Below are 108804 nucleotides of genomic sequence, written 5' to 3' on the forward strand. Positions count from 1 at the left end.
TTTAAAAATTACTCAGAAAGCGATTTGGTATCACTGAAAAGTAAAAATTTTACTTAAAATAAACTTTTCAAAGTTAACAGCATTCTAAATTGAATACTGTTAAAAAATAAGTGTAAAATTAATTTAAATCGACGCAGTCATTTACAAAAAGATGTGAACCATACATACACAATGACTTATAATAAGATATGCACAAATATTTTATTATAAAATAATACACAAATCTTTGAATATAATTCTTTTTTAAGTTATTGTTTTTTAACAGTATATTGATTATCTAGAAGACGAAAGATTATAAGTGAATTTGAAATTATTTTAGGGCATTTTTTTTTGGACCTAATTTAAATGGACAGCTGTTATTTGTCAAATAATTCTTGCTGTTCTTATGTCCTTATCAAAGGAATTTTAAACTTTTAAGAACGAACTCAAAAATGAAACCTATATCTATTCTTACACTTTTAAATATTTGGCTTTCTTTCTTTCTTTCTTTTTTTTTTTTTTTTTTTGTAAATTGCACAGATACATTCTTTTGATTTTTATTTCTTATTCATTAACGTTAATGTATTTGGTTGATAAACGGGTTTTTCTTAATTCCTCCTGTATTAATCTCACTCAGTTTAGTTTGTTATTTTAATCAAAAGAATTGTTATATAACTTTTCGATTGTTAAATTGATTACTTTTTAAAGAAATCCTATGGAATAGTTATACATGATATCAATTTTATCTTCATAGCTGAAGCAGTTAATATATATTCTGAACTTTATAAATAAATTAACTTTTATAAATGAAAAGAAAAAATATTGAAAAACGGAAATTAAAAGTATACAAAATAAATGGAAGAACACACACACTTTGAAAGATATTTTATAATTTGCTCTTCATTTACAGTAACAATGTATTCTGCACCTGTATTTTCGTATTATAAAATATTTCTCATCTGAAAAGTATTTGTGTAGAATAACTAAATTGCCAATAAAATGTGGATAAGGTAACTGGTGAGTGAAAAGCAACACCAGCATCCTTACTGACAATTTCTAAAGAGAATTAATTCACTTATATATATGAGTGAGTTAACAAGTGACAAGGTTTAAGTCGGCAGGATGATTGCATTTGACAAAATAGTAAACAAGACAATAAGGTGTCGCATTTTACCGGTTATTTTTGGTCGGTCGTTTAAGAAATCAATGAAACGGATGTTGATGACAGTAAGTCCACATCTGAATTAAATATCGTTCATTCAGCTTATAATTTGCTCTTTTTTTTGGCAGAATAACCGATATTTTGATAGGTGAATAAAATGACGCATTTTTGCCGACTGTTCTTTGTATTCCGATTAAGATATCGTGATTTATGAATAATTAAGAATCGTCATTTTACTCATCCATTTGTTACTTAGCCGGTAATGAATTAGAAGTTTTTTCTTATTTATTATACTTATTTCATCGTGATAATTTTAACTATAATTTAGTTAATGTGTGAAGTAAATTTAATAAAACATATGCAACTATTGTTGAAACTCTTTTGCAATATGCATGATAAGACGAGTCGCTTTGTTGCAGCCAAATTAAGTTAATTCATTATAATGGGATAAGTAGATTGTAAGTTAGGTTTATTTAGCAGTAAAATATCTATTTTTTTCATTCTAATATATTAAGCCGCAGCTATTTCACTAATAAAATAACTCCGACTGCAATTCATGATAAAAAATAAATACATATGATATGATAACTTTTTGACTAAACTAAAAAAAACTAAAAAGCATTTCCAAGTAGGCACTAAACTTTTTAAATAAATTCGTGCCTAATTTTCTCAGATTTTACATTCAGTATTATAACTATGCAATCGGGGAAGTTAGGGTCCCCCCCCCATCTCCAATTTTTCTTCCAATTATTCTTCACGACAAGAATTAAATAATTGCAAGTGCATCGAAATTTTAAGTATTTTTTGAATAAAGATGTCTTGATAAAACGATCATTAAAATAGTTATTCATAAAATATTGACAGTAACACATGCACTTGTGAAAAGAAAATCTGTTTTTTGGGGGGAGAGGGGGTATATTAGCATGCAGTAGCCCCAAGGGTAAAAAGAACTAAAAGAACGCGCTTCTAAAAATGGAGATAGGGGATTTCAAATTCAAAAACTCATTTTTTTTTTCAATAAAATCTTGGTTTTCTTGTCTAAATATAAACTATATGGGGAATTTAATGTTTCGACATTTCTCACGTGTGCCTTTTTCACATCTTACTAAGCATTAAATAATTGACTAAGTTTGTACATATATTTGCAAAACGCTTTCTCCAACCCTCTTAAAAAACAACATCGAATCTTTTCCGCCTTCTATATTGTTCGTGACCGCACAGTATTTTTTTTTTATTTTATTTTTTCCGTACATGCGATCTTATTCGTCTCAGACTCGAAACACATTTGAATTCCTGCTCGTTGTTTCAATCGTTATTTAAAAATTCTTTTAGGTAGGCGACTACTTTAAAAAATCTATTTTTAGCGAAAATATCGAGTATTTTTTTATTAATTATTCCGTATTTCTTCAAACTTTCTTTTATAAAATCGTTTAAATTTAGTTTATATTTTACATAGCCTCTATTAAATGAGCACGCATTCGCTCATTTAGCATTACATGCCAGCCATACACAATCGATACAAAATGAAATGCGTTGTTTGTCAAGAGGACTTTCAAACTGTTTACGCTAAAAGAGACATGAGTGTTAAGCACCCCATATTAGTACAACAAATATCGGGTAGCTCCGGTCTTAGTAGTTGGAGTGACGAAAAGGAAGAATCCATTGGAAATTACTTCATCAAAAATTGATATTTTTCTGATATTTTTCAGGATACCATTGTCAAAGATAAGGGTTTTTTTTTTTTTTATTGTTGTTGTTTCTTTCTGAATTGTCAAGGATTTATAAGAATCAACACACGATTTATCTTTTTCTTGTTTTCTTTTGTGTTGACAGTGTCTTTCGCGTTAATTCTTTTAATATAATTATATATTGTAAAATCAATGTTCACTTTCAAGAAAATTAACTAATAAAAAAGCTTTTTATGAATTTTTAAACTTGGTTATTTCATTTTTATTAAGTATTATTTTGCTTTTGTTATCATTATCCAATATTAGGCATTAATAAATAACTGCAGCCCTATTCGATTAATTCATTTTTTGTTGGTATTGAAATATTTAGTAAATATTTTTTTAAAATCTAGAGGATTAAGTATTTTGCTAAATTCGAACTAAAAATGTATTCCTCATTAAAGTTCCATGAGGAATACATTTTTTTAGAATACAAATATTTCCAACATCATGCTGCAACAAATTAATGTGATTTATTGTTACAACCTATGATTTGAATTTTATACTAAAATCTAAAATGGAATATAACCGTTTTTTTTTTTTTTTTTTTTTGAATTAGATTTCTGTGCAATTAAATCTCTAGATTCTCATAAAAAACAGACTCAAATATTAATTTTTTAATCTTAAACAGTTAGAGAAAAATTAGGACCAGTATCTGAATGAAAAAGAAAATTAAGAGAATGAAGAATTTTAATGAGCTAATTAATACTTAATTGGTTTTAATTAAATCAGATATTAATTGTTTTGCGTTATTTTGAAGTTAAATTAGAGAAATTGTACCTGATCCCTGGTAAACTGTAAAGTTTAATTTTAGGTATTAAAAAGAAAATAAATCATGCATATTTTCATATCTCCTTAATCAGAGAGTATAATGCTGGAATATAGCATTTTCGATGTTGAACTAAAATACTGCTGCGAGAAGACAAAGAATTTATATTTTTGATAACAGAAGTAATTTTATCTGCATATGAGAAATCTTTTTGAATATATTCTGTCACTGTGTGGGGAAATGAAAGAACATCTGACAATAAAGGCTTCTTTTTTTGAGGATAGCTGCCTGTTGCATTTTTCGTTGATTATAGGTTTGTTGATAAACCTGCAATTCAGAAAACTCAAATAATTATCTTTCCGATTATTTAAAATGGGTATGGACATCTGTTTTGTTGTAGTTTTTGAAATGTCTTTTACCGTTTTAATGCTTATGCATTATAAATAACATGTTTATTTTAACTAAAATGGCATATTTAAGACATATCTATACTTATAATAAAGCTCAATGTGTGTGTGTGTGTGTGTGTGTGTGTTGGCGCTCTACAGGCCAGGTCATTTGACATACAGCTATCAAATTTGGTACATGTATACCTTAGAGGTCGGGAATGTGCACCTGGGGTCCCTTTTTTTGAAATTTTAATTAGAATTTTAATTATTAATTAAAAACTAACTTTCCCGCCAAAAAAATCTTCCATTTTCCCCACCGCCAACTTTTCCGCCAAAAAAATCTTCCATTTTCGCCACCGCCAAATGAGTAAGACTTCCGGGTTTTTTTTCTCCCAACAGTAATGAGGCTAGGGTTAGTATTTTTCGGCGGATTATTTCAAACGATTCTATTTATTTTCTTAATGTTTGATGCATTTAAAATTAAACATTGTTAATTAATCGATCCTTCAGATTCATTCTGAAGAACTTTTGAATAAAAATAAAACAGAATAAAGGAAATTAAAAATTTCTAATCCGCATAGCGTTACCCCAACTGGCGTAGAAAAAAAAAAATCACGTATTTGCGTTACGTAACTGGCGTTGAAAATTCACGCATGCGCTTTGTGTTCTGAATTTCGCATTGTGTTGACGAATTATTATCAACCGATGTGGACTGGATTTAAATTTTTTTTAGGTTCGTTGCATTTTTTTGTAATTAAAATGTATTTATGTTAGTTATATATTTTTTGTATATGCTTATAGTTTTAAGTGCATCGTTTTTTAAGTAGTTTTTTTAAAACCTGTTTTAAACCGTCTATTTTAAACGATTCGTTTCATTTTCTTAGTGTTTGATGCATTTAAAAGTAAACATTGTTAATGAATCGATCTGCTCATGATGAATCTAAGAAAATTTTGTTGACAAATTCTTGAGATAATACGTAAATTGAAAAGGATATTCTTTAGTGCCCATAAAGTTTAAACGCTGAGTGACTCTACTTTCATTAATCAGATTATAAAAAAATTCTTTGTTTCAGTAAAAAATATTATTATATTAATTGCAGATTAATTCTTTCCACTTTAATTTAAAACATAAATTCTACGGGTGTTAACAGAAAAAATATATATAATATTATGAGTGAAGTATATGACTATCAAAATTTGAAGTTTTAAAATATTTTGATGAAGAAGCTATTAAAGTAGGAATCGCATAAAATATTTAAATATAAAATATTTAAATATAAAAATTTTAACGAGCATTAAGATTGGCGAACCGGTTGGTCGACAAATTCTTGAGATATTACATAAATTAAGAAAGATAGTTTTTAGTTCCCATAAGGTTTAAATGCTCAGTGACTCTGTTTTCGTTAATCATGTTATTAAAAAAATTAACATTTATTGACGAACACGAACACACTGATATTCACCGTTACTCTGATTAGATATTATAAAATCTGAATAGATAAACATAAACGTGTAAACAGCTGTGCGCCGGTTTCCATGGCAACACAGCTGGAAAGAGAAAAGAAGTTTCCGAAGAAAATTCACGCATGCGCATTGTTCTGATTGTTGTCATGACAACCACTTTCAACAGACGATTTAAATTATTTTTAGGTGAGTTACATGCTTTTGTAAGTAAATTGTATTTATGTTAGTTATATATTTTTTGTATATGCTTATAGTTTTAAGTACATCGTTTTTAAGTAGTTTTTTTAAACCTGTTTTCAATGATTTAAATTATTTTTAGGTTAGTTGCATGCTTTTGTAATTAAATTGTATTTATGTTAGTTACATATTTTTTTGTATATGCTTATAGTTTTAATTACATCGTTTTTTAAGTAGTTTTTTTAAACCTGTTTTAGACCGATTATTTTAAACGATTCATTTTATTTTCTTAGTGTTTGATGCATTTAAAAGTAAACATTGTTCATTAATCGATCTGTTCATGATGAATCTGCGAAAATTTTGTTGACAAATTCTTGAGATATTACATAAATTAAGAAAGATATTCTTTAGTGCCCATAAAGTTTAAACGCTCAGTGACTCTATTATCAGTAATCATATTATTAAAAAAAATGCTTTGTTTCAGTAAAAAATATTATTATATTAATTGCAGATTCATCCTTTCCACTTTAATTTAAAGCATAAATTCTACGGGACCTAAGAGAAAATGAGAGAGATACATATCACGTTATGACTGAAGGCCTTTATAATATTATGAGTGAATTATATGACTATCAAAATTTGAAGTTTTAAAATATTTTGCTGATGAATCTATTAAAGTTGGAATTGCATAAAATATTTAATTATTAAAATTTTAACGAACATTAAGATTGGCGAACCGGCTGGTCGCCAAAGTCGGCTATTTTAAATAAATGTGTATTGTGTGATATTAAAAGTTTACAAGTTTATATAAGAGATGTGGATATTAAATGGTGGAATCAGATTTTCTTATTCAAAGTAGGTACTGGCAGTTCTACTGCTTCGGGCGGACTGAATTTGTAAATTCTGCCAAAGAATTGTTTGATTTCGTCGTAAGAGTTGTCGAACTCGTGGAATGTTGGCATTACTTGTCAAATGAGCAAAGGAGTCACTGATATATTTTAAAAAGAAAATTCACAAATAGTTTCATGCAATAAATTATTTCAGTCACAATAGCCCGCTATTTATTTATTGAGCTGATACCATGGGCAACAGGCTTAATTCTAATTTAAGCTTTATAGTCATTTGCTACTTTTCTAGTTTTGCTAATCTTTAATCAAAGAAATATCTTTCTATAAATATTTTTTTAATAAGAACTTGTAGAGAATTCTATTTGTTGGCAAATTCATTTTTAGATTTCATATCAAGTGATACACAGTTAAATAATAATTGGAGGTATTTTAATAATATCTGGAGGAGGAGGTGGTAACCTTTGCAGATCATTGTATGCAATATAAAAAGAATACATATTTTTGATGGATAATTAACTAATTGAAATTATTGCAACATTCAAAAAGCAATTGATAGACTGAATAAGCAGTGAGAGTACACTTTAATAATTTGAGTTATTTTTATCTTTATTTTTTATTAATGTACTCAATCTGTTTTAACCTTTTACAGGTTTAAAGCTAGTAAACAGAAAAAGGAAACTCTTATGTTAGCTGCAGGAAGATAATAACACAGAATACAATCTAAGTAAAAGAAATTTGTTATTTTTACCATCATAATTTTCATTCCCATAAATTATCAGTTTAACACAAATTATGTATTTATGAACTAATTTTAAGCAGATGAGGTAAATACATGTGAATGAAATTTATGTGTAGTTGAAGAACTTATTCTGACAATAAGCGATTAAGCGCGATTGTTGCGGTTGGTACACATCCCTAATGAAATGGGTTAAGAAAAATATTTGCGATCTGAGACAAAAATCAGGATATTTTAATTTAAAGATGATAAGAATTGCATTAGTAAACTTAGGATTATTAATTGCCTAAAATTTTTATAATGAAATTCAAACTCTTAGGAAATCTTTTATGTTCTTTTATACAAACTCACTTCTAGCATGTTCAGGAAAAGATTATTAAACCTTCTATATCAATAGACGCAATATAAACGCTTTCAGCAATTAGCATGCAAAGAGTGAAAGAAAGGAAAAGATGCAATATCATACAATGAACATCGTTTCATTATTAAAAGAAGATAAGGAAATATTTTATGATGTGTAACTTTTGATGATTTTAGATAAATTTTATATATGAAAAAACTAATTTTATTTAAAGATTAGTTCAAACATTACAGATATAAATACATGATATGATACTTTAAAGAGATATGAATGTTTTTTTCATGCCATTAATTTTTATGCAACTTAACTTGATTTATTTCATGCTTACAAAGAGGGGATCTTGCAAACTATTCTTCACTCACTTCTAGATGCATTAGGAGTTTTGAAATTGTGTATATTCTTACGCATTCACACTGCCAAAACATTATTTTAATATTTGCAGAACTTAATTATCAGTTCATCGATAAATTTAATTAAGTTTTAATTCTGCACTAATTTCACCCAAGTTAGAGAATTTGAGAAAAAAATAAATTTCGGGATTTTATAATATTTATAATAATGAATTACGAATTGAAAACTAAAAAGTAGAAAGTAATAAAAATTAAAACATATTGTTTGGCATACTAATAAAAGTGGGATTTTTAAAATTGTTCTTATTTTTTAATTACTAACTTTTATTCGTTATCATCATTCTGTGAAATCAAGCAAAGAAATATTTTCACCTCACTATTCTTACTTTGCTACATTCAGATCAAATTGAGTAAAATACTTTTTTCTACAGGAGAGATGTTGACTGAGCGGAAAGCTTATGACTCCTTCAGAGAAAGCGAATATACTGTGAATGATATCAAACCTCCTATATTTATTTGTAAAGGACCATCATGCATTATATAAGTAACATCAACTTTAGCTTACTTGCGTATTCTGGAGTTACAAAAGTCCACACTTTTACTTTTCATTATAATGTATTCATTATAAAATGTCAATTTTTAACAGACGTGAAGCACATAATATTCGTAATTCTTTCAAAAGTTATCTTCCTTTTCCGTGTCATGTGTTTGAAATTACTTCATCTATATAGTAACTCAATGCAAATTTCTATTTAATTGGTATTTCATTATATTATATTTACTGTCACTTCTTGGCTGTCCATTTGTCTGTCTTAAATTGATAATTGCTTAATTTTTTTTTTATTTCTTGCCACAATATATGTTCATTAAACACAAATTTTCACTTTAATTCACTTAATTAATGTCTTATTTTCTTCAAGATTTCATCAGATATTTTACAGGAAACTATGTCATATCTAAGACCACTCTTAGGCCTGGTATATGATCGCATATTGAAAGCCTACAGGCCCTGTAATTAAAAATGAATTGCAATTAGGCCATGTAAAATTTCTTTGTTTTCCAAATAAATAGTTATATGGGGTTCCATGAAGTAGGTAAGTGGTCAGGATGACTCGACGATAGCAAGGTCAAATGTAGGGACGTCCATGTCTTCTCTTGGTAACATGGCTTCCTTTTTTACCATGTAACCCTATCGACCAACAGGAAACTCTACAGGCACCAACTTCGGGAAAATACAGTGATGTTAGTGTTAATGTACCTAATAATTAATAATAAAATCCTTCAACTATACATCATTTATTTCATTTGTACAATGTATAGAATGATTCGAGACTAAGTGCTCAAACTGTTAAGTTATACGTTGTTTTAAAAAGCAAGTCAGGATCACATAGAAATATATGACTGAAAATACCCCCAGAATAAGTTAAAGGATACACAAAAATGCAGAAATGACAAGCCAGAAATAGGTGAAAACTCTTTGTTTGGCGATACACTTGAACATTACGTGAACATGTCCAGTTTCACCATAATTACTCTGAGATCAAACTATTCGCAGGTGCGATGTATGGATTAACGAACTCTTTCATAAATATCTGACATTTCTCAGACATTTTCTATGACGACAAAGATTTTTGCGAGGTGATAAGTCTTCTCAAGATTCGTATACTGTTGTTTGTTCTTACACAGTCGGAACTTTGAATGATTTAACCTGAAATCTCCAACTACAGCGTTCTCTAACTCCTTTGGTTGGCGTTTTTGGCCTTATTTTTTTAATGGGATTTTGTCTTGTTCTTATGTCTATTCTTTAATAGTTTCTACGTTGAATTTTGAATCGCACTTAATATCGCTCGAAATTGAGACAAATAAATGGAGAATATAAGAAAATACGGAAAGTATGAATACCATCGTAACTTCTCATTTACAAATCATATGTCAAGTTCACATCAATGAATATTGCCCAGTTTTTTTGTTTTTTTTTATTTATTTATTTACTTCAGAGCGTTATATAAAAAACCTTATTTGAAAATAAACAGCATCAACCACCTTTCCTAAGAAATACTTTTCTTTTCTTCATTTTTCATTATTTATTCAATGAAATATCCAGCGATAAGATTACGTTCATTTCTACGAAAGTAAAAATGATAGAAATAATACATCTTGCACATTAGTGATGCTTTTCTTCTATGCGAAAATAACATATCTAAATGGTAAAGGAACATTTTATACTAAAAAAGTATATATATATATATATATATATATATATATATATATATATATATATATATATATATAATCATTATTTGTTTAAAATTATTTTTAATAAAGTAATAAAAATATCTTCCTCTAAAAAGACTTCAAATTTTAAATGTATGAAAGAAATAATTAATTTTAAAATTACATTGAAAATGATGAAGTAAAATCTGTAATTTAATTACAATTTACAGTAAAGGAATAGCAAACTAATATTACTCAAGATCTATGATTTTATAATATTCATCAGCCATAGTTAATTCATTGTGCATGTTGAAAGTAACTCATGTTGCTTTTATATATCATTTGGGGCCATACAATCTTATTATTTTTATATGATCTTAGGCCAATCATTATGATCACTTCACATAAGTGACACATCAATTCCACCCTGAAGTGGACCCTTGCTACTTGCTAAAGTACACCACAAGCCCCCCTCCATGTACTATTATACATTTCTTATTCTATTGCCTCTAATTCTGACACTAATCATTTTATAATCAAATTGAGAAAAACAGCCTCCACTAACAGAACTACAAATGATTAATCATGTAAAATGGGCAAAACAACAATATTGTCCTTGGAAATAAATGGAATGACGTAATTTTCTCAAATGGATAGAAATTTTATTTGTACGGACCTGACGGCTTCCGATATTATTGGCACGATTTACGTCGTGAACGAACAGTGTTTTTTAAATGTAAATTCAGCGGTGGTAGTGTTATGGTTTGGGGAGAATTTGCTCGTAGTAGAACGACTCCGATAGCCTTTTTGAAGCCAAAAACTAAAGGATACCAAGGCATGCTTGCTGATATATTATTACCAGAACCTCCTCTCATTACAAGTGGGCATTATATTTTTCAACAAGATAATGCCTCTATCCATGTGTCACCATCTACAAAGTCGTGGTTTCAAGCAAGTGAAATAGAATTATTGGTCTCACCATCAAAAAGTTCCCGACTTAAACCACACGGAAAATTTACGAGACGTAATGACTCGTGATATTTATGCAGGCGGGCGTTGTTACGCCATTAAATATGAGTTACTGTATCCGACCGAAAATTCGTGGAACGAAAAAATATCAGAACAACTTTTAGAAAGACAGGTGGATTCTATGACATTTCGGTTGATAGAAATCCTACAAAAAAAGAGCAAATTTTTGAATAATTAACTATTTTGTGAGCCGAATTTGTAACTGGCCCTATTTTATTTTCAGGTTTTCCTTCTATGTAAAAGTTAAACATGAGTGAAACTGTAATAAATTAAAATGAAATTTTATTCAAAATAATTTCAAATATTGCATTTATTTATGTCCTTATTGTTTTAAAAATTATAATATACACTACAACAAATAGTTTAAAATTTACAAATGTTTTTTCGCTGGCCCGATCTTTTTCCTCACCACTGTAGACAAGGAAAAAATTAGACGCAAACATAAAAATCGTAAGTGTAAATTATTGGAGATTTTGTCTTCAGGTATTACTACCGCGTAATACATACATACTGCTAATTTAATAGTATAGAATCCTTGAAGAATTTTTTTTCCTGCTCTATAAAAATTATACTGTTAATAAAGTGCTTTATTACGAGCACCAATCTGATAAGTAAAGACAAAAAGCATTTTGGCCTGTTTATAAAGAAGAGAAAAAATAGTTTGTATTTTATATTCCTTTATCGTAGTCATTTTAATTTTTTCCCTTTCAAACGACTAAGCAGATGATTTAAATGCATAGATTCTATTGTAGATGGATTGCTATTCGTAAATGGAATCAGGTTAAAAATAAAACTGTTACTGTCGGCCAAGATAACATAAAGCTCTCATACGTGAGGATCATTAGAATTTATAACGTAATGCCAGAAAGCATTTGTCGTAGAACAGCTAATAGTAATATCAATGCCTTATTTTTCAGAAAATTCACGAAAAGCAGTGAAAATACGAAGAGAACAGGAGACAATGAACAGGATACCATGTTCTATAGCGTTTGGTAGCAGCAACTGGCTTCAGGAACACTGAATGATGGCCTGTTATTTTACAGAAAATAAAATCTTATCCATATTGTTTGAATTAATTTACAAAAACGGTACAAAAGCTTCATTATATGACATGAATTCTTTCATTGATGTAGTATTTGATACAGTTGGAAATTACGCTTCTTACGCTATATTAGTAATGTCGACTTTTCCTATGTAACAATTTTAAATAATAAAAATCTTTTTTTCTATCTCATTGCCTAAAAACAGTCTAAAGGACATGGACTCCATTTGCTCCTCTCTTTTTAACAATATCATACGTTATTTTATAAGCAAAAATCAATCTATTATTCTTTTATTGACCAAAAGAATATCCTTTAAAAGTTAGACGGATGCATGTTTTATTTCTGCATCTTAATATCAGATAACACATTATTTATAATAAATTACCACTTTGGAAATATGCACGTACTAAAAAGACCATTTTCACTGTCATATATATATATATATATATATATATATATATATATTGTTACACTCTTACACGAGTAAAAACCATCGTTTCTATTATTAATTTATTTGACTTCGCTTTACGTTAAGACTGATAAGGATTTCACAAAAACGTTGAGAATCAATTAAAACCAGAAACAACAAATAATATATTGATATAAATGGAATTTTCGTATGTATTCTACCAATTTTACATGGGTTAAAAACTCTGTTCTTCCTACCAGATAATCTGAATCTATTTGAAGTACCTTATTACAGCCTGTACTAAGTAATCTTACAGGATAATCATTATTATTTGAAGATTTTCAACTTTTATTGATTCAAAATTGTCAGTTTCAAAATAAAATTCTTATTTTTCTGCTTTCATATAAAATGAGCAGCATTAAAGTGATCTACATATTCAATAAATGTAAAACGTTAGAAAGAATGAATTAAAAAATTTTATGAAGCTATGGTCCAGCTATTTATTCTTTCTTGCAAAATCTCTTTTTATTAAAAAACAGAAGAGGATGATTTCGATGAGTTTCAGAAGCTAACTTTACTGCTAGGAGAGTACCCAGACTTGTCCGGATTTTTTCTTATAAAAACATTGAGGGAGAAATGAAATGGAACAAATGTATGTATATTAATTAGTTAAGTATAAAATGTTGCTTTAATTTTAATGAAATAATTTGCAAATCAGAAGTATAGAACATATATTATACACCATTTCATATTTTTCTTGTACAGTTTGATCCATTTTGGATATTTTTTAGAAATCTTGGACATTAAAATTTCGTTCTAATTGGTTCATTTGTTAAATATTTTTCAATGATTTGTCTCTGCAGAGGGACAAGCTAAAGTTCAACTATCATTACAATATGTTTAGTTGAATAATAAGAAATATGCTTAATTAGTTTCATCATAATTTTCCCATCTGTTCTGAACATCCTTACATGCTTTAAGTATTTAACGATTTACCTCTATATTTTCACTTGACCATAGAGGGGCATGTTTATTTTACGATTTATCCAAATCACCTGGTCCTATCGGAAGAAAAGGCACACACAAAAAAAAACACATACGCACGTAGAGTTTTAAATATATATATATATATCGCCGACAATAGAAATAATACAATAAGTGTGTGGCACTTATGAAAACATACATTGAAATGGTTAGGGATGAGTGGAAACATGCCATTGGAAATAAAATTTTGTACGAAAGTATAGAAGTTTCTATCATTTTGTTTACTGATATTTCAATTCATTGAGAAATACAAAATTTCCATTTGCTTTATTTTCAATCACATTTACACATTTTTAAAGTTTAATTCAAAGAAAATTAAATATAACATCCAATTCTAATGCAAAGATTGAGGACTCGTGATATAATCCATCACTACAAGAATTAGAAATTATGGTCATCAATTATTTATTTCTTTGAAGAGGAGAATCGATTAACAACCCAGATTATAACTACAGGTGGCACTTGACATGAACATCAAGTCAGGTGGAGAAACGTACAGCATTGTCTAACTGGTAATATATAATTTTCATTTTATATAAGAGTATATCATAACTATTTTTGAAGCTTGATAAAATCACATACTTCTAACTGCCAGTTTTGACATGCTAACTCCATTAAATACGGTTATTTACCAAAAAAATAAGCCTTGAAATGCAGGCAGTCAAAGTATGAGTGGCATCTAATTCTTCTGATTTTGTAACAGATTTCCAAAGAGAGCAATGTTTCAAGAAGCCAAATATGCATAAATCCCATGCTGCAAATGACTAATCCAAAGCCCTCCAAGATAATTATTATTGAATAAACAAACGAATTATACTAAAAGCTATGATAATAAGGGGACAAGTAAAAATGACAGCTAGATATAATGAAACGTTCTTTTTCTTTTGATCTATTAACTAACCATCCATGGAAAACTTTGATAGATTAATGCAAAAGTAATATCCAAAAAAAAACACCGCCATAATTCATTTGGTACAGACCAAATAAGGATGCTAGTTTTTATGACTTGGAATCTTCTTGCAAGACAAAATCAGAATAAAATTCTTCCATCTCAACCAATTAATTGATTTCAATTTATTTCTCCAAATCTTGCCTCGTATAAAAACAGAAATCAGCTTTCTATTACACAAGAGACCTCTCAGACTTTATACAAAATATTAAGCACAGTTTTAATAAACTATTAATGAACTTTCGATTTAGCTAGCTTGATTAACCCTTTGCCCTGCAAATAGGCGACCAATCTTTTGGATTTTTCAATTATCCAAATTTATCTCAAAAACTTGACTTAGTTTGAAAAAAATTACCATATTAATAGCTGAATAATCTTTTTTCATTAGCTTGCTATGGTGCATTTGTATATTGCCTTTGTCTAGTACTTTTTCTGAGATTTCATCTCAGCCAGCAACATTTTCATGTTAACTTTATTACTCAATTCATAATGGCAACACTAAGTCTCATAATCATGTATATATCTCTTTTTCCTATGACAATTCTGTAATGTTATCAAATCTTAAAATACAAAAAACTGTAATCAATCACAAATTATGTTATTAGTTGAAAGATGGAGGAAGGGGAAAAAAACATGGAAAATATGAAGAATTAGCTTTTTATATATATAAAAATAATTTAAGAATTCCCCAATAAAATGAAAATCCAATTAAATCTGACAAGTATGCTTAAAATAATAATGGAAAAAATTTAGGCATTCTTTTACCCCTATTATAAATCTCTCAGATTTTACTACAGAATATAAATAGCAATTTAAATTCTTAAGGCAGATTTAGAGAACTGTAGCAGCAAATTATCAACAGAAAGCATGATTTTTTAAAAATATTTATAAAAAAAATTAAGAACCTTTACAAAGTATTAAAAGCTCTACTAAAATTAAATAAGTTATCTAGTTAATATTGAAGATTTATATACCTTATATTTTTAAGACTTGATACATATACAGCAAATCCTCATTTAGTTCAACATATCATAACTTAATTTCCAAACATAACCTGATATATCTAGTTACTTTTAAAAATATGTATACATTAACTACAGAATGAAAACTTCTTTGTATGTATGTAGGTAAGAAAAACAAATAAAAAGAAGTTTCTCCTACACTTTTCAAAGCATACAAGCTATGCGAGTATAAATTATAAGTGTGCATACCTGAAATTTGAGCTAAAATGATTTATATAAACTATGTATCTACTTTGGAAATTAAATATTAAAAGATGTTACAATTATCATCTAATTAATATAAAAATCTTAATAAAAATAAAATGGTATAAATTCATTAAGAGATATGTGATAACTAGCCTCATTTGTTTTCTTCAGACATGATACAAAATTGAAAAAACTTCATGACATTGAATTGTGCAAAACAAATATTAAGAAGTAAAATAAGTGACTGATTGAACAATAAAATGAATAAATTTGTGCAAGAAGTTCTTGAGATTTTAAAAATATAGTAGAATTATTACATAAAAATGGAATCTTAAGAAGGATAAAATTTGATTCTAAAAACACTAAAATCCATAAAAATATGGCATGCCTGATTCTTTATGTAGTAAATTAAAAGTTTAAAAGTAAAAAAATTCAACTGAAAAATGTATATATAAGAAAAATATGAAAGCATTGTGCCCATGATAAATGTAAGCAATAAAATGTGAGCAAAATAAGTAGATTATGAGGTTATATATTCATTAATGAACAGGTATTTCTATAAGAACAAAGACCAAAATCAAAAATGCAAATAAAAATTTAATTCCAAGTTCAGAGATCCATCCAAATAAACAAAATTATAATACATAAATTCAACTAAAAACTGAGAAGATCCAGTGGAGAAAATAACTCAAAACAGTTTTAAACTAATTAATTAGTGACCCAATTCTATATATAATGTGATGCTTTTAGCTTTTATTTAAATTTTGCCAACTAAATGACATACATGAAATAAATATGCTACAGATTTAACAATTAATTTTTCTGGATTATTCACATCTATTCACACTGATTCACCATATCACTGGTAAAAATGAAATATTATAACAATCTTTATCATGAATCATTGCATATGGTACAAGGAAAAAAAATCAACATCCACTGAAAAACTAAAGCATGTCATGCCGATACTGGAAGCAAAATTTCACATTTGGGACACTAATACTTTATACCTTCAATTAACATCTGAAGAACACAGCTGTAATTTTATATTAATATTAAATAAAAAAAAATACCTTTTGTAATACTAATGGAAGAAAAACCTATTTGATTTTTATATACCATTAAGAATTTTACTTTAACTTTTTGGAAGTTATAAAGAAATGTTGCTCAAGAATACAAAAGTTTGCTCAAGGGAAAAAAATCATTTATACTATAATTTGAAGTAGAATTTTTAATAGCTTTTTTTTTTTTTTTTTTTTTTTTTCATCCCACAATAAGATAAAGATGTTTCCATGGTTTTGAAGTTATCGCACTAAGTAGTATGCATTCTTTTGAAAGCCAATGCAACTTTATGAAATGAAATAATAACTAAGCTGAATGAAAAATTTGAAACAATGTAAATAAAATATTTTAACTCTATATTAGCCCATATCTCCAAATCATATTTTTAAAAGTATCATGGATGACAAAAAAAAAAAAAAAAATTATGCACTTTATAATACATTTCACAAAAAGTTCAGATGTCTCTTTAAAGCATATAAAACATGAGGCACAGTTTCCAAATGGAAGATGGATAACCTTGTTCATGTGCCTCAATATAAAACTTGGCAAAATCTAATGCAAACTTTCATGAAGATGTACCTTTTTTCTCACTAAAAAAGTTTCTCAAAATCATGACTTGTCCAACACCTATTATGACAATAAGAAGAGTTTCTCCCATGGACCAATACATAACACGACTATTCAAATCTTCTGCTCGCTTTCTTCCTTGAGCTTCCCTTAAACGATGATGGGTTTGATAATCAATGATGGTATTTAAATGCTCATGTACATTAGATGAAGAAGTTTCCAGCTGAAAAAAAAATGAAATAATTGAATTATAAGAATAAAACTATTAAAATTATTCTAAATAAAGTATATTTTCATTAAAATTTACCTTAGTCATAGCAGTCAAATGTTCACCAACACCTGGTAAGGGCTTTTCTTCACCCACTACGAAATCCACATAAACAAGTTTATGACTAAATGTAGAAAATTCATTACTGAAACAAAGTTTATAAACTCCAATTTGCTCAGCAGTCCAAGTAAAACTATCAGACTGTTTCTTTATGCCTTTGTAAAGGACTTGACCAGTCGGAGCTTCAAGAACTGCATCCACATCATAATGGCCACCAGTTACAACCTGAAAAAAAGACCAATTTAAAAATGAATGCAGAATTACATACTTTGTAATGAGTATCAAAACACATTTGAGTAGCACTTTTCAGCTAAATTAATAGCTATAGTCAAAAGCACTCATTAAAACAAGAAAATCATTTTTTTAAAACCCAATTTGAATAATTTTTATAATTTTAAGAGGAAACAAGTTTCAAAGTAATTATGATATCTAAAAGATTTTCTTGTTTCTACCAAAAGTACTCAACATTTAATCTTATCATACATAATATAAATGATAATTTTTTCATCCCCACCACCACCTGTGAAAATTTTTTAAAAAGTAATAGCATGATATATTTCCTGCTTATCCAAGTATTCCTAAAATTACACGAAAATGGAAAAGTAAAAATCTATAAATTTGAAAACTATTCAGGAAATACTTTTATACTATAAATTAAACTGAGTAAATAATTCATATTTAACAAATTTCCCAAATTTTTATTGAAAACTTCAGAGAATTTTCACATAAAGTTATACTTGATTATTATTTTAAGTTGTGTTCAATTAGTTGTTTCTTCAATTACAGTGCAAAAACAGATATCCTATGTATGACTACAAGATTTATTAGATCAATATTATTCAAACTGTTTTTTAAATTTCCTGAATAGCATTAAAAGCAACATAACATCCTATTATATCATCATAAATTTGACCACACTTTACTATATCAAAATGTTTGTAAAATAAAATAATCTGATAACTATTACCAAAAGTTTTTTTTTACGCATTATGCAAAATAAAGGCACTTTTCATTGTCTTTTTCTCAGATAAGATACAACAGCAATAGGCCTAAGAGCTTCTAAAATGAAGTTTTTTTTTTTTTTTTTTTTTTTTACTTTCAATTTAAAATCTATTTTTAACCTCTTAATTAGACCCAACTATTTCATGCCATCATTCCCCATTCAAAGTCTGAATCAAGAAGAGAATCCACAATAATAGGTTACAGATTTTTGGATTTAGGTTCTTATTTTTTTTTAAACTCACATTCAGAGTACATGATGTTTTATTTTTTGACAGATAGGATTAAAATATCGATTATAAATGTTTCAGAAATATTATTATCAGAACTAAATTATTGCATTTAGATCAAACCCCAAGTATATACATATGAATTAAGTCCTTAATTTCAATCACTATGTATAATTTACAGTTTACAATATCAAAAATTCTAAAATTTTATCTAGAATAATTAGATTGGAAAAGGTTAACAATCCATAGAATTTCCACAATAACTTCTTTAATTTTGTTTAAAGGCTAGAGCTCAGAAACATGCAGCCTTTGACAACTATCTGAACAGAAAAATTAAACACTCAAGACCAATTTCAATATTATGATGCACACTTTTAAACTTCTTTACTTTCACCTTCAAATTGGGATCTTACCCTCTCTTCCTTCCAATAGATTTTTCTATTAATGTTAGATACTAACATATATGTAAATTTAAACTACTGCAATGATTTTTAATAAACATATCATACATTTCCCAAATATTTTTCAAAACACATTAAATAAAAAATTATTATCTAAAGAATATAAAAGACTACTAATATTTTCTCTTGCAGCAAAAAAAAAAAAAAAAAAAAAAAAAAAAAAAAACAATATGCAACATTTAGAAAACAACTTATTTGAAACTAAATAACTAAACATTGTTCCAATTAATAGCAAATTCTCAAGAATATTTCAATGAAATATTTTCTTTCTAATATTGCCATGTTATAAATTTAAAATATAATTTTTGGAATCATGATGAAAAATAAAAAGATTAGAAAAGCAATACTTCAAATTTTCAATATCTATGTAAATAAAAAATAATAATAATAACTGCTAGTATTTAAAGTAGTATTTAATTTAGGGCAAAATGGCTATTTAATTGTCTTTTAAAAATAGAATGAAATGTCAGCTGGTCATTTTAAGAACTGAAAAATATTGTTAGATATAGTGGCAAATATGTAAATGTTATTAAAAAATATTTGCAAGAATTAGAAATATTTATATTTTAAAAATCCCTTTTGTCTATTTATAAACTGTGGAGTAGTAAATCAAGTTTCAAATATTAAGAATATATACAAATTAGCTTAAGAAACAGTGATATAACATAATGTGTCTGAATGTAAAATAAACATTTTTTAACAATAACTTATAAATTCAAAAATAACACAATAATAGTAAAACATGATTAAAATAAAAATTTCAATTAAGAATAAATAACATCTCATTTACATAACTTTCCATTAAAATTAAGCATTCAATACATCAAACTAAAAATAAATTTATTTAATTTTTTTTTAATTTGGATATTTTATCATACCTCTAAGTTGAATTGTATTACAAAACCATGAAAAGCAATATATGTATTTGCATGAAATATTTTTGAGGTTATGTATATGAAAAATTATATTTAAAAAAACTGAATAAAATGGCATAATAGATCATGCCAGTATAAGGATATCATTTAAACTTATAAACCTAAAATAAGAATGACCTGTTACATATTGAATCTAAATCAAAATTGAATGAAACATTTCCTCTCTAAAGAAAATACTATTCTAATAAGGAGACTGTTTATATGCACTTTATCTTTAAAAACTATTAAATGAAATAGCATTATACAATACAAGATACTGCACAATCATTAAAAACCCCAATTAAAAATACAAAATCCACATTCAGAGGGGGGACATGTTCTTAACAGTATAGCTTGTTGGCATTTCCCCCTGAATTTCAATGTTTTCCCCATTGATTCTTAGCAATGCTTATTGCTTTTAAATATTAGAAAAAATAACATCACTACATGGGATATTAGGTTAAATGCATTATTCATTTGATACCAGGTTGTTTTATTGCTTCTCATACTTGAAGATAAAAGAAAAAGGTCTATTACTCAAAACAAAAAAATTAAGCATATAAAAATTTTCATTAAAAAAAAACTATGTAACCAGTAAAATTACTGAAATATCTATAAATAGAATATATCTTTAATGAAAAGCATTAAGAGAAAAAGAATAGAAAATATATATTCAAAAAAAAATTTAGATTTCTTTTGCTCCTGAAAGTTTGCATTTCAGTCTACTCTTTAAAAAATATAATAGCTTTTCTTTTTACAATGGAGATTTTGATAAAAAATAAAAAGCAAGTTGATACTCGTTATTTTAATAGAAGTTTTGTTAACACTTACGTAAGGAAAAATATAAAACAAATATAATTATATGCACACTGAATATTTTTCTTTTTTTCACAGGAATGAGTAATAATTTACAGTGTTAGGAATTATAACAAGTTATTTAAGCTTTCTCATTACATTTCGATCATATAATACCAAAATAAGTAAAAAAAAAAAAAAATTGTTTCAACAAAAAAAAAAAAAAAAAAAAATTAAGAATTTTTTTTAAATTATAAAAGAACATTTTTTTAAGTTGAGCGAAATTGAGCAAGTGTTTTTAAAAGACACATTCTTTATACCTCGCAATGAATACTTTTATAACTTACTTGAAATTCAATTGTAGATTTCACACCTTGCTCCTTAATATCTTCATGAAAACACTGCTTAGCGTTATCCGGCAACTCAAACGTCAATTCAACAGAACTCACAAAGCTCCAATACAAAACAGATAACAAAGTTATCCACAAGATCTGCTGCATATTTAAGACTTTGGGGGCAAAATTCTACAGGAAACACATTGAAATTAATTTCATATACTTAAAAATACTACTTTAAAACATAACATTACACAGCTCTCAACGTGGCTTCCGTTCGTAGGACAAATGGCAATGATGCCAACAGCACAAAAATACGATGCAATTGGTCAGGTTTAGAAAACCAGAAGGCGCAAATATCAGTTTCGTTTTCTTCTACGAAAAGGGGAAAGGGAATTTCAGTCAAGGGGAAAAAAAAAAATCAATGCACCACAAGATTTTAATTACAAATTTTTAGCAGTAGCCTAAAAAATCTCTGAATTGAATTAGTTTTCTTAAAATAAAAAAATTTGTATTTCTGCTTTATCCTCCCACTCAGATAAATCAATAACTATGTTTATTGCATAGCAATTAATAAAAATTTCAAAATTTGCTTTGAAATAAAGGCAATAGGGGCCATTTTAAATTTTTATCATTTTATTTTACCGTATGTAAGAGTTGACTGGAAAATATTACCAAAACTTATTCATTCATACGAAATATATATATATATATATATATATATATATATATATTCAATTCAACTACAAAGAATATTTTTATTTCAATTAATGAAAATTCGATATAAATGTTTAATTATATGCAATATAAAGCTGTAATTTATTGTAACTATTAATAAAGAATAAATAAAATTTGTATTTTTTTATAACTAAAAGTCAATGAAAAATAGAATATGAAATAATCTCTGAATGGATAACGTTAAAAACTGGAGAAATTTCAAATGGCGAACATTAATGATAATAATAAGTTACATTCAAATAAATGATAATTTAATGGTTTTCACGATCACATTTTATTAGACAAAAAATTGTCTTAAGTTGTTAATTGATACTGCAAAAAATAGAATTTAAAAAATTAAACGAAAAAGAATTCAAAAAAGTTTGAAAAACCTCATCTTATCGAATAATATTTTTAAATTACTAAAAATTATTTTTTGCCACAATACAAAACTAAAAGCAGGTGACCATATAATGTGATAATTAAATAATTAGCATTAAAAATGCGAAACGTAAGCTTTATTAAAGATATAATCGAAATACAAGTTTCCCTGCAGGGCTGAATTGTTAGTGAACTGACACTTAATTACTAAAAAAGTAAAAACAAAATATAAAGCAATAAATTTCCTGGGTGGGAGTTAACAATTTTAGGCAAGCATTAAAAGGCCCATTCAAAAGACGTTTGAAAAACTATTGAATCTTAAATCAAAACGCAATTATTTACTTACTTTTATCATATAAAGAGTCACGTCTACCTATTGTAAGAATTCATAACGATTTTATAATATTATTATATTTATATTAAAAAACATTATTAAAAAATTTTACACTTAATCACCACTTAATAATAATTGTAGCACTTTTATTGCAATAATTCTTTCAGGGTAATCAGCCATGAAATATTAATGGTGGTATCTAAATAAAATTGAAGAGATATTCATAGTTTAAAAACGCAAAATTCTTCCTATCGTAGTACCCTTCAATTCCATGAAAGATTACATTAAGATTATGTATTTGAAAGTTAATACTCTAAATTAAGAAGGCAATTTTATAAGAAATTGCTTTTTCAGTATGCTTATTAGACTGTAAAATGAACAGCTAAAGGCAAAGTAATATATTATATTTTATATAATCTATAATATTTATGTCAAAACATAATTTTATATATTTTATTACATTATATTTCGACAGGTGTGGATAACAAGAATTTGTTACATACATATTTATTCATTTCTTTCCTTTTCCTTCTTTTTATCAGTACTTATTACAATAAAGCGTAATCTGCATAATTTAATATATTGCGATATTTATTATTCCTGTTTCTATATGTTCTAGGCCATGATTTCTTCCCCTTCCCGCATCCACCTATCTGCTATTAATTGCTTTTATGTTAGTCGCTTTATATTAGAACTTGCTCTTAGACTAACTTTACTGTACAAGTATAGCCATCTTATTTATTCGTACTAAAAAAAAAGCAGTGTGTTGAAGTTCCTAGTAATAATGTTTTATTGAAAACATACGATGTTATAAAAATTTATTTTAACATTGTAATAAATAGAAGTGAAATAGAATCGCTTTAAAACGATGCACTAACAAACGACGCAGTATATAGATTTCACTGTACTATAAAAGTAAAAATTTTTAACAGTGAACATGAATTTTATTCATGCATTCAATATTGCTATTATATCGAATACTATTCCTTTATAATGTGTATATATATATATATATATATAAGAATTATTTTTTTTTTGTGAAAGCAAAAGACAGGTTCGAAGATAGAGAAGACACTTTGCATTTTTAAATTCGATTTAATCCATCCCGCGAAGACATAATTTATTTACAAGAAGCGCGGACAAAGCACATCCGCTCCCAGCAACAGATTAAACAAGAGAAGTTAGAAATAAATTATCCTTGGTATTATATAACATGAGATATCGATAGAGAAAATATTTTTTCACAATGCTAATATACTAGTGAGATTCTGACAGGGATCTCTGACACGTGTCAATCACAAGTAAGGGAAACACACGGATCTTTTTAAAAAAATGTGTTTGCTGGACAATTTTCTATCCCTTCAAGCGCAGCGTGGGAACCGCTGACGAAAGCAATTTTACATAACTTTTGTTGCATTAATTAAATATGTAATATGTAACTTTATCTAATTAATTAAATAGAAAAAGTGAAATAGGATCAGGAAATAAGAGAATATTTTAGAATGAAGTTACTAAGGGCTAAATTAAGATAAAACATTGGGAATTAATTTGGATTTAAATTAGTGTTTAAAATATCATTACAAATATATAACATATAATAAATTTAAATAAATAGAAATAAAAAATTTAAAAGAGAAATTTATTATTACAGTAATAGATAAATCAGCAAATAATTTCTGTTTAATTTCTAAATATTACTATAGAGAACTATTAATTAATGAATATAACTCTAATGCAATTTATATTTTAAAGAATACAGGAAAAAATTAATTAGATAAAAGAATGCTAACTTTCGCGAAAAAAACTAAAATTAAGACTTGCTCTCAAAATTATTCTTATTAGCTCCCAACAGTTAAATTTCATAAAAAAACCATTAAAATTCAGATTCGTGACTTGTAGCACTGGCACTTATAATTACTATACGGGAAAGCATTTCTTTAAATACTTGAAAATTATCCTGAATAAAATTAAAGATGAAGATAACTTTAGAATAAATAGTAACAAAGAAGTTTTAGACTTTCTAAAAGATAACAACATTAATAAACTTAATACTTATGATTTTGAAATTTTATACACCAATCTGCCTCATGAAAAATTAATAAATGTCTATAGTTTTATATATGATAAATATTAAATGAAGATATTATTACAAAAAATAACTGGCTAGAATTATGTAACTTTAATATTACCGAAAATTACGTTTTTAATGAAATTAATTTTTATAAACAAGTAAAGGGCATTCCAATGGGAACAGCTTTCTCAAGTGCTTTAGCCAACATTTTCCTACATTACTATGAGAAAAATAGTTGGAGACATATTGATGACTTACTTTTGGTAAACTTAGATAATACTAATATTGTTACTAATTATTATCCAAAAGATTTAATTCTAACTGTAACAAACAAAAATTAACTTGAAGCAACCTATCTGGATTTAAAAATCGAAATTTCTAATGGTAAAACATTAGTTGGTATCTACGATAAAAGGGATGAATTCAACTTTAAAATTATTAAACTCAGTAATTTTTATTCTAATCTAAACTCCAAAATTTTCAAAAATTTAATTTTTTCACAATTTAACAGGATTAAAAGAGTTTGTAATAATAAAATTTCCTATATTTAAGCAACAAATAATCTCATTAAAAACTTAACTACTAATGAATTTCCCAGAAACTACTGCAATATAGAAATTGTAATAAAAGAAGGGTTGGTTCGCTTCTAATCTTTTGACACAAATAAAAATAGACCTTCCGTTACGTATTAACTAACTCAATGGATGGCGCTGAGACCCTCCAATTATTTATTACTTTGAATTACGTGGCATTTCTAAGCAGGAACAGAATAAGACGTGGGAAACAAGAAAGAACACGATGGGACACTTTTTTTGTATATGTTTTACCTGCTACTGGTATGTTCTTTCCTTTTTGTTGTAATAATTAGTTGTGAGTGTTCTTTTATAGCTTATATTATGTTATTGTAATTTTCGCTTAAATTGGAGGTTGTATTTTTTGTAATTTATTGTTTTATTTCTGTAAAAAATGATGTATCTTTTAAGCCTCAATTTCAGGGGATTTTCGAGTAACGAGGGGTCGATATTGTTGGACAAAAAGTCAGACCCCTCGTAAAAAAAAAAATCCCTTGTTTTGAATCCCTGCCTGAGGGTTACCCTTGAGAAAGTCTTCAGGCCGAATTCTTATTTTATTTTGATTGTGCTTTTGATTCTATTTTTATTCCTTTTAATTTTTGCTAATATATATATATATATATATATATATATATATATATATATATATATATATATATATATATATATATATATATATATATCATAGTTAGAGAATGAAATTTTCGCAATGAATAATATTATATATTCGCTATACATATTACTTTTTATAGTACAGATGCAAGGTGAATCTAAACTCACGGGCTAAATTGCGGAGAATGGTGCAGTATATTATAACAAAAAATTAATTAATTAATTAAAATTATACACGACTGTATACGGGCAAATAACTTGCTGAAGCACAAAGACAAGAAATAGACATGAAAGATAAATCGCTTCCCTACAGCACAGTTAACAAATGTTTCTTCACAGCAGTTTTTACAATAATGCCTTAAAACTGCGTGTAACCATCAGCAATACATGTATGCTAACTTAAATGAAGTGATTAACTTACTGTTTTAAAAAGATACCAAACATTTCTCAGAACGGCTCGGAATCAATCCCTTAATGTAAGATAATAATTCCATCGACAGTTCCAAGTTTGTATAACAGTTGTTGTACGCTATTTTCAGCAATAATTATGAGAAAAGAAAAATCTGTGAACGATGTTGCTTGGAAAAAATTAATATTTACCTTTATATCTATTTTTTATGTTTCAATCTCAGCGGGCCATTTACACCCAATCATTTCATAACAAAGAATATGTTTTGCAGCATCTTCTATCGCACCTTGAATTTTTCACTTGACAACCAATTAAATACGCTCAAGTACACAAATGGCATATTAAGTGTAGTGAATCGAAAAATCACAAAGAAGTTTATATAAACATAAAATCTGTTAAGATAAAGGAGAACAAAAAATACTGTAAATGCACAATTTGTTGAAAAAAATAAAAAAAAATAACCGGACACTTCGCATTGCTCGCAATCCGCAAATGTTGAAATCTAGCAAAATATATCATTTGACTTCACAAAATATCATCTTATATATATATATATATATATATATATATATATATATATATATATATATATATATATATATATATATATATATATATATATATATAGATAGATAGATAGATAGATAGATCATGTTTACGTAAAGCGCCATTTTCATATCTATTTATATCATCCAATTTTTTTCAATGACATCCCTCAGTTTTCTTCTTTCAAATGATTTTTACATTTCTTAGATTGAGATATCTTTAAATATGAAGTTCTATGTAATTTGATACAAAATAATCAAAGACATACAAGGAAATTTTTTATAGAGTTATCTGAATATTCTAAAATGTAGAAAGCTTCATTCGTTCTTTGTTATCATTTTTACAACTCTTTACTTTACTTTTTACATTTCATTAATTGATTCGATTCTTTAATTCTGGCTGTTTTCGTAACTTTCAAAAAGGTTTGTAACGGAAAAAAATGTCTGAAACAGTTGTCGAAATATGCATTCAACATTACATATTATCATGTTCATTTCAAGAAAATGAATTAAAAAAATAACAAAACATAGTAACAAAAGCTCTCTATTTTCATTTCTTTACCTATAAATAAATGTTAGATACATTAGTTTCAGCATCACATCTTTATTCGCGATGTATAAAACCAAAATTACGACCGCATGATTCGAAAATCACATTATATCGTTCTTTAAATGTTGTCTAATTTAAATAAACTGATAAAATAATCGGAAAAGCATTAAAAGTTTTACGTGAAATGCAAAACATTGTATGATAATTTTTTCACAGCATATAAAAATAATAACTAGTATGTTGCTATGTAAAAAATTTCTCTAATAATATAATTTTCATAATGAAACTTCTACCAAACGAAAATTAATGCAATTTACGGAAACTTTTGATGCGGCATTCTCATTTAACTGCTTTGTTGTAGAAAGAATCTCAAATAAAATAATTGAGTCGCATAGTTTTTAATTATAATTTCATTTTTAAAAATGACACCATATAAAAATCTATCTGATTGTGGTATTTGTTCCTTTCATATATTTATTATACTACTTTATTCGTCCCTATTTTTACTCAATCATATATTCACCATTCGTATTTCAACCAATCATATTTTCAAAAATTCATATTTATTATTTTTTTTAATCAAAGACTTTCCAGAACTTTCTGCAATCAGTTCTCATCCATTCCGATATATTGTGCATGAAAGCAATTCCATTCAAATGCTTGGGAATAGAATTATTCGCTTCTTCTCCACCTTTAGTATTATAAGCCTTTCGAAAAAATGCTAATCAACATCATTAATACTGTAAAATGATTTTTCAAAGATTTTCTTTATTTCCTCTCTCCGAGAAGGTACATATGTTAAATCGTGGCAACCTCTTGAAGAGAGTGAAAACGGTAGTGTTCGGATCGTTTTAGAATGGATATGGCTCATATATTGCACAATGGCGTTTCGTTCGCAGGATTTCTCTTTTTTCGATTAGCATTGGGATTTCTATATATTCCTACTCAATAATTTTTATATTTAATAAATAATTACAATTCTAAAATATTTCTTGAAATTTGAAAAAAAAAAAAATACAAAGTTCTTGTTAGTGTTAAGTAAAAGTTTAAAAGAAAGAAGGAATTATTTTATTCGATTACTGTACTTAAAAATATATCGCTGAAATGGAAAGCTTCATCCAACATTAGAAGGCCTGAATTTCAACGGTTCAGAATTCAGCATCTCCATTTCTTTGTAATAGAAAAGTTCTAAATGTATTTCAGATAATCCAATTTGAAAAACTGAAATTAGCATTCCAAATTGGGTATTGCTATTTGAAAAAAAATAGAGTTAGCAGAAATTTTAATATAGAGATGACCACCTGCTTAAAGAAAAATTGCATGCCCTTTTAGAACCGATTTTTTTTTTTTTTTTTTTTTTTTTTTTTTTTTTGTAGGACGAAAAAACGTTCCTGTTTTACTCTGCTAGTATTTGCTTCCGAGTAACAATAATGAGCAATACTTTATTAAGTATGTTATTAATACTCGTATGAAAGATTTATTTTGACGTGACGATAGAACTCGAGTCTCTTAGAGAACTGTAAAAAATTTGATTCAAAAATTGTATGCTCCCAGTTGATGCTTAAACGAGAGAAATTTTCTGTGCAAGAATCGTATCGAGTTCTGTGGGAATGCGATTAAAGGATTTCACATATTTTTTTTTTTTTTTTTTGAGATGGCTGAAAACGAATTAATTGAAGTTAAAGTTTTACGAAGAGCCAAAGAGACAAACGCTTGATTTTTCGCTGTGGAATTCGATACGTTTTAGTCTGGATGATATTACATGCCTTTATATGAGATTCTGAACATTAAAAAAAATTTGACTTGCATAGAATAGATTGCAAGTACCATTATCTGTAAAGGTTAATCGATGTCTTATTCTTGGATCATAATGTTTGAATATGATTGTTTTCAACAAATTAATTCTTCTGATAGCTTTAATTCTAATATTATTCCTAAATGAGCCATTTTGATTTCTTTTTGAAAACTAAATGCTTAAATACGTTATGGGTCCTTTTTGTGGAAGGTGAATACCAAATAATGAATTGTTAGGTCGATTAAGAGTGGTTTTGTTGGTCTACGATATTCTTTTTGGGACAAAATGACAATTTCCAATTCCCACCTCTAATACGGGATTCCTTTGGTCTTTTGGAATTTTTCAGTGATATATTCTAGCGATTGGTGTGCACAAAACATAAAGATGTTGTTAATAAAAATTAAACATTTTACAATGTACGACAAAAAAAAAAGCTACAAATAAAAGGGGAGAAATTACACTACTTTGAAGTAATCCTTTATTAAGTTCTCTTCTGCTAGACAGATTTTTTCTTATACATCTTTAGAGCATTTACTCTAAATACGTGGAGTAAGAATTGATGGACCAACTTCATATTTTGCCATTAATGTCAAAATCTAATAATTTATTGATAACTCCGTCAATATAGACGGAATCGTCGTTTTTTGAATACAAAATTAAAATGGATTTTTTTCACTTTTTGTTCTAGCAATAGCGGAATATAAAGCATAAATAGCAACTTTGTTATCCTAAAAAGAGAGGCATACATACCGCTGAAAAAAATTTACAATCCTTTTAGTAATAACTCTTTCAAAAAATTTTGAGAATACCAAAATTAAGACAAATGATTTGCAAGAAGTTTGTTTTTATTTAGCTTTGTGGTAGGGGTGATAATGGTGTGTTCTAAAATGTATTAATATGTATAATGTCAAAGATGTTGGGATTGGTCCAGGGTATTGAAACGAGTGCTATTATTAAACTTTTTGAAGAAGACAAGCGATAAAATGTCTGGACCTGAAACAGTAGTTTTTGAATTTTGTATTGCGACATTCAATTTTTCAAAGTGAAAATTTGAATTCAAGTTGTTTTCAGCATTAGCCAAGTACTAAATAGTTAATGGTTCCCTGATCCTAAGAAGAATCAGCATAATAATCAGGAAAGCAGTACTTTGCTAAGAAAAGTTCGCATTATAAGTATTATAATGCATACAATAACGTAAAATTTTATAAGAGTTATTAACCTAATCTCTCCGATTTAAAGCTTTTTATAGAGAGTATATATATATATATATATATATAATATGCGGAGTTTCTGCACTTTTGTATACTTTGTCCGAATAGTTGCGTTTCACTTGTTTGATATGATGTTTCGATTTGCTTGAAACTTTCTTTGTAAAATTCAAAATTTGATTGAAACTGTAAACTGTAACTTTTATCCTGTAAATAAATTTTGAAGTAGGTAGTTTATGGCAGATATTATCCCTGCATAATAGGTATTGTTTACCTGACAACGGAATTTTCTCTTTTACATTGGAAGATAATTCCGGGTGTGCCATAAATTCGCGCAAGCTTCAAAAAATCATAATAAAAAAAGTAATGGTCGAAAAAATTTTGGTTTGCGTGAATATTCTCTGAGATACTTGAGTTTTATCTCATTAAAAAGGATTTTAAAAAATGACCGATAGATAGGGCTCATACGTCAAAATGAGATGGTTTATTCATAACAGGAAAACAAAACATAGTAAATTAATATAGAGCATTTTATTTTAAAGCAAAAGATATTCACCATGACGTCACAACAAAGTATTAAGCTAATGAGTCGCGTAACTACGCCTATTACAGCTGAATGTAGCATGTCGGCATCGATGTCACCGACGACTCGTTGAATGACATCGTCCATTTCTACCAAAGTGGCTGGAGAGCCCCTGTATACACGAGGCTTTAGGTATCCCCACAACCAAAAGTCCGCTAGAGTAAAGTCTGGGGATCGCGAGGGCCACTTAATCTTACATCCGCGGATGGTCTCTTAACCAAGTTTTACAAAAATATTGATCATATGTGACTGTAAAGTAAAGACAGTTTAGAAATTTTTTTTCAAAATAACAATTACTTAATTGAATTGAAAGATCCCTATAATATTATAGGATCTAATGGCACTGGATTTTATCAAAATCATTTTTGACCCTCAGATTTTTTTTTTCTTCCTCAAAGGAAATGATTGTTTACCTGGAAATGTTAAGTCAAGATTGTCGCTAAATATACCAAGAATAGATTCAATCGCTTTAAATAGAGCTCCCATAAGCAGATTTGTTCACTATTCTATCCTCAAAGTTAGGCTCTGAGAAAGTTTTCGTATATCTCATTTAAAATTTCATTACTCTCAATTGTGATTGAATTACTTAATAGCTTGAGAATATTTGCTGTCAAAGACATTTTTTTGGAATCCTCGTCTGAACTTACCAGTTGCCTCATGCACTCTGTTTCCAAGATTTAAAATCACTTGTTCACGATTAAAGAAAGCATATGAAAGAGATTCAGATTTACATTGACCACCATAGTTATTGCATTTTTCGGGATATGTGCAAGGGCCACAATGAGAAAGGTCACACGATGCGTAAACTGGATTTTTATCTCAACCTCTCGTTGAGTGCAAACAATCAAAGCATTTCCTACATTGGCATGATTGACCCACAAATAATTGAATGTGGGTTCTAGTAAACCAGACTTGGTTCCCGTTTAGGTAGTTTCCAAAATTGTAATGAGGTTTTCTCTCATTTCATTTTATAAAAAGTATTTCAATTATTTCTAAGTCATTAGATGCAGATAATTCTTTTGTTGAATCTTTCATAGTAAAGGTAACTGGAAATTCGTACAACAGGAAATGATATTTTTCAAATAATATGTGTTAGCGCCGAAAGCCAAACCTTTGTGTAAAGAAAGTAAGTGTATTGCACAAATGGGGTCTTCAGTTGGAAAATTATTTTTTCATATCTCTTGTATACGACATGTTTGAAGTTAACTGTAAATATTCTCTTTAAGTTCTGTTAATAAGATGAAAATGCACAAACGTTGAATCTACATTGGGTAAGCCAATGTAGGTTTCGTGAAATGATTTCTGACTAACGCTCAAAACAAATTCTTTAACTGAATTTCCACTTTGATAACAAAATTAAAAAGGCACTGATTAATTTCTTTATAGAATTGAATTCAGTTAAAGGATTAATGTTCTTAAAGCATTCTGTACTTAAAACACTTGAGCTACTTATTTTGTAAGTTCGTAGATAGTTTTTTGAAAAAATAAGAAACTGCCTTACCCAGTTCTAAGTAGAACAGAAGAAATTAAGTTAGAAAAAGCAAAATAAATTACTTGCAAAAGAATGCAAAGAAATTAAAATAACAAAATTGGAATTTCGAATTTTGCACTTCTAAATAAACAACAGACGGAACGATATTTTCACCTCTCATTTATTACCAGAGAAGAGAGAATGAAAGAACAAAGCATCTAAATAAATTTTAGTTATTTTTTAAACTTCCTCACAAATATCAGAGACATGGTTAATTTAGATCAATTAAAATTATTTGAAAACTCGATAAATTTGACGATAATTACAAATTTTAGTGATTTTAATATGGAACTTTTAGCTGCATCCCCTCTGGATCCTAACATTTTGTATGTCCGTTAAAAGTACTGAAAAGGAATTTAAATGTGCAGAAAGGAATGGAATCACTTCTTTCACGTTTTTCTACAATGCTGTTAATGGCAGTTGGAATGCCGGGGTAATAATTTATCTTATTGTTATCGAAAAAATCTGAAAAACAATTTCAGTGACAAAATTACTTTCTTAAGAGAAATTCAACTGCTCAAAAGGATTCATTTGAACAATATTCTTTTTATTACAAATTCCCTGTTGCTGCTTTAGAATGATCTCAAATTGATAAAAATTTTAATTGCTGTGAAAGGTTCGTTGCAGTATGATATAATCACAATAAGATCCCTTCTGTTCTAATTCCAACTGAGACTTCGTTACAACAGCAAATGAAATGGAACAAGATAACTTATCTACAAAAGAAGTTACACGATTTACAAGATGCACATACAGTGACGTGCTACTACTACCTGACAAAACTCACATTGCAATATGAGGTATTTCTTTCCTTCCTCACGTTTGCATTTAGTATATGAACATAAATTTTGCTTGTTTACAGATAACCCTTGAATAAGCAGCAACTATCAGACTTTCAGCCATTCCATTAGATCTTGCAAATGCTAGTCTCGTAGATGTAAAAAGGGCCCTGAAGCTCACTCGACTGCAGTTTAAACTTCTTTATCAATTCTCAACGCCACATGCAAACAGAATCATCATCTAACTGTTCTAATAAACTGGAAGAGATCAAATGTTTGAATTTTAACTGCATTAACTACCTATATTTTACACAGCTGCGAAAAGAATATAGATTTACTATTTTGAACCACGCATCTTATCTTTCTATCGCTTCTGTAGCAGTAATTCCTGTCGTACAGAGCAGCATTTCTTAAGATGATACATCTATTATGCTTAGCTACATATCTTAAAACGGAGGAATTATTAACTTTTAATTTAAAATCTTTTGTATAGACGATGTCTATAAGCACTAATAGCATGGCTAAAGTAACCAAATACAACCATTCAAGAATAAATCTGAAGTCGATTGGATCCATCGCAACTTCATCTGGCCGAAAAAAACTTGCGGAAATGGATCAACTTTCTATCAACAAGTCATAATGTAGGGCTGGCAAGTCATGCAATGCTTCTATCCTTAAAACGTTTGACGTTGATATTTTAATAAACCATACTTGTGCTTCTCCAAATTCTTAATATTTCTATTCTCTTCTTTTTTTGGTTTTCCTTCTTTTCCTTGATCCACACAATTCTTTATAATTAGCTCTTTTTTATATTCAGTAATTCTGTTATCTATTGGAAATGTTGCAGAATTAAAAACACAGTATTGTAGATCTAATGCCCCCTTTCGTTGTAGCAAAATTTCTTATGCTTCAAGAGAATTTCGTGAAAACAAACATTCTAATGAGTGCCAATATCAAGTTGAAAAGCCATTGAAACATTTTTCCTGTCCTGCAGATGATTCCAGCTTTAATTTTCCAATTCATAGTTGTGTCTGTCTTATTATTTGTCTGTTATATTTATACATCTGTTTTTCTCTTGATCCTAGATGGCGCTACTGAAAAAAAAAAACAAGAGACGTACCCTTGGCTTAAACCACAAATGACTTCTTAAAGTCAGTGGGCTTGTCTAGACAAGAGCCATTAGAAACAACAACAACAATACATCTGTTTTGCGCTTGTGAAATTCTGTTCATAATTTTTCTGCTGCAACTTACTTTTGTAAGAGTAGTAAAGATGCCATTTGCTTATTTTTTAACAGGAGTTGCAACTCTGTACAATGAATAAAGGATCGCGTCATATTGTTAACTACAGAATTTTCGTAAATTGTTAGCACGAATTGGAACAACGTAGTTAAGCATAGAGTTTGCAATATAATGTTTGAAATATTTCTCAAAGTTTTTGAATATAGAATTTGTAATACTGTCTTCAAGGTGTTTTATGCAACTTTATAATATCCAGAATATAAATGAAAAGTTTTTCCTGGGATTTTTCCCAATTAAATTAATTATTAAGCTAAAACTAGTTATAAACGGCTTTTTGGGAAAAAAACAACAACTTTATATTAATAATACTTGTACAAATTTCGACCAATAAATAACAAAATTGTTGATATTTTGCATTCACAGTATTATACAAAAATTACTACGGTTAGTTATGCATGTTCTTTTTTGTTTATTTTTTTTATGTACAATGATTTGAAAATGATAAGAAATTGCATTGCTTCAAGCATGACGCCTTCAGGCATCGATTTTTCAGTCTTTTCATCTCCTGAAGATCTTTCAGTAGTACATCATTACGTATAACAAGCTTTTATTGTTACTATAATGATAACTGTAATTTCATCTTGTAGAATCAGAAGGTGTCTACTAAATAAGGGTAGAGTTGAGAAATAAATGTGAGCATTAAGGAAATCTGTAAACAGGTGCACGAACTCTATAATCATTGTCGAGGATTTAGAAAAATAAATAAGTAAAAAAAAATAAATAAAAATTAAAAAACCCGAGGGTCAATCAGAAATTCAAGGTTTTTTTATTCCCTCTCCCCTCCCAAAAAAAGCTATCAATTTTTTAAATATATATAGTACGTTTAAAAAATGAATGCATTATTTACATGTATTTTTAACTAACAATAGAATATAATTTAAGAGGTAATTTAAAAATTCTTTACTGATGCTGATATAATATGAGTGCAAAGATAAGGATAATTATGAAGGGGAGGAGGGAATGCACAATTTCAACATCCAATATATTTCAATGACTTCTAATGATATTAATGACATATTTTGAATCAGCTCTATGTTTTGAATCCTCCTTTCAATTTTTTTTTTTATATTATTTTTGTTGCTCTTGTGTGACTGCATAATTTGTAAGATCACTGAAATTGGTCCTTCTTTCTTCAGTTGAAATAAATATCTATAATTGAAATTAACTGCACAATTAGCTCATATATGTTTATAAAATTATTGATTTTAAGAAATTTCAATCAAATTTCAACCATACCTGTTGAAGTAATATAATTTTAATTGCTATCTCGAATATCTTGATATCATAAAATAAACATAAAGAAAACACCTTCCAAACATTCCTTGCATATCTTCTGCGATGCTGTACGTTAAAAATTTCTGTTTCACACACACACACACATACATCCGGGAAGTTCAGTTCAGTTCATCAGCAGAGTACGTACACTAAAAACAAACGCCATTGTTGCTGTGTTATGATCAGTGTTGAGATGTAGTGCGAATTTTTTAACGAAATGGGGGAGGTTGTTAATTTGCGTGTGATAACCGTTTGAATGAGTGAATATGGAGTGGATTTTTTCACAATCGATGATGAATGATCAGAATCTCAGAAGCAATGTATTGCTTTGGTTTTATTGGTATTTAAATCAGATGGAGCCTGCTGTATTCACAGTGTTATCTTGTGTACAAACATAAAATGTTTTGCCGCGACCTTTCTGTTTTTCATCTGCACTTAGAAATGTGAAAAGGGATTCGCTTTTTGGTCTGAATACTATGTGTTAATGTGTAGTTAGAGGACAAATCAACATGTTATTAATTTCAGCTAAAAAGTCATCTTCCAGTATTCAGGCAACTATGCCACTTCATAAACATTCTGTATCTTATTTCCTTATTGCTGTTCATCTAATTCTATGTCCTTGTTACGGTAAGTCTTGATTCTTATTATTGATTTGTTGCTCTTAATAGTGAAAATTAGAGTTTGGCGTAATTTGTATAGTATATATGCATCCTAATGTATGTGGCATTAGTAAATATTGATTTGGTGTATTTCATTTCATTTATTTATAAACTTTGCGTTTAGTAAATAGAATTATTAAATGTTTTGATTGTTGTTTTTTTTTTGTAATCTGGCATTTTCATAAATTGGCTTGATTTAAGTTACAGCCAGTTTGCTTGAAATTTTAATCATATTACCAAGAAACACTTTTTGAATGTTTTCATATTGTTGAGGATTTTTATGAATTTTTTTTATCTGTAATGATTTAAATAATGCCAAATTTTAGTATTTTTACACTTTATATATTCTATTGTTATTGATTTTGAGTTTTTTGTTAATTGAAAATGGTAGAAGGGTTTAAGCTTTATATAATTAGGAGTAACTCAATGATATTAAAACTGTTTTTATTATTAGTAAAGCTATATAACTAGAGCATTATTTTATTATTTTTAACTATTGCAAGAAAGTGTGGTGTTATGATTTCAGAAAGTTTTTGGGTGAATTTGTAATTATTTTATTCATTTTGAACATGACAAATTTTATTGTAATTACCAAGTTTAGATGTCATCAAATAAATAATCGTTTATATAGTTAAACTAAAATATCTTAAAAGAAAAGAAATAATTGGGAAAACTTTTAAAATCTTCGTTGAAAAGCTGCGAGCATTGGATTGTGCTAGAAAAAGATTGGAAATGGCCGAAAAGATGACAAAATTGTAAAAACAGCTTCACTTGCTTATGTGATTAAAAAATAATTCTTTGCCTTGCATTTAATGAGATGTAAATGTTTGAAAAATTCTCCTTCATGTTGTGAATAAATAATCTGTATTGTAAAAAGCGGTATAATTCAAGAGATAAATATCTCTTTGTTATAAAGAGAAATTATTTCACTAATCTATTCATTCATTTATGAATTAATTTCTGTACCATGGGATCTATTACCATTAAAAGCTATTTTTCGAAATGATTCTGAATTCAACTATTTACATTTTATAGAATGGTTGTGCAAGCTGATTGAGTTAGATTTCATGAAGAAGAAAGAATGCAATGGCTAGCTGCTTTAGGTACTAGAATTTTTAAAGGTTTAAAAAAAGTGCCAAATTGTCATATTTTTTAAAGGTTTTTAGTTTCTGTAAGCTGTGAAAATTTTAATCTTGATTGCATGTTGAACCTTAACATGTTTGAGTACTATCAATCGTAAGATATTTATAGATATCATATTAACATGCCTTGTTTGTTCTTGAGACTGATCTATTTCTTTAATTTTTGTATATATCTATAAACTCTAATATTTAGACTTAGTAAGATAACTAGCTATTTCATTGTCCAGGTATGGTTTTGTTTTAGTATTGATTCAACATTTATAAGTTGAGAATTGTGGCAGTGTGACTACTGCACTATTATAAATTGTTGAAAGTACATTGTAAAACTTTCCGTGGAATATTATTTTATGAATGAAGCATATGATTACTTGCATAATGGTTTTTTCTTAGATTTCATTTCATGGCGTATAAACATTTGTTGTTTTGTATTCTTAATGATATACAGATGTTTTTGTGAATTATAATTTTATTTCATTGCTTACATTAGTTTATATTTTAGTGAGATTTTCTTTATTTGAAAAGTTTTTATATTTTATTATAAGGCGATGTTTACTTACAAAAAAATCTTCTAATTGATTGCATTTAGAAATTGATAGTAAATTTACAATATTTATTTGCAAACTCGAATCTTGTATTTTGGTTTCATTTTTCTAATGCAAAAAGTAATCAAAGTAAAATTATCTTGGTTTATCAAATTAATATGTGAAGTTACATCATTTAAGGAGAAGTCGCTTATAATTATGTTCATCAGATTAATCTAAATCCGATGAAGATTAATCTAAATGTTCATCAGATTAATCTATACAACTTGCCATTAAGATTATGAATAAATATAATTTTAGAATAATTTTCCTGCTGAGAGACTATTTTTTCATTTAAATACAGTTGTAAAAAATCTCGTGTAACTCTGAATTTTTTGTCATGAATATTTTCTTTATTGTATACAAAATTTGCAGAGTTGAATAAAAAGTACAGAATATAAAAAGTATATTATCGATTTTCACTGTTGTTGTATTATTTTATATAGCATCTTAGCAAAATTAGTCTCGGTTTGTATGTAACATTTGTATATAATTTGGACTAAATTTTAATTTTTTTGTAGAAGACTGTTTCTGTTAGTCATTTTATGTAAACTGCATTGATAAAGAACTTATAGCATCAAAAAGAATAAAGTTTGAACTTAAGTAGCATATTAAAATATATTTATAAATCCTCCTTGACTAATGATTGAGTTCAGTTGTTACTAACAGATTGCTAGTGAAAGTAGTCATAAGTTGAATTTTTATTTTTTAATGCTATTTTTTTTCAAATGAGTTTTAAAAATTGCATATAAAACATGAAAAAATCCATCTGTATACTTCAGAAGGTTGCATGTTGTGTCTCAATCGTCAATTTTGGGAACATTATTAGCCCAATAATTTACTTTATAGGTTATGTGAGAAAATATTGATAAATGTGAGATTAAATTACATTCAAACATAATATTTATTTCAATATAATATTCACAACTCTACAATCAGTATTCCAAATTAAAATTTCTGAACCAATATGTTTAGCAGTTGAGCTTACAATTAACATGCAGGATATTTTTTTTTTTTAAATAAAATTTAAAAAATCGACTTTCAAAATTTATATTATATGTTATTATAATACACTTTTTACTGTCCTTTAATTAAATTGTGTATTATGGTAAATTTATAAAATTTTTATTTATTCTCTACAATCTTATAATTGAAAGTGAGAAAAAGAACAATACAAGTCTGAAATTCCCAGTTCAAAATAATCAGGTATTAAGTTTGAATAGTTACTATTTTGTAGCCATTTTAGTTCAAAATGTGCTTTTAATTTGTAAAAAGAGGCTGCTCTGCTATTTTTGCATCCAGTGTTTAGATCCATATATTCGAAAATTTGTAAAAAGAGGCTGCTCTGCTATTTTTGCATCCAGTGTTTAGATCCATATATTCGAAAATTTGTAAAAAGAGGCTGCTCTGCTATTTTTGCATCCAGTGTTTAGATCCATATATTCGAAAACTAATTCGTAAGAAGAAGAGGGGGGAAAAAATCAGAATTAGGACTGGTATTATTCTTTTTATCAGTGGACTGATGTAAAGTTGCATCATCCAGTAAATTGTATCTGTAAACTGAACTCATTTTTGTATGCTAAAGAGTAATATTTCTGTTGATAAAATTATATGTAAAATCGAGTTATTTACTCTTTTTATACACAAAAGCACCAAGGAGTTGGTGCTTTTACTTGTGGATATAGCGAATGTCACTACATCTATTTGACGTATATCGCAGTGTTAAGCTGATGACAAATTTTATATAGTGCTGCCTTGTTCATTGTAAAATAAATATGAATGTCAAGTCAAGTAATTAAAGTAAGTTTTAGTGCAACATATACATATCTTTTCTGATAAATTGGCTATCTAATTACTCGGGAAACGTGTTCTATATACGGTAGAACCTCACTTCACAATTACAATTCTTTCCTGAATTTTACTTGTTATGCATAAAACATTACAAAGTGTTCCGAAAAAAATACTGAAGTGAATTTATAATAATGTAATTCATTATTTATAGTGCATGTTTTTTTTTTTTTTTACAAGAAAAATGTCTAAAGAACTTGTTTATGGATATGCTTCAAGATTTGATGAAAAAGAGTTGGCATTATTGTTAAATGAATTTTGGCACTCTTAGTTACTGCCTAATCAGGTGATGCTTCTTAATATGCAATGCAATAATTGCCCATGTTTTCAGCATCTCTGTTATTTCACTGGAAGGTTCTTGCTCTTTATTGTCTATTTGACCAATTCTCCTCTGTAACTTTTTACTGTAGCACAGAATGCAGCTTTATAAGCTCTTTGGTAGTTTTGGCTGAGTTTTCATACCAGCTTTTCAGTGTTATTGCTATCCATTTCTAGCCCCATAATTTTAGTCGGAGACAGAATCTAATTGATTAAGGCTCCACTTGCATTTGCTCTAATCTCTCGGAGTGGTATTCGACAAGTTTAAAGGTGATATTCATATTGTATTTGAATATTTTGAAGGTGATATGCATACCACTCATTCTAAATGTTTGTCATACCTATTCCAGACTAGGTGATTAATATAAATCTATGTAGTCCTATTTTCCAAATTGGAAGTAAGAGAAATAAGGTATCAAGATTTATATCTTTATGAAGAAAGCCCTTTGAGTATATAATATATCTTGCTATTGGACGCTGTATGTAATCTTACTGACAGATTGTTTAAAACCATGATTTAATATTTAACTAATGACTCATTTGCAAAATAAGCCGATATTTTAAAGTAGAAATGCTATGTCCCAACACTATATCTCTTATTGGAAAAGTGTTGGGACAAAGCATTTCTACTTTAAAATACCAGAGTTTTGCCAAATACAGTGCTTGAGTAAGATATATTATTACTTGGTAATGTCAAAAGGCCTGTGTTCGATTGATGAAATATAAATTAGTCCACTTCAATTTCCATAAAAGGTTTTGAAATATGGGAAAATTTATAATTATTATTAAAACTTTTAAGTTGCTGGACTGGTTATCTAAACTAGGTCATTATATTTTCTCTAGAATAAAGAGGTGAGGTGAGGTGGTGGAAAGTTAAAATATCTGTTTTGTTAAATGAAAGGATGTTATCCTGAGAGGAAACATTTAAATGAAATAATTATAGGCCTGGCTATAAAATGAGCTGTCTTATCTTTTTTGAAAAAATATTTTGAAAGTTAAGTTCAAAAAAGAAAAATATTATGTAGCAATTAGTTCTTGTAAAACACTAAATAGTAGCATTCGTGAGTGTAAACATCATCAAAAAAGTTTTCAATTGTATTTATTGAAATAAAATGTTAGATTTAATTTTCACCTTTCATATTTTCTGAAAATTTAATGTAATAGTACCATGTCTATTCATAGAATAATTTTCAAATAGATTTTTTTTTTTTTTAATGTACAAATTTGGACAGGTAGAAATGTGCAAGTATTTTATAAACCTTTTTCAATGACTCTTTGTTTGAAAAATTTAACTTTTCAAAAATAATGCAGATATTGATCTGAAATTTTTTCCAACCATAATTTGTAACTTCAACTGAATTAAAAAAATTTCACTCAGATTGAAAATTAAATATATAATTTACCAGTTAATGTTTTTTTCAAATGAACTTCTTACCTAATTAAGCTGTCTTAACAGGTCATTTAAAGATCTTCTTAATGCCAGTAATTCTGTTAGATTAATAGCCTTTTATTTAGAGGAGAAAAATTGCTGCAACTTTACTCCTTATCTGTTCTGATATCTGGGAACGAATATATTGATCTATTTTGAATGGCCTGTTGAACAACTTAAACTAATATAATTGTTATGCATTTTGCCAAGACAAATACAGTTCAACTAAACTAAAAGAAATACCGATACAAAAGCTAGAAAGTATCTACATGCACATTTATATCTTAAAAACTGAATTAAAAATAGTAATTTTCTGATATTTTTGTTGATATTTATGATGTGTATGTGTTTATTTAAAAATAATTCTGTCTTAGTACATTATATTATTTATCAGTTCTTTCAAAATGTAAATATGTTAAATTCCAGCACAGATGTTGTTTCCTTAATCACTAAAGAATTTTCATTTCATGTTTATTGTCATTAAAATGTTTTTTAAATTGCCATTGTATACTATCATTATAACATTATAAGAAGTTGTATTTATGTAGTTAATGTTTTTAAATAATGATTAGAGTATCCTCTGGACCTAATAGGTGAATAGAGTAATAGCATGACAATGATATTATTTAGTAAGTGGTTGTGCAAGATAAATGGAGGATTAATTTATTATGTATGATATTTATAAGATGCTAGAAAATTGGGGGGGGGGAGCCCTTTTTTTTTCCTTATCAAAAGCAAGGAATACTTGTCTTGGTAACTAATCCCCTTTTATGGGACATTCATGATTCCTTCAAAAATTTTCATTTAGAGGTTTGAGTGAAGATTGATTGTACATTTTTACAGGTGAGAAATATTTCCTTTTAAATTTTATTAATAAAAATAAAAGTTTAGAAAATAAAATATTTCTATTCTATAAGTAATTAAACTGTATCCATTATAGCAAGGGTTCTCAAAGTTATCTTAAGGTGAATTGAGATTCTGTTTTTGTCTTGTTATCACAAGATCTTGAATTCTTATAAATTTCTCCTCTATTTTCAAGAATGTAATGTGGTCTTAAAATTTCATTAAACCTTATGCTTCTTTCCACAAGACAAAAAAATAAAAATAAAAAAAATGTAAACAAGTGATAAAGACCAGTTTTTACCCCACCCGATTAAATTTAGTTCGAAAAAGCATTTATTTTATTATTATTTGAAAAAACAAACATATGTTATATTTAATAATATTTTTCTTTTACAAACAAGAATATTTTTTCTTTTTTTTGTCCCATAACAATTCTTTTGGACTATGTGGTGTCCGTCTGAAAAAAACATCATTGTGTTGTGGATGAATTGGGTTGCTATATATTCAGTTTTTAAAAAATGAGTTTAGTTTAGTAAGTTTAGACAAAAAAGTGTTTATTTATTAAAAAATTTAAGATGAAGTTTCTTTTTATAGAGACTTTATTGATGTCCTTTTAAATATCGCAAACGTTCCCAATATTCTGCTGTATGCTTCCCCATTGTTATTTTTTTTGGGGGGGGGGGGTTAAGAAAACTGTATCTTAGCAGTCTGGACATAGCGTCCAAAGATTTTAAATTGAGAAAAAGACTATAATTTTTTCCACATTTTCTCCAAGAGTGGCGAACTTTGACTACTAGTTAGGAGGGGGGGGAATGAAATATTGTGTTTTCCGGTTTTTCCTAAACTACTCGAAAATAATGTATTTAGTACTAAAAATTGCTAATATAAAAAGCTTGAGAGATAAAGTCTTCATAAAAGGAATACCAACTTTATACATTTTGCTACAGAAGTAATATCTTTTATTAAATTCTGATTAATTTTGCCAATTTTCAAAAAAAAAAAAAAAAAATTGAAATAGGAGTTTCCACAATTTTACATTTTTAGATGAATAATAGAAAATCGTGCTACATTTTGAATATTACATGTGTACATCTATTTCATTGAATGTTCATGAAAAGATTTTGAAATGAAGGAAATGTGAAGTGTTATCACAAAGATATTCTATAATTTTTTTTTTTTTTTGCTTTGTTCTAACACATGTGTTTTCCTACTGGGTTCCCTTTGTCCATAAAAATCCTTTTTATATACTGCTGAATTCAGAGCCTTGAAAAAGTATTTGGTTGTTCATTGGAATTCTTGAAAATATGTAAGATATACATCCATTATTTTTTTAGGCAGAAGGGAAAAACAGTTGCGATTTGATTTTTGCTTTGAGAGTTTCATAAACAGAAAACGGTTTTGATATGTGGTTATGATCAGTCACTAAACTTATTTTCCTGTGTAGTCTGGAGAAAACATAGGGATTAGCAAACAGGATTACCATGTCAACCAACAAGGAATCTTCAACAGACTCGGCAGCTGGAATTAATGATATTATTATACATTCATTGTATCTTAAAAGTTCTTAAATGAAGAATTGAAATGTGTTATTATTCAGATAGCTCTTGTAAAGATATTTTTAATTTATTCTTAGAAATTCTCCTTCTCAGCAAGATAACCAAAATGTTCTGTGAGCTAACAAAATGCTTGATTTCATTAGCTCTTCTTCTTACTGTATAGTTGTTTTATTTAAAAGTCTGACTGGTCTTAATGTGTAAAGCTTAATGTTTGATGAAGTATGCAACAATTTTTTTCAAATAAAGCAAAAGGATTGGTATATTCAGTTTTGTAATGGGAAAAAAGAGAGTTTGTAATGTAATTCGTGGATTTTACCTTTCATGAACAGCTGAGGATATTTTACAAGATTTTCATAATTCTACAGATAAATTAAAAAAAGATTTTATCTGTATCATTTAGCCCTAAGTTGAAATTATTTTGACTTGACATTTCCTATGGTTTTGCATCAAATTTAGTAAATTAGGGTATTGTAGCCTGCATGTTGGCAGAAATAACATCCACATACATTGAAGCTCTTTTCATCTAATATGTATTATTTATTTAAAGATTTGTCAGGGGGAAGGAAAGACTCTAAAATTTTTAAGGAATGAGAAACTTGCAAAATGAGTAACTGAAATTTGGAACGCTTTGGTATTATATGTTGAGAATGTTGAAAGGATGTAGTTTTCTACACCAAAATCTAAATTGTCTAAATTTGTTTCAAAAATCAAATCTATCTATCAATTTGAGGTTTTTCTCATTGGTCAATATTTCCCAACATTTTATTAAAGAGATTGTCCACTTTTAGCTCAGGATATTAAAAAAATCTTAACTGGCTGTTAGAAAACTTTCAGTTTCATGAAAAATGTGTTTAAAGTCCCTACAACTATAAATAGCATTTCTAAGTTTGATATTTCATCTATAAATTACTATTCCAAAATCTACAAAGTTAGCATAGGATTGTTAAAGTCGTACTAATCAGAACAAAAGCAACTCAAAGATTTGAAACATGAATGTCCAGACTATATATATATATATATATATATATATATATATATATATATATATATGGATTTGGAAAGTTTCGGATACATCCCCTTTCAGTCATGTTCTCATCAGGAATATTAATTTTGATCCGAGGAATATAATCAAATAGGCCTATTTCCATTGTAACTAGTTGAATGCTATTCTTGTAAATTTCTGTTCTTGTAAATTGCAAATAATTACAAGAAAAAACCATGATTCTATTTTTAGAGAATTAGTTTTTATCAAAATGCTTAGAAAATTAAAAATCTTATCAGTAATTAAAAGTTTGATGATAATCTTATCCTTACCATAGCTGAAAGAGGATTTTTATAAAATAAAAATATTAATTTGAACCTTAAGGCAGAAAAATATGTTGAAATATGTTTGTTTTTAAAATAATTGAAAAAAATTTGATGTATTAGAGAATTTTCAACTCTTAGAAGAATTTTGGATGTCTTCTCTAAATATGTCGACAACATGAACAAGCAAAGATTTCAATCTCGTGATTAGGAAAATAAGAAGAAAAGGAAGCATATTAAGATAAATTAAATGAATATCAAAAGGAGTGAAAATTGAAAGATGGTTTTTGCTGTGCAGAAGACTATGAAAAAAAATTAACTGAAAAGATTAAAAATGGAGATTTTTGAAGCATAGAAGAATCAAATAGTTTTGAAAATTAAACCTTATTTGTGTTTTTTATTATAGATGTCATTGCAAATGTATAAGCCTTAGAACTTTTCAATAAAATTTATTAACTTTATTTTCATTTATCAGTAAAATTGAGTCATTTTATATTTAGATTTTATAAATATTTTTCAAATAAAACAGTTTGACTAAATTTTTTTGTTAATCATCAATTATTACTTTGTCTGCTTATTTTTACATTGACAATTTTTTTTCATTGAGTGATGGCATTAATGAATAATTTTACACCTGAAAAGAGGTCACGAGTATGAAAAGAATAATATCCTATAATCTATCTGCTCTCTGTTGTCTCTTTGATTCTTTAATATAAAAAAACAGTTTTTTTTTAGAGTTTACTTATATTGTTTACCTCTGTAAGTCTTAAATTTTTTCAAGGCCCAAAAGAGCTTCCAGTAATCTTATAAGGCAAAATAATTGGGTATATATATATATAAGCATAATTTTATGTGAAGCAGGATGCAGTTTGAAGACAGTGAAGATACTCTTTTGATTTCATGACATTGTTTTATTTCATTTTGAAGAAGCGGGCATATGTACAAGCGATGAGCACACAGAAAAGGAACGAGGAAAAAACTCTTGAGCATTTTATCTCTGGTCTTATTTTCCCTATCAAAATCTCAGATTATATATTTCTTTACAGTGCTAATATATTATTAAGATTTCGATAGGGATTTTCGTTACATGCAAAGAAGAGGTAGAGGAAACACAGGGAGGTTTTAAAAAAAGAATTTATCTCATCAGCGGTATTTTGTCTGTTCATGCGGAGTATAGGAAAGTTAGGCTTTTAACCAATTCAGCAATTTTATAAAGCTACTCTTGAATTAATTAAGTAGAGAAAGAATTGGATTACGAAATAAGAGAATATTTTTGGAATGAAGTTACTATGGGCTAAATTAAGATAAAATCTTGGAAATTAATTAAATTGAAATTAAAGTTTAAAATATCATTACATATATATAGAGAGAAAGAGAAAAGCCTGATAAATTATATTTTCTAAAGCTTATGATGTTATATAAACAATATTTTAAGATTTAAATTTAAAATGTGACTTTTTATGCATTTCATAATAAGCTGTTTTATATAAATCACTGGGTTCATGATTTACTATACATAAATATGGAATTCTGAAATATTTATCTATGGGGGGGAAAATAGATTAGGAATACTTGAAAAATATTTTTTATGCTTAGAGCTTATAAATATCTTGTTAAAAAAAATAAAAGAAAAATTGGTGCCATGTGGGTGAATAGCTAAGAACATGATGTCTAGTATTAACAAGATATACTTTTCTATATATTGTTTGCTTTAAATTATATTTCAACTAATTAAGTTAAAATTTTCATTATAATATCTAAATTATGATAACAGCAGCAAAATTAATTACTTATAACATTTCAAAAGGATATAAAAGCTGGACTTCTGTCATTTGCCCCAGAAGCTGATAGTTACCCTGTAATGAAGGAAATCTAGAAATAGTGCTGAGAACAATGATGTGGTTATTTTCTTCAAGCTGAAAGTACTTTGAAATCTTTCTTTTAACATTTAAATACCCACAATTGATAAATTTTTACCAGTTCTTCAAATTGAAATTTGTATAATAAACCATTTAATTAAAATTACTTGAATAATTAACTTATAAATTTTTGATGTTAAAATTTATTATTGTTTGTGTTTTAAGATTTCTAATCTGAAGCTGGAGAGGTAAATAATGAATTGACATTGTCATCATTGACTCTTTTTGCCCTTTTATAACAATGGCTTTTAAATGCTGATGGTATACTATTGTGTCAGTTGTGTTTGACTAACAACCATCAGTATGCCATCATAATGTAAAAGTTGTGTTATGCTCGGTGCAAGAATTTTGTTAAACTACAAAAAGGGGGGGGGGAAGAAAAAGCTTTTTAAGAATGCTACTGAAGAATTTCAGTGCAGATATTTATATTCATATAATAAATAAGGCGCAGTAGATTGTGGACTATCCAACTTAGTTTTAAAAAAAATAATTCATTGAGATAAAATAAAGATTAAATTATATTACCAAGAAAAAATCAACCCTTTTCAAAAATGAAAAACTGTTGGTTTTGATTCGTTGACCTTAGTTGTACCTTTTTAGATAAGTGTAATCATTTTATCACTGAATAAATTTTAATAATTTTTTGTAAGAATTTTATAGTAGTATTTTGTTAAAGTGTATGAATTCATTCTATACAGTATACATGATTTTCTGCTTCTTACAATTATATTCAATTATTCAATGTTCAGTATTACAAAATTTATTTTAACATGTGTACAATATTTTTACTTCTGTGCTCCCTTTGCTAGAATTAGGTCTGTTGCCTGTTTCTTATATTGTTTTTGAATGAGGGATATTTAAAAAAGCTGTAGAAAAATTGTTGGAAATTTGTCTGCAATCAGGTAATTTTTTGAAGATGGCATTTTTTCAAAGAACAACTTTCCTAGTTCTGATGCTAGTGGATATGGATAAAATTCGTAATACTTTCATCAATTGAATTAAAATTATTCTCATTGAATATTAAAATTTAGTTCTTAGTAAAATTTGAAAATTTCTCTTCAAAGCTTGTGTTATTTTCTTAAAATATTAAGCTACAAAATTGTATTGTAAATAGAGAAAAATACTCAAAAAAAAAAAAAAAAAAAACTATCTGGTGTATTTGAAATATGTGGTCACTTAAATATTAATATTAAACATGGTAAAATGTACATTATGAAATTTAATATTAAAAGGGATTATAATTCTAAATTGCAGTTATTCAACTACAACAAAAGTTTTCTTATTTTCTGCAGTTTAAATGAGGATTGTAGACTTATAATGCTTGATTTGCCTTCTAACACTTAGCTGGAAAATTTAATTCTTCAACTTTTATCCCTTTAGTAATCTTGTTTTGTGTTATTTGAGTAATAACACATAACAACTTTCTAATAATTTTAGTATTTAGTTTGCTTTTATTTCAACAGTTCAAAATACTATTGTTTCTAGTTATTATTTATGTGAAATTAATATTTGTATATAAAACATTTGAATTCTTATGAAATGATAAGGTTTGCTATCTTGCATAAAATATTATAGAACTAATAGCTTTGTTATTGTTGATTTTATATGTTGATAAAATTTATATGTTGAGCTTAATATCCATTTATGGAAAGTACTCTTTCATTAAATTTTTTTTTATGGATGTTCGATAGAATCTCTTATTGTATGGCAGTGGGACTTTATGAATGCCAGAAAATAAAATTCTCTTGATAATACATATTTCTAGAACTCGCCTGTTTGTTTTTTGATGTGATCTTTTGAAATTGCAGCATGTGGAGTTTCATAGTTATCTTTTTCAATCTTTCAGCCATAATTAAATAATATTTTAAATTGTGCATATATGAAATTAAAATACATTTAGTTTTTTGTTTGGAAAAAACAAACAAACAAAAATTTAAAATTATCATAAAATAATGAATTTCTTTGTATGATGAAATATAACTTTGAATTTCTTTTTATAAGATTTTCACTATAGTTTAAAAAAATTCACTATGAATATGTTACTGAGTATGAAATGAAAGTATGAAATCCGTTATTCTATAGAATGTCAAAAACTGACTAACAGTGAAATGATTAATATTTCACACATATCTTAGATATTCTATAAAATCCCAAATGACAAATTCAGAAAGTGTGAAATACATTTCTGGTTGATTTTAAATGTCACATGGCAAGATGCTTGACTTTTAATCTACTGGCTACTTTTTTTGACTACTCTGGCTCAGAATTTATCATTTGCACTTCACTCGTGTCAAATGTGCAACTTTACTTAAATTTGTTCAATGCAAAATTAGTTCTATTTTGTGCTGCATGTAAATAGAAGAGCAAGATATGGTGTTGGAGAAGAAATTGCTGTCGGTATGCATGCAACAGCAATTGACTGTTTGAGCTTTGAGTAAATGCAACAAAAAACAGTTAATTCTGAACCAAAACTTCATTATAAAGCTTAATAAATCATGTGAAGGAAGCCAAAATGGCTTCTATGAAGAAACTAGGGGACCATATTGGCTGCTGAATGTTTGAAGGGATGTTCATGGAAATTTATCCTTATAAAGAAGGCAACAGTATTATGCAGTATTGTATCATGGATACCGAATTATTTTGCATATTTCGTGAAACTCATTTAGCTATTGGACATGAAGGACATGATAAAATCTTGAAAGAGCTTTCAACCAATTACAAGAAATTTTTTATATCATGATATTGAACTGTACACCACCTTTGTGAGCCTTGCCAGAATAAACAGAAAGATATTAAGCGGGACATTGTTACGAGACCTATGATTTTATTTCTGAATTTAATTGCCATTGTTAGGACATCTTATTGATTTTCAGTCTGAGCAAGATATCGAATACAAATTTATTGCACCAAGATCATTTCGCAAAATTTCATTTTAAAGGCTCTGATATTAAAAAAAAAGAGTTGAAAAATAGCCTGTATCCTAATGGACATTTTCTCGTTGTTTGGGGTGTTATTTATATAAGTATGGCAATGTTAGGGAATGTGGCAGTGCGGTGGGCATCTAGAATATTTAGTCAACACTGAAGATTGTCCATGGGAACACTGCTAAGATAATATTGAAAGAGCTAATCAAAGCATTGAAAATATGTTTGGTACTTGGGTGTAGAAAAACAAATTTGATCAGTGATGTGAAGAGTTGCAGTTCTTTCAATTTATGAATAATAGAGCTTATCATTCTTGTATCAAAAGAACACTATATGAAGCTTATTTTGGCTGCAAATAATATCTATGGCCAAGCTAGTGAAGATGATAATTATTTATTTTAGAATCGGAAATGCTATCAAGAGTAAAATTATTTTCAAATTCAATCTGGAAATTCTAGCCGGGGGGGGGGGAGGAGAAGGAATTTGGAAAAAAAAATTCCTTCTGCTCCTTTGGGAACTACTATGCATTTGATGTCAAGATGATTCACGCAATATTTTTGCAGCTGTGATGAATATGGCAGAGGACAGTTTCTTTTGATTTGGAACTTCTGAGAGAATTTTAAAATAACTATCCGCAAGATCATATTTCACTTTATGTCCTAAGAACTTGCTTAGAATTGAAGATTCACCTGACTTCAAAATTCCTTTCTAGTCAGATGGTTGATTGCAAATGCTTATTTGCAATCAACCATCAAAGATTTGTTAAGTATATGTGTTAAATTAAATATCAAAATATGAAATGCTTTAGAATGAAAAAAGTGATGAAATGCAGTTCAAAATGTCATTCAAGCCTATTATGATGTAACAAGTAGGTTAATTTTCAAAAATTTACTTATTAATTATAATATTTCTTTTTTATGAAAAATTGCATTAAAAAATATTTCCATTATTAATGTGTGTATTTTTAGTAAATTCATTTAATCACATAGTACTTTTTGTAAGAAATAAAATTAAGTGCAATTTAAAATAAAATTGTCCTTTTCTTGATGCAACAAGTAGGCTCGTATTTTTTTTTTCAATAAGAATGGTATAAATTTTGCTTTGTGCAACTTTAATTTTTTTAAGAAGCATATTTTGAATTAAAAAAAATTTTTAATGCCAATCTTTAATTATTTTTTCAAAATAATGTTTGTATTTTCGAGTAATGTATGCCTTTTAAATAATACTTATCATGGCCCAGGGGTGTTTGTGCTCCGGGGAAACCCTGGAATTCCGGGGATTTTGAACTTCGATACCCAGAAATTCCGGGGATCGTCGTTCAAAAGGAAGTAGGAATAATAATGAATTATTTATTTTGATCTGGGTAATTTTGTTTGCTTTGAAAGCAGAAAACGCAAGGTCAGTGTGTGTGGTGAAAACTTTTCCTTTCTTTCTCCAAAGGCAGTGATAATGCGTGAAAAGGGGGAAAAAACTTCTTTTTTGTTCTTTCCTTATTGCGAGTTATGACTCATTCCCCCGGTTCTCGGACATTCTCTTCTGGATTCTTTTCGGCACGTAGGCGCGGCAGAAAAAAAGGGAGAGACTTCGTTCGACCAGATGTGCGATCACGTGACCTGGGTTCAAAGGTCTTAATTTTGCAAAAAAAGTAATTCATTGAACTTTTATAATTAGGTCATTCAATACTTCATAATCGTAATTTTTCATTTCTCCCCCCCCCCTTCTCGAAACTCCAAAATGTCGGTAGTAAGTCCGTAAAAGTTTCAGGGGATTTTTTGGGGTCCCACAAACACCCCTGATGGCCTGTAATTGCACTAGTCATTCTATAGAAAGTTTCAGAATTATTTGCAATGTCTGGGGGGGGGGGAGGAAGTATATAATAATTCTGATATTTTATACTTTGCCTAAAAACTCTAGGCATTCTATAGAATGTCGACATTGTGTATATTGCGGGTAACATATACAATGAAGTTTCAGAATATCATGTACTAAAATAAATGAATATGGCTGAACAAATATTATGACTGTAATTCTTTGTCTCTTTCCTGCTATATAACTTTCTTGGTGTGCTTATTGTCATCTTCCTTTCCTTACTTATTGAATTATTTTGCCGTGATAAAGAGAGAATGTATGAAGGAAACTGAACTACCCAAGTTATTGAAATCTGTGCAACCTCTACATTATAAGTAATATTTATTTCATATGCTTAGATGCATGAATTCAAAAATTAATTTGAAATTGCCATTTAAGTAGATGCCAGTTATGAGAAATTCTGATTTATTTAAAGTAAACTATAAATATATATATCTGAAATCTTGTGGATTAACAATAACTAGACATCTTTTGTTCAAATTAATTGTGATAATTTGTTTGCCTAAAATTTTGACTTTCTTTGTTGTAAACTGTTAATATGGAATTAATATAATTATTTAAAATTTCAATTTCACCTTTTTTTAAAATTCCTTCTTTTTTTTTGCATAATAAGATTGTAAATTTTATTAAAATTTCATTTTTCAATCTGTTTAAAGATTTACATATTTTGAAGCATGTTTTCAAAATATTCTTATTGTGTTGTGCTTGCATATATGGATTGATAAATTTAATAATAATAAAAATTAACTAGTAAGGAAACTTTCAAAATATGCATATCATCATATATGTTGGGTGAAAGAATAATGGATGCTTTGAACAATAAAATGAAAGAACCAGAAAATGGAATTTAATTTCTAAAAACAACATGAACGTATTAGAGATATCCTTGAAAAAGAGCTAAATGTCAAAATTGTCCATATGTTAAAATTTCTGAAGTGGAAGAATTTTTTAAAAAAAATTCTTAATTATAATATCTTAAATGATCTAATATAAAACAACGAAAGTGCTCAAGTTTATTCCAAGGCAAAAATTATCGAAATAAAGTGTTTTTAAAGTATGTATGTATGCAATTTTTGCTTTTAAAATGTGTGCTTGATTAGTTGCATAAATAATTTTGTACCCAAAGCATGATAGAATCATCTGTAGCTTTGGGTTTGCAAATCAGCCCTGTCTAGATACAGTAAATATATTGTGTGCTTCCTACAAGTGTGAATTTCATTATGGTCATGACACAGCATTGCTCCATTTTTTTTGTACACGTGGTGATACATACTTTGCATAAGATTACATGACAATATTGACATATTTAATAACAGAAAATTGATTTTATAATCATTGTAGTTTATCCCCATTCTAAAAAAATAATTGTATGTATAACCATTGTTTAGTTGTGATTGTATTAATCTGGATTGTAAAGGAAAAAAAAAAAAAGAATATGATATATATATATGTATATATATGCTTTTACCAAATACTATCCTTTGTAATTTGTTACTAATTATAAATATGCCCATTATGTTGTAATAATATAAAATGACCATAATCTAGATTTTCCTGGTCTTTGAGTGGAGACAAGGATGTTACTGTAACCAAAAGGTGTCGCTGATGAATGAGTTACTTAAGATTCTGTAGAAAATTAAGGAGTTATAAAAACTTAATAACTAGTTATTTTTAATCTGTTATTATTTGATCTTTTATCTTTCAGAATTAAATAAAAAAAAAGTACTTATTGTGGTAAACAGATATGTTTCAGCATATTTTGCATTAAACATTGATACATGAAAAAAATTAGTTTTATTTTTATAGAGTATATAAATGAAGTTAAAATAATCAAATGTAATTTGTAATTTAGATAAAATATTTTACTATGCACAATCAAAATTTAAAGAATTTACATGCTGTATGCAACTTCCAATTTCTTGGCCCATTGTTACTTTTTGCTTTAATATTAATTAGAGATTTAATTATTATATTCTCTGTGCCATCTCCTTTTTATAAAATGTTATGTAATTATTGAATAATTGATTTTCTCTTTATACAGTTTCTAAAATTATCACTATTCAAACTTTTTTTTACCTCTTAGTTAGACTGTCAAATTCTTAATGTTTAAGGAACTTGCTTTTTATTCATTCTAAATGAAAAATTCATTGTCACTTATATTTTCACATTGGCAAATTAAACATATTCTAATTAAAATTTTTGAGAGAAATAAATTATAGTTTTAAAAGTATTGCAAGTTAAATTTCATTTTAGGGCATAGTTATATTTATATATTTAAAAGTTTCGTTGTTGGAAATTTAGTGGCATCTTAAAAGTTGCAGTTGTGATTAATATCCACAAATCAGTTTTCTGCCTGGATACACTATCAGTTTTAATATATCCATGTAGTATATATTAAAATTGATAGTTAGGTGGTAATTGAGGTATCCAGTCTGATAATTTTAATGAGATGATTACATGACTTTTCAGCAGAAAAGGTAAATTTATAAATAGGAAGTTGACATTGTGATAACATTTTAACAATTTAAAGGAGGGGGGGGGGGTCCTGGTTTCAAAAGTGGAAGTAAAAATTTGCAAAGCCATCAGTTTAGCTTATTGAATGCCATGTCACCCATATTTAAGTGACAGCAAAAGTTCTCATTCAGTGTAGAATTTGATGCGACTGGAACATGTCTATGTTTAGTTTGTACCTCCTTGCTTTATCCCATTGTTCAATGTGTGAAACACCTGCGATTCATGCCTGTCTTAATTATATATTCTCTACTACATTTAAGAGATGGTATAGAGGTAAGCATCTTATTAGATAGTGGTCTGAATTGCAGGCATGATTCATGGAAGCAAATTTATTAAATGTGGCTTAATATCGGTTGGCAAGGAAAATCAATCCGAGACAAATAAAAACTTTATCTGCATCTCTCGAAATCCTAAAAAACAGAATTTATTTTAAAGTTGTTGGATAAGTTGTACTTATTGTGTTTTTATATATATGCATATTTTAGCCAATATATATAACTTGCGAGGCAAAACTCATATTTCTCTTTAATAATGCTTTGGTGGATACATTTTTGTAATTATGAAGATTTATATAAGGTTTGCAATATTATATAGACATTTATTTTGTATATTACATCACTTCAGTTCAATCAGTTATCAGCAAAGAAGAAAATATACAAAATTAAAATTAGTCAATCACTTCTGGTATGAAAGAAATGCTACATTTGTATTGTATTTGACAAAAGTATTTTTAAAAATCGGCGAACAATTTTTAACCACTTAGCTTTTTCCCTCCTCTTATCTAATTTAGATGACATCTTTCATTTTGGCAATATGTATGAAATATATATATATATAATAATTTTTGTATTGTTAATTTATTTCTAATTGTAATTATTAATTTAATTGTAATTGTAATTATTAATTTAATTTTGTATTATTAATTTTTATTAATTCTTTAATTTTTATTTATAAGTTAAAAGTTATGATGAAGTATTGTAATTAGTTAAATTGATAAAATTTTCCCTTATATGCTGAAGGAAATTGCTGTATTAAAAATTAGAATTATTTTATCGCATATTTAATATTTATGAATCTGAGAATCGTAACAGTACATATTCTTTTTAAACATCTTTAATTAATTTAACTAAATTTAAATAAGACTGTAAACAAGACAATCATGTTTGTCTCTGCCAGACTTTAAAATTTTATTTGTATTGTTGTTACAAAATGATAAATTGTGATTATTCATATCATTAGACAGGTTTATTCGTCAAAGGATTTGTTAAGTTAATAATTATGTTGGGATCTATTGAGAAAAACATTAAAGTCCTTTAAAAATATTTTTACATAAAATTTATTCAAATTTAGTAATAATTTTTAATATTTAGTATTGTATTTATTGTTTGCTCTGATTAATTAAAATTATTCATTGATGTTTTTAGGTTTGACTTCTATAAATGCTACTAATGACATGCTTTGTGAAAAGTATAATGAGACAATGTGTGCTAGTAATAGTAATGGTGAAGGATGCAATGGAACAGAGGAATGTAAACCTGGAGAGAATGAAAAAGGAAATTTATGTTATGTCTTATGGCAAAATAACAGTAGATCGTTTACCATTAAACTGAAAGGTAAAGTTTTTGTATAATCTTGAACAAATTCTCTTGTAATTTTATTAAAGATGCCTTTTATAATAATTTATAATAATTATGTAAAGGTTCAATGAAATAATAGGGATTATGAGTTTCGGTTGATTATTTCAGATATAGGAAAAGAAGGCTTAATGCTTTCACTAATGACATGACTCAGCTGGCTGTGCAAATTCTATACTAGTGAGCCAGTTTCTGTTTCAAATGATAAGGACAAGATGTAAAATGAGTTAACAGCTAGGATGTCTGTCATCATTTTGCATACTGCACTCCTCATTTGAAGCAGAAACTGACAAGCCATTATAGAATTTACACGGCCAGTTGGGTAAGGTTAGTAATGAAAGGGTTAAGAAAGAGGTGATTTTCTCTGGTGTATTATATTTCTATAATATAGTGTAGTGTATGATGGAGATGGTTGAATATGTATTGTTAACTGCTTTTCTTTGACTTAATTGGGTCAAAATTTATATAAATTGTTATAGATTTATAACTTTGGCTTCAATATTGCATCAGATTTTATTTATCTTGCTTGCTCTGTTTTTGTGTTATTACTTTCTTATACACAGCACTAGACAAACTTAAGACAATCAATCTTTACATATATTTTGTCCAAAATTCGATATGAATTTGTAATTTTGGTGATGAGGCCATATGCAAAATTATGGATATTTAAGTGTTGTGTATATATTATTGATCACGTTCACATGTACATGGAGATGCATGAATTTTTCATTTATGGATTTGACCTGAAATTTAATACTAACAAGCTATTTAGTATAAAGATTATATACTTAATTACATTTGTCCAGCTCTAGTGTCATATTTTTGAATTATTATCCACAAATAAGTGTGGATGTCTTAGTCCCTATGTCTAATGTATATATTTAAAGGTGGGCTTTTAAATATATACATTAGACATAGGGATGTTTGAAATATGGAGATTCATCAAAATCTCAAGGTTGAATATTTTGATAATTGCAGTATACAATATGAAAAAATAAAAGGGAACAATTTAAAAAAAGCATTTGAAATCGAAAGAGCACATCTCAAGTCTAAATACAGAAAATGAACAAAATTTAGCTATGTATTTAAAGATGCTGACACCCATCATACAGAAATGGTATTAAAGATAAATGAAAATGTATTTGTTGCCATGTCCATTATTTTCTGTTATTAATATGCAGCCAGCTATCCTTCTCTTTAGCTGAATATTTTTTTAAACAGTTGTAAATTAGATCAGGTTGTGTTCTGTTGGATTTTGGGGATGTTATAAAATATGAGGTAACTCTTTTTGTATTATGGGACTAAAATGCTTGTTTATTTACCTTTTTGTCATCCTCCCTAAAATAAATTTAAAAAAAAAAGCTACAGACACTGCTATCCAGGCAGTTAATATTTTTTGATAGACAGTTAAATTTTATTTTACATTTTTTTTTCCCTCTTTCAATAATTTTTTAGTTCATTTTGCCTTTTATGATAAATATTCCTTAAATGCTGATGTTTCAACATAGTTCTTTAATAAAAATTTTAGAATTACATTACATTATTAAAATTTAAGCCTACAAACATCTAATAAAGGAGGTTAAAACTTTTTGATCTGTAATATTTTTATTTATTGCATTTCTTTCTGGATTAGAACTAGAGACTTGAGAGACCCAGGGGCATTAGATAGTAATGGTCTTCTCTAATTATTGTTCCTTCCAACACTTGAGCCATTTTTTTTTCTTTCTTTTCCTTTCTATTTATGGTTGATCAATTTCTTAATGATAAAGTAACTTTGTATCTTTTAATTGAGTGAAATTTATTTCAATAAATTTCTGATTAATTTGTGCTGCTACATTCCTGTTTAATCTTGTTAAGTGTGAAAGAATGTGCTTTGTGAAGCTTGTTTAATCTGATTAATTAGAAGTTTCTAATTAGATTAATAATTTTTTTGACTTAAAAATATAAATATCATCAGAGAAGTTTAGTTCTTTAACTTTGTGAAATAAAATCTCCAAAATTAAAAAAAAAAAGTTGTATAGTCTTTTACCTTAAGTTCAGGATGCTGTCCTAGTGGTAGTTAGAGCCATAACTTCAATTGTTAAAATCATTATGCACCTCATGCCTTATATTTGTTATAGTGTATGTTGTTTTAAAGGTTTATGTGGATTATTGTATTTAAGTTTGACTTAATTTTTGCATGATCTTTTGATAATTTTTAAAAATTTATTTTGTATCAAATTTTTATTTTTATTTCAGGATGTTGGGTAGGCAGTCATGATGCATGCAGTAATAAGAACAGGTGCATGGAAACTAGACGTGAACCTAATGTACAATTATTGTTCTGCTGTTGTGAAGGTTCTATGTGTAATCGAAAGATGACAATTCCTTCTAATGGGTTTGCCCCGACACCTGCAGGTTTGAATGACTTATTTTGATAATAATAGTAATATAAAATGCTGGGTTTTTGTACATTCTACTATTATCTTTTCATAAATTATAGGAGTTGTGGTAGTTTAATACTAAGGTCTCAGATTTGTTATCATAGTACTCCAAATTTGAAACCCATTTCCTTTGAAGATTTATCATTTATTTGAGCCTGGTGCACATGAAATCTGATATTATGGGTCAGATACTCTCCCTTTGGTGTGGTGTAGAAGTTTTGATGGGACGTTGCCAGCTTGGGTGTCATTCTTGTCCTCTCATCGAAATTTAAAAATTGTGATGGCTTTCCAAAATAATTTGTATTGCTTTCAAACTGGACGTTAATATAACTGAAACCAAATTAATTTCACAAAATATAGTTATAATTCTTAACTTTAATTTCTTGTATAATTGAATGCACATGGTTTAAAATCTATTTGTGGTGATTATTTTTACTTATAAAGGTTTTTGTTTATAAGCTTAATGACATAAGGAAACCTAAACAAAACTAAAATAGTAAATCTACAATGAAGTACTGAGGAATTCTGCAAAGAAGGGATCAAATAAACTTTAAATAGTTGAGTTTTAAATCAGAAATGTGAATAAAATCTTAATATTGAATAATTACTAGATAATCACTGAGTTGAAATTCTCTATTTTAGAACACACTGATTTTTTTGATTGATTTTATTTTTGATATGTTCTCCTTTTATTATGCAACATACATTTGTTCTGTAGTCTAGTTCTGCAATTCTTTTAGCCTATCTTTTTAAACATTAATAGCAAGACTATTTCATTCACATTATCTGAATCTTCAGATCACAGAATCTGAATTTCTATTATTTCTTCCTTTGTTCTTATCTTTTGGGACATCCTGTATGTAGGGATGGTGGTGGATAAAAAACATCAGATTTAAACCCACTATACTATTTTGAATATTATTACAAATGTGAAAACAAGCCATTCATTAAATACATATTCATCTTTTGTTTCATGACACATATCTCTTTGGAAGTATAATTCTTCCTGGAGATATTGGAACTTTATTTGTTTTAGCAAGTGTGTGTTGGGGAATTTCAGCAATATTCGTTGGTGCAAAATTTTTCAAACATCTGGATCATTCTACCAGATTTCCGGATCATGATAGCAAATAACATTTCCTAGTGGAAATGTTATTTGCTATCAGTTACACAAGAAACTAACAAACAATGTGTAATGCAGAATGTTCTAATGACTTGTCCATATGTGTTCTATATTATTTTCAGAATCTTTACGGTATAGAACTGAAACAAGTGATGAAGATTTCATACATTCTAATACACAAAACTCTTCTTCTTTTGATTGCCTATTTGGGGCATTAAATGCAAAAAATCATAATCTTTTACTATTTTATACTTCATCTGGTGGCTCATTTGGGAATAGAAACGTGGTGGAGGGAAAATTAAAATTATATTTTAATTTTCCTTTTCTAAAGTGCAGAAGGGTGTTAATATTTTTTAACTTATATAACCTGAAATTCAATAATTACTGCAGAATTACTCTGCTTTTAAAAAGAATAATAAAAGTACATACTACCCCAAAAATCCTAGAATGTGCAATACTTTAACAAATGAATTGATTGTACACATGATATATTGAATGAAAAGAGGAAATGGACTTTATATTAATTCAGTTAATTTTATTAATTAATTTTTTCCTTTTTTCTTATCAGTTAAATCATTACTTGAGATTCTATTATAAGTAATGGATTATTTTAAATTCTACAATTTTGGAATATTGTAATTCTTGTTTTTATTAGTCAGGTTAACCATCAGATTTTAATAACTTTTTATTTCATGCCAGTGGAGTTTTCTTTAGTTATTGGAATATATAAGTTATTGGAATAATAAAGATTCCTGTTAGTGGTAGCATATTCAACTGTCATGTTTTATCAAGAAAATAAGAAAATTAATTTACATGCAGAATTAAGCAAATCATTGTAAATTATGTAATGAAAAAGGAGATGGTGTATCGAAACAGTTTTTTAAAAAATTCTTTTAGTTAATTATGTTACTTAATTTGTCGAGTGCATTTCTGATAAATATTTTTTCCCTCTAGCTGCTAAGACCAGTACTGCTGCACCTATTCGGATGGCTTCAAGCAGTAGACAGATTCGTAATATCCTGCTATTTACAATGCTGCCATTCATTACCATTACTGTTGTTGTTGCTATTGGTTATTGGGTATATCGTCGACATAAAATGGCCCTCTTCAATGAGTTGCCAACTACCGATCCTTCACCTCTTCCACCTCCATCGCCATTACTTGGGCTTCGTCCAATTCAACTTCTTGAAGTCAAAGCTCAGGGTAGATTTGGTGCTGTGTGGAAAGCATTAATAAACAATGAGCCTGTTGCAGTGAAAATATTTCCTCATCAGGTAACTTTTTATACGAAAAGTTTTAGTTGCTGTGTGTTATTTTAATGTGACAATTCAAATAAAATGTTGCTTTTTCCAGGATAAAAATTCATGGCTTGTGGAGCAGGAAATTTATATGCTGCCGCAGATGAAACATGAAAATATTTTGAATTTCATGGGTGTTGAAAGGCGAGGTGATCAATTTCAAGTTGAATATTGGTTAATTTCTTCATACCATGAAAAAGGTTCTCTTTACGATTTTCTGAAGGTATTTAATATTTTAATTAATCAGTTATCTTTTTATGTGTACATTACATGCCTCAGCAAGTATGCTGTTAATAGTTTTATGAATTTTTAACTTATTGTTTTTGTTTTCTGAGTTTATTTAAGTTTTAAAATGAGGCCTTTCTCTCAGTGTGCACTGTTTCATTGGTGTCTCAAATTATACATAAACTTCATTTAAATACAAAGAACTGTTAGAGAAAGAAACTGGAACAATTCTTGAAATGGAATAATTATTCTTTTTCAATATTTTGATTTCTTTCATAAATTTAAGCGTTGATTTTGTAAAAGAATTTATAGGTGTATCATTTTTGTTAAATTTTCTTGTTTAGATGCTGGAAAGTTGTAATATGACAGTTTGTATCATTTTGCATAATCTTAAAAATATTTTTATTATCTCTTCAAGCTATGAAGTTTTTTTTTTTTTTTTTAAATGAAAAGAAATTGTTAGATTTATTTTATTGGTTTGCTGTATGTATGATTCTCCATCAGTGTGTTAGAACATTTTATTGAATTGCTTAATATTTACTTTTAATAATTTAAAATGTTTTTATCGCATCTTTTAATTCAGTTGGTGGCTTTGATATTGAAAAAAATTCATATAACCATCCTTATATTGAAACTAAATGTATCTATATGTTATCTTATCCTTCTTTAACATGTGTATATATAGTTTGAAAGAGTTTGCACAATTTCCTGTTTCATGTGCCGTCATAACTTTTGTAAACAATTTTGGGTACATAATTCATAGGAATCTAATAGATTCTAAGAATTATCTTAATCATAGGAGGAGTAGTTTCCTTGGCGAATCTTATTCATTTTTCTTTTTCAAAGAATTCTGGCTTGTAATATTCAGCCTTATGAAAATGTTACAATTTTTTCCAGTTTTTTGCAGTAACTCTCTGATGAAAAGATTGCAGCTGAAACTAATGCTTTTTTCCCCCTTGCTAGGATCATTCATACTTTTACTTCTGTTGATGTGTACTATTTTATAATAGATCTATTATAAAATTAGAAGCCCTGTTTAACTTTTTATTGATGGGGAAGAGAGGAATAATTTGATCGAATTTTATTTCTTTTTGGCATTTGGTAGAAAATTTCATTGAAGTGATTTCAGTCAAAGGAAGTTAAAAAATAATAAACTTCTTGTATGACAGTTCCCACAAATGTTGTGCTATTAAATTTTTAACATTTTCAGGATGATTATTAAGCGCATAATGAATATTTTTATTATAATTTGAATACTAAAATTTTAAAATATACATGTATTTTGGGATTTTTAGGCTAATCTCGTAAGTTGGGGAGAAGTATTAAGCATAGCTGATTCAATATCCAAAGGCTTAATGCATTTGCATGAGGAACTTCCTGCTACAAAAGGAGAAAAATACAAACCTGCTGTCGCCCATAGAGATTTTAAGAGCAAAAATGTTCTGATAAAGAATGACATGACTGCATGCATTGCAGACTTTGGCTTAGCTTTGGTGTTTTATCAAGGAAAGCCTACTGGCGAAACTCATGGACAGGTAATTTTGTTCTCTTTATTTAATATGGATGATTTTATTGTAAATTAATAAATTTCAATTCTTAAATATCCTATTATAATCGATGTATATTAATAGTTTCAAATGAAAAAGAATTTTTCTTTATCTAAGCAAAAAATATTTCGAGAATGGTGAATGTCATTTAAAAAAAAGTGGTATGTGATTTATGTGAAGTTTTTATATTCTATGGTAACATTTTTTTTTTTTTTTTTTTGTTGTATGAAAAGATTTTATCGGACAAAGGGTTAGATGAAATACTCTTATTCGTACTTAAAGCATTGGCATGGCTTTATTTTTGTGGTCGTAGTATCATGTTATTAGGCGGGGTGATTGTATTTTGGGTTCTTTTTTTTACTTTGCTTTACAAAATCCATGATTATGTGAAAAATTGTTAGACCAAGAAACCAAAAACTATCAAATATTTTTTCATTTTCACAGGAAATGAGAATGCTGGTGTTTTGGGGCTGAATTATTAAAAAAAAAAAAAAAAAATAGTTTATCTTGATAAAAAACTAGTTTACTCTTTTTTACTTTTTTCACTAACCCATTTTTGGGAGTCCTTTTAATTATTTAATATTATGATAACTGATGAATGCCATTGAGAAACGACATTCATTATACAATGCTGTCTGTAAAGTACTATTTATTTTCTTTTAACAAAAATGCATTTGAAATTTTGGGGCCATGCAATTTTAAAAATATTATCGGTCAAGATTTTATAGAAAATTTATTGAATCTTTAATCCTGGTTATCTTTTAAAATTCCTTATTTCTTATAAACCTTTCTCTTCCTGGTTTCAGCTCCTCTTCAATGCCTATTAATATATGGATAGTTTAACAGGCATTTTCGATTCTAATGGGGTATTGATAGGATTTGGTGAAAAGCTTTGTCTTGATTTTACTGATTTTGCATTTTCCTCAGCTATGAAGTGGAACACAATTTTCATAACTGCCTCCCCCCCCCCCTACTCCCAAGCGAAAGTAACCTGAATTATGCAGTTTTCAAGAATGTTGAGAAAACAAAATGCTGATTAATGTTTTGAAACAAAGTAATAAATAATTATTTTCAAGATTATGCTTTTTCTTAAGAAAAAGTGTAATTTTATAAATAATTATTGAAAGTGTAGTCCTTGAAAATATGAACATCACAAAATGATTAGAAATTATGCCCATTAATGAAATGTTTTTTATTTTTTCGTAATTTTTTCCAAATTGTTCTCTGCGCCGTATACTAAAGAAGTATTTGTTCATGCATCAAATTAACATACTGAGTTTTTGATATTATGTTACATTTTTACATCATGCTAGTTTTCAGTATTTTTTCATATGATGTGGCAATCGCCCCTGATTATTCATTCATCCATCTTTCCATTCCATATACATTTCTTCATGTTTTAAAAATTAGTTGAATATAATATAATTTTTTATATCTACATTTACATATGTCTTGTTCATTCATATTTAATTATTTTCTGGAAAAATATTAGAGCTAAAATTATCATGTTACTTCATAAATTGTTAAAATTATTATGATTATGGTAAATTAAAATAATTAATATGACATTAATTATGTTTTTGAAATAATATTAAAATAATAATTGTTAAAAACATGAGGGGATTCGAAATAAGAAAATTGACATGTGGTATAATTTCCTATTCAATACTGCAACTTTGTTTCATGATATATTGCATTCGAAAAGTAGTGCCAGTATTAAATAAAAAAAAAAAAATGCTTTATTGAAATTATTAGCAGTGAAGTACTTCCATTAAACTTATTCCTAACGAGCATTACGAATACTTTGTTTTCGTAACGAATACTACAAGTATTATATCATTAAATTACGCATTTTGCCTGTAGGCTGTTAGTACAACAGTTGTACCAGTTACATTATATGTGTGATTTTCTTATGAAAGATTATTAATGTAGATTTTTTTAATTGCCTTATAGATTTCTTGAAGAATTTTATCACATTAAATGATGATAGTAAATTATGTTAGGCATATGCTGGCCATGACTGTCTGTGTTAATGGATTTTGTGATGCACATTTTGAAACTCTTCCCTTTACCCCAAGAGGGGCATTCTTCATATTTTGAAAATGAATAGGCTTTAACCTCATAGATGAAAAACTGTAAAAATATAATATAAATTTTTAAAATATAAATTTATTTTTATCAGTTTTTGATTATATTTAAAACTAAGCACTTTTTATATGTTTAATATAGTAAAAAAAATGAAGGTCTCATCAGAAAATATATCTTTCAAGATGCTTGTTATGAATTAGTGTTATGGTAGAAACTACTTACAAACAAAACCTGTATGCATTACAATATATTCTTCCTGTAGACAGTAGTAGATGTATAACTCTCATTCATTTTAAAAATATTTAGTGCAATAGAAATGTACATCCTTCATGATATATGAAATGAGAAATTAACTTTTTTAAAGAAAAAAATGGAGAAAACTTATTACATATACATCATTGATTTGCTTATCAAAATTTGACGTTTTAAGTGTACATTCGATGAAATGTATGCAAGTTTTTGAAAAGATTAGTGATTTTCATGCTGTAGTTGCTACAATCTTTAAGAATTTAAGATTTCAAAACAACTTTTAATTTACATTATCTATAAATATGGGTATAAAATTGATAATATTTTATTTAATTAGCCTTATAGTATAAACAAATAAGATTTTTCCAAAATTAACATACAGTCATATATATTTTCTTCAAAAAATTTAAAGAATTATGGAATAATATTTTGATGGGGGGAGACAATGGCGAAACTGTGAAGCAAACCCATTTGTTGTATTCAAAATTAACCAAACCACATTAGTGTTGCTCTTTTATTTAGAATTAACGATAAGATCTATTAACTCTATAGGCCGTCAAAAACGAAAATTGACTTTTTTTTTTAATAACTTCAAAAGACGATGGGGTGTGGATATTTTGATATTATTTTTGTGAAATCTTAGAAAAGGTTATCAAATTTATCTACTGAAAGATAAGGATTACTGTAATTTAAAGAATCTGGTTTAGAAAATTCTGCTTGTGAATAATTTTTTAAGAAATGCATATTTTTATGTAATGATATTTTAATTTCTTAATTTCAATTTAATTGATTTCCAAGATTTTATCTTAATTTAGCCCATGGTAAGTTCATTCTTATTTCTTGATCCAATTCCACTTTCTCTACTTAATTAATTCAGGAGAAGCTTTATAAAATTGCTGAATCGGCTAAACGCCGACACATTCTCACGGTCCGCTAGAAGAGATAGGAAAATGTCCAGTAAGGACATTCTGTTTTGAAAGATCCCTGTGTTTCCCTTACTTGTGATTGACATGCGTCAGAAATCCTCATCAGAATCTTATTAATATATTAGCACTATGGAGAAATATTTTCCATATCAAAATCTAAAGTCATATAAGAAGAGGGATAATTTATTTCGTTCCTTCTTCCCCTCTTCTGCTATTGCAATGCTCTGTGGCAGACGTTGCTCAATGTCCGCAACACATGAATCTAAAAATGTAAAAAGTCTTTTCACTGTCTTCAAACCTGCATCCTGCTTCACATAAAATAATGCTTACATTTATATACTTTTTGCTATTGTGGAAAGTATTCTATATCAAATAAAATTTATATTTATATTCCAATAAAATTTATATGAAGAAATTGTTTAAAAAAATATTTGCATTCTGATAATAAAACTTCATTATAAGTATTGTATTACGGTATGCATAGTTAATTCTGTTTTATTTCTGTTCTTGAAAGGTTGGCACTCGCAGATATATGGCCCCAGAAGTCTTGGAAGGTGCTATAAATTTTAACCGAGATGCTTTTCTAAGGATAGATATGTATGCATGTGGATTGGTTCTTTGGGAATTGCTGTCCAGATGTTCAGCGGTTGAAGGTACTTATTTGTTATTTTTTTTTATTTTGTATTACTTCATGCTTAAAGAAATTAATTAATAATGTTAATAAATGGCCACAAACGTTAACTGCACCCACCCAATTTTTTCTAAAAGTGTGATGCAATGTTTTAACCCTTTCATTTTGATTATCCTCTGTATAAATTCTTTTGCAATGACTTGGCAGTATATACTTGGATTATGAGAAAGACAGTACTACTGACATTAAACTCAGTGCATGAATTGGGCAATATGGTAGATGTTTTATTATTGAAAAATAAATTAGCATTGTGTAGTGATAAATCATATACCAAATGAACTTGTTTATTTAGAACCAGATAAAATTGTAGTAATGCTTTGAAGCTAATTTTAAAGCTAATTAATATCTAATTTTTAGATTTTTAATAATGCAGGTAGTATAGATTGTAGTAAGAAAATTATCTGAAAAAGACTAACTTAGCAGATTAAAAATTATAATAATAAATGCTCAATGCTGGCTGAATTTTTAGCTAATTAAAGGAAGTTTCATTATATCTATTAAAAAATATGTGATGAATATTTATATGGTTTTTTTTTACAATAAATTATTAATTTAGTTTAAATGGTTGATGTTCTTGAAATATATGCCATTGCTTTTCGTTCTTTTTGATCATCAAAGAAATCCCGATACCTGAAATAAAAATTAAAAAATCGTGTTATTCAATTTTTTTTAATCTATTGTTTCCATGCATAAAATTCTGGCAATCATGACTGCTGAACATGAGTTAAAAAATGTGTCTGTTACCTAGAAGAATTAAGATATTTTGCCCAATTTCGTGTTATCTGTTTGATTTCTGCACCATAATGAGATAATATTATACTGCAATTTTCAATTCAGCATGACATTTTTTTCCCCACTATTCACAGTTTTATATCTGGGATTTTTATTTTTATACCTGAGATTTTTACTTTTATAGATTGTTAGGGCATAAATAATATAATTAAAAAAAAATCTTCAAAAATCGTTTTATTTCTTCAATCTCGCAAGATTTGTTGATTCCCTTTGTTTATGCAGATAGTTCCCACTAATATAATCCTTTTTATTAAAAATATTTGTAATAAAGTTTTAACTTGGTTACAGTTTTTGTAATCTGACTCTATCTGAATATACTGTAAGCATCCATTCTGCAGTTGAATTTATTTTCAGATTTAAGTTGAAAATTGCTTCTTGCTGAAAATAACTTTTTTCTGATAGTTTTGACTAATCAGGCCCTAACGTCTAATACCAAGAACGATTTTTAGATTTCACGTGTTTCACATTTTTAAATCAATATATTAAATTTGAACTACTGTGGCAGACTGTTTTTATTTCTTTTGTGAAAGTCTTTGTATTCTTATTTTTTATTGTTATTTCTTAAGTAAGAAACTTTTTGCTGCTTATTCATTTGAATTTAAAATTGAGATATACATTTAAGTTTATATGAAATAGATTGTATTTAGTTTCTAAAATTCTTCTTACTTGTTTTATTTTGCATGCGTTTTGTTTTATAATAAAGTGAGTTGTTTTTAACTAAAAATTTTATGCTTTATAATGTCACTTTCTGCTTATAGATTCGTCTGAATAATAATAATCTTGATAACTTAATAAGTAATATTCTCCATTCTTATGATGGGTATTTGAGAGTAATTCGTTTGCGAAAATTATACACTTTTCATCATTGGTGTTTGTTGCTTCAGGCTTAAAATCTAATGAATTTTTTTATACACCATAACTTCCCTTTCATTAAAGAACACTATCTGGTCGTATTTATTTCTTTTTAAAATTTAATGTTCTTGAATGTTTCCACATTCTTGTGTAGGATTAAGAAGTTGTGCAATGCAACTACGAACAATATGAAAATTGAGTACTGTCCCATGGAGAGTTAGAGAGGTTGAGATGCAGTGAATACAGTGGCTCCCAAAATGTTCATACACTTTCAAATTATGAAGAAAAAGCACCCTTGGCCTGGAAATGATCTTTGTGATTCTGATAAAGATTATATATATATTATTTTTCATTAAAAACGGAAAATACAAGAAGGTAGAGATGAAACATGCCACAAAAGTTATTGTACATCGAAAATTTTTCGGATAAATATATAATTAAATTTATGATGTGTCACTTTTTATTTTTACATTTTGGTGATGTTTTAAAAGTTGCTTGGCTTTAATATTTGTTTACTTTTCTATATTCTATTTATTATTTTAAAATGGCTCGTAATCATAAGGAAACAACATGGTGAATTAAAAAAAGTAATTATTGTGATAAAACATTTTAAAGAAACTTAAAAACAAGCTAAGAAATCGACATGGCACTTTCCCGCGAAAACGCGGATTTCCCCTTTTTTGAAATCAAAATTTATCATTATTGGGATTTATGTAAATCTGCATTAAAATTTTTATATATTTGATAGAGGAGGCAGAAAGGGCAAACAAAATTGCACGCCGTATATTGATTTTATACAACTCTAAGATGGAAGAATTTCGAATTATAGAATATTGTATACTGCTGGAAGAAGCTATTCAGGTGAGGCGCGGTGGAAAGAACGAGGGATGTGATCATATTTTGGGATCAGCTTCAGCAATGAAAGGAAGGCCTGAAGATTTCATTCTTTTGTGTTTCGTTTCATCGTATCTGGAAAGAAGGAAGGCAACTGCTTACAGTTTTGGGGGTATAAGAGAAAAGGATTGGTAGCTGTCCTTTAAAGTAGTCATATTATTGTGATGAACTTTTTTACATTCCCTTGTTTTTAGATAGATTTCTGTGGGAAGACTACCTATTGCAGTTGTTCTCATGACAAAACTCCGAGAAAGTTTTTTGTAGTTCATCGATCATGGTTCTTAGAACCAAAAACTATATAAAAGAATGAATATATGCATATATTGCATTGACCATGCTATCTTGTGAACAAGATAACTGGAGTAATTTTGTTTGGATTTTAACCGGCTTGAAGTAAGTTATATAGATGTAAGTACCTCGGATGAATTCATTTATGAGACATCTAGCTCAAATGAGGTGGAAATAGTTGGAGAGGGCTGAAACATTTCGCTGTAATTTCCTTAGTATTGAAGATAGTAAAATTAATCAAATTAACATCTTCTAACATTAAGACGAACAACTTCTGTATTTAAAGTTTTTTGATAACTGCAATATCTTAGAAGTTAGGGGTGCAAACAGATTTTCAAGTCCTAATTTTGACTGTTTCTAAAATCAACAATTTGTTGCCAGTTTTAAAAGAAAAATGAAACAAAACTTTTTTTTTTATTATTATTATTACATAGTTTGAAATTGTTTAAATGCATGTGGAGTAAAGATTAAAGGCTCGAATAAAACCAATTAAATAAAAATAGAGGGGAAAGGTTTAATGGCAATGCCCTTTTTATATAAATATAAAAAGGATCAGCTAAAAAAATCTCCAGAAGCTGCATTTCTTATATATTTATTGTTAGATTGATATTTGAGCTTTTGTTAATTTGATTGTCCTTTGGTTTGATGTATACTATATTACTGAGAATATACTGTATGAAAAAAAATGCTGTAATAATAAAAAAAACAACAATTATGGTTTAAACCCAAATATGGCTACTTCTATTCACCATCTAATAGCGATGAAGCGCATAAAAAAAGTTATGTGAAGATATATTAGTCTATTGACTATGTTCGCCTATGACATGCGGTTAAGCCTAAAGTTTGCCAATGGCATGCATTTAATATACGCGTGCCGAAGAATATATATAATATGTAAACTAATAATAAATTTCCTTCTACACCAATTAGTATTTAGAAGTGAAATATTTAAATATTCATAAAATAAGATCTTAGTCGGCCGAATTTCTTCCTCAAAAGAAAAAAAAAAAAAAAAAATCGATAAATTCGTACTTGCTATTATAAAAGTAAATTGTGTTTAATTGAAAGAAGAATATTTGCAAACGATAGTTAATTTTATTTAAATATGTTTTAAATGCAGAAATAAACTTTTATCTCTTGTCGACTAGCACAAACTTTTGGCACTTGCTAAAAGTTTTAAAGTTTTTCAATAATATGAAATTTGTAACTAGTCTAGATTTGTATATTATTTTTATAATATTTATACTTTGATGTTATGTATTTTGCAGTAAATACTGAATTGTTCGATGCCAATATAAACATTACTTATGGTTGCTTCAATATGTAATATTTCATTTTAACTTCATTGCAAACGAAGTGTAGGAAAGATATTGTAATCGTCAAAAAATTTAAATTCGAGATTTTAATGAAATTCTTTGTTTTGTATCTTCCCGAGTTCGAAAAACATTTTTGGCATTATGGCTGGCTGTCACATAGATGACTCAAAAACGTTTTGAGGTAGACAAATGAAATTTCATATACGCTCCTTACACCAATTTTGTAAATTTAAATGTTGAGCAAAAAATTGAAAGGAATTAAATAAGCAATTGAATTCACTTCAAAATAATTGAATTTTTCAGTGTTGTTACTCTATCTTCTCTGCTATTGCTATTTGGAAAAATAAATAGATATGATAGTTAGTCGAAAAAGCGATGCTTCAAAGTTAAATATATACTTAAAGAATTTATCAGTTTATTACTACTTTTATTTTCAAAAGCTCTTTTACATTTGAAGAAGTTAAGCATAACAATAATCTTTTTTCTAAAAATATGTTTTTACTTTCTGGTATACAAAGTATAAAATACTGTAATCGTCAAAAAATTCAAACGAGATTTTTGAGGAAACTCTTCGTTTCGGACGTGAGGTTTCCGAAAGTACGAAAAACATATTTTTACCACTATTACTGCCTGTCTGTGACAAAGATAACTCAAAAAAGCTTTGAGGTACGTAAATAAAATTTCTTATGCGACCGTTTTGTTGATTCTTATCAAATGTTGAGCAAAATATGTTCAGAGGAAGTCTGCCTGTCCGCTATTTGAGTACAAATGAACTCAGTAAAATGAAAACGCGAAAAGCCATGTAAATAAAATTTATAACACTACTTTTAGCATCTAAAAAATAGATTCATATGAAATTTTGAATGAAATATCTCAAGTGGTTGACCATCTGTCGGCCTATACTTTCTCATGCATGTAAACGCATTAATTCATAAACGCAGTAACTTAAATCAATGAAATTCGTTGAAACTACAATTGTAGTTCCGTATCAGGTTTCGGTGTGAATCGGTTTGTAGAAATGCGTACAAAACACTTATTCTCAGAAAGATTCAGTAAAAATGTTATTCATGCTAACGTAATATATTTTATAACTGTCACCTGATCTGTAATTTGTAACTACTTTGCATGATGTTGGTGAAAGTTATGCAAGATATTTCCGGCTTTTTTCCAGGTCCACAATTTTATATGGGTAAAGTGGGGGAGGGTGTAATTGGAGGGTATGCGAGGATGTTTTGGGTCTTGTTCAAGAATTGAAAGGAATTTGAAAAAAGTAACTTGGATGAAAAGAAACCTACCTTTGTTTTGCAGTTTGCCGAGTGGAATTTTGTTTTCTTAATTTCGTTTTTGTTATCTTGCATCAGGATAGTGGTAATCGTTTCCGATGGTTCGAAACAGCAGGTCACTGCTAAAAATGGGGGGAAAACATCCTGTGGAAAATAATCTGTTGAATGTAATCGAGAAAGTATTATAAAAAATTGATGTCATTTGAAAAGTTTTGTGCATTCTTTACAGTGACCTTTTAGTGATAAAAGAGGATTTGCTGTAATAGCTAACTATATAAAAGCAAAAAAATAAAATAAAATAAAAAAAGCACATGGAGAAGGGGGTTTTACAAAGAATTCTATATCAAGCAATTTTCTTCCCAGGTGATCATTATCTTCAAGAACAGCAACAACAGATCTTACTCTTGTCAGTTGATGTCATTCTTTATGACATAATTTTAAATGCCGTATCCCTAATTTTGCATTTTATTGCAGAACAAATTTGACATTTTCAATGGCTCCTGTTTTGTTAAATATTAGCAAGACCTTAGCTGAAGATTTAAAAAAAAAAAAAAAACTTAAACTATTTGTAATTAAATAGAAATTATATATCCTACAAAGGGAAATTTGATGCTGCAAAAACATTTTTGCAAGACAATTTAAGTGTACATTTTATAATTTATAAAATTTGCCTAGTTTTAGATGAAGCTAATAATATGAGAGTGCTTTCAGTGCCCGCAATTTATTTTTCTCCTTCTGTAAATAGAGTTTTGGTGAAATATCTGGTTTTTTCAAATGTTGTAATAGTAAATCCAAAAGGCTTTTTTAAAGAAATTTCAGAATTTTCTACATAAATCTTATGTCTGTTTTAATGAACTCTTGCAGAGTTATAACAGGAACAAAGAATGGTGTTGAAACGAGAATTAGAAAAGAGAAGACCTCATATTTGTTGGGTATTGAAAGTGATACATTTTGTAATGTCTTGATCCATACCGATCATATAATAGAAGCGTAACAAAAAAATTCTTTTATTAACAGCCTTATATATATAATATATACAAAAAAAAAAATCTCGTTCTCATGCAGGTTAATATTATTCACAAATAAAAGTTCGATCGAAATAGTTCCTCGATCAAATCGGAGAGTAAAACGCATGCACGCACACGCACACACAGTTAACAGGCTGTTAGCTCTGAATAGCTACAACAGGGCCTCCAAAGAAATCTACCGGTATCTGTCGGGTGGACCCTAACACAGAGCGTCTGTTAAGGATCCATCTTTGTGGCCTACCCTTCTGGAACACATGTTAAACAGAATCAATTCGCAATTAACATCGGTCGAAATACACCTGGGTTTGACACTTAATGGCATCGGTTGCTGGTGATTGATCGTTTCTTGATGACTTGCGGAGTTTCTTCATAAGGTAAAGTTTAGAATCTGGATGTTTTGACGTTCTTCTCCCTTTAAGACGTGATGGATATATTCGAAACTTGCCGCCTTTGGCGATCACCTGGTTCGCCAATCTTAATGCCCGTTAAAATTTTAATAATTAAATATTTTATTTAACTCCTTTTTTAATAGCTTCTTCATCAAAATATTTTAAAGCTTCAAATTTTGATAGTCATATAATTCACTCATAATATTATAAAGGCCTTCAGCCATGACGTAATATGTATCTTTCTAATTTTCTGTTAGCTCCCGTAGAATTTATGCTTTAAATTAAAGTGGAAATAATTCATTGCAATTAGTATAAGAACATTTTTTATTGAAACGCATTTTTTTAAAATATGAGTACTGAAAGCAGAGTCGCTGAATATTTAAACCTTATGGGCTCTAAAGAATATCTTTCTTAATTTATGTAATATCTCAAGAAGTTTTCATCAAAATTTTCTCAGATTTATCATGAACATATCAATTAATTAACAATGTTTAGTTTTAAATGCATCAAACACTAAGAAAATAAACAGAATCGTTTGAAATAATCGACCGAAAACATGTTAAGTCTTCAAAAGCAAGTCCGTATCCGTTGAAAATAGAGTTGTTAAAAATCATAGCGAAATGCACATGCGTGAATTTTCTACGCTAGTTGAGGAAAAGCTACGCAGATTAGAAATTTTTAATTTCCTTTATTCTGTTTTATTTTAATTCAAAAGTACTTCAAAATGAACTAAAAGATCGATTAAATAACAATGTTTAATTTTCAATGCATCAAACACAAAGAAAAGGAACAGAATCGTTTGAAACAATCTGCCGAAAATTTGTTAAGCCTACCCTCGTTAGCGTGGGAAAAACTGAAACCTTATTCATTTGACGGTGGGGAAATGAAAAGATTTTTTGGCGGGAAAGTTAGTTTTTAATTAATAATTAAAATTCTAACTAAAAATTAAAAAAAAAAAAAGGGGGGATCCCAGGTGCACATTTCTGACCTCCAAGGTATGCATGTGCCAATTTTGTTAGCTGCATGTCGAACGGTCTGGTCTGTAGAGCGCCAACACACACGCACGCGCGCATTGAGTTTTATTATAAGTATACATGACGGGGCATACTTGTGTTTTCCCCTATCTGGATAGCAACAAATGACCAGACATAATGACTCTCCTAATGAAAAAGATCCACACCTGGCTGTCCGTATCCACTATGGGTGGGGAAGCGGGTAACGTTATATCTGGCCGGAATGCCCAAATACCATGTGAGGAAAAAGGGGAAATGTTACATCATCATATCAACAATGCTCCCCCCCCCCCAAAGTTTGCTTTTTGATTGTTGTTCTGAGAACTTAATGAGAAATATTTTTTATGATACAAAATATAAAGCTGCCATTACAAAATGGTTAATTAATATATTTTCCATATTAAATTTGAAGTATATTTTAAATATTTATGCATGTTTCTCTACTAAATATAATTTCCCATTGTTAGTTATCATGTTCTGATGTTACAATGAGCATATTGCACCTAATTGAAGCTCTTTTTCTTTTGTTTTATGTATTTCTCAGTTGCAATGAAAATTCTATGCATTTGTCTATAATATGCTCAATTTATAAACATGGGATTGCTGATTCAGGAGATTGGGTCCAGGTGAAGGAAATGTTGAAGTTATCAAAAAATACAACTGAAGATGGAAAGAGAGGAAAAAAAGTAGAATAATATAGAAGTTGCTTTACTATAGAAGGAATACTCATGAATTTTCATTTTAATATTGCGTCTTTACCGCTTTTAAAGAATTATGTGCGTGTTTCAATCTAAGCAGCCACTCATTTTTAAGCTGTTTAAATATCAACTATATTTATTTGTTGTTTTTTATTTTGTATATCATATTAAATGGTTGTAATGATTGTCTAAAGAATTTCGTTTTAAAGTTTTTTTTTTTTTAAAAAAAGCCTATGCCAACTGTGCTGATTATTTGCAAAAACAAATTATTTGTGGGAAATCATTTACTGAAATGCTTCTTCTCAGTTGGTTTAGTTGCTAGAAAGAAAGAGGCTGCAGAAGGTGTCAATTATTATAATTAATATTTTGATAAGCACCGAGGATTATTCGAGGCAATTTGATTTTAAACTGCCATCTTTATGATTCAGATAAATTTAATCCCATAGACATTTGTTTGTCTAAATTATTCACTGTATGAAAAAATACTGCTCTCAGTAAGATGATAAAAACTATAATTAGTTATTTTCGTAATCTTCTGCTGAACAAAAGGATTTAAAATAATGTAAAAGTAAAGCTTTTAAATGGCCAAATTTTCTTAATGAGACGTCTCTCTTGCCTAGTTTTTTGTGTCATTTTTGCCATACTTTTTATATTAATGAATTTTTTTAAGTAGTTCATTTTTCATCCATTAGTTTTATTTTAAATAATCTATTAATATTCTAAAATATGTAATATCGAGCATTTTTTGTCTAAATTTATTTTATTATTCAATTAATCAAATTTATTTTGCTTCTTGGCGTGTGTTTGGCGCAATTCATTATTTATGTTCAACTTTTGTGTGTGTCTTTAAAACGTGTCATTACTGAAGAAGTCGTCCTATAAAATTGATTCAACTTAATTTTTTTTTTTTTTTTTTTTTTTTTAAGAATTTACATTTCAGTGATCTAAAGATTTCTACAAAGTTTAACAAGATGTTTTCTGTTTTCACCTAAAACTATTTGAAGTGCTCAGATCAGTTGGATTACATGGATGTCTAGATCAAAGAAGGGACGAAAGTGGAAAAAATCAAAAGCTTACGCTTTTTCTCACAAAATCAATTATAAACAAGCCTGAAATGTATTAAAATCGGTGTTTTATTTACAGATGAAAACAGATCAAACAGTTTTGGTTCTGATGGCTGTATTGTATGATAATTATGTAAAGAAATGAGGAAAAATAAACAAATAACAACGGGGGGGGGGGGTACCCACCACCCAAGAAACTTAATCTAAAGAGCAAAATTATAACAATAAACTGTTATTGTGGGAAGATGCCTGACAGTATTCGGGCTATGTAATTTGGTATTTATTGATGGAATAATGAATCGTACCCTTTAAATATTCTAAATACAATTTATGATTATCAACCCAAAATATTTTTATTAGCTTAACGATCATAATCACACTACTCTCAATGTTCACCTCTAATATTTCAGTAATTGTCCACATAATCTGTAATCACCACCTCATTTTCTGAATAAAACATATTTGGTGAGATCTGGAAATTAAAAGTACGAAGTCACAATATTCATATTAAAAACTATAATAATGGAAGAATTTAGAAACTTTGATGGGGAAATAATAATGATAAAACAAGCGCATTCTGTTCCCAGACATTTAAAAGCCATTGTGGATGCTGCAGAAAAGCCTACTAATTACTGATTGACCAAAATATCACAATATTTATTAATATTTATAGATTTCTTTAAATTATACAAAGATTTTCATGAACTGCCTTTTATGTTTTTTTTATTGCCTATTTATAAATAAAAAGTTTTTATATATTCTTAAAATATTTAAGGATGTTTCGTTAAACAAATGTAGATATTATAAAATTTTCGTTCTGAAATAGTAATTTTTAATGATGGATGGTAGAGAAGCATTTCATTAAAAGTCATAAGTGTACTGACATTTTTTTGAGAGCCATCATATTTGATATCGAAATATTGAGCAATATTGTTTTAAGTATCTGGTAAAGCAATACATATATCATGAGAAAAGGATAATTTAGCTCTAACTCTAAATTATTGGGTATGGAGATTCTTTGTGTTTCTGAATCAAAGATTGACAATCATTTCATATTTACTCTCTTTTTGGCCTTATTTTATTTATTCCCTAAATAGAAATATTTTGGGCAAAATATTTGATTTAATTTTGCCTTTATTTTTAGTTGTGAATCAATCAATCAAATAATTAGAGAAGAGAAAGTATTTTTAGTGACTAATAAACATCTTATAATACACTCCGTTCATGTATATATGTTGTGATTTTGATGCACTTCCAATTGACTGCATTTTGCAATAAGTACTTAATATCAATACTTGTAAAGAATTTGGTAATGATCAGTTTGCCCCCTTAAAATATTATAATTCTCGTCATTTAATAAAATAAAGGCATTCACATTGTTTAAAATAATGAAAAATATAATTGTTATTAAAAATTTTAAATTATAACCATCCAACAGAATGATTTTAAAATGACATAGTTGAAACAAATAAGTCATTTTTTTTTCAGAACTTATGATTAATAAGATTGACTTCTGTTGTCAAATAAAGTATTAAGCAAATAAAATATTAAAGAAAGAAAACCAAATGAATGCATGAATAGAATGCATTTCAAATGCATGAATAGATTTTAAAAGACATATGCAACTTGTACTTGTTGTGAAAATTCTTATAGTATATCTGATATCAGTTAATAAAGAAAGATTGGATGCTAGAAAGATAACAACAAGCCCTTTTTCTGGGCAGCACTTGGAGGAGGGTGCAAAATTTCATGATCTTGGAATTCAGGGGGAGAGGCAGTTTGATCTTTATATTGTTGTGAGTTATACATGGTACTTTGAAGAATTTCTTTGAATTTTACACATTGACTGCCACGCTGAATTTCTTACAAATTTATATGGACCCGCCAGTCACCGATGCCCCCCCCCCAGCAGTCAATACTGTACAGAATTTATAGTAATATTGTTGGGAAAATAATTTTTACTTTTTTCAGATGGTGTAAATCTTTTTCATAAACTTTCTCAGTTTTTAATTGATTGAAATCTGTGCATAAGCACTACATTTTGGCTTAATGTTTAATTAATTAAACTCGATATTTTGAATGTCTTAATAAAATTATATGGTTTATACAATAAATGCATGAAAAGATTACCATCACGTAAGGTTTTGTATTTCTACCAATTATTAGTGACCTTTTAAAATAACAAATTATTAATTTATTATATTTTGCATAATCTTTGAATAATAAGCACATGAAACTGCTTTTCTGTGTTACATCTTTATAACCTTAACCATTATTTCTGATTTTAGTTGAATTTTTATAAAATTTATTTTGCTATTTTACATCTAAATTGTGTCATTGGTTTGTTAAGGCCCAGTAGATCAGTATATGTTGCCATTTGAAGATACTGTTGGTCAGCATCCTACTTTGGAAGATATGCAAGAAGTTGTATCTCAAAAGAAAATAAGACCACAGTTCAAAGAAGTATGGAGGAAACACCCTGTAAGTCATGGGAATTGTTAATTTTCTATTAGTTAATGAAATATCCCTCCTTTTATACTAATACTTGAAATAAATTCAAGGTTTTATCATGTTTGTATACTAAAAATAGATACAGTTTATTTCAAGATTAGTAATTTTGGGAAAGATATGTGCATAACCTTGGCTTATATAAGCCATTACTTCCATTGGTCAATTGTGTGCTGATGGCATGAATGTCATGGTAAGTGTAGTATAATGGCACATTTCCTTTTGATTTAAACATTTTGTTTTCTGAACAAAGTATGAATAGTTAAAATTTCTAAATAAATTGTAAAATGAATGCTGCATTATATATATAAATGATATTTATTAATTTAAATCCTAATTTCTTAATTTTTATCTTAAATTAGCCCTTGTTAACTTCCTTCTCTGATTTCCTGATCCGATTACCACTTATTTATTTATTTCTAACATGCGTGTAACAAAATTGCTGATTCTGTGATTCCTACGTCGTGGAACAAAAGAATAAAAATCCTTAATACCTGCACATCTTCTTAAAAGATACTCAAGATCCCTTGCATTAATCGACATATGGCGAAGAAATCCCTACCAGATTCGCATAGTAAAATCACTGAAGGGACAAATTTCTCTCTCTCTCTCTCTCTCTCTTTTTCTACCTCTAGTGTTGAGATGTAGATTGGCACATCTTTTATTCTTTCTTCCTTGTACACAAAATGCCTCTTGCATAGAATAAATGGAAATAATTCCAAAAATTTCTTCTTTTTGACCAAATTTCTGCAAAACTACATTTTTATAAATATATATATAATATATACAGAAAATTCTAACACTTTCAGCTATTTTATTTTATTGAACAAGAAGATATATTACTGTTTTATTTAAAAATTAAATCATTTGACGTTTTCCAGATCTAAATTGTTAATTTCTGTTATATTTTAATGTTCAACTATTTTTTTCCCCTTTATAAATGAATTCCCCCCCCCCCATTACATGCTTAATTTATATACATCACTCCAACAAAATGTAGAATTTATTGGTAGTAAAAAATGTGTGCTAAATTTATTCTGATATTAATAAATTATCCTAAACATTTATCATTTATGAATAAATTATCTGAATAAATTATATGAATAATTATTACATTTATCGAAATTAGAGGCTTTTTAAAACCGTCTTGCTGGACAAGCCGTTAAGACCAAGTTACATAAAAATATTTAACCCAAAAATTTAATTTTCATTAATCCCAGTGAACCATCAGATCGCCAAAGGTAGTTAATATTTAATAAGTAAATTTGACTGATTAATTCTAATTTTCCCCGAAATTCAAAATCTTGTAAGCTTTGATTGTAATCTTCAAAACCTGTCTTAAAAATCAAAAAAATTCGGTATTTCTTTTTTCTTTTTTTTTTAATTAAATCAAAATAACATGATGCCCCCATTGAAATGTTGCTATATATAAATATAACATGAAATAAAATCACTTTTCACTTTAAAAAATTTTCTTAACTTTTCCTTTGGGTTCTAATAGCCATAACATTTTTTACTTTCCAAGACTGCTATGCAAGCAATTCTTTAGTTTCAGTTTAACGTCCAAAATGGAGAACCTCCTTTCTGAGTTGTTAAAAAGTGTCCTTTTCCACCCTCTTTTTGTTTTGATATTCTTACTAGCCAAGCTTTGTCTTGTTTCTCTCTAATGGTCTTAGCAGTAACTTAGTTTTAAATGAACTGAGTTACTGCCTTTTATCACAACTGTATTTTATTGAAGACTTCACAGCACATCATTAATCTTTTATTATTTATGTATAGTCTTCCATGTAACATTGTAATTTATTTTTTCCCCTTGTGCCTTTAAATAAAATATTTTATTGCTTTATTCCATGCTTGTTCTTTTTAAAAATATTTTATTTTTGATGCAGGAATTATAAATTTTAAGAAGTAAAACTCAGTCAGAATCGCATTTTCTTCCATTCCGCCATTCTTATAAAAATAAAGTTTTATTTAGTACTCTATCTGTTGTGTTCAGTTTTCTTCTTCTGCGCTTTACAGGGAATCAGTGCACTGTGTGATACAATTGAAGAATGTTGGGATCAAGATGCTGAAGCTAGATTATCAGCTAGCTGCATTCAAGAAAGACTAACTTTCTTATATAAAACCCAGCCTCCTTACCCTGAAACACAAATGAGCATGGTGAAAGGTAAGTTACATTTGGATATTTTAAAGCATTTTAAGAAATATATTTCTACTTAACTGTAAGAACTTAAATGTTTTCTGGAATGTTTATTTCACCTAAATAGTTCTTACTTTATTGTCATACATTCTTCAAACTTTTTTTTAATGTATAGTCGCCTATTTTTAATACCTAAAATATTAGAAATATTTGCTTTCTTTATGCTTCTATTATCAAAAAATAATAATAATAATAATCTGTGTATGTCATGTAGGTTTAAATTTGCCTTAGGGTGCCTTGTAGGTGCCTTATTTGTATCTATGCCCGTTGTAGTTATTTTTGAAATGCATTTTGTCATATGCATGAAATTTTATCTTCATCGTTTGTGCAAGACAGGAAAAATAAATAAATTGTTAGAGATATGCTTTGTCAGTAAATGTGTTTAATTGCAGAAAAATTACTTTAATGATTTTGAGCTAATTTGTTCTTGAATTTTTTTCAATTTATTTTTATAAAAAGCATTTGGTTGCTTATAGAATCTGTTATGATTAGTGGACATATACAATCTTTTAAACTTGAAAATAATCAGTTTACTTTTCAACTGTATGAAGTCTCTTTTATTGTTTTTTTTTTTGTATAATTTGTACTGAAAAAATATTACATTTTTATAAAAGTATTTATAATTTTATTATAATGTTACTATTAGTTAGTTATAATATTATATATAATATCACTATTAGCTTATAAATAATTTTACTGAACAATTATATTTGTTGGCATAATTTTTATTTTCAGAAATATCGTGCTCTACCGCTACCTCAAATTTATGCCCAGATGCAGCTTCTATGTCCAAGTCTCAGCCAGTTTTGTTACCTAAAGAATCTAGCATATAGGATGAGAAAGTATTTATATCATAAATACTTTGTGCCACAATATTTGACTGACTGACTGATCTGAACTGAATTGAATTATGGTTGTATCTGCAATGATTTGTTTTACTGTGCAAGGAGCAGCTGGGTGTTTGACTAGCTGAATGTCCTAAGAAAACAAAATTTTGCAAAATATTTCTTGTAATTCACAAGATTTCCTTGTGCCTTCTATCCAGTAGTACAAGTTTATCACCGAAGTCAAGCTCTGCTTTGATATGCAGTAGCCTTCTCATAATTCTAGCATGTGCAGGGGGAAGTAAAGAATGTTGCTTGATTATATTATTATTTTTTACTTTGTAGACTTGATTTTCATTTTTAACAGAGAGTATATGTCATAACATTTATTAATACTCAGTTACGTACAGCTTTAAAATTGTCTGTGAAAAAGTCTGCCTTTTTATTATTCATTATTCAAAAAAATGTTTTATCTATGTTTTTTCTTATAAATGAATTTCACTCATTTTCTATTGAATTTTGCAGTCAATTTGAAAATTCTTGTGTACCATTTTATGGAACTTTATTATGATATTTATAAATTTAAGGCACAAATACTTTAATTATGTGCTTAAGTTTTACTATTTAAAGCTGGTTTAATGTATCTAGTTATCCTGTTTTGATATGGAGTCATTATTTTCAATGTTAAGTTGTAGTTTCATTTTCTGCTCAGTTATCCGAATACAAATTATCTTATAATTTTTGTTGTATGTTTATTGTATCTTCAGTCAGTCATATTTGTCTGGCATAGAGCTGACCCAAGCTCCTATTGTTGAGTTGAAGTTTGAGATTACAACTATTAGTTGCTCTTGTCAATGTTCCTATTAACTTAGCCTCCATGGGATGCTGCCAGTACCTGAATCTTGAAATGGCAGGGATTGCAATGTCATTCTTATGTACTCTAAATGAGAAAGACCCCAATTCCCCCTGAAGCACCTGAACAGTAATTGAAAGGAAAATTGGTGTAGTGGAATTATGTGTCTTAAGTACAAGAAAATAAATGTTGTCTACTACCGAATTACTAATGAAGGTGATCTACATAAAAGGACAATTGTTAAGCCTGACAGCAAGTGCCAAAAGTTGGGTTCCATTTAAAATTGTAATATATAGCATTAAACCCTTTTCCTTCATAAAGGACAGTTTACTGTCATTAAAAATTTTTAATAAGTATTTGCAATCTTAGGTCTTTAGCTTGTATCATCACATCGGATCTAACAAGTGCTTTTAAGGACTCATAAGTCTTAACTGCAACATTGCCCATTGTATGGAATTCATTGTCTTCTGTTGTTTATTGAAAAGAAAAAGAAAAGATAAAAAAAAATTTAAAAAAAAAAACTTTAATCCTCTAAATATCACATCAGCCAAAGTGCTGATTCATCAAAATTTGAGTGGCTGTCCATCCAGCCAAACCATTGTGGTCTTTGTTTCCTTCCAGAAGAGTATTAAATGGTACAGAGCACTTATTTCATGCTAACATTACCTTTCTGCCATCCTCCTTGTCGTTTTATGAAGGATTTCAAATTCCTTTTCAAGGTTTTTCGCGACATAACTAGCAGTAAGATAAGATATAACGAGGAAAGAAACATTTTATTCCTCAGCTGTTCTGGTATTTTGAAAGATTTATCGTGAAGAGTGTACCGGATGTCAGAGGGTAAGACTTCCCCCTTCTGCCGGATTTACATTTCATTTATTAAACAATTGATGCGGGTTTTAATTGAATCATGTTTATCTATTTGATGTTATAATTTGCGTCCTTGATTCATTCATTTTTTATTATTTTTTTATTTTGAGATACTTGAGTTACTTCTTTAGGTCGTATGTTAAAAATGGAAAGAACAAAACCAATTAGTTATGCGGTGTTGGACATTCATATTTACAGTTATACTATTAGCATTTATATAAATTGTCTTTAAAACAAGAAATTGCATTGCAACTTCTTGTAATTATTTTCTTGTATACAACTGCGTGAAAACCAAATGTATTATCATAAAATTTATGTATATAATTTTATTCTAAAAAATTATTTCGGATATCCCCCCCCCGAATTTTAAATTCAATTGAGATTTTAAATCGGTATTTTGAAAATGTAAACACTTTTTTCACTGCTCTCTATATTGAGTATGATTTGTTTTATTTTATGCTGCTGATTGCTAAATAACTTTTAATGAAGCTAAGTAATAAAAAATAATCAAACTTTTTTTCTTGTTAAGCATTTGTTGAGGAAAAATTTTTTTATTTGTATTAAAAATAAATTGTTATGAGGAAAAATTTGCATATCAAATGAATCGAATGAAAATAAGTTTTTTATTATTTTAATGAACAATTTGTGAGGGAAAGAAGTATTTTGTTGAACAATTAAATGTTGCATGTCCATAGCACCTAAATTGTAGGACGCTATAGCTCTGCATTTGCTCCTACTCCCAAAGAACTGGTGCTTATTTAAGATCATCTTAAACTTGTGTATGTTTTGGATGAATCAATGTGATAATGTCCGACTAATTCATGACTTTAGTGGTGAACCACTATGAAACCTAGAGGTAGATAGTTTTGGCATTTTAAATTTTGCTAATCAGTTCACATTAAACTTCACTTTTTTTTTTATCATGTGCGTAAAATATTTTTGGTGAGCCAAAATATTTCTTTTCAGTAATTTAACTTTTAAAATTTTGCAAGTAGACTTTCTGTATCATTGTAACATTAAGGTGTTATTTTTATTCACATCATTTATCAATCATTATCATACATCAATTTATCCTATGGTATTAATTCATTTATTGTGCATTTTATACAAACCTCAGTGTTGTCAGCATAAATGTGACATTTATTAAGAGACTAATACAAGAATGTACAAAATGTGTTGTGTGTTATTTTAGATGTTTTATTTTATTGTGCATTTTCCACATATGATATTTCAAATGGCTATTTCATTAAATTATACCTTTATGCGATTACATTATTCATATTGGGAATGTTTATAAAATTTTAATTAAAAGGCTCGAAAGAGAAATTCATTTTTATACTAACACATATTTTGCTCTGTTTATTTTATAGTAATTTGATCATTAATAAATTGAATATACTGTTTTCATTTCGTAATGTCAAAATATTCAGTTATAATTTGTAAAAATGTGGATTGATTGTAAATATGTTTGTTGGCTTAATGTTTTTTAGATAATTTGACGTTTATTGTGAATTTAATTTAAGAACTCATTTTTGCTTGAACTATAATCGATACATCATTAAAAATGGTTTTATTTAAATATTCTAGTATATCTGTGTATTATATGAAGGATTACTCATTTTGCGATCTTTTTGTCAGTGCAAAACTGCTTCCTCTGAAAGTAAAGATAATTTCCTCTCAATATGTCTTTGTTCAGTTTCTTAATTTTGTGGGAGGGCGTTTTGAAATTTGGTGCATTTGCATTAACATAAATATCTGAGGATCAAATATATGAGATGGTTGTCGTATGGAAATTATTCTAAATTTTTCAAAGATTACTATTCTAAGCACACTTGAATATACATACATTAATCCAGTTCAACTTTTATTTTTCCATTTTGTTAATTAAAAAGGAGGAGATTAGTTTTCTAACTATGTAATTGAAACGAAATATTCTAAATTTTTTATCGAGTAAGTGCCACTTTATTATTTGTTTTTTACAAATTCCTTTGCCTTTTAACTTTTTAAAAATTCTGTTTGGTCTTTGATTTCGTTCTACTTATTTGGTAATAATCTACCACACTACTTCTTTGCCCTCTTTCTATATTGTATAACAAATGCTGTTATTTATTTTTAATTCTATAAAGCATTTTGGAAGTGAAGGAAGTTATGGAAGTGAACTTTACAACGAATTCAAAGTACAATAGGAAAATGTTGTCTTTTGCGGTGGCGGTTTATCAGTATTTTTTTTTTTTTTTTCTGTCACTCCTTCTATCTTATGTATTCTGTCTACGGGTTCTTTTTTTCTTGCCTCCTTCAAGAAAGAATAAAAAGAGATGTTTTACTCTTGCCATTCCTTATAACAAAGTAAAAAGTTGGTAACTTGTGTTTGACGGCATCGGAATTTGTACTTCAAACATTGTAGGAAGGTTTCGGAAAATTTTGTTTTTAAGTTTATCTGTTTCATAAAAAATTGAAAATTGTGGAATTTTTGGACTTTTCCAGTGAAATGATTATTATGGGCGTGACATATAAAACAAATTATGAGCTTGGAATTCCCTTTTGTTGAAAACAGTATGATTATTATAAGTTTTAGATAATGGATAAGAGTATTTTTTCTTTTTAAATATGATCTTCAAAAAAAAGAAGAAGAAGAAGCTTTAATTATAGTTATCACTGAGGAAAATTGCAAGGCATGACTTAAGGTCAGATGATTGTGTGGTTTCTACTCTTTCTTGTCCAATAATTTTACTTTTATTCAATGTAATGAATACAATTACATTATCAGTATGATGCATTTGTAATTTCGGTAATTGGGTTGGTATTAGTTCGGAATCATTCAGCTAGTTTATTTTTGTTGATTTCCACTTGAACAATTCCATCATTAACTGACCTTATCTAGTATAAATATGTAGGTGTTTGTTCAGTTCTCAGGATTTATGTGAGTTTGGCTCATTTTAGGACTTCTAGTTCTTAATATATTTTTTTGAAACATTGGATTATTACGGACCATGAATATTTGAAATACTGGTTATTAGCATTATATCAAGTATCTTTGTGAACAAGATTCCTTATTATGTGTGTGTGTGTGTGTGATTTTTGCTCTCAGGCTATGTTATTTTGTATTGTTCTCTTAAAGATTTTTTTTTCTGTGTTTATAAATGTATCCTCAGGTTTCTGACATTTATTGTTAAGTATTTTTAAGTTTATGGGGCCGAATTTGTAAAAGTAGTGTTCCATTTCTCTAAATTTGAAAGCTTTATGTTTTATTTATTTATTTATTAATTTTATTCTCAAAATTATGCTATGATCTCAGCAATAATTTTCAAATTTGTTAGTATTTTATATTTCTTCATCTTTGACCGAGCAAGTACATGCGTGTTTGCAATATGTTTTATCATTAGTACTGGATCATCTTCCATTATGCTCCATTTGGCAACTCAGCAAATACCAGTACCTGTCTATCAGGAGAGTAGAGTTTCATGTTAAAAATATGATTAAATAAATATAAAATCTGGAAGTGCCTCTTTGTTGTTCTGAAAAAGTTGAAACTCTCCTCTCCTCATGAATATTATTTTTAAATAATTTAAAAAAGTATATTTCCATTTTTTGTCATTTTATAAAAAATTGCCATTTAATCATGCAAATCAGAATTACGATTCCAGTTTGGTTTCCTGTTTAAAACACTGCATTGTATTATATATATATAGATATATCTATATATGTAATTTCTGTTACAAACAAAAAAAACTTTCTATGTAGATTTTCTAAACTTATATAGAATGTTTCCCCGGTGCTGTGTTCACTGCATTTTTAAAGTGATAGTGAGTTAAACACTCATTACACCTTTGTTTGGGATGTTTGCATATTTTTTAATTATCTAAGATTGTAGATATAGTATCAATAAATGCTATTTATGGGGATTATTTAATTATCTAGATCACAATAATATTAACTGTATACGTAGGCATAGGCGTGTAAGAAAATATAAACCTTTAGTCTTAAGCCTACTCTGTGTATACTTTATTTTATATTCAATATTACTTAATTTTGCAATTAAGGAAAGTTTTATAAATATTTTGTTATATTGTTTTATCATGTTAATATACAACATTTTCATCATTGTACAGAAATATTTACAAGTTATTAATATAAAGCACGCATTTTTGAAACAGTTAAAATAGATAAATCTGGATATATGAATCTTTGGTCATGTACTTACATATTTGTTTTGTACCACATTTTAGCATAGAGCTCATAGTTGTCAGGAGGACCAACAAGTAGAAAAATATTCGTATTTTGAGATGGAGACTCATGTTACTACAGTGTATGTATGCCTGTATGTGTGGTCGGATGAATGTGTGTGTGTGTGTGTGTAATTATACATGTGAGGTACGTGTGCATGCTTGATACGAATGTAGGTGTTACAAATGTATATTATACTGGCCTGGAAAAACTTGTAGCTTTGTATATTTTTAAGATTGTTTTTATGTAAACACTTATAGCTGTTTATAGCGTTTCTTTGGCACTCTTAATGTACTAGACATTGTTTATGTTTTTTTGTCTTTAATGTTTGTGATCTGTGCTGTGCTAGATGTGTTTGGTTTTGTGTAATGACAATTTTGTTTATCAGATTTTTAAAACAAAAGTTTTCCGCTTGATTTTGATAGTTTTTCCTGTTTGCAATATGATAAGAAGAAGGCATTAAAAAACAATTTATATGAATAATAATTTTTTAAAATTCTTTCTATATTTGGTCAAAGATTAAAATATGAAATTTTTTACATTATTGGCCTGATCCGGTGCTTTGATTTATTTTATTTTTTCCCCCCTGAAAAGTAACTTTGTTACTGCCTTTCTTTCTGAAAATGAAATATTTGTAATTTCAGTAATTATTATAATTTGAAAGTATAAAGAAGTATTGTACTTATTATTTTTATATAGTTTTATGTGAATCATTTTATGTTAAACTTTATTCTAGTCCTTTTTATTATCTGAATATTGAAAACAGTATATTTTTAATTAATCATTACTCTCATTGAGAATTATATCCTCATATAATAAGGAATTTTTTTAGCAGTCAACTGAATATGCTATTTTTGTGCTGTAGTTACAAGAACTTTTCTTATGTAAATATTTGTTTCGATCATCATGTTGCGTTTAATACAATAAAAGCATTAATGTAGTGTATTTTTTTTAATTGTTTTTTTGGAAATGATCTAGAAACTCCATTTTTTAAAAATGAAATATTTAAAATTTTATGCCAATTTTACGATAAAATTATATAAATACTTAGGCATTAGTTAAACAAAATATGCCACTTAATATATAGTACATTTTACAACATGTAAAATGAATGCATTCATTTAATTTTTTATAATAAATCTTTAGATTAAAGCTTAATTTTTTAAAAAAAGTTTTATCATGAACTGTTATTAGTTCATAATTTTTGTGTTTGCACCGATACATTAATTTGTTCGTTCAGTTTTAATTCTGTTGCTATTTCTAGAGAAAATAATCACACCCTCAAATATAGATTCAATTACCATACATATGATAGTTTGCCTTAGTGTGAATATAATAATATTTGAAATACTGCATTGGGGTAATGTTTGTGAGGAGATGATTTTATTCACAACCTCTTCTGCAAAATTTTGGAAGCAGAACACTTAGTATTCTAAGAATCTTCAACGAAGGGGATGCCAATATTGAAAAATTACTAGCTTTATTGCTCATTTTTAAAAAGAAATATTTGCTCTCCTTAGTGATTATTAAAATATACTCCTTGAAATAAGGCATCCTAGCAGTTACTTCTTTCCATTGAGTAAATACAAGCTTCACCAAAAAGCGAAATAAGCATCCCCCTACTCCCAAATACTGCACTCAGTCAAGCATTTACAGTTACAGAATTTCATTAAATGAGATAAGCAGTTGTATGAAAATGCTTTGACTTGTGTGGAAATTGATATTAAAAAATTTACATTTTTACATGGCTCCTGCAGTATAAATGTGTCAATTATTGAAATATTTCTCTTATCTATGTTCATACTTCTGTATACAAAATTCATAAAAATATGTTTGAATCTAAATTTTATGGAGTTTGATACAAATTTAGGTGGAAACATTTTAGAAATTCAAATTTACTCAGTAGATAAAACTGGCCTAAGCAACTATTTATCTTTTTCTGCAAAATTCAGACAGGACACATTTCTACGGATTTCCAAGTGTTTGGAATCGAATTTTGTTATTCTTGGGATCGATTAATTTTCTTCTGTGTTATAATTCTACAATATTTTTAATATTTCAAGTACTTTGTCTATGAATTTTGTTATAAAGTAAACAATTCTTTTTTTTTCTTGGTGTTTGACACATTTCATTATTTCATCATTTTTTATATAAACGTGTCATGTTTGATAATTCCATCATGACTTGAGAAAGAAATTTGCTATTCATGCATACCATTGTTCACTTTAATTGGGTATCAGTTGTAACTTTGATTTAACTGCTTGAGTACATTTAACAGCTAAGATTCGTCATATAACTGTTTTGCCTGAATTAAGAATTTCGACAGTAAACATTTTATTTGATTTAATTCGTCTTTATAATAATAAATTTAATAAAACTTATTTGTGAACAAATCTTTTATTTAAAAATCCACATATCATCAAATTAAATATGCTTCAAACGTAAAATTTTTTTAAAGAAAAGTTCATACCAAAGTGGTTAATAAAGAAATGAAATTTAAAAACTGGAGCGAAGCAGTTAAAAAGGGGGGGGGGATTCTTTGCTTGCAAGTATGTGCCAGATATTAAGCTTTTCTGAAAAATGATGTATTTCAGCTTCTTGGAAGATTTTGAAATTCTACTGTTTTATGTAATGTATTATATATATTTGTTATAAGATTTTTTTTACAAAGTTTTTATAGCATTTCTCTAATTCATGTTTTTCTAAAGTTTTTATATCAGTAATTAATCTGAAATCAGAAATAATATTTAGTATACTTTTGCATCTATCTTCTAGTTGTACAATAACAGTATCTTCCTCTATCGGGTTTATCATAACTTCGTCTTCTGCTGATTCGGAATATAATCTTTTCCTTTTTCGAAATCGTTTTTCAGGAAAATATTCTGAAATGTTCAAATTACAGGCTAGCACTTTTGTTTCACTTAAAAATGTGTCAAATTTAGTTCTTAAATTTTGAATTTTAATTTTATTGATTAAATTAAAAGCCGCATCAGGAACAGTTGTTTTTGCTTGAAATAGTTTATTGATAGTGTTAATTTTGGACAATATTGCAAACCATACTATTAAACATAAATGACATTTCTTGTATTGCATCCAACAAACTTCTACACTGCTTTAACCGAATCTATTTTGGCTTTCCAACGAGTGTCACATAATGGTTTAAGAGTAATGTTTAAATGCTTTAGTTGAATTTCCCATCTTTTTGTGGATGCAGAAAATAAGCAATATAAACGTTGCAATATCCCCCACAAATTTTACAATATACACTGCTGGAAGCGGCATCACAAATTAAATTAAAGGAGTGTGATAAGCAAAGCACATAAATTGCATGCGTGTTTAGAGAAAATATTCTTGAGTGTACACCTTTATATTTTATTTCCCTTTCATGTTGATACCGTTATCGTATGCTTGCTCTCTACAATTCATATCTAAATCAAGCTCACTTATTCTTTCCAATAGTTTTTGCTAGTCCTTCTCCAATCACGTCACCTCCTTAAAAAAAAAAAAAAAAAAAAAAAAAAAAAAACTATAAATAACTCATTTATAGTTAACCTTTTCTCTTCAATATTTACATACCATATAATGATTGAAGTTCCTTTTGAGAAATACCAGGAGTACAATACATTTGGATACTATAGTACTATGGTATACTTGCTTTTACTATGGTATGGATACTATGGTTGCTTTTATATCGTGTTTAATTTTGTTTTAGGACTTCATTTCCTAACGCAGAAATAAGTTGTTCTTATGACCTATGTGCTAACTGATGCACAATTTTTTTTTTCAAATTTATTATTTTGCTTATATGATCCATTAGCACAGGGTCGTATTTACTTAATAATTCGATTAAACTTAAAAAGTTTCCATTATTAGACGTTCCTATTATTTCGTGGGTTCCTCGAAGTGGAAGATTACTATACGCTAAAAATAGAATCGCATCTACAACTCTTTGAAATGGTAATTTAACTCGTGCCGTTTCCTTACTTATATTAAACTGATTTGTTTTATCAGTAGTCGAACAAAAATTTATTCATTTTAGTAATTTTTCCCAAACAATAGATGAATTAAAATGACAACTAGAACGCTCACGATCTTGGATTACAGTTGACAGCTTTCTCCAGTTATAGCCATATATAAATCGTGTAGTTTGGTCATTTCCTCTTCTTTCGGAAAACAATATGCAAAAAAAAAAAAAAAAATTACGGAGTCTTGCGTTTTTGAATAAATTAACCATCTACGAAGTTGGGTTTCACCATTTGGTATTTTTTAAAGTGTTGGAGAATGATTTACCTTCAGCATTTTTAGCAAAAACTCCTTTGTGTTCTACAGGTCCGATTTTAACACAAAACATTCTAAATTTATCAATTATAATACTAGGCCATAAACCAGGATCATTTATACTCTCTCGATCATATTTATTATTGACATTTTCTTCATTATTTTCTGATTCCGTCATATTTGTATCAACACAAGATTTTTCAACAAATTTCATCGTTTCAACATTTTTATTGCAAGTCTGTAGTTTGCGCAGAACTTTCTTCCCCAGTTGAAGTTCGAATTGTAACTTCTGAAGTCGAAGCAATTTCTTTGTCAGAATTACTTCGCAGCCAAGAAAACAGGTCTACTTGTAATTTTTTGGAGTTTAGCTTCTCTCTCTTTTTTTTTTTTTTTCCCCTGGTAATTTTTTTTTTTTTTTTTTTTTTTTGGACAACCAGAGGAAAATTTCCTTGGCATGGACGTGGTTATATCTAACAGTATTACGCAATTTATAGAATGAATTATCAAATTATTATATGCTATACTATATTCTATTACCTATTAGTGAAGTAAGTGACTATAAATCTACTTACCGTATATTAATAATATTTTGCACACTTGCACTAGACTATAATATATACTGTAAACTTTTTATATTTTCAAATCTGTCGACTGCTCCATTTAAACTTCATTTATTTTTTTCATTCCGGTAGTGGCCAGTGAAGAAGTAATGTAGTGTGCTTTGCTAGGAGTTGATCGTATAATTTATCTTCGTTTTACTTTTTGTTTGAACAACTTAATATAAACAAACATACACAGATGTACACATAAAAATATTACATTTGATGAAGAAAAAAAATATATATAGCTGTTGATTTACTTGTCCATTTGAACCCAGCCTCAGCGTCGACTTCTGGGCACCGTTTCGCCCAGAAGTCGCTCCGCTCTGTCTTAATATGTCTGAAGGGGGTTTCCTCATTCATAAAGGAAACTTTCCCCCCTTTTTATAGGTATCACTCTAATTGTTGCCTAATAATGGCGTCAGTCAACGCTCAGCCAGCCACGTGGAAGCAAACTTGTATAATTTCAGTATGTGTAGCTCTATTATTGTTCAGAACACTATTTTAATTTTTAATCATGGTGGGGGGGGTCCCTCAATCGCGGGGCCCCGGTGCATAGCAGCCGCCGCACACACACACCAGATGGCCGGCCCTGTCTATCACTCTCGTTATCATCATCTTGCGATACTTCTTTGCTAGACTCACTGTCGTCACTTCTGTGAGCACACCGACGGCTTGGTGCAAATAACTGGTCAACAATTCGAACTAATTCTGCTTCATCCATGACCGTAACAGGATGTAGTTTTTGTAAAAAAGGTAGCACAAAAACTGACAAAATTTTCTGATGGTATGAAATTTTCAAATGGTATTTTTATCAAAATGTTGACGGTTTTTGAGCACTGTTGCTTTTTAGAAGGGACAGCAAAGACTGACAGAAAGATTTTAATCTCACTGTGTCGATGCACACGTGTCACTTGAGCTGTCTGATAACTATAATTAACAAACGTAAAGATTGCGATTACGGTCTCAAGAAACCATCCGTGTCACGTTTCTACCTTATCACTCTAACATATACAGGCTTTTGCACTAATCAGCATAAGATATAACAAAAAGTTAAATCTATTAAACATTTTTTCCAATTCTGCTGCATGAATTTGAACCATTTTAGCATTTTATAAAGTTATTTTGAGATACAGATATCTCGTGATGTGTATAATAAGATACCAACGCATGCGCAACGATATATCGTCGTTTGGCACTAAACGGGTTAAAAACTAATATCGTATTGTCCTTAACTCTTTTTGTTATGAAAATATAAGGTGTTGTGCACATTTTGCGCACATATTTATCATTAAAAATAATTTTTAATTCTCAAAATGAGAGCTTAAAAAATTTCAAACGGTAATGCACTTCTATTTGTTTATAAATTGAAAGACAAGTCCATTTTATGGAGACATGCAACACTTTAACTGATCTTTAGGAATAGTTTTTAGGCATAATTTTTTTTGTATTGTCCTTAAATCGATGCATTTAGGAGCGCATTCACAGATTTCAAAATGTTGACAACTTTTTATTTGGCATTTAAATGCTTCATATCATGCATTAATTGGAAAAAATATCATTTTCCACATTGTTGTAATGTAAGAATATATATTAAAATTTTTTTGTCAGAGGCAAAAAATAAAAAATTAAAGAGAAAAAATATCATTTCCATTGCCACGATATTTTATTAACAATCGCTAGGAAGATTGCCTCTGTCCCTATGGCAAGCTGGAATTTTTACTTATCTGCTTATATAAGGTCACTAATAGGATATAAGAAATTAATGAAAAATGTGATATTATTTTCTAATAAATGCATAGTTGGATTAAAATATTTATTTTTACAAGCATTCTGACGAATTATTTCTCTTAATGCATACCAAACTCCATATTTTGTAATAAGAAGAGGACATTTGTGTTTGATTAATTGCTTTTGGTTTAAGTGCTCAATATTTCTTACACAAATCTCAAATTTCATGAAATATTTAAATGAAAACAGAAGCGGATCAAATGAAACTGAAAAACAATAACTTTCAATTTTTTACTAATTAAAGAGCTGTTCTTATCCTTTTGAAAACATAATCAAACTCGTAATGAATTCAAAAATTAAAATTGTATTTATTTACATTTAGATATATTATTAGGATATGTAATTCTTTTTTATTGATCATATTACTCCATTTAATATAATTGGTTTATAAATGCTAAATTTTTTCTTTGCCAATTAAATTAAAATATATTTGTTGTATTTAAGCAGGTAGCTTCTAATATAATTTTTTGATTATTAAGCTGGTTACTTCTTAACCCTTTATTTACTGACGGCACTTTAAAGTACCATTTAAATCTGGCTTTTATCTTCAAATAACAAATAATATAAGCTAAAAGTAGAAATTAAAAACATTTAATTATTAATGAAATTAGTTAAGATATTTTGATTGAAAAATTGATGGCAAAATAATTCGGTAAACAAAAAGTTAAAGACCTCCGATGAAATAATTATTCTCATATATATATATATGTTACTTTACAGATGCTTTTTAAAGTGTCACAAAAAAAAAAATACTATTACTGACGTCCAGAGAATATCTAAATATGGAAACTAAGCCTTAACAGGAAATGTCAAATATCTCCTGTTGTGATCATGGTATATTAACCAAAATGCGTTCTTCGGTTAATTTTTCTTTGGGAAATTTATCCATGACATCAAATATGGCATTGACATAGAAAATTTCGAAGTTTTCACAACTTTAAATATGTAAACAATTCCCATTAAAAATTTTGGCACATCATCTTTTAGTATTCATTACTATCTTTAAAATAGTATTTTTAAATTTCACTTAGGATGATCAATAGTAAAATAAGGCTGGTGGCCCCCCCCCTCTTTTTCCTCATAATTCTATTATTTGAATAATGTGACTTTGAAGAGGTAATCGAGTCGTATCGAAATTGTATAGATATCAATTTGAACAAATTTTTAAAACACTTTAAAATATTTCTTGAACATTTTTTAAAATTTAATGAGAGTTGATAAATTTATTATTATTTTCTGGGCATGCCTTTTTAGTAATTTGTTGTGATATAAGTATATTCTTGAAAGATACAACGAAAGACTCGTTCAAACACCACTCAGAGGTATAAAAAATGGACGAAGTCAGAAAGTTTTCCTTTTAATATTTGTAAAGTTTGCAGATAAAAGCCTGAAATATGAGTGTAAGAAAAATATTTTATTAATTGACACTTTTGCTCTATGGCGCTCTATTAAAAATTAATTTTATTAACTTTTTACTATGCCCACGAATTCATTTTGTAGTATTTAAAAAGTGAAGTGTAATCATAATGAATCTGCTTTATTTGCCCATTAAAAATAGTTTCCAAATTCTAGAACAGTCACTGCCATGCCTTGTATTTTTAATTATAGTCACAATCAATAAGCACACAAAGTAATAAATTTGCTCTTTTTTTTTTCTTTTGGCCTATGACTTTACAACTATAACAACTTATAAACTGTACTATATTATTTAAGAATTAAAGATAAAAAAAATCGGCTAAATCGCTCAAATTATAGAGAGTAAGTGCAAGAGAAATAATTGACAAAAAAATTTAATACTTAAACAAAACAAAAAAAAACTATTTAATCATTGTTTAGATAACTCTAATTGTCAGGACTTAGAAGTGTTGAATGTGTGAAGTTGATTAATCAATGGATGCAAGAAGCATTGTACATATCCTTTTTCGTATACTTCATTTGTCACAAATCTAGGAATTAAAAACTTTATTTTAAATCCAGTTAACTGTTTATGTTGTAATTTAATTATAATCAATAGTTCAAAATGATGAAAATGAGAAATGTGCATTTTCTGCATCATTTGGATACATCTGTATTTTTTCATAAAATCTTTTGAATAGATTTTTATGAACAAAAATACGTTTTACTTTAACATAAAATAAGAGAGCAATATCAGCAATCTGACTTTTTAAATCGATTCCCCTAGAAGCACTATGAAGATGTGGTTGGACTTTTGCGTCTCATCTTTTGTTATTATTAAATATTAATAAGAATGAAATTTAGTTTATGCTTTTCTTTAATCCTCTGGCGTATATCGAATTTATATTTGATATTCAAATCAATTAATCTTATTAATTAAATATCTTCCAACTTTAGTCCATCACTGTCTAATAAAATAAATTTTGAAATCATATATAAAATTTTACATCTGCCTAATGTCATCTCCCCTTATAAATATTCTTTTACCAAAGACATAATTATTTTTAAGTAATTCTTCTTCTATTTATGGTATGACTAAAGCGAAACTGAAGAAATCATGCTGTCATACATTTGGTGTGTTCTTGTTAAAGTAATTCAATCCAAAGCAAGACGATGTAGCGGATTGTGATGAGCGAGGATAGAACCTGGGACCTTGCGGCTCACAGCCGAGTAACAAGACCACAATACAAAAGCAATTGCCCTTGTTTCGTAGCTGTTAGCTGGCTTATAAGGTTCACCACAACGATATAAACATTTAATATTTATATTTAATTTACATTTAAAGCGTTTAAATATAACGATCGTAGATTAATAGAGGTAGCGCTAATACAAATTTCAAATCTTTAGAATATAAGCCAATAAACAAGGTAGAATTGAGTTGTTACACAACTTCTAAGTTCAATAATAAAATGTTTTTCTGCTTCTTCGTTGCGCCACAGTACTTCCCCCCCCCCCTTAGTGAGCAACTCGAACGATGAAGAAACGTCACTTGTAACGAGATGGAATGTGGACTTGACGTCCAGATCTTGTCACTAGTTTTGGAGCAGTAAATCTCTCTTTTGTCGCTGGTGACTTTCTTGGTCGGAGTTTCTGAATTTGCAGTGTGTGATACAGCTACTGAATTCTTTTTAACAGTTGCTGGAATTTTTGAAATCAAATCAAATTCTGAAGGATTTCCGAAAAATAGGGCTTTATTCTGTCTACAGAAAAGTTGACTTCTTTTTGATTTATTTTTAAAGTGAAATCTTTATCTGTTTTCCTTTCAACTTTGTATGGTCCGTGATAAGGTTGTTGGAAACTACGACGAGAACTATCAGTACAGACAAATACATGTGAACAAGTTTTTAATTCTTTAAAACAAATGTTTTTTGGCTTGAATGATTATGAAAGGGAAAGGGTTTTAAGTTTTCTATAGTGCTTTTTAAATTCTGGATAAATTCAGATTGTGGTTGAAAGCTTGAATTCTGAAGAAAATCGCATGGTAGTTCTATATTTTCACCATACAGAGTTCAGCTGGCGTGGCTTGAATATCTTCACGCCACACTGTGCGTAAACCAAGTAGAATAATTGGAAGTGATTTTGTCCAGCTTTGGTTCTCAGGGAACATAATACTGCTTTCAGTGTACGGTGCCAACGTTCGATACAACCATCAACTTGTGGGTGATATGCGGTTGTTCTATTTCTTTTAAAACCAAAAAATTTTGAAAATTCTTCGAACAGTTGAGATTCAAATTGAGTACCTTGGTCTGTTGTAATTACAGTTAGAATGCCATAACGGGCGAACCAATTTTTCAATAAAGCATCAGCTACAGTTTCTGCTTGGATGTCAGGTAAAGGAATAGCCTCTGCCCATCGTGTGTAGCGGTCAATTATTGTAAGACAATACCGAAATCCTTCCGATGTTTACAAAGGACCAATTAAGATCTGGGTTAATTTTCTGAAATCGTTGGCTTACTGTACGATAACTTTGTAATGGAGTATGGACATGTTTAGTTATTTTGGATTTTTGGCATTTTAAACAACTTTTTGTCCATTTGCTAATATCCTTGTTGATGGATGGCTAAACAAATTTCAATGAAGCTAATCTTACAGTTGCTTTAATTCTGGGATGTGATAAATCGTGAACACTATGGAATACTATTGTAGTGAATAGCTTATCTGTGTGTGCAACCCAAAGTCGGCAGACTCACTTGACGCAGCAACCCAAAAGTCGTCAGATTCACTTGAAGCAGCAAAAGCATCAGCAACCACGCTCCCCATAACGCTTGGCGCTACTCAAATGGATATAGGCACATTAGACTCGTTCGTCTCACCTCCGACTCACTGGAGGGAAGAGTCTGTAGTCTGTAGTGAATAGCTTATAAGCCAGTTAACTGCTACGCTACACGAGCAGTTGCTTTTTTATCGTGGTCATTTTACTCGACTGCGAACCGCAAGGTCCCAGGTTCTATCCTCGGGTATCTCAATTCGCCACACTATTTTCCTGAAGTTGACTGGAATAAATGGTCTTTTAGTTTTAGTTGAAATATCACAATATAATTTGTAATTATAGCCAAAAACTGGGATTTTTTTTCAATTTCCAATGAAGAGTTTTGAGATGTAATTATTTATTTTAACTCCGTATCTATTTCTTGATCTTTGGTTACGGATTCGTAATCAATTTGTGATGAAATTCTAATTTCCTCCAGTCTAGATAAGGCATCAGCAACAATATTGTCTTTCCCAGAAATGTGTTGAATTTGTAAACTGAACTGACTAATGAATTCTAAATGCCTTCGTTGACGTGGAGATGCCTTTTCCAAATTTTAACGGAACGCATAAACGAGCGGTTTGTGATCCATGAATAAAGTAAATTCACGACATTCTAGCAAGTATCGAAAATGCTTAATGGATGAATACGCAGCAAGCAGTTCCCGATCATAAGTGCTATAATTCCTTTGCTTTGGTGTCAGTCTTACGGAAAAGAAACCAAGTGGTTGCCAATCATTATTTACATATTGTTGCACAACTCCACCTAATGCTACATCGGAGGTATCTGTCATGAGAGCAAGTTTAGCAGATGGTACAGGGTGAGCTAAATATGTTGCAGATTTCAATAACTCTTTTGAAGTTGTAAAGGCTTTTGTAGTTTCGTCAGTCCATTTGAGAATTCGATTATCATTCTTTTTGCTACTTTTTAAATAATCGTACAAGCTTGCTTGATGTTGAGCTGCTTGAGGAATAAATCTTCTATAAAAATTGATAATTCCCAAAAATCTTCTTAATTGTTTGACTGGTTCAGGACGCTTGAAATCTTCGATAACTTTTATTCTTTCTTTTGATGGTTCAATACCATTTGAAGAAATTCGATTTGAAGGATTCGAATTCCTCAAATTTTTTCGTTAATGCAGCTATATTTGCATGTAATTCTTCTAATGTATGCCGGTCTGCTGAAGAAGTTGATTTTGGCAATGAGCCAACTTTCGTTATTTGGCTTATTTCAGAAGTGCTGTAAACCGCGATAATTTTATCGGCCATCTCTGCAATATTATCAATAGTATCTTTGCTTATTGATAAAATAGCTTGGGCTTACTGTGGAAGCCTGTGTAGCCACAAAGATTTAATAACTTCATCCGAAATAGAATTTCCTGCCAAGCTTTTCATTTGCCTTAAGAGATCGGAAGGCCGTTTGTCCATATCAGTGAAGAGTTTTTTTTAACCTCGATTCCTCGGTATCAGTTAACCTGTTTTTAAAGTTTCATATTTACTATCTGTATGAGGATCGGACAAAATATCAACCACAAAATCTAAAACAATTTCGTCTAAAGCAGCGACGACAATATTGTATTTAGTTGAATCTTGAGAAATACCGCTGTTTGCAAACTGTGCTTCAAGCTGCAAAAACCACAGTTTTGGCTTGTTTCGCCAAAAATTTCGCGGCTTAGTTGCAATCATTTGGAATATTGAGATTTAAAGCAGGTGATTTTTCTTCCATTATAGACATTTTAAATTACTTTAACGAACGTACCTTAATTTCTGATCACTTGTACAAAATTCTTGACATCCATATTGCGAACGGTTGAGTTTTTAAGACTTCAGTTCAAAGTCCCAGGTGACCAGATATGATATGACTAAAGCGAAACTGAAGAAGTCGTGCTGTCATACATTTGGTGTGTTTTTGCTAAAGTAATTCAATCCAAAGTAAGACGACATAAACATTTAATATTTACATTTAAAACAGTTAAATATAACGATCGTAGATTAATAGAGGTAGCGCTAATACAAATTTCAAATCTTTAGAATATAAGCCAATAAACAAGGTAGAATTGAGTTGTTACACAACTTCTAAGTTCAATAATAAAATGTTTTTCTGCTTCTTCGTTGCACCACATATTGATATTAATTTCAAACGATCGCTCTATTACAAACGAAGTTTCTTAATACGCCATCTATAAAGTAAAATATAAATATAGGGAGACTATAAGTTTTCGGTAAAGTTTAAGAATCAATATCTTTTAATTTGATTCAATTGTGAAGAAATACTTAGTTTTTTTCTGTATCACGCAAAATTTTGTAAATGAAATTAATATTGTTTTAAATGGAAACGAATTCTACAAATTTTTAAATTTGACTCTCCAACACACTTTTATAATATGTTCAATTAAAGTTCTGCAATTCTTACAAATGAAATATCACGCTGATGTTTTGAAACCCGCCTTCTAAAGGATAAGTTTGATATTCGTTATTAAAAACGATTATTAATCGAAGATTCTAAATAATAAATAAAAATTTCTCTTATCTGTTATCATATGTTCAAATAAACTGAATAGTTCAGTTCCGTTTATTCTTATCTTGGTTTCTAGTCTGGCGTGAAAACATTTTTCGAGTTACGTGCATTTATTGTGTTCATTAATTATTTACTAAATGCACTTTTTCAAAAAAAAAAAAAAAAAAAAAAAAATCAGAAATTTTCACCGAAAATTTGTAGTTATATAAGATATCCAATCTAATAAGGGCCCGATAGCCAATTTCTAACGTATTAGAGATAGAGATATGCCTTGTAAGTAGAAAAATGCTTCAAATGACATAAAGAATAATTTTTTATATTGTTTGAGTCACTAAATGTATTGCAAAAAAGATCATGAATTTTGGATTTTCAGGTAGTCCCCCCTTCCCAGTTTTATCAGTTATATTCTAAAAGAAAAGATTTTTCGCACACTAACGTTTATCACAAATGACTACTCCGATCCACTTTCGGCGGGTCGGAGTAGTCAGTTTATGATAACATTTTAATCAAAAGGAATTCTGCGATTTAAACTGACCTGAATTATGAAGATTTGGATACCACAGTTTTAGATGTTTTTGAATCATCTCTATGGCCGCCTCAAGGAGGATCCACCATTCAATGGGGTGACTCTCGCTCGAGGTGGCTGTTGATTGGCTTGAATGTGAATGGCAAAATTTAAATGAAAATATTTTTAACCTGCATAAAGATCGCGTTAAATATTAAGACAAATTGTGTAATTATTTTCTTTTTCCAACCGTTGGATTGTCAAGATCTCAAGGAATTAACGTGCAAACACATGCACACACACAAACAAAAAAATCAACTTGTATGCGTGTTCCAACATCACCTTCGAATAATTGATCGACCGCTAATGCTCCACATGCATGCACACCCCACTCTTTTATGGGTGGGTGGGGTAAATAGTTTCTTTATATGTAACAAATGGATAGATTGGTATAAACTTTGATTTTCATTTTTCTTATCAAATTAAAATGGTGACATTTCATGATGACAATTACCACTAAGATATGAAAGAATGTTTATCCTGAACTGCTGGAGTAATTTTGATAAAACTTAGTAAATATATTTGTTTCTTGTTGTTAATCTAAAATTTTTGAAATGATTACTGAGCTCTAGCTCACTTTATAGGTTGTGTGAGATAGAGTCATTATTACTTAGTAGCATGAAATTTCTGTATTCAGAGTTGTTACAGAGAAAAGTGTACGGAATTTGATTATTTGTTTAAAAAAGATATTATAATAAATCTGTAACATTGCCTCGTATTCTTCATGGGTTCCAGATGAATGACCTCCGACGTCGACTTTGATGACAAAAATAAAGGTTCCAGAAAATGCAGCAATTTAGGCGATAATTCTATTGCGACGCGATATCCGTAATTCTTCTAGAAAATTCTGTTCTCTGTCAGAAAGCCTATATAAATGTGAGAGAACTAAAACGAGTCAGTTTAGTGAGCTCTTTCTTTTGAGTGTTTATCGCAGAGTGAGTTCTCTAACCGCACTTTGAGCGCTAATATGCTTTAGCGGTGGTTTTATAAATTTTGCTGCTTGACTGTTTGTGTGTTGCTGATTATTGCACATGCTGTCTTTGTGCAAGCTTCAGCTATGTTTTTCTACCTGTGTTTCGTGTTTTTATTTGGAATAAAACGTCGCTACCTGTCACCGAGCCTGTTGGACCTTGCATGCTACTATCACCAGACGAATTTCAGTAATAATATGAAATTCCAATTTCCAGTATATCAAATCAATTTATTCCAATTTTCGTACATATTATCAAATGAAAGAAATTCGTATTATCAGTTGTACTTTTAATTCGTGAATAATTTTCTTGGAATTTGGATTATACTTCATCAATTAAATATAAATTAAAATTGCGTTTCAGTATCTCTTAAAAAATTTGAGTGCCCTGGGTAAAATATTTGGCACCCCATTAAAATTATAACGAAGGATTTATGTACCTTTGACCCAACGAAAATTAGTTTAATTAGTAAAATAACTGAGGAACATGCAGGACTACTAATTTCTGAGTAATACCTATAATTTTTACTAGTGAAAATAACATTTAATGAAATTCAGTACAGTAAATTTTTAGACAACCTTGGGCTGGAATCTGTTTAGTCCATTGGATAAGATAACTCCAATGACATTTTTTTATATATCAAATTGTTCCATTTTTTGTAAGGTTTTGATAACCAAATGAAATTATTCCCCTTTGGCAATTGTTCATCCTCTGCATCTGAATGACTGTCCTCCGCAATTATTAATAACGGAATTAAAGTCAATTAAAAAGAGCCATATGTGGCCCATGCTCTAACTTCTCCAATAGGAAGTATGATCCGTCATCGAGATGTGGCCAACTAACCACTCTATTGTATCTCCAGAAAAGCGAGAACATTCTTCCTTATCCGGGGACATCTTATTACAGTAGACTCCCGATTATCCGCGGGCGGGTTATCCGCGCCTGCCGCACAAAGATTTTTTTTTTTTTTTGACTGATTTTTTCAAAAAGGTGCAGTTTTACAGTTATGCTTTTGTAATTACATAATACATTACAGCATTAAAACAGTACATATGTATTAATTTTTCTGTGTATCCTTGACGCCCCTCATAAATACAAAGCACTTTTCTGTTTTCATTAACAAAATGCATTTTAGATTAGTTTTGAGTGATATACTAAAATATTAAGCGTTAGTTAAACATTTCCTGCGGTTTATTTTACGTTTTATTGTACATAAAACGATTTTTCAAAGTTGGAATGACTGTTTTCTTTTTTGCTATACCCATTTTTAGCTTTTTTCGGATTATCCGCGATTTTTGTTATCCGCGGCGGCCGCGCCACCCAATTCCGCAGATAATCGGGAGTGTACTGTACCATATTTAGGATGTCCCCTGGAGGGATACAAGATTTTAATAATAATAATAATAATAAAAGGCGAAGAAGGCAGAATAACGCCAGGTACTCCGCTAGTACTACAATGAGTAAGAACTTCAGTCATCAGAGTTCAAATTTAAATGCACTCAAAAAGTGAATTCTTAGTGAAAAAAAAGCAGTATACTGACATTTTTATCCATCAGAAAGTACAATATTATATTATCAGAAATGAGTAATGAAAGAAAAAATAGTTCTTAAAGACTTATTCTTCATGATACAAACAAAAGGCTATTTAAAAGGCTATCAGAATAAAATTGTTTTAGAAAACAGCACAGCAAATTATTTTACCATTTCATTTGAGAGTGCATGTATCATAGTGTAATAAATTATGAAGGAAAATAACTGTAAGAAAATGGAAGATTAATATTATTCAAACTCTGAAAAAAAAAAAATGGAAAATCGACTCGGAGGGGGCGGAGAGAGTAGTTCAAAGAATTAATTTTTAGAATAGAATACAAGCTTTTTACTGGAAAAGGAACTTAAGCATGTCCTTATAATTTAAAAAAAAAACACTAAAATATTGATGTTTTATTTTAAAGGAAAATAAAGGAGCGAAGGGCGCAATCTTGATATTTTCTCGTGGATTGCGTACTACAAAGAATTTTTACGGATGTCATATATTTCTAGAGATGTTTAAAAAAATGTAGTGGTTTTTCTAAGTTTCTACTGATTAAAAATACTTTTTCAGTATTTTAATATGAACTCATTGTTAATTTGAGATATTTTTTAGATCAAAAATTAAAATAGCATATATTCAGTATGTTCTAAAAAGGTTGAAATGCACTTTATCTTCTAATTAGTTGGAAATAAGGAGCGAGGCATTGTAAACTACAAAAGTGATTAAAGTAAGGAAGAAAATTAGTTTTTGTTATTGAAGTAACCTTACTCTTAATTTTCAAAAAAGTTGCACTTTTTCAATTTTTATGCAATACCCCTAGAAAAAACTGATCAATTAGAAAAGTTTATCTTTTGCTGCAATTAAATTGTTACGGAAAACTATATACCTGTATCTTCAAAATTTCTTTAGGGACCATGTATTGAATTAGAAACAGAGGTATTCATTGTTTCTCAAGAAACAAAGGCTATAAAATGTAAGGCAAAGTCTTGCTAATTCTGCATGTTCTTACAGTGCATTACTAATTTCTTATACTTTCAGCCTGAGTGACTGAGACATGCTTTTTCTTTTTATTGGAAACAAATTACATCGAATGCAAATGGATTGAATTCATAACAAATTCACGCAGTTGAATTCTTCAAGAAAAAATTCACAGTTGACTTTTTATTTTTCCTTTTAATATAAACAGACAATTCATATACGTGCGATATATCACCCACGGGGGGGGGGGGACCTTAGATAGGCGATGAGAAGCTTCCAATATGATGAATGGTGCTCGCCACCCTGGCTGGTACAGAAATGATGTGGGGTTGGTTACCTCCTGTCGATGACAGGATGTGCCTCTTACGAAAGGGGTGTTCCATAGCCGGTGATGACTCTTAGGGCTCAAGTATATTTCCCGCCTATGCTGTCGTGGCGTCTCGATCATTCAAATTGTCCTTGTGCTTTTGGGCAGGTCGAAGTAGCTCCTTTCGGCTACATATTTGATATACGTAAAATGATTGGCATCAATAGAAATTTTGAATCTACTGTGAATCATGCAAAATTTCTCTCGCTACAGCAATAAAAATTTTTGATGACTAATAATTAGTTCCTATTTGATTCTTGCTCTCCTCTGTAATTTCATTTCATTTGCAAATAAAAATTTGAATTTCGCGTTGTGTCCTTTTATTAGCTCCCAAACATTGACTAATTTATTTAATATGGTTTTCTGTTTATTTTAGAATCATTCGTTTCATTGACATTATTATAGAAAATCTAATGATTTTGCTTGCAATTATTTGTAAATTACTTTCTTTGAATCCCATTTCTTGAATTTTAAATTATATCTATCATTTTATGTTTTACCTGCCATTACCTAGTGCTTTATTTCGATCTATTTGTGATATGAATTTTCCATGTTTATCATATCTTTGACTTTAAAGACGCCATTGTTGATTAGTATATTGGCTCTATTTTTATTATTTTAAGTGAAAAAAAAGATATCTGAAGTGCTCTTTTTTAAATAATTTAATCATTTTAAAAATACGAATTTATTACTTTTCATGATGATTGAATTGTAATTGACAGTTTTGTCTAAGCGCACCTCCCAAAAATTTAAAAAGTATAGCTTTTTGGAAATTTATAGCAGAACTATTTCATTAACTTTAACTTTATTTTTTAACTATATCAGGAACAGTTTTACAGTTTATAGTACAGGGTGGTTATAATTAAAGTGCAAGTGTTTGAAGGACTGTAAAAAGGAAAACTACTTGGCGTATGTTGAAGAAATTTGGTATATGTTATATTTACAACATGGGGAAATGAAGTATACAATAAAAAAAATTAATTTAACTTTTTGTTATAGGTGGCGTTCTTTAATGACAATATTTTATACGTAATTGTAACATTTTTCTTTGTTAAAATATGAAATGCGTAATGTATTACAATAATTGTTCAATATGGAATCCTTCAAGTCCTATCAAATGCTGTAGACGCAAGACAGCGAGATCCATAGTAGCACTTAATGTTTCCTGCTGAATTTCTAGGACATGTCTAGTAATGCTGCTTATTAAAGCAACAACCGAGTTAGGTTTATCCTTGTAAACGCGATCTTTTAAATATCTCCACAGTCAGAAATCACCAGGATTCAAATCAGGTGAACGAGGTGACCATCCATTTTGGAAACATCTGTTAACCCTACGATCCTCACTGAAAATATTGTGAAGCAGTTGTGTAACACAATGATCAATGTGATGTGGTGCTCCATCTTGCATGAATATTGTTGAATTGAGGCAGTTTCTGTCTTGCAAAGCAGGGATCACATTACTTTCTAAAATTTGAGTGTAACTAGTGCATGTTACTGTGCAGAGAATTAGCTCTGTTATTAATAATTTTCTTTAAGCTATTCACAGACATCGGTTCTTTTCTCAAATCTTCAAGGTGGTGATATTCTTTCGGTAGTAACATTTTACTAACAGAGCACGTTCTACCTTTGACAAAATTATGGATATAGCTTAAAGGTACATGATTTTTATCATCATAATGATTTCATCCTCATCATTTTAAAATTGAAGTAGTATTCATTTTGAAATCGTACAGAGCAAAAACAAAGTTTTAATAATTTACAGCGCCATCTATTGCAAAAAAAATGAACTACTTTTTTATGGTGTTATTTATTTCCCCATGTTGTAAAGATAACATATACCAAATTTCTTCAACATACTCCAAGTAGTTTTTCCTTTACAATCCTTCAAACACTTGCACTTTAATTATAACCACCCTATACTTAGGTGTCCCCAGTAGACAAATAATAAAATTGAGTGTCAACCGTTTTGGGACACCTGTTTAGATAAGCACGAAAAGTGGAAAATCTATCATTTACTTTAACGAACTGACTTATTGTGTCTAAGTGAAAATTAAAGGTGCATTTTCCTTTAAGATTTTCTCGCATAATATTGAAGACTTTCTAATGAGTTCAAAAACTTCCTTTTCCCTCCCTCAGATTAAAAAAAAAAAAAAAAATCTTTATTTTTATGCTAATATTATTTTTAGACAAGTGATTTGGAATGATAATAAATATGTATGCAAAAATATATACGCGTGAAATTTACTTAAATTCTAATTTATTGATAATAAAGTTATGGTGCACAAGTGCCACATACAATGCTCTCCCCCCCCATACACAGCTGTATGTGTGTAATTTTATAATTTATGATATATTACACTTTGAATCGCTTCTGGGCTTTAATCGTAACAAGATAACCTTTGTTTCTTCCAAATATATGAGCCATGACTTTAGCATTAACTAAAACACTTAATTAAACTATCGGCTGTTTTACGCTATTGGGGGGTTGTTGACCATCATAAAAGGGATAAATGTTCTTCTTTCTTTGGTTTGATTATAGCAACATACTAGTTACTCTACATACAGGATTACACTAATATCCTGACTC

General features: G+C 28.5%; 2 protein-coding genes across 2 annotated transcripts; one reads left to right on the forward strand and one right to left on the reverse strand.

The window, feature by feature from the left end:
• Positions 1–16435: 16435 nt before the first annotated feature.
• On the reverse strand, positions 16436–21851 carry LOC129960768 (transmembrane emp24 domain-containing protein 7-like). The gene is made up of 3 exons (XM_056074396.1): positions 21562–21851; positions 17795–18040; positions 16436–17710 (listed from the first exon to the last, which is right to left on the reverse strand). Exons 1-3 carry the CDS (start codon positions 21712–21714, stop codon positions 17486–17488), a joined length of 624 nt encoding a protein of 207 aa, XP_055930371.1. The 5' UTR covers positions 21715–21851; the 3' UTR covers positions 16436–17485.
• Positions 21852–36333: 14482 nt separating this feature from the next.
• LOC129959987 (activin receptor type-2A-like) lies at positions 36334–89322 on the forward strand. Its single transcript, XM_056072951.1, has 10 exons — positions 36334–36839; positions 56544–56732; positions 58992–59150; positions 61254–61573; positions 61653–61820; positions 63118–63357; positions 67147–67285; positions 79291–79421; positions 81468–81615; positions 82384–89322. The coding sequence occupies exons 1-10, from the start codon at positions 36722–36724 to the stop codon at positions 82479–82481; spliced, it is 1710 nt and encodes a 569-aa protein (XP_055928926.1). The 5' UTR covers positions 36334–36721; the 3' UTR covers positions 82482–89322.
• The last annotated feature ends 19482 nt before the right edge of the window (positions 89323–108804 follow it).

The sequence above is a fragment of the Argiope bruennichi genome, chromosome X2 (genome assembly GCF_947563725.1).
Source record: "Argiope bruennichi chromosome X2, qqArgBrue1.1, whole genome shotgun sequence".
Taxonomy (NCBI): Eukaryota; Metazoa; Arthropoda; class Arachnida; order Araneae; family Araneidae; genus Argiope; species Argiope bruennichi.

What these genes read in the sequence shown, in the direction of transcription:
- LOC129959987 (XM_056072951.1), top strand. Translation starts at nt 36,722, where the DNA reads ATGTTATTAATTTCAGCTAAAAAGTCATCTTCCAGTATTCAGGCAACT. An exon ending in AATTCTATGTCCTTGTTACG is followed by an intron (nt 36,840 to 56,543) that starts GTAAGTCTTGAT and finishes TGATGTTTTTAG; the next exon opens with GTTTGACTTCTATAAATGCT. An exon ending in AAGTATGGAGGAAACACCCT is followed by an intron (nt 79,422 to 81,467) that starts GTAAGTCATGGG and finishes TGCGCTTTACAG; the next exon opens with GGAATCAGTGCACTGTGTGA.
- LOC129960768 (XM_056074396.1), bottom strand. Translation starts at nt 21,714, where the DNA reads ATGCAGCAGATCTTGTGGATAACTTTGTTATCTGTTTTGTATTGGAGC. An exon ending in AATCTACAATTGAATTTCAA is followed by an intron (nt 18,041 to 21,561) that starts GTAAGTTATAAA and finishes TCTTTTTTTCAG; the next exon opens with GTTGTAACTGGTGGCCATTA. An exon ending in ATTTGACTGCTATGACTAAG is followed by an intron (nt 17,711 to 17,794) that starts GTAAATTTTAAT and finishes TTTTTTTTTCAG; the next exon opens with CTGGAAACTTCTTCATCTAA.